The sequence below is a fragment of the Scleropages formosus genome, chromosome 6 (assembly GCF_900964775.1).
Source record: "Scleropages formosus chromosome 6, fSclFor1.1, whole genome shotgun sequence".
In the NCBI taxonomy this organism is placed as follows: Eukaryota; Metazoa; Chordata; class Actinopteri; order Osteoglossiformes; family Osteoglossidae; genus Scleropages; species Scleropages formosus.
In genome coordinates this window covers 1,671,357-1,779,866 of record NC_041811.1, presented here as the reverse complement: position 1 = coordinate 1,779,866, position 108,510 = coordinate 1,671,357, and the positions used below count along the sequence as shown (strand labels likewise).

The 108,510-nt window shown below is 47.2% G+C and overlaps 4 protein-coding genes and 1 long non-coding RNA gene across 6 annotated transcripts; 2 read left to right on the top strand and 3 right to left on the bottom strand.

Annotated features, from left to right (window-relative positions):
- Window positions 1-22,539: 22,539 nt before the first annotated feature.
- Window positions 22,540-26,042, bottom strand: LOC108932033 (seminal plasma protein HSP-1-like). The gene is made up of 8 exons (XM_018748183.1): window positions 26,019-26,042; window positions 24,710-24,789; window positions 24,301-24,324; window positions 23,924-24,091; window positions 23,564-23,578; window positions 23,123-23,266; window positions 22,794-22,873; window positions 22,540-22,671 (listed from the first exon to the last, which is right to left on the bottom strand). The coding sequence occupies exons 2-7, from the start codon at window positions 24,765-24,767 to the stop codon at window positions 22,839-22,841; spliced, it is 444 nt and encodes a 147-aa protein (XP_018603699.1). The 5' UTR covers window positions 24,768-24,789; window positions 26,019-26,042; the 3' UTR covers window positions 22,540-22,671; window positions 22,794-22,838.
- Window positions 26,043-30,364: 4,322 nt separating this feature from the next.
- Window positions 30,365-33,517, top strand: LOC108932032 (MOB kinase activator 1A-like). 2 transcript variants are annotated; one of them, XM_018748181.2, is made up of 6 exons: window positions 30,366-30,566; window positions 31,201-31,367; window positions 31,637-31,730; window positions 31,823-31,956; window positions 32,047-32,210; window positions 32,315-33,515. In XM_018748181.2, exons 1-6 carry the CDS (start codon window positions 30,553-30,555, stop codon window positions 32,390-32,392), a joined length of 651 nt encoding a protein of 216 aa, XP_018603697.1. In that variant the 5' UTR covers window positions 30,366-30,552; the 3' UTR covers window positions 32,393-33,515. The 2 variants fall into 2 exon arrangements, with proteins under 2 accessions (XP_018603696.1, XP_018603697.1); XM_018748180.2 differs by having other exon boundaries at window positions 30,365-30,566; window positions 31,823-32,210; window positions 32,315-33,517.
- A 684-nt stretch (window positions 33,518-34,201) lies between these two features.
- LOC108932034 (eukaryotic translation initiation factor 4E-binding protein 1-like) lies at window positions 34,202-36,051 on the bottom strand. The gene is made up of 4 exons (XM_029253255.1): window positions 35,906-36,051; window positions 35,615-35,814; window positions 34,829-35,020; window positions 34,202-34,742 (listed from the first exon to the last, which is right to left on the bottom strand). Exons 2-4 carry the CDS (start codon window positions 35,748-35,750, stop codon window positions 34,711-34,713), a joined length of 360 nt encoding a protein of 119 aa, XP_029109088.1. The 5' UTR covers window positions 35,751-35,814; window positions 35,906-36,051; the 3' UTR covers window positions 34,202-34,710.
- Window positions 36,052-38,354: 2,303 nt separating this feature from the next.
- LOC108932035 (ankyrin-1-like) lies at window positions 38,355-93,469 on the bottom strand. Its single transcript, XM_029253225.1, has 43 exons — window positions 92,837-93,469; window positions 77,356-77,457; window positions 74,982-75,080; window positions 74,773-74,871; window positions 74,522-74,620; window positions 74,150-74,335; window positions 73,931-74,029; window positions 73,745-73,843; window positions 73,536-73,634; window positions 72,873-73,070; window positions 72,665-72,763; window positions 72,240-72,338; window positions 71,753-71,851; window positions 71,303-71,500; window positions 70,845-70,943; window positions 70,087-70,185; window positions 69,363-69,560; window positions 68,716-68,814; window positions 68,526-68,624; window positions 67,219-67,317; window positions 66,708-66,800; window positions 66,349-66,421; window positions 66,148-66,271; window positions 65,992-66,055; window positions 65,772-65,884; window positions 65,095-65,319; window positions 64,800-64,954; window positions 64,422-64,633; window positions 63,957-64,161; window positions 63,773-63,869; window positions 63,116-63,344; window positions 62,558-62,686; window positions 61,652-61,771; window positions 55,622-55,706; window positions 54,840-54,914; window positions 51,739-51,870; window positions 51,423-51,578; window positions 46,150-46,783; window positions 45,766-46,015; window positions 44,293-44,361; window positions 43,842-43,952; window positions 40,807-40,880; window positions 38,355-40,543 (listed from the first exon to the last, which is right to left on the bottom strand). The coding sequence occupies exons 1-42, from the start codon at window positions 92,972-92,974 to the stop codon at window positions 40,830-40,832; spliced, it is 5,808 nt and encodes a 1,935-aa protein (XP_029109058.1). The 5' UTR covers window positions 92,975-93,469; the 3' UTR covers window positions 38,355-40,543; window positions 40,807-40,829.
- A 5,182-nt stretch (window positions 93,470-98,651) lies between these two features.
- LOC108932036 (uncharacterized) lies at window positions 98,652-104,955 on the top strand. Its single transcript, XR_001965966.2, has 8 exons — window positions 98,652-98,748; window positions 99,999-100,025; window positions 100,109-100,135; window positions 100,555-100,572; window positions 100,861-100,890; window positions 101,246-101,272; window positions 104,167-104,226; window positions 104,837-104,955. It is a non-coding gene; the product is annotated as an uncharacterized LOC108932036 (long non-coding RNA).
- The last annotated feature ends 3,555 nt before the right edge of the window (window positions 104,956-108,510 follow it).

Sequence of the window (108,510 nt, the reverse complement as noted above, 5' to 3'; positions counted from 1 at the left end):
AACGCAACTGCTGAGAACAAACAAATGGAAATTAAAACACAAAATGAACTCCAAACATCCATGGAACTTAAGTCTAAAATCAGCTGCCTTTAACCAGCAATTTGACATTGCTTTTTTAAAATTACGTTTTTAATCTCCAAACTTCTCTGTGACTCAGAAACACTAACTTCTCCATGACTGATGTTGCACATGTGTGTTGGTCCATCGCTCACCATCACTTGACCAGTGTAGAGTGCAAGTTCTTGTGTTTCTCCTAAACTGCTCAATTTCTACATGCAGTTGTGTAGACTTATGTCTTGCCTGCCTATTGTGTTTTCAAATAACACAAAGAAAAAACATTTTGCTGTGTTGATTTATTATTTTTTTTTGCAACACACTTCTGGTGTTAGTTTGCACTATACACACACATTTTCAGAACCGCTTGTCCCATACGGGGTCACGGGGAACCGGAGCCAACCCAGTAACACAGGGCGTAAGGGTGGAGGGGGAGGGGACACACCCAGGACGGGACACCAGTCCATCGCAAGGCACCCCAAGCGGGACTCGAACCCCAGACCCACCGGAGAGCAGGACTGTGGTCCAACCCACTGCGCTACCACACCCCAGTTTGCACTATATGTCAGTTTTTTAGGAGAATATTGTACATTCTTTAAATTATCAAATTCTGGCACCAGATTCCAAGCAGTGAATAGTCTAGTACCTTTCAGGATCTGATGCTTTCTAAAATGTTCCGGTGCCTTCTAGAATCTTCCAGTTCCTGCTGTGTTTCTGTGCTTTTCTAGAATCTTCCGGTGCACAATATTTATCCAATTATTTTGTCAGTAAGTGGTGTATGAAAAACTCTCTTTATAATTTTCTATGTCAGTGAAAATTCTCAAACTCTTCTATAAAAATAGTGAAGGCGAGATTCTGTGTCTAAATCTGACACTCTAAAAGATATGGTGGTAATTCTGTAATGAGTAAACTTTACTTAATCATAAACAATGCAAAGATCAACATAGCAAAAAACTTTGCAAAATTTTGTTACATTGTGCTATTAAATCACATTTTTACTCTGACATTTTGTCATTTTATCCAAGAAACAAATGCACTGAGATTGAATTCTCGTCATACTTTTACCCACATACAAGGACAAGTGCTGTTGAGTCTAAGATGACTTTTGATGAACTCCAAGATAAAAAAAAAAAAAAACAAGAAGAATAGCTAAATAGTGCACCCCCACCAAACCATCCCATTCTCAGTTAGATGGACCAGTCACTGGACTACAGGGAGCTGAAAGCTGTTTCAGGCTTGTTAGGATGTCAGTGTGTGAGAGATTCAGTGCCCCAGTGCTCCTCAGTACTGTCGCAGCACCGCTAGGTCACATTCAGAAGGTTGTGGGTCCTGCAGGTAGTCAAGACATTGAGCCATTTAGTGCATGCTGTCAGGTCATCCTGATACTGCTTACAGTTCACCTCCTTGTGAATGGCCTGAGAGAGAAAGATACAGAGAGGGACAGATGGAGAGGAAGGGAGAGAATGATGTCCTTATGATAAAAGTCACAAAATAAGCAATTTCACCCTCATCAGAGACCCAGATACTCTCACTGCTACAACAACCTGGTGTTTCCTCATCTATCAAGCCCTCCATGGCCTCGGAAATACTTGGGTAAACCTTTGTCAGTCAGCACCATTCACTGCTGCATCCACAGATGCAAGTCAAGGCTTTACTATGCAAACTGCCAACTTCTCTGGGCTCCATCGCATCTGAAATGTACAAAAGCTCTGGGGAATCGTGTTTCGTGGTCCAATGAGTCAACATTTCAAATAGTTTTTGGAAAAAACAGCCGTCATGTTCTCCGGGCCAAAGAGGAAAAAGGACCATCCAAGCTTTAATCAGCGTCAGGTCCAAAAGTCAGCATCTGTCATAGTATGGGGCTGTGTCCATGCATTTTCCTGCGTTCCTGCATTTTCCAGCAAGACGACGTCAAGCCACATTCTGCCCAGATTAGAAGTGCATGGCTAGGTAAGCAGAGAGTGAGGGTATTACACTGGCTTACCTGTAGTCCTGACCTTTCTCTGATTGAGAATGTGTCGCAAATTTTGAAGTGCAAAATACAGGAATCAAGGTCCTGTACAATTGCACAGCTGAACACGTGTATAATGGATGAAAATTCTGCTTGTTAAACTTAACCAACTAGTGTCTTCAGTGTCCAAACAAGTAATCAGTGTTATTAAAAGACATGGTGTTGTTACACAGTGTTAACACTCTACTGTCCCAACTTTTTTGGAACGTGTTGCAGGCATCAGATTCAGAATAATGGTATATCTTCAAAAAACAATGTACTTTATTAGGTAAAACATGAAATACCTTGTCCTTATACTGTTTTTGTTTAAATAAAAGTCAAAGTACATTTACAAATCACTCCTTTTTGTTTTTTTTTTTTTTTTTTTTTTTTTTTTTGCACTTTCTAATGGGGTATGGTGGGGCAGTGGGTTGGACTGGGTCCTCCTCTTCGAAGGGTCTGGGGTTCGAGTCCTACTTGGGGTGCCTTTCAACGGACTGGCGTCCCGTCCTGGGTATGTCCCCTCCCCTCTCCAGAAGTGTTGTCAAGTTAGGCTCCAGCCCCGCATGGGACAAGCGGTTCAGACAATGTGCATTTTCCATACTGTCCCAACTTTTTTGGAATTGGGTTGTAAACAAATCATAATCATCAATATCAAAAACAGTTAAGTGTTCAAGGTCACTAAGTAAAACAAGAGCTACTAAAAATTTGTGATTACAATCCCACATGCACAGAAAATCCACATATATTAATTCAAAATAAAAAATAAATATTAACATAAGTATAAATATATAAATACAAAAGGGGTAACATACAAGAAAAGGCAATATATTTTAAAGAGATGCTGTTCCATGAAGCAGATGTCCATCCACCAGGCTTACAGACTATTTTTCAAGGAGGCCGTTCCATCTGTCCTTTGCTTTAGGGTGGCCCCAGATCACATAACACTTCATCCTGAACCTTAATTCATCTTGAATTTTCATGAGGATACCCTAGGCTCCCATTTTCATTTCCTTTTGGACAAGGCTAATCCGTGCATTCCACAGTTCTCTCTTTGTCAAATTTACAACCAGCTATATCCTACCGGAGGTGTCGCGCCCCCCGGAAACAAGCAGAGTGGCAGCACCTGCGGCTACTTGATGACAGCCGGGATAAAAGGAGCTCCAGGAACGAGTTACGACGTGGATTTTTGCAATTGCCCCTGTAGTCTTGCAGTCTCAGTGTCTTCATTGTGGTCTTTGTGTCCTGTTTGGTTTCCCTGTTTCTGGTTATCGATTCTCGCCTGTATTCTACAACCGAGTTTTGCCTTGCCTGTGTAACGATGTCTGCGCCTCGTATGACCTTCACCTGTCCCTGATCGTGTCCTGCCTTTCGGATCTTGAGAAAAGGAATAAAACTAACCCACAGTCGGGTCCATTACTTACCTGTCTCCACCCTGCCGGTCTGCAGCATGACAAGAGGCTACTTTGCTGACCTTGGGGGACAGTTCTTTCATAATCCCATCAAAAGTCAATGCCATCTCGCCATTGTCATGTGGAACCGAGGACGTGGGAACGGCTAGACCCAAGTGCAAGATCGTTTGTCAGAAACCGAGGGGTTGGGCGAGTTCTCGTTGTCGGGGACTAGTGAAGAGTCGGTCAATCAGCCATCAGAGTGGAAGCTGACTACGTGGACATAGTCAGCAGATGAGGTGAATGATCACAAGCCGGGGTCCGAAGAACAGGGACTGGGAAAGAAGGAGATCGGTACATGAGCATTAAGGAGGACGGTTGTCTCATTGAGATTCCACAGGTGTGAAGGAACCGAGGAGGGTCTTTTAAAGCCGAGTGTTCTAATTGTCATCGGGCGCTTGGTTGTCTTCAGGTGCTGTCGATTGTGGTGCAGGCATGGACATGAAAGTAGCCCCTTCCCCACAGGCGGCTCCAACCACCCTACGATCCCTGGAAGGAGGGCAGACTCTGGGACGGGGCGCCAGCCTATCCGGGTGGTCCCGATGGAAGTCAGCGATGAAGGATGGATCAAGGATGTTGCAGGTTGGTATCCAGCTGTGCTCTTCTGGGCCATACCCCTCCCAGTCCACAAGGTAGTACAGGCCTCCACGCCGGCACTTGGAGTCCAAGAGGGTGCGTACGGCATAGGCTGCTTGTGAGAGTATGGACGACGATGGAGGCAGTAGTGGAGAACTGAAGTAGTTGGACCAAAAGGGTTTATTTTTCTTTACTAAAAAAGATGTTCTTCAAGACACATTAACCCCAGCCAAAAACAAAAACAAACAATAAGTTACAAAAGAGCATAAGGCCTATGAGCCATGGGCTTAACCCCTTGCACCAACAGCAATGCACAGCTCTCCTGTTTCCTGTTTGAGTGCCTGTCTGCCTGAGTCTACATTAGTTTGCATGAGTCTCACTAGTGACCAGATACAAGCTTTATAGCAGTAACTCTGTCCTTCTGGCTTCACCATAACAGCCTGAACAACAAATTCCAAAATACATATTCCCCAAAAAATAACACCTTACATAAATACAAAAACATACAAGCCATACAAAACATTTGTCTGTTATAAATATCCCTATCTTACAATATATAAAAACATTTATCCCATTACACAGTTAAACACCCCTGTCAAGTTGGTTGTGCCCAAAGACTCCCACCAAGAAATACCCCGAATGGTTCACTCCATCTGGTTTGCAATACAAGGTACCCAGCACAACAAAATGCCAAATAACTGAATGGTAAACAAAAGATTACAGAAATGATTTTTGAAAACTGCAATAAATGCAATATGCTGCAATAACACTTTTAACAACCAATTGCATGTATCTGTCATACTTTAATAAAAGAAATATTAATAGTTAATGACAATTAGACCGGTAGGCTTTTCCCGGCACCCAACCTGGTTCAAACAGAAAATGTTAAATGACATACTGGACCAAAATGAACAGCATAACAGTACAAAATGAAAGGCATGTGAACAGGCAGCAGCGACAAGATTCAATACTTCATTGATGGTATTTTTGCCAGCATCTTACTGATTCTTTGCTACCAGCATGCCCGTCACAGTTCAGTATGTGACACTGCTTCCCCACCCACCTCCACCGGAGGGGGCATCGGGTCTCCCCGAGTGGCTTGGAGGAGAGAGATACTGTAGAGGGCTTGAGAAGAGAGACATGCAAAGTGGGGCAGATGTATAAGTGTGGAGGCAACAGTAACAGATGAGTGACTGGGGTGATCGGTCAAAGGATCTTGTAGGGACCTATGAAATAGGGGCTGAGTTTCTTGGAGGGCAGCTTGAGACAGATGTCTTAGGTGGACAGCCACACCCATTGCCCAGGTTGGAAAAGCAGGGTGCAGTGGTGCTGATCGGCCTGTTGTTTGTATCAGGAAACACTTTGGTGAAGATGTTCCCACACTGCCTGCTGAACTGCCTTGCTATTCTGGAACCAGGAATCCACCGCGGGGACCTCAGAGGAACCAGGATGCCAAGAGAACAGGGGAGGTTGGTACCCAAGGATGCACTGAAAAGGGGAGAGCCCTGTGGAGGAATGGGAAAGGGGGTTATGGGCGTATTCGGCCCAGGGCAGGAAACGGGCCCACTGGTCTTGGTTTGTCTGCATTAGCTTCTGAGGAAGCGGCCGAGATCTTGGTTTAGCCGCTTCACTTGTCCGTTAGCCTGGGAGTGGTAACCCGAGCTAAGGCTAATTGAAACTACAAGTCTCTGCCAGTACACTTTCCATACCCTGGACACTAACTGCGGACATTTGTCGGTCACACTATCCTCTGTTAACCCGAAGAATTGAACACATTCTGGAAGAGAAGCTCAGCAGTGGCCAGGGCAGTGGGGAGTCGGACTACAGGACTTGGAAAACCTGTCCAACACCACCAAGATTACTGTGTTACCATCAGAGGGACGTAAGTCTGTCAGGAAGTCCACTGATACATGGGCCCAAGGCCAGGACGGAACCGAAAGGAGCTTCAACAGCCCTGCAAGTTTCTGGTTCGGGGTCCAAGCCGGAGGACAAACCTCGCATGCCTCCACAAACTCCTGGACGTCCTCCCTAAGGGAGGGCCACCAGTATTTCTTCCTTGAGCAGGGAGAGTCTGTTGACACCCTGGGTGACCAGCAGCTGGGGCAACAAGTACCCATTGGAGCAGCTAGGGGCGCATCCTTTCTCCTTGCCTTTGGGGGTGTCGGCTGGACCGGGTTCCTCTGTTTGGGCCCTTTGGAGGTCCTGCGTGAACTTCCAACGGACGAGAACCATGAAGCAGGTCTCAGGCAGGATGGTTTCGGGCGAGTCTGAGGTCGGGTCCTTGTCGTACAGCCGAGACATAGCATAAGCCTTGGTGTTCTTGGAGCCAGGGCGATATCAGACAGTGAACCAGAACCTGGTAAAGAAAAGAGCCCAACGGGCTTGTTGAGGGATGGGACGACAGGCTGCCCTCAGGTACTCCTGGTTCTGGTGGTCTGTAAGGACCAAGAATGGGTGAGTGGCCCCCTCTAACCAGTGTCTCCACTCCTCTGAAGCCAGCTTGATGCCCAGCAATTCCCTGTTACCGATATTGTAATTGTGCTTGGCAGGAAATAGCTTACTTGAAAAGTATGCACATGGGTGGAGCTTTGCCGCAGTTCCCTGTTTCTGTGACAGAACCATCCCTACACCCACAGTCGAGGCATCCACCTTAAATCTAAACATAAAATTCTTACAGTGTTTGATACTAACATCCTCTTTACCCTCCAGATATATATTAAAATATCCACCAATTATTAAATGTCTGTTACCAACACAAAAGGAGGCCAGCTCTTCTAAAAGAGCTATGTGGGACGCAGCCTCTACTGCATCGTAGATGCATATTGCTCAGATACGCTGTCTTCTCCAGGTGGCATACACTCCTTGTACCTTACCTTGTACAAAGGTAAAAGTACTTACATTCTCAAAGCTTCAATTGCCAAAGAAAATGCTGACACCTGTGGAGTGGACGCTACCCACACTCCAGCACAATCTGTCTTTCTTCCAACCACTGGAAAAGAGGACCACATCCTGCTGGTCCTGAAGGTAGACTTCCTGTAAAAAACATAACTGGAAGGGAGAGAATGCAAGTCTATCAAACACTGCCACGCTTTTCAAAACATTTTTTCATCCTCTGACATTTAAATTTAAGATTTTGAAATCAGCCATAAACGGGGGTAGCATAAAATACGTTAACCAACCATGAAAATGATAAAACCTTCTTAAAAACCATTAAAACAATTAAAAAACACACCTTCATTCCCCCCTGACATTTCTGTTATACTTTCAAAATCTACAGCTACATATTGTAACGATCCACATTATCGTGAGTTTGGGCTGGAAACAAGTCTATTGTAAATAGTTGAATTATGGGTAAGATGTAAATAAAGTGTTCTACCACTGAGGCGACTTACAAGTAAAATAATTGGGAGACTGTGTTTGCCAGGGGGGGTGCGGTGGCGCAGTGGCGCAGTGGCGCAGTGGGTTGGGCCACGGTCCTGCTCTCGGGTGGGTCTGGGGTTCAAGTCCCGCTTGGGGTGCTTTGCGGCGGACTGGCGTCCCGTCCTGGGTGTGTCCCCTTCCCCCTCCAGCCTTACGCCCTATGTTACCGGGTAGGCTCCGGTTCCCCATGACCCCGTATGGGACAAGCGGTTCTGAAAGTGTGTGTGTGTGTGTGTGTGTGTGTGTGTGTGTGTGTGTGTGTGTGTGTGTGTGTGTGTGTGTGTGTGTGTGTGTGTGTGTGTGTGTGTGTGTGTGTGTGTGTGTGTGTGTTTGCCAGTGGGAAGGGGAGGTAGCCTGAGGGGTGCTAACCAGGCTGGGAAGGCTAGCTTGCAGTTATGGTCCTTGAGGAAAAGGGTTTCTTGGACCAAGAGCATTATTTCCTGGTGTGCCGGTATTCCAACAAACGTTCGCCATGAACACTGCCTGTGCATCCTTCTTTGCCCCATCTGAACCCAGAGTACCATGCACCACAATATGACTGCTCGTTAAGATCCTTACTTCGATCTGAGTAAAGAAACGAACTTAACGTACTGTAGGAGAGTGCGGTTGCAGCCAGTCAGCCCATGTTATCTCCAATCCCGACAAGCAAATGTTGCTCTCGGTCCTCCTCCATATTTGCTGCCAGCTATTCTTTTTTCATACTCACAACCTCCTCCTTTCTGCTCTTCTTATTTCCTTTTGGAGTGATGTCTTAATTCCTCTTTCTGTTTGTGTCGTGGCGCAGTGGGTTGGACCCTGGTCCTGCTCTCCGCTAGGTCTGGGGTTTGAGTCCTGCTTGGGGTGCCTTGAGATGGACTGGTGTCCTGTCCTGGGTGTGTCCGCTTCCCCCTCCAGCCTCACGCCCTGTGTTACCGGGTAGGCTCCGGTTCCCCGTGACCCTGTATGGGACAAGTGGTTATGAAAGTGTGTGTGTGTGTGTGTGTGTGTGTGAGGTCACTGGTGTGACAAGCAAGGTTGGATGTTCCTGATCTGTGTGCACCTGCTCCTTGATGACATTCGGTTGAAAAAATGCCTTCTCCTCCCTACCACCACACTCCCAGCTCCCTGACATTGGAGGGTTTCCTCTAGGAGCTGGTGTGGGAGAGATGGTCTTCTGCCCTGTAGATATTGCACCTATGGGGGCCTTTATACTCTTTGGCCCATGTGTCCTCTCTAAACAGTTGTTGCACTGCATATTGGTGCACTCAGCCCCCGTATACCCAAACCAAGGACACACTCAGCAAAAAGGTGGCTGTAGCCAACTGCCAAATTTTACATGTTTACTTAATTTTGCAAATGAAAAGCAGCAAACAACTTCTGCAGGAAACTGTGTATTAAACATCATATTTGCAATTGTTAATGCATATTAACTTTTCATAAACTTGTGCAAAAGTTTGGACACCCTAGTATGTTGGTCTTTAGGGACTACCTCTTTTTCACATATCAAAGCTTGTAAATACTTTTTGTATCCAGGAAAGTTTTTCAATTCTCGTTGCAGGAATTTTTGCCCACTCTTCCTTGCAGATCACTTCTAATTCCAAGATATTCTTCGCCTGGCTTGTACACACAGCAAGTGTGAGATCTATCCACAGATTTTCAATGATGTTTAAGTCAGGGTACTGTGAATGCCATTCCAAAACTTTCAGCTTGCTTTTCTCCCAGCAGCTCATGATGGCTTTTGAGGTATGTTTGGAATTATTGCCTTGTTATAGGAGCAATCCCCTTTTCAGTTTCAGCTTCTTGTCAGACTGTTTAACACTGGCATCCAGAATTCCCTGATATTTACAGGAATCCATTCACACCCTCTTCCTGTACAATATTTCCTGTGCCTCTGGCTGCCACACAACCACAAGGCATAATGGATCTACCTCCATGTTTAACAGCTGGGAAGGTGTTTTTTCATCAAATGCTGCTCCTTCTTTTTTTCAAACAAACCCATGCTGATTGTGGCCAAATAGTTAATTTTTTTCTTCAGCGCTCCACAGCACTTCATTCCAAAAGGCCTCAGGCTTGTCCAGATACTGTTTTGCATACCTCGATAATTTGGCTTTTATGATGACGTTGCAGGTAAGTCTTCCTCCTAATGATTCTTCGATGCAGATCATGTTTGTGCAAGCAACACTGCATGTTTAATGATGTACCACCACTCCTGTGTCAGCCAAACCTTCCTTGATGTCCTTTGCAGTCATATGGGGGTTTGCCTTTGCCTTTCTGACTAGCTTACAAGCACACACACAGTCCTCTCAGAAAGTTTTCTTGGTCTTCCAGGTTTTGACTTGAGTTTAATTAACTTGACTTGACTTTTTACTTTTATTTATCTTATGATCGAAAAACAGATCTTTAACGGCATGGGGCAACCTTTAAGCTGTAAAACTGGCTTCATGTAGCCAAAGTTTAACATCTGTATTGTTGATGTTCGTCAAATCCGGTGGTGTGGGTGTGTACACACGGCAGTGATCCAGCAAATGTTTTGCAGTTTGTTGCTGCTTTCCACATGGGCATCCAGGGCTGTCTGCTAGTCCCATTTTGACTTTGACTTTGACTACAGTTTCCTTTAACTGCCATTTCTTGATGACATTACAGACAGTGGACATTGCAAGCTGAAAGAATTTTGCAATCTTTTCATAGTTTTCCCCTGCTTTGTAGGCATCATTTAGCTTCATTTTCAAATCCTTACCCAGTTTCTTAAAGAATCCTATGGTTGTTGAGCGACAGCCCAAAGTCTGGAGTGTCATTTAATTTATTCAGCTCTGCAATTGTCAAGAAGTGAGAACTTCTATTGTCTTTTAAGGCCCAATGAGGTTATTAAGATCAAGGGCTTTGCAAAAAAGTCTTTATCACTGGACAAGTGAAAGGGTGTCCAAACTTTTGCACATGCCACAATTAGTATTTTCTTTGTTCCTGTTTTAAAGTTTGTGAAATAAAAAGTAACTGTGCAATAATTGCGCAACTATGTTGCTTTTTAGCATACTGTTTCCTGCCAAGGGGGGTGCGGTGGTGCAGCAGGCTTGGCCGGGTCCTGCTCTCTAGTAGGTCTGGGGTTCGAGTCCTGCTTGGGGTGCCTTGTGACGGACTGGCGTCCTGTCCTGGGTGTGTCCCTGTGCCCCGTGTTGCTTGGTTGGGCTCCGGTTCACAGTGACCCCCACTTGGGACAAGCAGTTTCAACCAGTGTGTGTGTTTCCTGCAGCAGTTTATTACTTTTCACTTACAAAATTAACGAAATGTGTAACTTTGCCAGGGGTGACCAAACTTTTACATAAAACTGTATGTGTCCAACTCTTGTTCTCCTACTCCTGTGAGTTCTGCCAACTGCAGTAATTGACATTATTTGCAAAATGTGCTGATATTTGCTGTTTTTCACATGTGCAGTTTCTAGTAGTTCTAATTTTTTTTTACTGTATTCCACTGAATTCTATAATTTGTAATGGTTAGTGGGTGGTATTCCTTCACTGTACCCACCACTGTTCAGTATGTTATTACACACAGTCTGTGACTCCGGCTGAATTGCTCATGTGTATTTTATTAAATTGCAAGCAGTAGCAAGTGAAGCTCAAGGTTTATATAATACATGACAGTTATGATTCAGCATTTTCAGGAATGTCCAGTATGAGAAAGCGAAGCGCTCATCCATCCATCAGTTAATTGTCCTACACATGACATCTTCATCTGTGTGGAAGTAGAGAAAAGGGCACTGCTCTGAAACAGTTACACATCTTTCCATTCAATATATTCATACATGATGATAGAGAGTAATGCCAACATAATATATGGTAAGTGTGCGTATAAGATGTGTGTTTATAAATGTAATAATGCCTTACCAGCTGTGGCTGCTCAGCCAACGTTTATGCGTGACACTCTCACCCCTGTAAAGCAAAGTAAAGTCTTACTTTACAATGCTGCAAGTAACAAGTTACAGGAAAAGTCAGACCTGCTCACAGAGGTTAATTTGAATGGTAACTTTATCAACCAAGTACAGGAGGTCCCTGACTTGTAAACTACTGAGTAACAAACTTTTTCCAAACTTTTTTTTTTACTAACTTTTTTAGGGTACTGAGTATTTATTTTTTCATAAGCAGAGCTAGAGGACGTTTAAGATTTCTTACCAAAGCATCATCCGGTGGGCTGGCAGAGAGCATTTGCAGATAGTAAGCTTTTTTTTAAGAAAGGAGCAGCTTATCGCATAGTAGTTGGAGTGACTATCCCTAATCGTAACCCTAACCCTAAGGCATCCAGAGATGCTATATGCCAGCATGGCCTCTGCGAGCTGCTCAGTGGGAGGTATAGAATGAAGGACAGTGCTCCTCTGTTCCTGGCTGAAATGTAGAGCTCTCCTGTTGCCGACATTTACTTTTAAATTTATTGATTTAGCAGATGGTTTTCTCCAAAGCAAATATTTCAGAAAAACAATATAAAAGAATATTTCACCAAAGGGCTGAGAGATACTGATACAGATACATGATTATTGAAGTACAGTCACATTGTCCAATATTCCCATTTTGCTGAGATGTATTGCACAAGTAACTGCAAACAGAACAGAATTACACAACTGATGACGAGCCTCCGGCCCACTTCATGTCACATTCGACTAACAAACTTTCTGAGTAATAAAATGCAGTCTTGGACCCAATTAAGTTTGAAAGTACAGGACTGAGACAAATGTGAACTTACCTATGATCTCACAGCCCAGGAGCAGTAAGGAACCAGCGCTACCCGCTGGGTCACCAAGCATTAAAAAGCAGGAGCAGAACATTTACATTTATTCACTTCACAGACACTTTTCTCCAAAGCAACTTACAATGGATACAATGTAGTGTTACTAGCCCACACACCTTATTCACCAAGGTGACTTACACTGCTAGATACATTACTTCCACTGGGTCACTCATCCATACATCAGTGGAACACACTCTGTCTGTGTCACTCACACACTGTGGGAGAACCTGAACAGCATGCCTTTGAACTGTGGGAGGAAACCCACACAGACAACATGCAAACTCTACACAGACTGAGCAGGGATCAAACCCACATTCTCTCACACCACCCAGGTGCTGTGAGACAGCAGCGCTACTCACTGTGCCACTGTGCCACCCATGATTTTTGCCTATGCTGAGTTTCCTGTATTAGTGTCAAGATGGTACATACTGCTCCTGAAGGAAGAATACACTATCTGAGGAGGGGCAGTACAGTACTGTACAGCATAGTCCCTGAGCGACAGCACTGCACAGTACATGATCAAAGTCATCCAGTCTGTCCTCTGCACCTCTATAACTGTCTGGTTCTGCTCAGCTACAAAATCAGACCTCATAAGATTACAGCAGATAGTCCAGACTGCTGGAGGAATCATCAGCACACCCCCCCTCCCCACTCTCCAAGAACTGTACTTGTCCAGAGTGAGTAAAAGGGCTGGCAAAATCATCCTAGACCCTTCGCACCCAGGCCGCTTTCTCTTTGAACTTTTGCCGTCTGGCCGGCACTACAGAGCACTGAGCACCAGGACAACCAGGCACAAGAAAAGTTTCTTTCCTCAGGCCATCTACCGCATGAACAGCTAAATGCCTCCTAGGGAGTAAACTGGTGCAATAAACAATGCTATTTATATTTATTTTTCACATCATATCTCTTATTTACTTTCCCTTGCATTGTATATAACATACCTGTACAAACATATTATGTCTAGTGTCCATTTGCATATTGTGTACTTTATACTCTATATATTTTTTTTATCTTTTATTAGCCCACTCTACTTTTTATTATCTGTGTCTTGTCACTGTCATTCTGTCTGTGCTGTGGAAGTTCCTGTCACCAAGAGGAATTCCTTGTGTGTGTAAACATACTTGACAATAAAGCTCATTCATTCATTCATTCATTCATTCATTCATTCATTCATTCATATAGTACAATACCTGAGGAAGGGCAGTACACCCATTTCTGATCCTTATTATAGTCTGGTGTAGTAGCACACCAGGGAATCCCAGGAAACCAGTAATCCGTGGTACAGTGTTCATACGTTTTACCGTTTGCAGTAAAGGGGAAGATGCATGAAGGTTCTGTCAGACAAAGAAGGATTATACATGAGAACACATCACACACACACACTTCTTTTATTAAATATAGAGACTGGAGCACAAAGACAAAAGACTGTAGAATAGGAATTTAATGGAAGTGATTATTAAACTGTAATTACTGTACTGGCTGTCACCTCAACTCTGGAAATGCAGGATTTTTAAAATATTCACCTCTTTGGACTTTCTAATGTTTCATTTCTTACAACATTGAATCATAATGGATTTAGTTAAGCTTCTTTGACAATGATTAGCAGAAAAATGTTACATTTCATGTTTAGCTCTCATAACACCAAATATTTCTAGAAATCAGTTTTTAATGAATTACAGATAAAAAGCACAAAATGACTGAGTGCATAAATATTAACTACCTTACCATAGCGTTCAGATGTGGTGTAACAATATTTTTAGAAGTCACTTAAGTTGAACAAGATCATCAGTGTTCAGTTAAGATCCAAGTGTTTGTTAATCAATTTCCTAACAAATTATGTCACAATGACAAAGGAACATTATTAGCAAATCTGTGACAAGGTTCTTGAAAAGTGCCAATCACGGGAAGAATATAAGACAATGTAAAATGCACGGAATTTTACTAGATGTCATGTTAACTCTATACAGAGCAGGCTGTCCTCACAAATTAAGTGCTTAGGCACAAAGGACTCCGGACAGGGAGGCCACCAAAGGAACTACATTAACTCTGCAGCAATTAGAGTCTTCTGTGGCTGAGATGGGAGAGACTGTGCTTACTGAAATAGTTGCCTACGTGATTCAGCAGTCTCAGCTATATAGGTGAGTGACAGAAAGAAAGGCATTGCTAACAAGAGTCATCTGACATTTTGACAACTGCTCACCAGGAGGCATATGAGACACTGTAGGAAAAAGGTAGAAGAAGGTTCTGTGGTCTGAAGAGATCAAAATTGAGCTTTTTTGGTAACCAAACTAAACACTCTGTTTGGCATAAGGCAAAACCAGAAGCATACTTTCCCTACTGTGAAGCATGGTGGTAGGAGCATCATGCTGTGGGGAAAGTACAGCTGGCCTTAGAAAGCTTGCTGAAAAATTGGATAAAATGAATGTAGAAGAGTGCAGGGAAGGGGGGTGCAGTGGTGCAGTGGGTTGGACCACAGTCCTGCTCTCTGGTGGGTTTGGGGTTCGAGTCCCGCTTGGGGTGCCTTGCGGTGGACTGGCGTCCCGTCCTGGGTGTGTCCCCTCCCCCTCCGGCCTTATGCCCTGTGTTACCGGGTAGGCTCTGGTTCCCCGCGACCCCGTATGGGACAAGCGGTTCTGAAAATGTGTGTGTGAGTGCAGGGAAATCCTGGACAAAACCTGATGCAGGCTGCTAAAGAACTGAGACTCAAGATAAGAATGACTTTTTTCCAGAAAGACAACAATCTCAAAACACAAAGTGAAAACTACAAAGGAATGGCTTAAAAAAATATTAATGTCCTGAAGTGTCCAAGTCAGAGAGCAGTTAGGACATCAATCCAATTGAGAATTTGCAGTTGGACTTGAAAACTGCAATTCCCTCACAATCCTCATCAGTTTGACAAAACTTGAGTAGTTTTGCAAAGATCACGGTGCAACAATTGCAGTGGCAAGATGTGTGAAGCTGATACCCATTGATCCAAAGAGACCACAGGCTGTAATTGCTGCCAAAGATGGCTGTACAAAACATCAGCTTGAAGTGTGAATACTTATGTGCATGATTATTTTGTGTTATATTTGTAATTGATTCAAATTTGATTTGCAGAAATGTGTTGTTACATGTTTCTGTTTATCGCTGTCAAAAAAGCCTAATAAGCTCTATTCTGATTCAATGTTGTAAAACAAAACTATAAAAAGTCCAAGTGCAAAGAATACTTTTACTAGTATTTCATCTGGAATTATATAAAATCAAGTGTGACTTGGGAAAGAATGCATGACAACATTGTTGTTGCACTTTTGTTTATTGGATAGGGTTCAAATTATTATCTTTATTTATTCATTTATCTAACACTTAGGTCATTCAGTGTAATGGCTCCAACTACTACACTGCCTGTCAGGTAAATGTATTTAAAGAATATCTCAGTCAAGATTATTGGTCTAAATGCAAAATTTTATGAATAAACTGCATCCAAATGAAAGCTCTGAAATGTTGAGCTTGAGACCAGTCATCATGGGAAAACTTACCAGACAAAATGGTCCCTGAAACAAGAAAAACATGAAATCAGAATCAAGATAATAGAGTTAAGAACTTAAAACATAATTTAATCACAAAAAAGAGAATATCTTAAAATATGGTGTTATAGTGACATCTAGTGAGGTCATAGTCTGACCCAGTTGTTCTTTATATAAACAAATGTGAACCTTTTGAGTTTTAAATGCCCTCTCATCCAACACCCTTTGAAAAGGAACATGACTTGTTCATTCATTGTGTAGCCTTAGCACGACTTAATTAGGTATAAATTATGTTTATTTAAACACATACCAATGTCATCTGTGCTTTTGGTCTAATTCTTTATTTATTTAGATTATATGGCATCAGTGTATTATAGAGTGATACTGATATAACTGATGTCATTGCTTGTAGTTAAATGCCCGTGATACTCAGTGCTAGGGAGGCTAATGAACAAACACTGTACTCACAGTAATTCAGATTCCCCAGGCAATAGCCCCACAGATGATCCTGGTCAAAGTCAGAGGTCAGAGAACACCACAGCCGCTCGTGCTTGGAATTCACTGAAGTGCACGAATGGTACAGCTGTCCATTGTATTTAAATGGGAACACGCAGTAATCTGGAGAGATCTCCTGCTCTGCAGAAATATAAACAGCACACCAACTTGTATATATTACAGAATATAAAAATATAAAAAATGCCAATGTTTTGCTACATAACACTACAAGTGAGTTATGAAGAAAGCAGAGAATTGTTGAATTCTCAGCTCTTGAAAAATGAATTGAGCACACACAAAATGTACATTCTTACCTGCAGCCTGTGTCTTCCACGAGGCTAAAAAAACAAAATTCATTATTGTGGGAACAGGCAATGGCGCTATATAAGAGAACTGAAACTGATTGTTTCAAACTGTTTTTGCATCAGCTTTTCGGCCTGTAAGTCTTTCTATAGACATCTTTGCACATATATTGATTCAAACAAAGGAATAAATAGAAATGTAGTTGTTGAAAGTAAATCATAAAAACATGACGTACCGATCACCTGTCCACTGATGGCAGGTACGAGAAAGAAAATAACAGCCACTTGCAGCATTTTTACTCCCGGGTCAGGAGGCCCTCCTCAAAAAAAGAATGATCCCCAAACATCATGAAAGTGTTTTACACTCACACACAGTTTGGGACCTGAGTGCATGGTTTGTTACAAAATAGTAAATAAGTTCACAGAAGGTATGTAAAATACAAAATAGTATGGTATAATTAATTATTGTCGGTGTTACCAAAATTTTATTGAAACCCTAACACACACACTTTACAGAGATGCCTGGAAACACCCATAAATACCTGTCGAAACCCCTAAATACCAGTAAAGAGGAGGTCATTCAGCTAAACTTCTTCAGTTATTTCCAGTTATAATACATCAGTACAATCAACCAAATGAGTTTTAGAATTCTGAACAGTGATAATTAATCATTAATCAATTATTTCTTTATAACTGACATTTTTTTTTTCCAAATTTAAACCTCCTGCACTGATTTATTTATTTAAAGAGCATGGTAATTTGTACTGTGTAGGTCCATGGTAAGTACCTTGATTAGGGGTACTACAGCAGGAGATGGGATTCAAACCTCAAACCATCAAACCACTAGACCACCTGTACATCACACCCAGACCACATACATTTATAGGACTTGGGTCTCATTCAGGGAGTCTCAGTAAATCTACACATCTCTACCTGTGCAGCATGCTTCAGTTCAACACTTACCTTCACCAGACGCTCGAGAGGAGGTTCTTGGTTCTTCTAAATCCGACCAGACAGGATGCAGAAATCTGTGATGAGCCAAGTTGCCCGGACCTTTATATTGTACCTATGTATGCTGATAGACTTGAGTAAACCTCAGTCTATTGTACACTAAGATTATATCTAGAAATTTTTGATTAGTTTCTCAAGAAAACTTATCACACTTGTCAGTTATCAAAGCAATCACAATGAGCACAGAAGTAACTTCCCGTAAGTTTACACTCAGCATGACTGTACATAACAAAGAGCCATGAGAGCAATAGTCCAAACTCTGCTTTTCTATGTGTTCTGTCGGTTTTGCCCAAAATATTACAATCCCTTCACATCACAGTCATACTCTGAATTTTGTCAGAACGTATGGCACTGGTGTGCACAGTGCTGTTGACCTAAGACATACAGCTCTGTATGACGTACCTGGTTTACCAGGATTCTAATCATGTGTCGAACATCTGCCGAACCAACTCAAACTGGAGATGTATCTGGTTTACTGAGGGAGGATAGAAGCACCAGCCGCAGAGGGACTTTGTTCATTCTCTGAAATTGCCGTGATTACTCGTATTCTTGTTCTTACTTGGCTGGCACCTTTGTCCAAGGCATCTTAAGATCACCAAGGTGTTCCCTAAGCACAAATAATAACAATAATAATAAGCACTAATAATAATAACTTGTGTTAATTCACTTGAACATTGCTACCTTATGATTTGTGTCCTGTGATGTAAATAATACAAAAAAGCAACTACAGTCAATCAAATCAATCAAACATCACACACAGTTCACTGGAAGTTGCTTTGAAGAAAAGCATCTGCTAAATAAATAAATGTAAACATAATCAAGGGTGGGGGCATGGTGGCGCAGTAGGTTGGACCGGGTCCTGCTCTCCGGTGGGTCTGGGGTTAGAGTCCTGCTTGGGGTGCCTTGCGACAGACTGGTGTCCCATCCTGGGTGTGTCCCCTCCCCCTCCAGCCTTACGCCCTCAGTTGCTGGGTTAGGCTCCGGTTCCTTCCAACCCTCTATGGGACAAGTGGTTCAGAAGGTGTGTGTGTGTGTGTGTGTGTGTGTGTGTGTGTGTGTGTGTGTGTGTGTGTGTAATCAAGGGTGGGGGCATGGTGGTGCAGTGGGTTGTACCGGGTCCTGCTTCCCACTGGGTTTGGAATTCAAGTCCTGCTTGGGGTGACTTGTGACAGACTGGTGTCCTGTCCTGGGTGTGTCCCCTCTGGCCTTAGGCCCTCAGTTGCTGGGTTAGGCTCTGGTTCTCTGCCACCCTGTATGGGACAGTGGTTCAGAAAGTGTGTGTGTAATCAAGGGTTTATTTATCAAATGCACAACAATGCAGCATACAGCAGTGGTTGCTGGCGATAAAATGTCTTTTCTGCAAGCTTGGGGAGGAGGGCTAACAACATACATTAAGATTATAATAAGTAATAAGTTAAAAACATATGCTAAACACAACACAACAGGAATTGGGCAAAAATAATAACTAATAAGTGAAACTATTTATCAAAAACCAGGTGAGCTGCTGAATTTGGATGCTGCTTGACTGACTGTTCAAGACTCTGACAGCCTGGAGACACAAGCCATTGTATCCCACAGTCTGTTTGATTTTGACTGGACACATTGGAAATGTTTCCCAGACAGCAGGAGAGAAAATACTGTGTAATCAGGATGACTGGGGTCCTTGAGGATAGCCCTGGCCTTCTCAAGGCATCTGGCTGCGCAGATGTCCTGGACATGTGGAAGCTCACGGCCAGTGATGAGCTGTGCTGACTTCACCACCCTCTGCAGTTTTTTACGATGCTCGGCTGAGCAGCTTCTATACCAGGCAGTGATCCAGCCAGTCAGAATGCTCTCAATTGTGCACTTGTAGAAATTAACCTGGACATGGGATGGCATGTCTACTTCTTCAGCCTACGGAAAAAGAAGAGGTGGTTCCGTGCTGTTTTGACCACGGTGTGGGTGTGGTGGGCCCAGGATAAGTCCTTGGCGATGTTGACCCCAGCTACTTAAAACTGCTCACCCTCTCCACTGCCGCCCCGTGACTGAGCAGCAGTCAATCACAGTTCATGATAAATACGCTGAAGCCAAGTGCCGTTTGCCCTTCATGCGTCAGTGCTTTCTGGAATCGGCGGCCCAGCCCTTATTCAATACAAACACACCCTTCCTTTCATTTCTTAACTTTTCTGTTTGATAAGCACGTTCCAGTAAAAATATTCATGGGAAATCAGCCATGTCGAGCTGCTGAATTCAGGGTGTGACAGGAGTCAATCATTCAGTCCTTACAATGTGACATAGCGTCACCTGGAGTACTACCACAATACAGTCACACCAGGAGGGATGTGCTGAAGACCGAGCAGCGGGTTGGTGGGGGACTTCAGAATGTAGTGGGGTCAGAAGAACCCACAGACAGAGTGGGTACATTGAGCAAATACGAACACTCACAGATACTTTTCAGCAAACAACATAAGGGAAATCTCCTTTAAGATTATACACATATTCTACCCTGTAAAGCATTTTCAGAGAAAAACAAATACAGTGTAGATGCTAATTGTTCAGAACTGGTTTAGGAACCATGCACCCAGAGATTATGCCCCCCCACACCTTTTTAAAAAGCTATGGCAAGATTACTTCTTTCATTACTGATAAATTGTATTAGAATTTTGCTTTGTTCTATGAATAAATGTTGTTAAATTATAGCAGAAACAATCATGCTTTATCCATCCATCCAGTTTCAATAACTGTTTATCTTGATTGTAGTGCTGAAGTGGAGCCTATTCCAGAAGCACTGGGCACAAAGCTGAGGGGGGTACACCCTAAACAGGATGGTAGTCCATCACATGGTAGCCACACACACACACACACACACACACACACACACACACACACACACACACACACACACACACACACCGATTCAGCTGAACTGCATGTCTTTAGACTGTGTGAGGGCCACTCATGCGCAGTGAGGTGGCAGTGCTATTCACTGTGACACCCAGAGTACTGGATTTAATAATTAATTCAGCCAAGTATTATATACATAGCTCCAAATTTGCAAAAAAAAACAAACCCTGTCTTTGTTTTTCTTAATGAATGTGAACAGCACATGAAGCCAATTAGAAAGTAAACTAACAAGAAGGCTGTTAAGACACTGAATTACTATAAAATGTTCAAGGTTTTATATAATATGCAACGTCACTGGAATGACTTGTAATTTGTTTTGTTTTAATTTATTAATTTATTATTTTCTTTTGCTTAATTTTTTTTGCACACTTCCCCCCATTAGTTTGGTTGTTCGGTGTTAATGTTCTGGTATTATGAGATCTTCAGCTGTTCATTCACTTTAAAAAAAGTTCTGCCCATGTCAGTGTGGGTTTCCACAGACCAGAGAAATGTGTTTCATCGAATAGGTGACTCCAGGTTGCCTGTAGTGTGCGTGTGTGTGTGTATCCTTGTGTGGCAGCCTGTCCATGCCCTCAGGCATCACTCCAAGCGCCAGCCGCTAGGGGCTCTCTTCCCACAGGTGGTACAGATACAGCTTGAACCCGGGCTGCAATGGCTCTCAAGTATAAGTGTGGTGAGTTGGGCTGCAGTTTGCTGTCCTCACCTAATACCCTAGAGATATCATGTGACTCTGAAGAAAACTAAAAATCTGCCCCTGAATGAAGCAGCTTCCCTGAGAATGTGTTGCCACACTGTGCTCCCAGGATAGACTGCAGATCATGGTGACCCTCCGTTAAAGTTCAGTGTGTTATTACAGAGTCTGTGACTCCGGCCCAAACTGTCGGTGAATATCCGGTCTTTGTGGATGCCTCCTGTGAGAATGCTGTACCAGTACAGCGGCCCACCAGTGTTGTGGTAAATACTGTAAGAGCTGCTGTTTAGCAGGGCTGGGATGTCCACACTAAGCTCTTGTCCCAGTGTGACTGCAGCCAACAGGGGAGAGGAAAGCTGGAAACCTTGTTTCACGATGTCTTTGGTAAGAACGAGTATCATCTGAACACCCTGTGTATGTACAGTGGATGTTCGGTGTTTCACTCTGTTTTCTGTGACATAGTGCTGGGGTGATGCCCACATACAGCATCCTTTATTCTCCTTCCACTCTTATTGCATCCCACAGAAACTGAAGCACCTTCGGGTGAATGTGTCTGCTAAATACAGAGCTGCACAGAAATCATAAGACAAACACTGGCAGCATGGTGGCACAGTGAGCAGTGCTGCTGTCTCACAACACCTAGGTGGTGTAAGAGGATGTGGGTTCAATCCCTGCTCAGTCTGTGTGGAGTTTGTATGTTCTCCCCATATCTGTGTGGGTTTTCTCCCACAGTTCAAAGGCATGCTGTTCAGGTTCACCCATAGTGTGTGAATGACACAGAGAGAGTGTGCTTTACTGATGTATGGATTAGTGACCCAGTATAAGTAGTGTATCTAGCAGTGTAAGTCACCTTGGTAAATGAGGTGTGTGGGCTGGTAACACTACATAGTGTCCATTGTAAGTTGCTTTGCAGAAAGAGTCTGCTAAATAAATAAATGTAATAACAGTACAGTAGCTACTTCCTTTTGGAACAACTCCGGGAAATGAACCAAACTTATGCTTTAAACTCCACTGAAGTGAATGACTTTTTAGCACAGTCTGAATTCATTTCAGAATTTAATTCATTGATTTTTTTTTCAGGGGGTGCGGTGGCGCAGTGGGTTGGACCACGGTCCTGCTCTCCGGTGGGTCTGGGGTTCGAGTCCTGCTTGGGGTGCCTTGCGATGGACTGGCGTTCCGTCCTGGGTGTGTCCCCTCCCCCTCCGGCCTTGCGCCCTGTGTTGCCGGGTAGGCTCCGGTTCCCCGTGACCCTGTATGGGACAAGCGGTTCTGAAATGTGTGTGTGATTTTTTTTTCATTTGTCAGCTTTAACACGTTGAACTGAATTCCCATACTGTATTCATTCACAGGGTAGTTCCTTTACTGTACCCACCACTGTTACACACAGTCTATGATGAAATGCTCATGTGTGTTTTATTGATTGCAAGCAGTATCAAGTTAGCTGAGCTTATGTTTAATCAATGAAATCGATGATCACTCGTCTTCAGGAATGCCCAGTGAAAAAAAGCAAAGCTTCCGCCCATCCATCTTCAGGGCCCATCTGTGAAGAGAAGAGAAAAGAAGAAAGGGGCTCTGAGAAAAGCTCTTCTCCATTACCGTTACCCAGCTTCCCTCTCATCATATTAACAGAGCTGTAGTTACAGTTTAGGAAAGTAAACATACGGTCCATGTATGGGAACTGCCTTCTTGGCAGCTGTAGAATGGGGCTCATCTGCCAGTCCTGATGCTTGACACTTGGACCCCTGCAAAAAGGGTCAAGTCTTAAACAGCAGCTCAGCTTATTTCAGTTTTTAATACTTTTTAAATAATTTTTTCATTTTCATACATATGTTTATGTACATAATAGATACTGAATAACTGACATAAACAGGGCAGATGTATGTAGCTCAGTTGGGCAAGCAAGGCAGCTGAGGAGAGGAAAACAAAAAACTCAACCATGTTCAGGAGGAAAAATAAACCCCAGGGAGCCAAATTGCAGTACAGAACAGTACCTGAGGAGGGACAGTACACCCATTTTTTGTCCCCATCATAGTTGGCTGTAGTGGAGCACCAGGAAATCCCAGGGAACCAGTAATCCGTAGTGCAGTGATTATATGTTTTACCCCCCGCAATAAAGGGGAAGACACACGAAGACTCTGCCAGACAGAGAAGGATTACGAAAGAAAACAGTACAGCGGAGCTTTTTAATGAAACTGAATTAATTTGTGATCTTAAATTTTGGAAACATATGTTGTTATGTAAAATCAAGTGTAAAAGCCAATTGAAAAAACGTTACGTTTTATGGACTGGGTTTCCCTTTGGAGTTAGACCGTATCAGAAGTGCTTCCATGATTAGTCAACAAGTTTCAGTGTTTGTGAATAAACTGCTGTACACAGAAATGAAATGTGTGAGAAAGGCTCAGCTTGAGATCAGTCCTCAGTGAACAACTTACCAGTCGTCGTGACCCCTAAAACAATAACACGGGATAAGCATCATCGTCATGGTTACATACCACAACACAAGAGCATCCACAGTAACAAAGCAGAGCACATGAGAAGCAAAGCAGGCTGCAATGCTATGTGCAGGTGTTCTGGCCCAGGTGTGTAAAGCTCATGAAACCACTCGCTTACCTGTGACACCCCTTACCAAGGCACTGAACCTCAGTTATTATAGTAAAACACCATGCTTTGTGAACAGGTCAAATGGGACACTTCGGATGATTGTGACCTGAGATCTATGCAGCAAATGGACACATTCACCTGAGTGAAACATTTACCATGGTACTGATTCAATGGGTGACAATGACACTTACAGAAATTGACATTGCCCAGGCAGTAGCCCCACAGATGATCCTTGTCAAAGTCAGTGGTCAGCGAACACCACAAGCGCTTGTGCTTAGAGTCCACAGACGTGCACGAATAGTACCAGTGATCCTTGTACTTGAAGGGGAAAACACAGTAATCCGGAGAGATGTCCTGCACTGTTGAAATAAACATTCATGACGGAATCTTTAGTTAAAAACAAAACAAAAAGGACTGGCAGAAAAACAGAGGACTGAGCTGAAGGCCATTTACACGTGGTGAACCAGCAGTTAGTCAAAGAGCAGAGATGGATGGATGGATAGATGGATAGATGGATGGATGGATGGATGGAGCTTCCCAGTGAACACAAAACAGCACACGTTCTTACCTTTGACCTTTGTCTGCCAGGAGGCTGCAGAAAAGAAATACAAATTTTTGAGCCAATACACAAAGAAACCCAAGCACACTTTCAAAGAAGACCCTGAAAAGCAGAATCACGTTGGTGTCTCTCAAAGAATGAGCCTCAGCACGGTTTCTCTAACAGGTTCTTATGTGCGTGAGTGCTGGGCACATGTAGCTGCTGTATGTGGCATGTTGATGTATATGCTCAGGCTCATACCCCCCAGCTGGCTGGATTTTCTCTGCAACATACAGTACAAATATGATACTCACAGACACCACACAGCCCTAACGGTGATAAAACTATTGTCAGAACAGCGGCACACGCCACTCGTGTTGTCAGGGACTGGAGCAAAGCGAAACATCAGTGCAGTGGTGCAGCAAAGAACGTGACCTACCTATTACCTGTCCTCCGATCGCAGGTGCGAGAAGGAAAATAACAGCCAGTTGCAGCATTTTTGTCCCCTGGGTCAGGAATCTTTGCATCAAGAAACAATGACAGTGATTCCCCAATATCATCCAACTAATCACCTGAATGTTTCACAGTGATAAATAGGCTCAATAACTGAAATACAGAATGGAAATGGCTGTGACACTATTAATTATTCTCACACGCACTGAAAGATCCAGGGACACAAATATATCCCTGAGTTTCACTTCATTTCTGTCTACGGGGCAGCTCTGTCCAGGTGCTCTTGTCCTCGAACCAGGAGCAGATGTTGCAGTCAAGAATGGACACCCCCAATACTACACACACTGCATTCCTTCACTTTATATACTGTATACATGTGTAGGGTATATAAAGTATAATAGAGTATATACAGTGTATGTATATACAGTGTGTGTGTGTGTGTGTGTGTGTGTGTGTGTGTGTGTGTGTGTGTGTGAGAGAGAGAGAGAGAGATGCAGTGCGCTTGGCTGGGTCTCGCTCTGTGGCAGGTCTGGGGTTCAAGTCCTGCTTGGGGTGCCTTGAGACAGACTGGCGTCCCGTCCGGGGCGTCCCCTCCCCCCTCGACCCTGCGCCCTATGTTGTCGGGTTAGGCTCCGGTTTGCTGTGACCCCGCTTGGGACAAACAGCTTCAGACAGTGTGTGTGGTACTGCAGCAGTAGTGAGCGCTCTCTGTAACAGTCCTGTGTATGTTTCCCTGGCCTAAAGACAATAAGAATAAAATTTAGTCACTTTCCTCATTCAGCCTTGAACTGAGGTTCAAATGTTATTTTTAAGTTTTTAGCAACACCTTCTGGCAGTTACTAGAAAGTGCTACATGATCACACCTCTGATTTACTGTAACCTTTGACATTGCGCCCTCGCTCCGTGTCCGAGCACATATTTTCTGTTGCCGATTCTACCTGTATGTTGCCGTGACCCTGCACTGCCAAATGTGTAAAAAACATGAGCGTGCCCTAATATTTAAGTTAAAAGGTGCTCATCTAACCTGTTTATAAATTAATCAACTGTGCACAGATGACTGAGCAATTTTTAAATTAATATTTTTACTATATTTAACAGGAAAATTTTGTGTCAATTCCATGACTATGCTGATACCTCCCCACTTGCTCAGGGTATTACATGGTATCACATGGTACTACACGGTATGCCAGAGAACCCTTCTGCTTTCGTAGCATCCCCCTGCACAAAGACCCCACACTGTACTGCACTGTACCCAGCGGTGAACATACACTCATCTTGTAGTCGGCAACACTCACCTTGTCCAGAGCCGCTGGTGCCTCTTGTCCCTTGCCGCGCACTTCCTGTCCAGTCCCGTTACTTTTATAGGTGGAGGGAGGGCTGCGAGAAGCACTGCGTATCTGCTGTGGCGTCACCACTTTGTTCCTCACAGCAACAAACTGAGTGTGTTCTACAGCCAGGACTCTTGTCTTATCTGACACACACACACACACACACACACACACACACACACACACACACAGCTGTGTTTTATGTCACTGATCCTCTGGGATCGGTCACCACTGGTTCGCTCACTGTGACCTCTAGGGTTGCCAACCGTCCCGTATAATACGGAATCATTCTGTATTTAAGGGATAAGAGTTGAGTTCCATATTAAAACCATACAGAACACAGTTTGTCCCGTATTTTAACCTTTCACACCCAGATACATTTAGAAGTATTTATTACATATATTATTTATTACATAAGGGGGGCATGGTGGCACAGTGGGCTTGGCTGGGTCCTGCTTTCTGGCAGGTCTGGGGTTCAAGCCCTGCTTGGGGTGCCCTGTGACAGACTGGCACCCCGCTCTGGATGTGTCACCCAGCCCTGTGCCCTGTGTTGCCGGGTTAGGCACTGGGTTAGGCACCGGCTTGCCGCGACCCTGCTCGGGACAAGCCGCTTCGGCCAGTGTGTGTGTGTGTGTGTGTGTGTGTGTGTGTGTGTGTGAGAGAGATTTTTTACATCTGTTTATTGCACGCATAAATTTTGCAGTTTGCATAAAAGTGTTAAAAGATTAGGAAAACAACCATAAAAATGGATGTAAAACAGAGCTGTGTTGCATGTCTGAGTCCGACTGTCACTGGGCGTTGCTACGTTACCTGGATGCAACATTTGGCATTGGGGGGGGGGGGGGGGGGTCGAGGCAGGTAGCTACTAACTAGACTAGATGTCATCATGGCTACTAATAGTCCACCTCGTAAACGAAAACGATTACAGAAGTACAAAAAGAATGGGCGGAGGAAAACCAATGGCTTAGAAAAGTCAGGGAGAACTAGTTCGTGGTGAACTGTAAACTTTGTAAGAGAGGCTACGTGGAGAGGATATTCTCCGTAATAAAAAACAAGTGGAGTGACTCTCGGAACTCATGTAAAGTGAGCTGCTTGTGAACCTGAACTTTAATAAACCATGTAATGAATTTTACAAAATTGAACTTCAGGACAAAGAAATTCTTGCTGCTGCGAGAAGTGAGAAGAAGTACTCATGGAAAAAATAAGGAGGATGTAAAAAGAAGGAAAGAAGGGACTTTTTTTATTTGCACTTTTGTTTGTGCCATTCAGAAAAATGTGTGAAATGCAGTCTACTTTCAATCAGTTGCTGTGCTTAAAGATAAGTTAAGCTTTCACTTTTTTTGAATTTGTGTCTGTTCACACACACACACACACATTTTCAGAACCGCTTGTCTCATACGGGGTCGCGGGGAACCGGAGCCTACCCGGTAACACAGGGCGTAAGGCCGGAGGGGGAGGGGACACACCCAGGACGGGACGCCAGTCTGTCGCAAGGCACCCCAAGCGGGACTCGAACCCCAGACCCGTCTGAGAGCAGGACTGTGGTCCAACCCACTGCGCCACCGCACCCCCCTTGTGTCTGTTCATTAAAGTTAAAAAAAAAAATTTAAAAAAAAAAAAAAAATCACTCAAAAGGACTGAGAGTCTGTTTCTCATCAGTTGCTCAACAAGTGCTATAAATCGCCTAGGCAGATGCTCTAGTGATATATGTTTAAGGTGTGTGAGACTTTAGCATGACATTAAAATTAATGAATTTTTTACAACTGACATGTATGTCAGTGAAGTAAAAGCAAATTAAATGTGTCTCAGATTCATTTTAGAATTTAATTCAGTCAAGCAGAGACTTCTTTTTACAAATATACGTTAGTTACAAAGAAATTCCAAGTGTCCTTCATACTGTCCCTTATTTTCCTATAAAGAAGCCAAAAGTGTCTCTTATTTTCTTCTGCAGGGGTTGGCAACCTTAGTGACCTCTGTGACACGTCAGCCCAGCGCAAGATGCTGTTCTAGGTACAGAACACCATGTTTTAACACAGTGTGGCGGTGTGTGCGTGTGGTAAGGAGGAGGGGCAGCGTTCAGGTCAACCTGTTCTGCGACAGGACCAAACAAAGATATGGCGGTGAGACGGCGAGGCCTTGGTGGCGGGAGGCGCGTCGCTTGCAATGGAGCAGAGTTCAGTGGGAAACATGGCAGTCCTGAATGGCGCAGGGCCTCACAAGTGCGGTCACGTTCCTCAGATCGGCTCTCTCTCACAATGCGGTCACGATCCTCATTTCAGCGCTCTCACACACAGGCCTTTACAGTGATGAATAAGGCCATTAGTGCACTCTCCTTCTCTCAGCACTGCTGGTGTTTCTGTCAGTTGATACTGGTGTGAATATTAACATATCTACATTCATATATCCATATGGCCTTCTTCCAACTCATCTATTCATCTGTGCTGCTTGGCTGAGGACAGCAAACCATTTTCCCGAATCACTTAAATGGTATTATTAGCCAAAGTTCACATCCATAAATGCAAATTCACTATCAAGAAACCTTGGAGACTTTATAACAATCCGCTTCCCCCACTGAAGTGAAAAAGAACATTATTGCTGTGCAAGACTAGAAAAAATAGATAACAGTTAAAACTGTTACATTCAATCAGTCCCTTGATATTTTCATATAAACTAATCAGTAATTGTATTGCTGTCACCTGGTTGTTGTTTTTTTAAGAAAAAAATCCTATTCTTTTTTCTTTTCCTCATTTGCACTGGTGCTTTGTGTGTTGTGTTCATTTAAACAAGTTACCTATCGGCTGTGCTCAGTCTCAACTGTACTGGAACCCCTACAATGAGACTGTTCAGGAAAGTCTGCCGTGTTCTTTAGAGTGTTCTTGCAGTGCTGCAAGGCCTCGGCTTAACCCTTAATGTATTGTACTGTCCCCTTATGAACTGTACTGAACCAAACGGTACTGTACTGTGCAGTACTGGGGCACCTGGGTGGTACGAAAGAACGAGGGCTCAATCCCCACTCAGTCTGTATGGAGTTTGCGTGTTGGCTTCCCCTGTCTGCAAAGGTTTCCTCTGGGTGCTCTGGTTTTCTGCCAGAGTCCAAAGACATGTAGTTCAGGTGGATTGGTGATGCTAAATTTCCCATAGTGTGTGAATCGGTCTGTGTGTGTGTGTATATATATATATGCAACTACCCTGGGATGGACTGCTGCGCCATCCAGGGTGTACCCCACCAGCCACTATTTGCCTCTATTACAGCCATGGTTCCCGCAGTAACAGTGAGAGCATATAAATGCACACTGAGCGTACTTACATAGATGGCAACTGGCAGACTGCAGAGGGAGATTAACCTGTATTACAGCTTCTACTATGGTACGGGTGCACAGACCCTTCCTAAGCACACGGGAGGTGTTAGCATTTGGTAAAGCAACCACTTCTTGAGACCAGCACCCCGTCCAGGGTTTACCTGCCTCTGCCTTGCAGCTCACGTTTTACTTATACTGTACCACAGTACTCTCTAGCACACCTACCACAGCATTTGCCACTCTTGACCAGTGCTACCACAATCTGCATCACAAAGGACTAGAGCTGCTACAGTTTCTAACAGGGCCTTTACCATGCTGTGGGCAGAGCTACCATGGCTTTTTACCATGATCTACTAAAGGTGCCACAGCCTTCGTGACCTTTCATCTTGTTGTTTTGGGTGTGCAGTGGAACAGGGCGCCCTTAATCCACCCGCTCTAACCACGGTAAAGTGGCTGCACTGGTGTTTCAGCAGGCAACCAGCTCAATTGTCTTGAGCTAAAGGTATTTCACTAAAAAAATCCTGCCATGTAAATGTTAACAGATACTGACACAGAGACTGAGCAGATATTAAACAAAAATATTACTCTAGGTCACTCATTTTTATTTAAAATATTTAATAATGTTAAAAAACTTTTATACCCAAAAGCAATAATATTATACTTCCCGCCTTAAGAGCAAATGTGTGCTCGTTTAGTGTATAAACCTCACGCTGTTGATCACTGAAAGAAATTACTGGTCCCAGACACACTCAGTGTGACACAGTTCTATTCCTTTTTCTCCGTTAACTGACAAGTATCTAATTTTATTGACACGGCACATTTAACGTCATGAAAAAATACTATATATTTCTACAATCCAGCGCTAGCGGTTCAGAGCTTTAAAAACCTTCCTTGAATTACAGTTCCGTTACACTTTTTGTTATTAAAAGAAAAAAAAAAAAAAAAAAAACTCCACTCTGAGCGGCGTGCCGCGCGCCTCTTCCCCCACAGGAAGTCAAGCGGCGTGTGGAGCGCGCACGGGACTGCCAGAGGCTCGCGATGTTCGCAGTGCGCATGTCAGAAACGGAGTGCGGCGAGGCGCGACGAGTTCCTGTCAGCTTTACTTATAATTAAAACTTTTTTAAACAGAACTGCGCTATAATTTTGAGCGCTCTGCGGAGAACCGGCTCCCGATCTGAGTCGGAGGACTTTTCCCTGTCAAAATGAGTTTCCTTTTGTAAGTATCGACGCGAGACGTGTGTGTGTGTGCGCGCGCGCGTCTTCTTCCTGTTTTCATTAAAAAAAAAGTACGTTAAACACTTGAGCACACGCTTTAAGTTTAAAAACGAAACAACGGTTGTTTAAACTTTAAAGCTCACGTCGGAAATACGAGAGCCCGTTTCGTTTGTGTCTTCCTTCCTCTCAGAAGACAGACACCTCGACGGCAACCAACGCTCTTCAAATATGAAATGAAACACTTCTGAAGCAGTATTTTATTAAACCACGTATTGCTGTTAAAAACAATATAAACCAGTTTGAAAAGAAAACTCTTCTCTTGTGTCGTTTCCCTAAAGCCAAATAGAAGTTTTAAAGCCATTTTTACACTGTTCTCCAAAGTGAGGTGCAGATCCGTGAAGAAACAGACCAAGCTTCACAAACACACTATGGACACACAACATGTGTGTCTGACACCACCGCCTTGCTGGTTCACATCCTTCCAGCCACTCCTACAGAAGACAAATAAAGAGCAAACACACAGATCTTTCAGGGAGATTCACTGTACCTTTGCTATATTGGTGCATGACTGAATTTGAAAGTGGGTTTTTTTTTTTTTTTTTTTTTTTTTTTTGTACCTCTTTCTTCCATGCCAGTGGAAGCCGCTCATCTAAGACCTTCAAACCAAAAAAGAACCTTCCGGAAGGCTCTCACCAGTACGAGCTGCTGAAGCATGCTGAGGCCACACTGGGCAGTGGAAACCTGCGGCAAGCTGTTATGCTGCCTGAAGGCGAGGACCTCAACGAGTGGATTGCTGTCAACAGTGAGCACCTTCTCCTGGGCTTAGCCAATGGGCTGGGCCCTCTTTTGTTTAACCAATGGGCAGGACCCTCTCTTGTGTGCTTTGCCAATGGCCTGGGCTTTCTCTTTTTCTCCCTCTTTTCTCTTCTCGCTCAGTCAGTTTAGCCAATGAGCTGGGCTCTCTCTTTTTTGCTTAGTGAATGGGCAGGGGTCACTCCAGGGTCTTTGTCAGTGGGCTGGGTGCTTCTCTCGTTCCAAAACATGTTCCAGCTGTGGCTGTTTCTCTTGTAGCTGTGGACTTCTTCAACCAGATCAACATGCTTTACGGTACCATCACTGAGTTCTGCACCGAGAGCAACTGCGCTGTGATGTCTGCAGGGCCCAGGTTAGTCTTTAGGGGGCACTGCTGAGTGTGTGCGTGAGGGGCCCCCGGTCCAGGCAGCATTCAGGAATGAGAATCTTGCCTCTCCCTCACAGGTACGAGTACCACTGGGCTGACGGCACCAACATCAAGAAGCCCATCAAATGCTCTGCCCCCAAGTACATCGACTACCTGATGACATGGGTTCAGGACCAGCTAGACGATGAGACGCTCTTCCCTTCAAAGATCGGTGAGCTTTACCAGCGGCTAAAACCCCTCAAGATTCCTTTATCGCATTTATTACTCATTTTACATATCCGGCTGGCATCCCACTCAACAGGAGTCCCTTTCCCAAAGAACTTCATGTCTGTGGCTAAGACGATCCTGAAGCGCCTCTTCCGGGTGTATGCCCACATCTACCATCAGCACTTTGACTCCGTCATCCAGCTGCAGGAGGAGGCGCATCTTAACACCTCTTTCAAGCACTTCATCTTCTTTGTGCAGGTGAAACACACACACACGCCTACTTGCTGCCCACTGTCCACACTTAGATATTCTGATTCTCATTAGCAGCTCACTGCTCCCTGTGTGTTTGTGTCCTCGTTCAGGAGTTCAACCTCATCGACCGGCGTGAACTCGCCCCCCTGCAGGACCTCATAGAGAAGCTGGGCTCCAAGGACCGATAGACTCACAGCGCCTTGAACCTGATCGCAGGCCTCGCTTGCTGCCCCCTCCGCAGTTTGCCCCATGTCCCATGTTGGTGTACTGTGTTTGCTTTTCTCACATTTGCAGCTGTCGTTATGTCCCCCGTTCTGCGGAGTGCAGCAATGGGAAGTGAGGAAGCGGGGTGCTCTTGCTCGGCTTTCCACCGATTCCCAGTGAGGAAACCATATTGAAGAAAAATTGCTTGCGGTGTCACGCTGCGTCTGTAGTGCGGCTCCTCCTGCTCGTTGTCGTTTCCTTGCACGCCGTTTGTGTCCTGACTGCGTCACACTCTGCCTTACGGTTCACCTCTGGTCAAAGTGAATATGGGACCACAGTGGGATTGTTACACAACTGGAGCCCTTGCGCTGTATTTTGCTGTTTTGTATCTGCTATTTCCATGTATCTTATGCTGTCCCTTTTCTAAGATTTTTAAATTCCACTTTTCAGAATGTTTCAGGGAAAATGTTTTTCAAAGTGAGTATGATGTAAATAATTCCATGTTCTCATTGCTAATTTTTGTTTTTACCCAAAGCAATTTACAGTATTTGACTCATTTGCAGAGCAGGGTATTTTTACTGGTGTAAATTCAGGGTAAGTACCTTGGTAAAAGGTGCTAAAAAGAATGTTTAATCTGTACGTTGTATTCCAGTGTGCTGGTTGTGATGGTGGCCTGTGCAGCTCAGCAGTAATGTAAAATGTATAAATGTTAACGTTTTTCAGTGGATTTGCAGAACTCAACTGTGCTGATTGCTGCAACATTATTCCTGCTCCAGCAGTGCAGCGCTTACCGCGATGTTAGTGGATGAAGTCGGCCTTAAGAGTTCACGTGCCATGCATCACTCAGCACTCGTTTCTGGTTATTATGCATGTTATCAATGCAGTCTAAGTCAACCTACTGAATTCCACATGCAATAGATGCTCTGGTTTTCTGCTATTTGGAGGAACAAGGCTTTTTTTCCTTTGTTTTCACTTCAACCCAGAGCAGTAAAAGAGCACTTGAAATGTAAAACTCTGGTACAGACTTGGGGATTCTTTGTGCGGTCAATAGACTTCTGACACTTCCAGAATGAGTAATTCTAGTGTTGCAATCTTAAGGAATAAACTTCTGTTTAAAAGTTATGTCTGTCACTCATGTGCCTCAAGAATATGAATCTAAGCGTGTGTGAGAGACAGTTGGGGGTTTCACACCATCGCGGAAACTGCTGGAAGAAGTTGCTGCGCACTTGAATGCACAGTGTAACACTTCCGCACAAATGACACCTGTGTGGTACATACAGCGGCTCCTCCTCATACGGACAATTACGACAACAGGTCTGTTCACATCTTGCTTTGTTCATAATTTACTCAACTTCTGAGTCATAACATAGGTAAAGCTTTGTTTCACTTCATTTTGTGGTTATGATTTCCAGAAATAGCAGGTATAGGTAAAATACTTCATAATGGATTTTTTTTAAATTTTGGCTTATGTTAAAACCTATACAAACCGCCCCCCCAGATGCCTTGTCATTGATCCCTGAAATTCAGGAACGTGGGCTGTAAACACTGGGAATGAGTGGAATTAAGGTGGTCCCACACTCATACGGTTAGGGTGCTCTTTACTGCCATCTATCCACTCGGTAAACGCAAAGACCCGTTTCGGTACAGGCATTTTAACAAAAAAAACGTGGCTGAGAGTAAAACGAGAAGCTACCTTTGACAATGTGTAACAACCGTGCGTGTCGTAAGGAAACGGAATGTCTTTGCATGGCTTGGTGCCACAGTGGGCAATAAAAGGCGCGAAGAGCCAGCTGTCCAACAACGGGACCGTGCCATACTTGTATTTTATTTGAGTGACATCTCCTCCGGCTCCCGTGTCTTCAGGATGAGGCACAGGCTCGGCTCTCCAGCTGTTGGCTGGAACTCCACCAAGAAATAAGGTCTTAAATTTGCTCAGAGTACGGAATCGTGGCACAAAAGAAACACGGAAAAAGGAAAACAGGAGCAGGATCCTACGGAAAGAGGAAGGAGCTTCTTCTCAACAGCGAATTTGGGGACTGAGGATGAGGAGGAAGAGGGAAGCTACAGGAAGGAGTGCAGTCCCTTGGGGGAACTTGTCCGTTCTGGGACCACCTGGGGGAGCTACAGAGGTGCTGGGGGAGAAGTATGGCACTGCGGCGGTGGGATCGCGACTCGCGCTGCGTGTGGCAGCGGGTTCGAGATGGCAGTGAGTGGAGACAAAGCGCTCTTCCTCTTCCACGCTCGTCGTCGTCGTCTCAGCGGCGGTCCTGGGCATCAACGTGCAGTACGCTGTGGACGGGGCTCAGATGTCCATTTCAAACTGCGCCTCGTCCCCTGCGAAGCACAGGCAGCGCATCACGCCCTGTCATACCCCGCACCCACGGACCCATCCACACGCATCCGTGGCGCCCCACTCTTACCGGCCCCCTTGTCAGCGGGAGGGCTCTCATGGTTGTTGACCGCAGGCTCGGGCTCCGCCTTCTTGCTGCCGGTTGGGGCCACGGGGGGACTGGTGACCCCCGGGATATCCGGGAGGCAGCTGGGCGGCGTCTGGGCCAGCGGGGAGCTGCGGCAGTCCAGCAGGAACTTGCGGTCATATATGATCCTGGTGCCTGCAAGGTGGGGTTGCACAGGACGGGAGAGAGGAGTTATCGCAGAATCACAAGAAATTGATCTGCATCTGGCGGTGAAACCGCCCAGCAGCATTCCATTTCAGTGTGTGTGCTGGCTAAAGAAACGACTGACAGAAACTCTTCCTAACTCGGTTCCTTTCTACCGCCACACCTCCGTTCACCACTAACGCGTGCGAGGTCAACAAACGGTTAATAATGCAGATGTGACTCGATCTGTCTACAGGTTATTCCGGTACCAGCGTGGGCGACCGCTGTGAGCGAACAGATGTTGCGTTACACTATTTTTCACACCTCAGCAGATCAAGTGACCGACACTTGACGTTAGGTTTACTTATTCGCTCGGCCGACACGTTTCGCGTCGTACCCATTTACACAAGTCACCCAGCGGGAACCGGTCGCGAGCCATAAACAACGTGGAAGCGAGTGAAAAGAAGGCGGTCCTGTCCCGTCTGCGTGCTCTTTGCTGCCACCTATCGGTAAACACTGGAGAAGCGAGATGGAGAAAGGCGGGGCTACGCGCTACACTGCCCAACTCCCCCCCCCACCCACTCACTCACTCACTCACTCACTCACCGCCAGGGGTCGTGCTGAAGAGGGTCCCCCCGGGCGTGGTGCTGTAGTCGTGAGGCAGGTGCGCTGCATCGTTGATGATGACCCGCCGGGTGGCCGGGATAGCCCGGCTCGTGCTCTTGTGGCAGCCGCTCGACATGATGGCTGGTGGTGTTCCCGGACACGGGTCCGACACGGCTCGGTCTCCGCCTCGTCTCCTGAGACTGAGTTCCGCGAAGTGAGAAAGTGCAGCGCGCTCTCTGAGCCCCTTGTGCAACTTGTATTTACAAAGCAAAACAAAGTAAATGTACCTACTAAACTAGCGGTAGTCCAGTCACTCCAAACAGGCCGCGGTGTTTACCGCGTTCTCACACACTCACACTCTCACTCACACTCTCACTCACTCACACAGCACACACTCGTCACAGCACCAGGAAGAGGTTCCTAAACGGGACGGCGAGCGGCGACGGCCTTTTCCGTCGGCGCGTGTCGATGACATCGGGGCGCTCCGTCACCAGGAAGCGACTCCCCACTCCGGTGGGTCATATCGATGACGTCACAAAAACCTGTGCTTTCTGGGATGTGAAGTCTGTTTCATGCAGTGTAGTGAGCAGAATTCGCGTCCTAGAGAGACAAATACGAGAGTTCTTGTTTAACTTTTCTTTTCGCGTACCATGACCTTACCCTACTTCGATTAAAATCTGTGAAGTTAAAAATACGATATACAGCATGAATGAAAGAAAGTTTACTACCGAAATTGTGTTTGGCTGCAGAAGCATAAAGTATATAAAATACGTAAACACAAACGTGCAAATGTGTGAATAAATAGGTGGATTAATAAATTGTCTAACTGAATAACGGGTAGTTTCGTAGCTGAAAAGTTGGAGCTGTGACGTTTTCCTCCAGTGGAGGTTTTCCATTTCATTTCCGGCCTCCGGTTTACGCTTCGTTCCTTTTTTTCCCTCTGTACAAATAATCATTTGGTAATTGTGTTAAAAATACTTTTTAAAAAAAGAGCTACGTAAACAACGCTCCAGCGGACGCGCTAGTTCACTGTCGCCCTCCAGTGGCCGCTGAGCGCTATTACAGTGCGCCCTGGCCCCAAGAGCCCAGTTTTGCCTGGTCACTCAGGGTTCAGAGGTGTAAATGCAGTAAACAAGGTGGTAAGTGAAGCACCCGAGTGAACAGAGTCACTCTCACACTCAGCCACAGGAAGAATATGAAAGAAGAGCCCAGACATCTCCTGATGTTTATTTACTTCTGTAAATGACCAGAGCTGGTGTACAGGATAATGGTCTATACATATGTTCATGTCAGACTAAATCTGATTAAAAGGCTCGTGTATATATAGATACATTTCTTCAAGAACAATACAAAAGGAAATAAACAGTGTTAATAGAAGAAAAAAACGCTACCTACGAGGCTTTTGTAGGTGCTACTTGTGGCATTTCCCGAAGGTCGCGCTAAAATCCTAGAAGTACATCCATGACATAACTCGATCAAGGGTGCATAGCATTCTAATTAAATATATTTTCTCGTATATTTATATATATATATTTATATTAAAAACATTTGTTCTGTGCATGTGCGCAGTTGCATTCCTTAGTACAGAATAATACGATATTGCGTTAATGTCAGTAGTTCATTCTAAAGGAGTAAAGGTGATTTTGCAACAGTTAATGTTTTGCATGACCTTGATTAATACGTTATCATCTCAATGTCCCTCGTTGCGTAAGAGTCACGAGGAGTGATATTAATAATCCGAAAACATCAACTGCTCCCCCTCCCATCACACTGCAACTTACTCCTTCCCCTGGACGGTCACAGTGTGGTGGCCTGTGCCCTGACTCAGTGCTCCAGCTCAGTGCTCCGACTCATAGCCCCAGCTCGTAACTCCGGCTCAGTGCTTTCTCGGTGTAGGGGAAAGAGGACGCTCTACATACACGACACACAAATGACAGTAAGTCGTCCCCTGTCTCTTCCTCCTAAAACACAGGGGACATGGCAGCCGCACGTCCTGCTCCCTTTGCTGACTGTGAGGGCACAGCTGGAGTCCACGCACAAAGCTCAGAGCTCCAAGCCTAGTCCTGGATCAGGCTGTGTGCCACCCATGTGCATGTCTGTGTGTAAGTGTGTGTGTCAGGTTCGCGTGTGTCGCATACCTGTCTGACTGCTTGGTGTCACCCGTTATGTTTCCACTACCTGCTGCATGCTGTGTGTGCCTGCTGGGTGTCTGTGCATTACATATCTGCACTGCATTTTGTGCATCATTCATCTGTGTTACACGTCTGCGGGACGGCATGTTCTGGTCCAAGGTCAGTTACTGGTCCCCACATGCAGCGCCTCCGCTTTGGACACACACTCAGTCGTTCACTCTATTTCGTCTGTACAGTTACACCACACCACCGTGATCGTCCTCAGCACATCCACCTTTCCCGTGTCCACTTATCAGGGACACTCCTGGGTATTTGACACCAAGGTGCAGTACAGCAGGCTGCTACTAAATCAGACACAGCAGCCAAATGGTGTCTGGTCTTCATGGCTGAGAGGCTCCCCATTGCTGTGTGCAGTACAGGTACAGATCTCTGTCCGTCCGTCCATCCATCTATCTGTCTGTCTGTCTGTCTGTCTGTCTGTCTGTCACACTCACACATACACATACACATACATATATATATATATATACACACACACACACACACACACACACACACACACACACACACACACACACACACACACACACACACACACACACACACACACACGGTTTTTCAGCAGTGGATAAACACCGTGTGTGATAAGAAACTGTTGTGAGCCAATGAGTGCAGGCTGCTACATAAGAAACATCTGATCTGAGCCAATCAGATGATGCTACATAATGACCAATCAGTGAAATGCGCTACAGAATCCTGTCCTAATCTCAGCCAACCAGAAAATGCTGCTATATGACAGTTGGAAGATCTGAGCCAATTAGAGCACGTTAGATAATGATAAATCAGTGAACCCTGCCATATAACAATGTTATAATCTGAGCCAATCAGAGCATGCAACTTCAAAGAGCATCCTGACATCAACCAATCGGAGTGCGCAGTCACATTATTATTATTATTATTATTATTATTATTATTATATTGACTGAGTGGAGCCAATCAGAGCCCATCAGGCCACCCACAGCTACTCAATGACCTCTTGATCTACTGGACCTGCTGGACATTCCTCTCTCACATGGTCTCTGCAAACACACAACTAATGGACATGGCCAAAGAAGCAGGAAAACACTAACAGAAGACACTGTGTTTGAACGCTACATGTTCCCCAGTGCTCGAGAGGGGGTGTTAAACTCCACAAAATTAGCACATACAACTCTGACTGTTTTTCACATTGGCAAACACACCGTTGGAAAAAAGAAAGGAATCTTGAGAACTATGTTCTCAACTTATATGTAAATTTCACCATATTTTCAGATAGTGACATTCCCATAATGTCTCGCAACAATGCAGGAACATCTCTGTTGTGCTCATCTTTATTTCTCTGTGTGTGTGTGTGTGTGTGTGTGTGTGTGTGTGTGTCATCATGCATGCAAAAAGGGATGTGCTGGCTTGACTCACTAGGTTTGGAAGATCAAAGTGTTTCTGGAAGCATCTGGACTCACCCCCCTCCACACACACAAACACACACACACACACCACATTTGTTCTCCTCACTTCATATTATTGCTGTGGCAGAAACCATGTAAAGCAGATGTCAATATCCCGCCACTCAAGAGAGAAGGTGTGTGTGTATGTGTGCCTGGATGTGGTTGTGTACAGGTGTGTACAACAGGCAGGAGGAGGAGGTGGTTAAGGTGAAGTGGACATTGGCTGAGGAGCTGTAGGATTCACAGTCCTGGGGTCAGATTTACAGTGGTGATCACAGTGATGGCACTCTGTGTGTTTGCTGTGCTCCTGAGAGGAAATAAAACAATGGAACTCAGTAACCCCCTGCCCCCCCATCTTGGCTACATTGCGACACTGTGCCAGGTAGAAGGGGGAGACACCACATCTGGGTCATACCTGGGCAGCTGGAACAGGGAGAACAATTCTGGAGGCACCAGTAGACAGGATGCATAAAGATGACAACAGAAGCATGGACTTGCAGGTGAGAGTACCGGGTCAGTTACCTCGCTGCAGGTGGAGCAGGTGGACCTGCAGCTTCTCCACCCGCACCAGGGGTTCTCTGGTCTCCCCTGACAAAACACACACCTGTCCCGCAAACCTCCTCCCACCGACACACCGAGCTCAGCACCTGCTGGGGACCAGGCCAGCAGCATCTGCACGAAGGAGCGCGTTCATGATGCGTACGGACACACGGACACATGCATACGGCTTCACAGGGCAGAACGACAGTGCATATATCACAGAGAAGAACACCACGTGGAGCTGAAGAGGGCGCTAGTGGGACACGGCTGGAGTGCGGTGGGGTCACCCCTGCGAGCACCAGCGAACGTCTCACGGGTCGTAGGATTCTGTTGCTTGTAAACAGTGGTTTCAGAGATGCCCCGCTCCCTAGACTTATTCGCCTAGCCGCACCCTTACCCCTTCAGTCTGTGGACACGGACAACTCATGCATGGACTCTCAATCATGCTTATACAATTAACAGGAAGCACTTTTTTGTTGCTTTTTTCCTCGGTTTGTTTTTTTTTTCAACATTTTTCTATAAAATCATGCCTCTAACCTAGTTTCTGTTTTCTTAAAAAGGGTAACAAAACTACAAGCAGACCCTCATCTCGAGGTTTACTGTTTGTAAGCATAGCTGTCCATTCCGGTTGATGTTAAGTCCATAGTGTTCGTCTGTCGTGGTTTTGTTAACTTTTTTGTGTTTTTTCATTCACCCTGCTTCTTCCTTTCAGTCCTGTTCGCCTTGTCCAACATTGCAATTTGTACGTGTTGGAGATCGCAGAACACCAGGTCCTGTAGGACGGAGAACAATTAGTAATGCCACAGAAATAGGGATTTTTATCATATGCTCGGATGTTTGGATATTTTACTGAAGCAATTCAGGTGAGCAACCACCTCCCAAGGTAGAACAGGTGGGTACTTCTGTGACCTTGACCACGAAGCAACCTGTTAATGAAATGTTTGTCCTTTTCTTGGTGCACTGGCTGTCTTACATTGCTACAATTGCCAGAAAATTCAGGTTTCTTGGTGCGTTGATCTGTGCCGTAGGCCCGTACCTGTGGATATAGATCTTGCGGCTTTATTTCTTGGTCTTCCGTAAGCTGGTGCGCTTTTTAACATCAGCCTCCATCTGTGAAATTGAAGAGAGAATAATCTAAATCAGTCAACTAGAGGACTGCAGTCACCTTCAGGAAGTGCACTTCCCACACCAGTATGGGACGCAACAGGTAAAACTGCGTGATTTTCAGAGCCTGGGGCTATTTAAAATACACATGTGCAACTCTGCTAGTATTGCATATATTAAGCAGGTTATTTCTTATGCACACACACACACACACACACACAGACAGTCTGAGACTGCTTGACCTAAGCGGGGTCACGGCAAACCGGAGCCTAACCCAGCAACACGGGGTGTAAGGCATAAAGAGGGGGAGGGGACACACCCAGGATGGGATGCCAGTCCGTCGCAAGGCACCCCCAACGGGACTCAAACCCTGGACCTACCGAAGAGCAGGACCCAGTCAAACCCACTGCAACACCACACCCCTCTCAGGTTATTTCATTCTGATGTTATTCCAAGCCAGCTAAGACTGGTAACAACAAGCTAAAACCACACACACACACACACACACACACACACACACACACACACACACACACACACACACACACACTGTCTGAACCACTTGTCCCATACAAGGTCACGGGGAGCTGGAGCCGGAGCCTAACCCGGCAACACAGGGCATAAGGCCGGAGGGGGAGGGGACACACCCAGGACGGGACACCAGTCTGTCGCAAGACACCCAAAGCGGGACTCAAACCCTAGACCCGCTGAAGAGCAGGACCCAGTCAAACCTGCTGCACCACCACACCCCCCCAGGTTGTTTCATTCTGATGTTATTCCAAGCCAGCTAAGACTGATAACAACAAGCTAAAACCAGCCAAGACAATCTAAAGACAGTCAAGATAAGTGAAGGTTAGTCAAAGCCCCCTGATACTAGTCAACACCAGCTAAGGCCAATAAAGACAGTAGATAACACAAGTCAAGTGAAGATCAGTGGAGACATGCTGAGGCCAGTCATGAAAAATAGTCAACAGAGACAAGCTGAGACTAGTCAACACAAACTAAGACGAGTCAGAACAAGCTAGGTGCAGGTGAAACACAAGTTTGGCCAAGTCCAACACTCACATTGAACTGGTTTGACTTAACCCCGAGGATACGGGCACAGCTTATGCCGTGCTCGTACAGGGGTGGCACGTATCAGTGGTCAGGATAACCCATATTCCTGCAGTACCCGCCATAGCACATGCCATGGGACACAGTCACAAACCTTTTCCAAGTATGCAAAGCACATGTAAACTGGATTAGCATAGTCCCAAGATCCTTCAAGCAGCTGTGCTAAGGAGAAGAGATGGTCCACTGTTCCACTTCCAAGACAAAATCTGCATTGTTTGTTTTCAATCCGAGGCTCAGCTGTCGAGAGGAATTTCCTTTCTAGTACTCCGGCATAAACTTTACCAAGGAGGCTGAAGAGTGTGACTCTCCTATAATTGGAACACACCCTCCCTTTTTTAAATACTGGGACCACCACACCAGTTTGCCAATGCAGAGGTACTTCGCCTGGCTTCTGGGCAACAATGAAGAGGTGTGTAAACCACTCTACCCCAACCCTGTTCAGTACTTTTAACATTTCCAACTGAATCTGAATCGCTCTTGTGACCTTGCCAGAACACAGGGCTCGCTGTTGAAGACTAATCCACCAATGACATGAAATACAGGAGAGCATGTCTACTGGGTAGCAAACTTGATCAAAGTGCTCCTTTCATGGCTCAGCAATCTCCCGGAAGTGATGAGTACTTCCCCACCACCTTACCCCTGGGCAGAGTCATGCCTTCCCCTCCTGAGGTGCCGAGTTGTTTGCCCAAGTAACTTTGAGACTAACCAAAAAGCAATGTCTGGAGGGTCTCTTTGTTTAGCTTAATAGTTTTCCTCACCACCGCTGTGAACCACAGGCACCTAGAGTTACCACCATGGGAGGTACTCACACTCAGTGAGTTGTATTGACCGCACACCAAATAATATGTTAGTTGTTCCCAGAAAACCCTCACAGAATGTTTGGGTCTCCCAGACCGGCCTGGCTGGCACCGCATACCAAATCCAAGTTACTACCAACTGATAATCAGTTGACAACTTTGCTCCATTTAAGCCTGAGGGTCCGGAACATGTGGCCTCAAGTCTGATGATACAACCATAAAGTCAGTCATTGAGTTTTGCCCTAAGATGTTCTGGTACCAGGTACACAGGTACACTTATGAGCCTCCATGTGTTCAAAACTAGTGTTTGTTATGGACAATCCAGGGCTAGCACAGAAGTCCAGCAATAATTCACTACTTGGGTTCAGATGCTGCAAGCTGTTCCTCCCAGTCACACCCCTCTATATATCTCCAACATTCCTAACATGACCAGGACTACAGAGTTGGTAGCTCGTGCCATTTTTAATAAATGACTAACCTTCCCTTAGAAGCGTGAAAACTCAGAGCAGCTATTTGGTGCACATGCATTAGAGCAACTGTCTCGTCCACTGGGACAAACTCTAGCCGAACAGCCTTCAGCCATGTGCTTATGAGTATCTCCAAAACACCTAGGGTCTTTCAGATGGAAGAACGCCAGACTAAGAGAGAAACCACCCCAGCTGTGAAGTTTGGTTCTGGAACCCACGCTATCTGTAGAGATGAAACCACTGATATCTAGTCAGGACCCTTCCACCTCCTGTACCAGCTCAGGCTCCTCCTCCACCAGAGAGGTGACTTTTCCTGCTCGCAGAGCCAGCTTCCATTGCCAGGGTTCAGATCATCTAGGTTTATGCCAGTCATATCTGCCATTTGACTGGCATTTCACCTAACCTCCATCTTTCACCTTGCAGGTGGTGATCCCATAAGTTGGCAAAGTTAAGGTTGGTAAAGACAAGCCAAGGCCAGTTAAGATCAACTAAGTTCAGTTGAGAAAGTAAAGGTCAGCATAATGTATAGCCCAGCTTGTTACATACCCCATTCCACTTAGCAGAATTTATAAGCCCCCAGCAACTCCCACCTTGCTGCTTTCTCGCCCCAGGTGTCCCACCCCTGTCTCCATTCCTCGAGAGTCTGTACAGCAGCCCTCTTCGGGTAAGGTTTTGCCTTTTCGAACTGGCCTCCGTATGCTCTGCAACAGACAGAACGATGGGTCATGGAACTAAGAATATCTCCATTCTTTCTCAAGCAAAGCACGCTGGCTGACCTGGTATCATGTTCCACTGCTGTCTGTGTGTCTATTGGAACTTTCAAACAAGGGTCAGTCAACCCTGGGGTGGAAACCAAAGTGTGAAATTAACTGGTTGATACTCATCCTGCACCAGCACGACACCTGTTGTGGCAACCTTAATAAAGATGCAATTTCTTTTGTAACCTAGGGTACTCACTTTTAAAGTGAAAGTCTAAGGATGTATGTGTCTGTACAGAACGTATGTGAATCTGTGTGCAAGACTATGTCATACATCACTGACCTTCTTGGTAACAACATCCATAGGCTCCTCAAGAGAGTGATCCCCAGACATGCTCTCAGTCTCACTGACCTGTAACACAACCATCTTCAGGACTTTTCTGCATATTTTCATATATTGCTTCTTCCTTGCTGCACTCACAGTGGTTATTGGATATGCTTTGCATCAACACAATCCAGCTCTCAGAATGGTAGAAATCCAAAAGTCTGACAGACTTAACATTCTCCTCTTCCAGGGAGCCCATTGTTTTTTTTCACTCTTGTGCTTTCTCAAGAAAAACTATTTCCCCAAAGTAAATTACATTCAGGCTGCCAAAAACTTTTTCACCCTTCCACTTTCCTCCTCCTTTACCCCTGTCCTCCACCTTGACCAACGAAAATTTTTCACTTTCACTTTCTCTATAACCACCTTCTACATCCATCCCAGCACACCCAGTAGCTCCGTATTCCCTTATTTCTCAGAAAGTGAAATCTAATCTTCGGCACTCACGTCAAGCCACCACCTTTATTCCATCCCTGCTCCTCTCTCATACAGTCCATTTTCTGTCAGCTTAATATTATTTCTTCTGCCCTCGATTTCTCACTGTCCTCTGGTTGCTCCCCATCTGCCTTTAAAAGTGCTCACATTTCACCACCGATGAAGAAACCTCCTCTGGAACCAACATCAGTCCAGAATTACAGACTACACTGTTTATTCCTCTTACTGTTTCAAATCTGTGAGTGTGCTGTTTACAATGAATTATCCTAAGTCCTTGCCCAGATTTTTTTTTTTTTAATGGATATCACCCTGGATTCAAGATCCGTCATTCCACAACACTGCCCTCAACCCATTGTCACAAGCTCTTCAGTGTGCAAGAGCTTTCTTTGGTCATTGTTATCCTTGACTCCTTCGCTGTCCGTGCTTTCAACCACCACTTCCTCTTTACCTCATTAGGACAACTTGCCATCTAAGGGTTTCATAGAAATGGTGTGAATCTTACCTATCAGGTAGAGCTTGTTGGTTAGGTTCCCTCTCTATTCCTCAATCTCTCTCAACAGGAGTTCCACAGGGCTCAGTACTCGGCCCTTTATTCTTCTCCAAATACTGTATGCCATATCCCTTGGCTCTCTCACTGTCTTTCAATGCTTGTCCTATCACAGAGGACACACAGCTCTTTCTATCCTTTCCCCCACCTGTCACAGAGCTATATCCTCTAGCACTGCAGCATGTTTCTTTGGAATCTCTGCCTGGAAAGCTGATCACCATCTACAATTGACCCTTTCTAAGACTGAGATACCTTAGGAGTAAAATGTCTGTTACATGAATACATTTAAAAGTAGAAGTTTAATATAAACAAATTAGATAGTGTACATTTAAATTCTGTAAGCTGTGTTGTTGCTTATGTTTAGAATCATGCTAAATAAAAGTAAATATTTCCACCCCATCTTGATTATTCTGGTGTGGATGTGGAAAATAGGGTGTAGCTGTGATAATTACCTGCATTCTGAGTTGGTTATCAGCAGAAGCTTGTAGCTCCCCCCCAAAGGTCTGTGGACCCAGAATTCGTCCCTGCAGGACCTCTGAGTGTCCCGTGTCCCGCACGGGAGTCAGCAGAGCCTCCTGGAACACGCGAGAATGGCTTCGGTCTCCACTCTCATGTGCTGGTGACACATTCTCCAGCCCCTGCTGTCTTGGGGCGGAGACAGAATGTTCCTGCATGTAGGGCTGGAATGCACTGCTTCCCAGCCTGACAAGGATAAAAGAAGGTGGGCTCAGAAACAGCGGTACCTCAGAAGCCACTGTGGGGTTGAGTTTGGTCTCACACGTCAACCTTTAAACGGTTCTAGCAGCAGTCACATGCACAGGCTATGTTGAACCCACCTGTCTCCCAGGCGCTCCGCTGCACAGCTCAGTACGGACGACTCCCCAAGCTGGACGTGCTCGTGCTGCTGCCCTGTAATGACACAAAGCCCTTCCGCTGAACCTGGCCTTCCATCTCTTCCCTGTGCACATTCTCCTGCTCCACTTGTCAAGCTGCTGCCCTGTGCTGTCCCCGCCTTCGCACTCCTGACCTCCGACCTCTGACCGTTGTTGTTGACCTTTGGAATGGCGCCACTTGCAGCGAGCTCTGAGGCCTCAGCCCGCGGCTCTGCCTGTTCCTCCACCTGCTCCTCCTCCTCCTCCTCCTCCAGCTCCATGAGGGAGCTGCTCACCCCGCTGGCCCCACTGCCAGGGCGGCCCAGGCTGCTGCAGGGCAGACTCAGCACCCCCTCGGACTCATCCGCGTTGCTGCACTCGAGTGAGGAGTCGTCGACGGCCTGCAGTGAGACGCCCACCCCTGGCGGCCATGCCTGCATCTCTGACAGATCCGCTAGCGTGTCCTCTTCTGTGGTGGCCATGGGTGCGCGTTCCAGGCTGGACACCTCCTGCCAGTCGGGCTCGGCGCCCAGCGGGGAGGGCAGGCTGTACTGCATGGAAGCGGGGGAGAGCAGCTCCTCCTGCGGCTGCCCGTAACCTAGGGACAGCGAGACACACACAGGGACACTGACGGCCACTGGGGAGCTCCCCTGGAAGCCTCCTCCATGGCTATCTGAGAGCAGGAAGGTCACCGTGCAGGTAAAAGGGGAAGGGTGCTGCGTCTGGGGGGATCCGCAAGCCAAAGCATTTGATGTCAGCCTTGTGAGCAGCATCAACTAGCACAACATACAGGATACAGCACTCATTGGGAGGGAGTGTGGTGCTGCTTTACAGGTACCTGATACCTGGGAGAATCACTACTTCCTATTGACAGGTATCTGATACCTGAAAGAGTCAGTATTTCCTATTGACAGGTACCTGATACCTGTAGGAACCATTATTTCTTCACAGGTACCCAATACCTGGTCGTGTATCTGATCACAGCATTTCTTTACATACAAGTCATACATGGTGTACACCGTTCTCCTTCACATGTTGCTGATACCTGACGGACACCCTTGCACATCAAAGTATAGAAACTTCAGCAAATACATAGACTTCAGGAGGTGGGATCAAAAAGTTTGAAGACTTACTGTTCGTTTTAATGAACGGTGTACATTTGTCATTTTTATGTGCGAGGTTAACCTTTCTTTTACCTTCATTTAGATTTTTTTAAATTTGATTTTTCTTCAGCTTTCTTCAGTTTTTTGAATAGAGACTTCAGTGTATGAAGGAGACTGCCATAGTGCAAAAACCATTAGCCATTTTCCCACAGCTCATAGTTTGAAAAACACTCCTTTAACACCCCCTGATCTGTGTTCTCCTGAGCTCGCTTGGCGTATTTTGCTATGTTCCCTAAAATAAAAATGAAGCTGAAAGGGAGGAGATTTGACAACATTCTCAGCATCATTATTAATCTAAAGGCACAACACAGCTGAAGATTTCCAAAACTGCTTCTGAATGTGATAGCATAGTGAGACAAATCTACATCATGTAGGGGAGGTCAAGACAACAGCACATAAAAATGAGGTATGTAGAGTATGCTTCGATATAAATGTCTTCCAACTTTTTGATCAAACGCCATACACAAACCGTAATTTGAGTCTTAAGCAGCTGCAGATTGCTTTGAAAAGAGCAAAAGGCATTAGTACATTGGTGACACACTGGGTTCCATGGAAGAGTGGATCAGTAATTGAAGGGACTGGTGCACATCAAAGGTCCAGTGCAACACGCAGGTTCCTGATTGGCCCAGAAGGCCAAGGTGAGCGGAGCACAAAGCATCAGATACTGTTTGTCTCCAGCCAGGTGGTCATGTGATACAGCCACTCTCACACACTCATCAGACATGTACACACACTGTACCTTTACAGTCACACACATACAGCACATACACACAACACGTACATGGACATACAATTACACATATATTCATGTACGCAGATACAAACACAGAGAAACATATAGATAAGTTAGGGAGAGAAGATTAGCAGTAGACACCCTGGGAAATAAGATCTGGTGAAATAATGTGAAAATTATTTACATTATTACACCAGATCTTATTTTCCCAGATTTTCCTGAGAATGCTGAAGGGAATACTACACTTAAGTGATTTCTGGAGAACCAGCTGCCATCCTAGGTGGGCCTACTGGCATTTTCTTCTCCAGATGACATCGATTTTGATTTGTCTCCATCTACTTCCTTTTCAAATACAACCCAGACTCATTCTTTTTGATGCTATGGTTTGTAGCATAGGAGGAGATCGGTCGGATGTGATACCAGCACTCCATGCTGACTGAAGCTGATGACCACTTGCCATGATGGATGAGATATATCTGTGTAGACTGGGGCATCAAATTAATACTCAGTTACAATGTTATTATTAGTTGTAAATTAGCTTAAACATCTTGTTTAATCTAAAATGCCCAGGAGGGATGGGCAGCCACTGGCGCTTGGACCCCAAGAGGTTTTTTTTCTCCCTTAACTTTCAGTTGGGAGTTTTTTGTTCCTTTTTTCTGTGGCCAGTAGGCATACTTGCTGTAGACATACAGCAAGTTACTTAGACTGAATTTCTCCAGGAAAAGTACCTAAAACTATATGATTAACCAAAAAGATACATAATTAATAATGCCATTACTAGTTAATAATAATAATGTCTGATATTTATTGGGGGTGCAGTGGCGCAATGGGTTGGACCGGGTCCTGCTCTCCAGTGGGTCTGGGGTTCGAGTCCCGCTTGGGGTGCCTTGCGGCGGACTGGCGTCCCGTCCTGGGTGTGTCCCCTCCCCCTCTGGCCTTACGCCCTGTGTTACTGGGTTAGGCTCCGGTTCCCCGCGACCCCGTATGGGACAAGCAGTTCTGAAAATGTGTGTGTGTGTGTGTGTGTGTGTGTGTGTGTGAATTGGGAGGGGGGCGCGGTGGTGCAGTGGGTTGGACCGGGTCCTGCTCTCTGGTGGGTCTGGGGTTCAGATCCCACTTGGGGTGCCTTGTGACAGACTGGGGTCCTGTCCCCGGTGTGTCCCCTCCCCCTTCAGCCTTGCGCCCTGTGTTGCCGGGTTAGGCTCTGGCTCCCCGCAACCCCGTATGGGACAAGCAGTTCAGACAGTGTGTGTGAATTGACTTGAATTGAAATGTAGACGTACTTGGAAATTAAATGTATTTTAATGTTATGGTTCACTCCCGAAAGTTCCCTCTGTGAATTTATAGATGTCTGAAGTGCACACTGCAACTCGAAGGAATTCTGGGATGTCTGAACACCTTTTTGGAAGCTATTAGAAAGTGTAACTTGATCATACCTTTAATATATTGTAACCTCTGGCCCTTGTTTTATACACATGTTTGTATTTGTTATTTCTCAGTGTGCCGTTTCTGTCTCTGTGCTGCACTGACCAGTGCTGTTCTGTTTCTAATAAAAATAATAATTAAAAAAACTTGTTAGGGTGGTAATTCAGACAGAATGGAATGGAGAGGATAAACACTGCAGTTTATACTTCGTGGTGCTACAAAGTATATAATAAACACATACACACTGTACATACAGGAGTAAATATACAAACACAGATAGCATAATAGATAGGAGATGTACAGAAGATATAGGAGATATACATAAATACACACCTCTAAACACAGGGATGGTTTCACAAACACACTGAGACAAGAGCTGAAACAGACACACACACACAGCTCAACACAATACAGTTATGACTGAAACACATACATATCGTAAGATACATAACACACAAACACACGGCTAACCATAGATATGGAGACAGGTCCTCATTTGATTTTACACACACGCAAATTACAAATTCACCACTGGAAAACAGCACCGCAAAAGCTGAGAACACTGATGACGCTACACATGAGTTAAAACAGCTGTTAACATGTCGGTTAGAACCCATTTAGTCAAATTAGAGCATGCTCATGCTTCTGTGGGGGGGCGGGGGGTGCTATGAGCGGGGCTTAGTGGGGTTGGGGGCAGGGTCAGGCAGCATGCAGCTTTCACATGCAATAGCACAGCAGCTGGAGGACAGAGAAAGAGCCAGAAACTGAGAGAGGACAGAGACCCCCCTATCTGGCTCCACTGTTTGGAAGGGCCAGAATAGGTCAACATGAGGTCACCATGAGGTCAGAGGTCAGAGAGCACAGGTGTGAAGAGGAAGGTTGGGGCAGCTGGGCAGCTGATGACATGTCTCAAGAAAAAGAAAAGTGGGAAGGACACCAGGAGGTCACAGAAACAAGAACAGGGGCTCTGAGGGGCCACCGAAAAGGAGTCACTGTTGAGCACACTAGCGCGCACACACACACAGGAACACAAATGCTTCAAGCTGGTTAGAGTCCACTGAAGATGTAAGTGCACTTTGGACTTCTTAATTTTGAGTCTGAACATGAGACACAAAGGTGGACAGGGAGACAAAGGACACTGGAGACAGCACACACTGGCAGACAGTACAGGACAGAAAGAACCCCTGACATGGGCTGCGCAGTAGGGACGCAGGTCCACATCAGCTTCATCCCAGTGAATACTCTCCTTTACACTGCCTAGAGTGCCTATAAAGCCACACCCCTTCCTTCCTTTTACCCACACCTCCTTTGAAGTCCCACACTCAGGCCACACTCATTCACATTGTTTATTGTCTTCATTTAAAGACACCATCATCCCTCCTGCACTGTTGACTTCTGCGGTGTGGCGCTGTGAAAGCAGCCCTACAAAACACATTTCCCTCAGAGGAACATTTCTGTCTCAAGAGATGAAGCAGAGAGTGGTCAACAAACATGAAAACAGACAATCATGTTTCTAACAAGTGGCTCGCTTATGACAAGCATGGATCAGTGCATGAAGAGAATACCACTGGGTAGTACTACTGCAGAGCAGGGATATTTGTTATTGACAACATGGGTACAGAGTAGGGGTCTTTGTTATAGCTTGTAACAGGCGGTCTTTGTTACTAACTACAATGGTCACAGAAGGAAGTCTTTTTTAACAGCTGTTATTAACTACAGCAGGACACAGTAGAGGGTCTTTGTTACTGACTAATGGGTGTTTTGTTGTTATTGACTACAGTAGGACACAGTAGGGGGTCTTTGTTGCTGACTGTAATAGGCGTTCTTTCTACTCTATCATCCTTGATTATGAATAGTTCGACTCCAGGTCACTTTGACTTCCTGCTCAAAGGTAGCAATGTGGGGTGATTTCTTACCATTGATCATGCTGGGGGAGAGAAGCGAGTCACGGTTCAAGTGTCTACAGGCCCCCTGCTCCTGTACATCATCTCCAGAGTGCAGCTGCTGCTCCTCAAGGGCACTGACAATATCGGCCCTGTCAACCCGCTTCAGCGATGTGTATAGGCTCTCCACTGGGGGACACAATTCACACATACACACACTCATTATCATATGGCACTCACTATGTTACATGTATATATTTACAGCACGTGGGAGGTGTGTATGTGCCAGATGGGAAGGCGGAGTTAGGAAGGGCAGATCGGTGTGTGGGACTGGAACAGTGATGCTCACTATTGGCCTTCTTGCCCTCGCGACCCGCCCACAGGTTCAGCAGGGCGGAACTCTGGTCCAAAAGTGAGTTGGGATTTTCCACCCGGATGCGGTTGATATCATCCACGCTGAACTGCAATTCCCTCGCCAGCTCTGTAGGATGGCACAGTGAGCACACCAACGAATGAGGCAAGGGATTATTACTCCAAAAAAGTACAGCTCAGAGAAAACAAAATTACAGTTCACCAACAGACAAAGAGACACAGATGCAGACACGCAATTCTTGAAGTACAGTCTGATGCCACATTTTAAAGCAGCATGTACTACATGAATAGTTGTGTATACAACTGGTAGACAGCACAGTTCTCTTTTAAAAAGATAACATTAACAGTAATATTCACTAGACAGAAGAGATAGGAAATACAAAGGTATTTGTGAGAAATGATGTAATATAAATTTATTGAGCAGACAGGAGGTCGAGAAAGAAACAGGTTTGAAAGAGATGTGTTTTGAGATCCTTTCTGAATACAGAGAGACTTTCAGCAGTTCTGAGTGAGAAAGGGAGGTCATTCCACCTCATCGGAGTCAGAACCAAAAACCTTTAAGCTTTTGATTTTAGATCTCTTGTGGATGGGACCACCAAGGGGGCAGAGGTGGAGGAGTGTAGCAGTCTAGTTCGGGTGTAAAGAGTGATCAGGTCTTGTAGATATCAGGGATCAGATCAGTTGATGGTCCTGAAGGCCATAACCAGAGTCTTAAACTTGTTACAGACAGCTACAGATGGTTAATGGAGGGAGAGAAAGAGGGAAGACACATGATAAGGCTTTGGTGGGCTAAACAAAACTCGTACAGTGGTATTCTGTGCCAACTAGAGAGATTTGGTGGCAAATGCCAGAAGGTCAGACTGGAGAAAGTTGAAGTACTCAAAGTGAGATGTCACTATGGTCTGCACCAGAAGCTGTGCAGAGTGCGTTGTAAGATAAGGGTGGATCCTGCAAATGCTATACAGGAAGTATCTTCAGGACCAGGGAATGGCATCAATGTGATGACAGAAGTAAAGAAGTCAATCGATCATTACTTGCGGACTCTTAACTGTTGTAGCAGATGAAATGAGTGAGTTGTTCAGTTTGATGGAGAGTTCTCAACAGGAGGACAGATCAGCTGGGAGGTGAAGGCGGTGATTGGACATCTAGGCAGAGATATCTGTGAGGCAGGCAGCAATATGTGAAGAACATCTGTAGCTTTGGCAGGAAAGAACAGCAAGAGCTGAGTATCATTAGCATAGCAGTAGTAGGAAAATCTGTGGGAGGTAATGACAGGGCCAAGGGAAGAGATGTAGATGGAGAGGAGTAGGGGGCCTGCTACTGAACCCTGAGGAACATCAGTTGAGAATTTGAGAGAGACTAATGAGAAGACAAGGAGCCACACCAGACCACCATACGTAGGACTCAGACTACTCAGAGTTGTTCCTTTGATGCCAAGAGAGGAGAGTAGAATCCAATGGTTGACCGTGTCGAACGCTTCAGAAAGGTCGATGAGAGTGAGGCCTCTCCAGCTGGCTGGGAGCAGCTGATACTGCAAGGAGGGCAGTTTTGGTGGAAAGTCCAACTTTAAATCCAGGCTGATATCTGTTGAGGAGATCATTCTGTGCAAAAAATACAGACAGCTGGTCACAGGTTAGCCATTCCAGAGTTTTTGACAGAAAAGGGAGAAGGGAGACTGGTCTGTAGTTCTGGACTTAGTTTGGATCCAGAGAGGGTTTTTTTAACAGTGGTGAAATGAGGACAGTTTGAAGGCAGATGCGAAGCAGCCAGAGGAAGCAGCTGATGATCTTGGAGATAAAAGGGTTAAGTTGCGGGGAAATGTCCTGTAGAAGAAGTAAAGGGGTAGGATAGAGCAAGCAGGTGGTGGCACTGTGAGACAGCAGGAAATCGGAGATTTTAATTTCTGGCAGGAGTTGAAATGCGGAGAACATGACTTCACACAGAGACCCAGCATGATTAAGGCAGGTGGATGCCGAGAACTTGTCTGTGAAAGAGTTGACTTTGACTGTGAAGATTAAGGCTAAATTGTCAAAAGTGGGTGAAAAGGAAGGAGGAGGAGAGCAGAGTAGGAATGAGAAGGTGGTGAAGAGCCTGTGTGGTTTGTTAACTGTAGACTATACTGTAGTATGTTGTTGAAGAAGGTTGTTTCAGCCAAAGAAACAGCAGAGTGGAAGGTCCTTAGGAATTCTTTGCAAACTTTCAGGTTTGTGAGAGTTTTGTTTTTTATCACCATTCTGCACTTCGGAGTTTAGTCCTGTTGTCACGTAATACATCTGATAGCCATTGGGTGGGATTGAGGTGTGCTGGTCTGGATGTTAGAGGAAAGAGAGAGTCTAGAGAGGAAAGCAGGGCTAAGAGGAAGACATTGGTAGCATTGTCTATGCACAGATCTGAGAATTTTAAAAACGAAGGAAGAGACCATAGGGTGGCAAAGAAGAGGGAGGAGGGGGAGAGAGATTTAAAGTAGAGGCAGAAAGTGACAGTGGGTGCACAAGCAGGACAGGGTTTAGTGGTGGTGATAAATAGCTGGAAGAAGATGAAGAAATTATCAGAGACATCAGTGGTAGCGGATTGACAGAGAGGACAGGACAGCCACAGTTTCAAGAGAAGACAAGGCCAAGATGATTGCAAGCTTTGTGAGTGGCAGAAGACTGGACATAGAGAGGTCAAAGGACTGCAGGAACGACAGAAAGCTGCTTGCTTGGCTGCTGAAGTTGAAGGTTGAAGTCATCCAGGAAAATCAACTGAGTGTTGTCCCCTGGGAGAGAGCTCAACAAGATGTCAAGGTCATCCAGGAAGTGGCCGGGAGAGCCAGAAGGGCGATACAGAATGACTCCAGCAAGTGTGACTGGGACAGTGATAGACAGTGATAGAGACAGCATGGAGAGAATGAATAGAACATTCCCACTGGGGACAGATGAGCAGGTCTGTGCTTCCACCTCTGAAAGAGGGATGAGGGGTGTGGGAAAAGTAGTGTTGGTGGAGAGGGCTGTAGATGTGACTGTATTTAGCATCAACTGTAAATGCACAAAATACAAATGCACACATGGATACAAGCACAAACAAACACATTCTGACCTGCCCAGCTGAGGCCCAGCTGTTCAGATATCAAGGTCATCTTGAGCTCCGCCCTCTCCATGGCCTTCACAGATGCTGCACAGACAGACTATGTTAGCACCTGATGTGTTTACCAGGCTTAATACACAACATCATCCATAGAATGCTGTACTATGAAATACTTCAAATAACATCTGTGAGGACTACAGTTCTGTGAAGTTTGGATGTGATACCTGTCATTCTGGGGAACCTGGAGGACACATCCCAATAGTAGGTATCAAATGGATTGGATAGGCAATGGATCTCACCAAAGACTATCAATAGGTACACAGTCAAACCTTTGCAGTTAAACGTCATCAAAGAGCTGGTCCTGTCTCCTGTCAGCCTACTGACTGGACCCCCTTGGGTGCCCATCACACGGGCAGTTTCCGTGACGGTCCTGGGCAGAGAGCCCGTGAAGAGAGGCCTTAGCTAGAAGGCTTTGTCCTGCTGCTCCATCTTGGTCCCTCATGGACTTCATGTGGCTTGTTCTCCACTGTGTGTATGTATGTGTGTTGGAGGGTGGTGCCATTCCTCAAGTGCAGCAGAAGACTTATTTGGAGCACTTACTGCCATGCACATAGTGCCTTTCACTGTGACCAGCAGGGGGCACTCAAAGCAAGATGCGTCACCCCTACACATCCAGCAACCCTGTCTCCTGGCTCATGCATAAGCACAGCCAGGGTATCATGCACGAGCAGCCGTGTGAGTGCACGCACGCACGCACAGACACACACACACACACATTGTCGAGGCCGCCTTACCCAGGGCCGACTCATTCAGTGCACCGTATCGCTCTCTGAGGGCCAGTGGGGTCAGTGTGCGTCGGCGCTCCTCACTGCCAATAACCTGAAACACACACAAGGGAGGGGATTCAAACACACACTCACAGTGAGGTCCAGGGCACTCGAGGGTCAGGAGACACTGGGAAGTAGAAGAAGGTTAGGGCAGTCTCCACTTTGCACCCGCAGCACATTCTACATTTCACATGGTGACTCATACCGTTCCTCATCATTTTTGTTTTCCTTGTTTTCATTCCACTGGGTCACCAGTTTCTGTGACCACTGTTTGCGTTAACGTCACAGACTGCATTACCACAGTAACTCCATTACTGTGTGGCACTGTTGCGTGAGTTGCCCACTTTAATTTATTACCTGGAACACCAACAGTGTGAGTCATGAAAAAAAGTTTTGACATTCTATGTCAAAAAGGAGAAGTCACTGTTACATTTCTACACTCAACAGAGCATTTAAAACTTAAAGCAATGTGGGCTTTGTGAGTTTGCTGCGCTACCATTCGGTCTAACAAAAGCAGAACTGTCATTTTAATTAATAGGAATATCTCTTTTAATCATGATAATGAACAGCATGACCCAGACAGGTCCATGTGGATTTCACACACTCTTTTTGTTTGTGGAAAACTTTTAAATGTTTATACTCAAAAAACTGACTAATGTCCTGTGTGCTTTAGTTACATAATCATTACTCTCAAGGATTTGTGTTTCTTGTTGCTGATTTTAATTCTGTTCTAGGTGGCAAACTCAGATAAATCCTATTGTACATTTGTGACAAACTTATAACGCCCCCTGAGGGAATATGAACTGTTTAATATGCGGTTGGTATTTGTAGAACTGCACATTGCTACTATCAATCATACTTTCTGTTGTAACCTTCAGAACTGTTGCTGTAGATTTGATAATTTGGTAATCCCTAATGAAGTTATTCATATACACAGATCCAGTCATGATGGTGCTGGGTCCTTCCAGATCACAAACCATTATTTTTGAATGTCGATTTTCAACTGTATAGGGCAAAACAAAGGAGGCTAAACTCTCTGAATAAGAATAATAACTTATTCTGTACAGATGCTTGAGAAAACCTGTATCTGTACCTCTACGCTGTGAAACTCAAATGATGTGGATTGCAATGCCCAGCCTTCCTACCAGAGAAGACTATGAGCTGAAGAGGATGAAAATTTTGAATATGGAGCAAAGCATGTAGAGCAAGAACAGGAACAGTCATGAACACAGGCAAACTGGAAGCACCCATCTTCATCTTCATCTTCTTCCTCCGCTTATCCGGGACCGGGTCACGGGGGCAGTAGTCCGAGCAGAGCCCCCAGACTTCCCTCTCCCCGCACACCTCCTCCAGCTTCTCTGGGGGAACCCCAAGGCGTTCCCAGGCCAGCTGGGAGACGTAGTCTCTCCAACGTGTCCTGGGTCTGCCCCGAGGCCTCCTCCCAGTGGGACATGCACGGAACACCTCCCCAGGGAGGCATCCGGAACAGATGCCCGAGCCACCTCAACTGGCTCCTCTCGATGCGGAGGAGCAGCGGCTCTACTCCGAGCTCCTCCCGGGTGACTGAGCTCCTCACCCTATCCCTAAGGGTGTGCCCAGCCACTCTGCGGAGGAAACTCATTTCTGCCGCTTGTACCCGCGATCTCATTCTTTCAGTCATGATCCAGAGTTCATGACCATAGGTGAGGGTAGGAACGTAGATCGACCGGTAAATTGAGAGCTTTGCCTTACGACTCAGCTCCCTCTTCACCACAACAGACCGGTACAATGACTGCATTACTGCGGACGCCCCACCGATCCGTCCGTCAACCTGCCGCTCCATTTTTCCCTCACTCGTGAACAAGACCCCAAGATACTTAAACTCCTCCACTTGAGGGAGCAACTCCCCCCTAACCCGGAGGGAGCAATCCACCTTTTTCCGACTGAGAACCATGGCCTCGGATTTGGAGGTGCTGATTCTCATCCCCGCCGCTTCGCACTCGGCTGCAAACCTCTCCAGTGCATGCTGTAAGTCTTGATTCGATGAAGCCAACAGGACCACATCGTCCGCAAAAAGCAGAGACGAGATCCTGCGGCCACCAAAACAGACACCCTCCATTCCCTGGCTGCGCCTAGAAATTCTGTCCATGAAAATAATGAACAGAATCGGTGACAAAGGGCAGCCCTGGCGGAGTCCAACATGCACCGGAAACAGGTCTGACTTACTGCCGGCAATGCGAACCAAGCTCCTGCTCCAGTCATACAGGGAACGAACAGCCCGTAGCAGCGAGCCCCGAACCCCATAATCCCAAAGTACCCCCCACAGGATGCCACGAGGGACACGGTCGAATGCCTTCTCCAGGTCCACAAAACACATATGGACTGGTTGGACAAACTCCCATGAAACCTCCAACACCCTAGTGAGGGTATAGATCTGGTCCAGTGTTCCACGGCTAGGACGAAAACCGCATTGCTCCTCCTGAATCCGAGGTTCGACTATCAGTCGGATTCTCCTCTCCAGTACTCCGGCATAGACTTTCCCAGGGAGGCTAAGGAGTGTGATCCCCCTATAGTTGGAACACAATCTCCGGTCCCCCTTATTAAAAAGAGGGATCACCACCCCAGTCTGCCAGGCCAGAGGCACCATTCTCGAGCTCCACGCAATGCTGCAGAGGCGTGTCAGCCAAGACAGCCCCACAACATCCAGAGACTTGAGAAACTCGGGGCGGATCTCATCCACCCCCAGAGCCTTGCCACCGAGGAGTTTTTTGACTACCTCAGCGACTTCAGCCAGGGTAATGGAAGAGTCCCCCTCTGAGTCCCCAGCCTCAGCTTCCTCTACGGAAGACGTGTTGGAGGGATTGAGGAGATCCTCGAATTACTCCTTCCACCGCCCGAGGACATCCTCAGTTGAGGTCAGCAGCGCACCACTTCCACTGTAAACAGTGTTGGCGGAACACCGCTTCCCCCTTCTGAGTTGCCAAACGGTTTGCCAGAATCTCTTTGAGGCCGACCGAAAGTCTTCCTCCATGGCCTCACCGAACTCCTCCCAGGCCCGAGTTTTTGCCGCGACGACTGCCAGAGCCGCGTTCCGCCTGGCCCGCCGGTACCCATTAGCTGCTTCAGGAGTCTCATGAGCCAGCCAGCCCCAATAGAACTCCCTCTTCAGCTTGACGGCATCCCTTACTTCCGGTGTCCACCACCGTGTTCGGGAATTACCGCCGCGACAGGCGCCGGAGACTTTATAGCCGCAGCTCCGAACCGCCGCCCTGACAATGGAGGTGTGGAACATAGTCCATTCGGACTCAATGTCCCCAGTCTCCCTCGGGACCTGGTTGAAGCTCTGTCGGAGGTGGGAGTTGAAGACTTCTCTGACAGGGACCTCTGCCAAACATTCCCAACAGACCCTCACTATGCACTTGGGCCTGCCAGGTCTGTCCAGCTTTTTCCCCCGCCATTAAATCCAACTCACCACTAGGTGGTGATCAGTTGACAGCTCAGCCCCTCTCTTTACCCGAGTGTCCAAGACATATGGCCGAAGATCAGAAGAAACGACTACTAGGTCGATCATCGACTTCCGACCTAGGGTGTCCTGGTGCCAAGTGCACTGTTGGACACCCTTATGCATGAACATGGTGTTCGTTATGGATAAACCGCGACTAGCACAGAAATCCAATAACAACTCACCGCTCGGGTTCAGATCAGGGAGGCCGTTCCTCCCAATCACGCCCCTCCAGGTATCACTGTCGCTGCCCACGTGGGTGTTAAAGTCCCCCAGTAGAACGACAGAGTCCCCAGTGGGAGCGCTTTCCAGCACGCCCCCCAGGGACTCCAAAAAGGTCAGTTACTCCGCACTGTCACTAGGCACATAAGCACAAACGACAGTGAGAGACCGTTCCCTGACCTGAAGGCGCAGGGAGATGACCCTCTCGTCCACCAGGGTAGACTCCAACACATGGCGGCTGAACTGGGGGCTATTAATAAGCCCACACCCACCCGCCGCCTCTCACCCTGGGCAACGTCAGAATAGTGGAGAGTCCACCCCTGGTCGCCAAAAGCCAGAGTTGGTGCCCGAGGTTTGGGTCGGCCGGGCACTCGGCCCCAACCACCGCCCAAATCACAACACACCGGCCCCTTACGGCCTCTCCAGCAGGTGATGAGCCCACCGAAGCTGGAAGCACCCAACTAGCACAAAGGCAAAATTTAACATGGATTATGTCAAACATTTTAAAATACTGCTGTTTCTTCACTCGTGAGAGGAGATGTCTATTAAGGCTGTATAAACAATCTGAGGGTGAGTTAAATATGACCCCCAAGTGATTAATAATATTTTCGCAGAGTTTTCTGGTGTGCTTATACTTTACAAGGGCAGGGTTCAAATAGTGAAATACAGTCAGGTCAGTGGCAAGTGTACTAGGTGTGGACCACACTACTTTCAATGCTCCATTCACTTCTGAGGATACTTGGAACTGTCCAGTCAGTGCCACTGGGAAAAGCTCCAGGGCCCATTCGCCTTCCTGTGTGATTCTCTAAGTACATCTGTCCCCTATGGTAGACCTTCAGGTTTTGAATTAATTTCTAAATCTCTGCCAGTACAGATGAGCACTCTCCATATTTCTAACTGGTGTTTTCCTTCAATTGTCATGTCCACGCCTGCACCACAATCAACAGCATCTGACGCCGATCAAGCACCGGACGACAATCAGAGCACTCATCTTTAAAAGACCCTCCTCAGCCCCTTCACTCTCACGGAATCTCACTGAGACAACAATCCCCCTTTGTGCTCATGTCTCAATCTCCTTCGTTCCTAGCCCCAGTTCTACGTTCCCCGGCTTCAGACCAGTCGCCTCATCTCCTGACTACATCCATGGATCCTCAGTCCCGCACTGACCGCCAATTGACGGACTCTTTGCCCGTCCCTGACAACAGGAACTTGTCTGACCCCTCGGGTTCCTGACAAACGATCCTGCATTTGGGTCCAGCCGTCCCCACGTCCTCTGTTCCACGTCACACTAACCTGGCAAGTAATGGTTTCTGGAGTTTTGGAGTTTTGTCTCCTCTGCACTCAGTCAGCTGCTCTTTGCCCCTCTTTCCACCGATGAGGAAGGGTAAAAGAAGATCTAGCCTTATGGGCCACCGGATCCATTCCAATATTGAGGACAATTTGTTTAAATTCGGATTAATATCTCCCCTTGTTTGTAAATCTGGTTAGACTTTTGTCTGTCAAGTTCCTTAAGACATTACACACCCTGATTTCTAGATTTGTACAGAACAATAAAGGGCCCAGAATCTAACTTTCCATGCTCTCCCACTCTAGAGAGATGGACCCTGATTGTTTTTTCTTTCAGTAACTCTGATAGCTCCATGTAAATGAGTTCATGAGTGTTTAAGGCCAAGTTATGAACTGTACACTGATTACTCTTACACACTTGGAAGGGGAATGTGCCTTATTGCATCAGAATGTGTGGTTGACTCATGTGTCTAACGTTGTTGCACTGAAACTATTAGATGCTGGAGATGAGTTCTGCAATGTCTGCTCATCCTTTTGATACTGTGGCGCACAGCACCGTGGGTTTGGATGGGGCGAAGAAGGACGCAGAGGCAGCGTTCATGACGAACGGTTTATTAGAACGCCGGCACCAGGGAAATAATGCTCTCGGTCCGAGAACCCCATTTTCTGCAGGACCTGCGCCTTCTGCCAGCCTTCCCAGCCTGCTTAGCACCCCCAGGCTTTCTCCTCTTTCTCCCTTTGGCAGATGCGAACACCCCCTTATATTCCCCATGCGTCACCGAACGCTAACCAATAAACAATTAACACATTTCCCGCTAAAACTCAGTAACACGGGTCGTTACAATACTTCTCAAGTGGTGTGACATGACCACCACTGCTCAATGATGTCACCTTCTCGCCCTGCACTGTGTTACCTATCTGCCACTGCTCTCCTGTTGTCCTTCAGAGAGTGTAAGAAACCACACAGCAGACAGGAGGGTCACTCACACACGGAGCAGCTGCCGTACCTTGATGCAGGGTGGCATGGTGATGTTGAGGTTGCACAGCACGTGCTGCGTGTCCTCGTACTTTGTGGACTTGCGCAGGAAAGACAGGAAGCCGGACGGCTCCTTAGTGCTGTCTCTCACCTGGGGCAAAGACAGAGGGCAGATCATGAGAACTCGAAGCTGCAGTGAGGACCGCAGCACAGGGACGGCAGGATGGCAGGCCGGAGACAGGCGGGAGCGAGGCCAAGACATTTACCTGGACATTTACCTGGACGCCTGTCAGATCAGACAGTAAGAGAGTGACCGCGAAAGAGAGAGAGAGAGACAGTGAGACAGACATAAAGACAGACAGACAGGCAGGCAGGCAGAAAGAGAGGCAGGCAGACGGTGGAAAAGTCAGACATGCACAGAGGGCATCAGGTACCGAGATGGTGTCTCACACACAGGCAGAGCAAGATAGATTGAAATCAATACTGGCAGAAACATGATGGGGACAAGTGGGTGTCTGATGACACTGCAGATACAGACAGACAGAGAGAGGCACAGACATACAAATGGACAAGTAGTAACAGACAGACAGGCGAACAGACATGGAAAGACAGAAACAGACAGATGGACAAATAGAACCAGACAGAGAGAGACAGACAAAGAGACAGATGGACAAGTAGTAACAGACAGGTGAACAGGCATGGAAAGACAAAAATAGACAAACAGACAAATAGAAACAGACAGAGTGAGAGAGACAGATGGAAAGATGGACAAATATAAACAGACAGAGGCACAGACAGAGAGACAGACAGAAAAGACAAGTGGACAGATAAACACTGAGACACAGATAGGAGTGAGACACCCAACCAGAGAGGATGACAGCCAGAGAAACCGAGAGACACACTGACAAGAGAGACAAATAGACAGACAGACAGACACCTTGACAGAGACGGGAAGACGGTTGTCCCGGAAGGCCTGGAAGCAGAAGCTGCGCGGCTGTTGGGTTGCTTTCCTCACAGGCATCAGGTTGCCAGAGCACTCCAAGTGCAGCGGCATGCCCTCCATCACCTGTAGAGGGAGCCACCGAGTGAGAGCGCCGTCCTGGGCCCTGCCTCAACTACACTACGTATTCTCGCCACAGCAACACAGGAGCTCACTGGCATGGTACCGCGGTACATCAGAACCCCTCTCCTCGACTACCGTGACACAAGGCTCACAGACTACTCCATATACCATAGTAAACTGGTAGGGAGTGGTCATACTTTGCACATATACAGTATTTAGCGTCCAGTTCCATGTCAAGCTCTGTCAAAAAGCAAGTACAGGATAAGGAACGTGAGGTTAAAGTTGGAAAGAAGCAGAAAGTACAAATGACACTTCATTGCTTTAGATACAGCACTTCTGGCTCCCTTCCTCTTTCGAGGTCCCCTAAAACCTTGACAGTGGTCAATAGCGCAAGTGATGCTGTGTCGGGCCCCGGGACCGGCCCCAGCTGACCTCAACATCGCGGCTCCGTGCCGCCTCGGTGAAGTTCTCGTGCTGCTCCAGGGTCTTGTCCATCTTGTCATCGGTGAGGCAGTAGCAGCGCAGGCGGCCCTCACGTGCCTCGTTCATCTTGGCAAACACGACGAACTTGGCCATGTAGGGCACCGCCGTGAGCTCCCGGTACAGCAGGTTGGCGAAGGTCACGACCTCGGCCGTGCGGGGGCAGTCGGCCAGCCAGAACCTGGGCCGGGGGGGAGTGGTGATGATGCGAGTGTGTATAGGTATGTGTGTGCTTGACTTTGCAGCGTTCCCCGGTGCTGTTCAATAACCCACCACCGGATGGCGCTACATGTGGGCCACCTCTGAGTCTCAAACTGGGCTACAAGCAATGTGCTGGTAGATTGGGCCAACAGGTGGTGCAGCAATTACAGCTGTCACCAGGAAGGGTTAAGGGACTGGTTCTGAATCCCGCCTCCCAGAGTAGCGCCTCTTCACCACATACTTACCTTAGACCAATACTGTGAAAATTACCCTGCTGGACACATGGCTGAGTCACGGCAAGCTGCTTGGTGTACAAAGGTCACACCGTGAACAGGTAAACAACAGTAAACAGAGACTGACACTAATAACAACGACGATGATAATGACAACAGTAGTAAATGTGCTGACCGAGCCGACACGTTGGTCGTGAAGTTGGCGCAGTTGCTGCAGTACATCAGTTTGGTGGTGCCGGTGATGTCCTCCCACTGGGCAGGTGCAGTGCCACCTAGGGAACAGGAGAGGGCATCACCGCTAAGTCACGCTGCGTAGCCCCACCCACACCCTGACCCCGCGTCCCGTCGTGCCCCCGTACCGATAACACTGCAGAGCAGGCGCAGGCTGTTGGTGTCACCCTCTCCGGCGTCCCGCGGGCTCTCCCTCCACGACGGTGGCAGTGGGATGCGCAGGCCGATGGGCCGGTGGAACTTGCGTCTGCGCGGCTCAACCGTCACCACGGGGCTGAACGTGGCCTGGTTGCCCAGCAGCTTCGTAACCAGCTCATCCGGGATCGGCTGGGCCTGGGGAGGGGGCGGGGCAGGGCAGGGAATTGAGGTGCACGTAGGGGTCGAAGAAAGGCGGCAGAAAGAGACGAAATGAAGTAAGGAGGCCTTGTGTACCTTCATTCTCCTCCACACACACTCATATGCACAGACACACACAACATTGTCACACATGAGGTTTTGTTTTTACTGGCATTTGTTTTTACCAGTTTTACAAACAGAATGTAACAGATGATGTATGATTCATTGGTTCGTATGGTCCCACTCAACTCACTCACCTGCAGGCCGAGACGCACGCGCTTGGTGACGGCCGTCTCCGGGAATATGGCCTGGACCAGGGGTACGAGTCGGCTGGTCAGCTGACCGCCCTCTGGGCCAATCAGGTCGCTCTCCTGCTGCACACGTGACACCACAGCGAAGTACAGAGGGAAGTCCGTGGAGATGATACGGCGAATGCGTTTCTTCTCCAGCTCCTCCTGGCTCTCCAGCTCTTCTCCAGGACAAACACACACATTCGTTTGTTAATGGACAGGTAGAGTGTGTGTGGCACATATTCATACACATATTCTGCAATTTTCATTTATTTACATTCTTCTTTTTAATTCATTCATTGCTGTTTTTTAGTGTGTGTATCTGTGTGTGCGCGCACACACTACCTTCATCCATTCCGTTGAGGATGGTCTCCAGCGCCTCGTCCCCGTACCGGTTCCTGTGCTCCTTCCACACGGAGCCGTTCTCACTGCGCAGCACCACGAGCTCACGGTCACCCCGAGCCAGCGCCGCAAAGTGGGGGATCTCCACGATCACCGGCCTGCACGCACGCACACACACACACGGAGTTACACAAAAGGCAGAGATGAAGGGACCTCACCTGTCCAGGTAAGAAATCTAGTAGCATATTCACTCAGCTGGTGTACACACACACACACACACACACACACACACGCTCACCCCAGGAACTGCATGCTGGAGGGCCCCAGCGAAATGATGCGGCTCGCGAGCCCCTCCCCCTCCACCAGCGGCGGGGGTGTGGTCAGCTTCTGGGGTTTGACCAGGCGGCAGGTGATGCGGGTAGGTGCGGCGCAGGTCCGCGGCGGGATAATCACACGCAGGCCATGGTGTCTGCTGCCACGCATGGACCCCCCCCGCGCGTCCACCATAAAGCTAACCAGGAAACTACAGGACAGGATACGGTCACAGGCATGAGCTTGCATGGTCAGCATGGTCAACATGGTCAATGTGAACACGCCTCTCTTTACTGGGGGCCGGAACTGTAAACATCAATATTCATACTGGTCTTCTTCACACACCTGTCAGCTACACTATACAGTACATTACTATATAATATGTCATATTCAGTTGAGTACCGCGCCGAAGACCAGCGAGGAACGCTTTGTCCTTGGCTCTGTGCTGTCCTGCAGTCTGACTGCATCTTGTGACCCCAGTAACCTCACACTGGTGTTCTTGTGTTGTGTGTGTCATTCTACTCAGAGGTTTCCCATGTTTCTGTGTGGTTCAGCGTGTTCAGTATGTGGTTCAGTGTGCTCAGCATGCAGCTCCATCTGTTCAATGTGTGCTTCAGCGTGTTTAACACGTGGTCTTGTGCAGTCCAGGTGGGTGGTGCTGACCCTGTGTGCACGGGGCTCGCCACAGGGCTGACGTTGTCCGACGTCTCGGTGGCTGGACTGCTGGGGATCAGGGAGTCCTCATCGTACTCCTTGGGTAGCGGCACGGGCGTGTGCTGAGGCCACGGGTGCGGTCACAAAGAGAGAGAGACAGGTGAGCAAACATGCTGGATGACCAGTGACCGCGTCCCAGAACGACCTGCAGTACTAAAGAGAAGCATACCTGGTCCAGCATGACCGTCTCTGGAGACACACAAGGGATTCTGGGAATGGCTGGGGAGTACGGCCTACGAGGAGGACATAACAAAGCCACTACAGCCGTGCTGAAACACGCGGTGTGAGCGCTGTGTGTGTTAGCGTGACGGTTAGCGTGTCTCACGTTGTGCCCATGCCGCTCTCGAAGTCTCGGAGGGTTTTCTTGGGGGAAAGAAAGTCCTCGTCCTGGTCCTTGAGGTCATCCAGCTTCAAGTAGCGGGCCCCTTCTAGGCCCATGAGCTCGTCCGCTGTGAGACAGATAGAGACAGCGTGTGTATGCGTGCGTGTGTGCGCACGTGTGTGTGTGGATCCACTGTGACTGTACCTTCGTCTTCCGACACGTCCAAAATCTCGTCTACCGTCTCTGGGAAACTCATCCTGTGTTTATCTGCAGGAATCTGGAAGAGGGAGACGGATGAACTCATCAGAGTGGTTGGGTGAAAACCACAGTACAAGGAAACAGGGTGCACACACTCTGTGTGTGTGTGTGACTCACACTCCATGTCATGCGCTGCGGTGGCACTGCTCTGTGTTTGCACTCCTGGCACAGTCCGTCAGCAAACACACGCCTTGTCATGTGTGTGTCAAACTGAAGAACACCACAGACAGTAGGTCTCACACACACACACACACACACACAAGCACATGTATGCGTACGCAGCGGCAGCGGGACGGTGTGCTCACCACAGACACAGCCTCCTCGCTCACCAGCTTGAGGACATCGATGACAGAGATGTAGCCGAGGCGCTTGGCGATGCCCAGGGGGGTCGTCCCGTTCTGGCGTGGGTACGAGAGAGAGAGAGGGAGAGAGAGAGAGGTTTGGGCACATCCTGCTCGAGCAGCCTGGGGTCAGGAGAGCAGGGATGTGCCAACACAAACCAGGGCTCTCCAGGGAGGGACTCGAGACCCAGAGGGACAGAAGCTGCACTGTTTACACCACTCGCCCTCCCCCACCCGCTATGGATTCAGATAACAGATGAAGGGGCAGGAGAACGGCAGTGTGAACCGCAAGGAGACTAGGGCAGCAGGAAAAGTGCTCCTCTATGTGACACCAAAGCAGAAGAGACTCTGCTCAAAGAATGCTTTGCGCAGCAGGCCAGAACCATCAGGGCCTTGACTGGAAGCAGCACTGAGCAGCAGTGCCCTCAGGCTCCAGCAGGAGGCACCACAGAACCAGCAAGGGGGGGGCACTCACGGTCGTGGTCTCATTGGGCAGCGCTCCGTGTTTCAGAAGCAGCGTGACAATATCCGTGTGGCCTTGTTGGGCAGCCTGGTGCAGAGGGGTGTAGCCCACCTGAGGGAGGAGCCAGAGCATTATTCATGAGGATGACACTCTTTATATGTACTATTAATGAGGATGACACTGTGTATATACATTATTAATGAGGATTACACCATGTATTTACACTATTAACGCTCATTACACTGTATATTCACTCTATTAACGAAGAGTGCACCATGTTTTAAACTATTCAGGGGGATGAAACTGTTTATACACACTGTTAATGAGGATTTCACTCTTTATTTACATTTATTTATTTAACAGACACTTTTCTCCAATGCAGCTTCCGATGAACTCTGTGTAGTGTTATCAGCCCTCACACCTTATTCACCATGGTGACTTACACTGCTAGATACACTACTTTCATCAGGTAACTCATCCATATATCAGTGAAACACACACTCTTTCTGTCACTCACACACTATGGGGGAACCTGAACAGCATGTCTTTGGACTGTGGGAGGAAACCAGAGCACCCAGAGGAAACCCAGGCAGACACCAGGAGAACATCAAACTACACACAGACTAAGCAGGAATTGAACCCACGTCCTCTTGCTCCACCCAGGCGCTGTGAGACAGCAGTGCTACTCACTGTGCCACTATGCTGCCACACGGCATTACACTGTTTATACACACTATTAATGAGGATTACACTGTGTATTTAATATATTAATGAGGATGACACTGTTTATGCGTACTATTAATGAGTATTACACTGTGTATTTACTCTTTTAATGAGGGTTATACTATGCATATGCATTAAGAAGGATGCAGTCATGTGCACACATTGTTACATTACTAATGAGGCTTTAATGATGTATGCACATTACTTCTGATGTATAAAAATGAAAAGACGTTGAGATTTTGAACAATTTTGCTTTCGTTTCACTCATAAACCAACAAATTTTCCCTTCTTTTTTTAAACTTTAAATGCAACATTTGCAAATTTGTTTTAGAATCAGTGCTCTGAGCTGTCTGGTCATTTCTATATCCACTCAAGTGGAGATGAATTAGAATTATTATTGTTTCCAAATGCAAAAGCACATCATGTGAGGGACATTACTCTCAAGGGCACAGCACATGGCGCTATGTTTGGACACTGAAGGACGTTTGGACACCGTCTGGACCTACTGAAGGATGCCCGGATTCCCTGTGGTGCTGAGTCCTTCAAGGACGCATTTAACGGTCGAAGGCGACTCGAGGACCCCCCGCTGCACTTACCCTCGTCTTGCTGTTGACGTTGGCCTGCTGCTGCAGCAGGAATTTCACCATTTTGATGTTGCCATAGTGACAAGCTACATGCAGGGGGGTGTATCCCATCTGCGGGACAGAGAGAGAGTAGGCCGGGGGTGAGAGCAGTCAAGGCAGGCTGCAGAGCAGCGTGTAGCGTGGAGCATGGAGCCTGTCTTACCCGAGACGCCGCGTGCACAGAAGCACCTTGCTTGAACAGTGTGTCTGCGATGCCCACATGTCCCTCCTGAGCGACCAGATGCAGGGCAGTCAGTCCGTTCTAGGGATGCAGTAAAAATCAAGTGAAATATGGTTTAGGACAGCAGGAACTCATCTTTCAGAAAAAAAAAGAAGTGAGGCCCACCTACGCCACAGTGTCAAATTTCTGAAATTACGGTCTGTAGTAGAGCGAAAGTGACCGGCGTTTACACACCCAGCTGAGTGATGGCGGTGAAGAGCCCTTAAACAGAAGAGCAGTGCGGGACCGCCTTAATTCAACTCACTTCCACAGTGTTTACAGCTCCTGTGTGCTGTTCCTGGGCATAGTGCAGTGATCGCTAACAAGACGAGGAACGTTGCACATGTTCGTGGGACGGGTCTCTCAACGCTACGATATTGGAATGAAAAGCCTTCAGAGGATGAATGTAATCTTCAGACTGTGCTTTTTACAGCACCTCACCAGCAACTGAACTCATGGAGTTCTCCAGTATCTTCACTTAGGGGTAAAAGGGACTTTGGGCTCAGTCCCTCTGGTGTTCATAGGCAGAGGAGCCGGGGTATCCCACAGCCAGAGGACCACCCCCCCCCCGCACCCCACTTTTGCCTCACCTTGTTGCCCAGGTTGACGTTGGCCTGCTTGGAGATGAGCAGTGAGACCATGTCGGGGCGGCCCTCCTGCGAGGCCAGGTGCAGAGGGGTGACCCCCTGCAGGGACTCGGAGTTGGCCGACGCCCCATGGTGGAGCAGGCTGCTGGCCACCTCTAGCTGGTTCTGCTTGGCTGAGATGTGCAGGGGTGTGTATCCATTCTGGCGTAGAAAGGAGAGGACCTGTCAAGAGCTGTGTGTGTGCGTGTGTGTATGCGCAAGAGCATATTTCCAGAGAAACTGTTCACCAGCTTGTTGACTTCCTTTGTTTCCACTGCTGTGGTTTTTTCCATGAAATGTTGACAGGTAAACAGTGAGCATCACACCCATGTTTGTTCAGCATACAGATACTCTATCAACAGTAGAGACATACGGTCCCTACCACACATGGCTTTACCTTCTGAAGTGGGGAGGACTCTCCTTTCTGAGGAACTGTGCTGTGTTGTACTTTCTACAGGCGTGTTCTTCTTGACTTGTACAAATGGTGTAAGCAAAACCACGCTGACATGTCATCTGTTCCCAGCATCCTCAGCACATACACACTGCTCTTTGGTCTAGCCAGCGATCTGAACGGGATCTGATCCGACAATGAAGTCCGGACAGGTGGGGACAGAGTGCACCTGTTGGGGGTGGGGGGGTGGTGGTGTACTCTTTCGCTCATACTCTCGGCTGGTACCGCACTACTCACCCGAGCAGTGCTGTGGGGGGAGCTTCCTTTGCTCAGCAGAAGTTTGACCACATCAAGGTTGTTGTGATGGACAGCCACGTGTAAAGGGGTCAGCCCATTCTGTAGACAAAACACACACACACACACACACACACACACACACACACACACACACACACACACACTGTAAAAACTCACACAGCACTTTTTATAGCCTATAGGACACTCACTGGAACCTGACACTTACAGTATCTGGTCACTCCCTAGAGCCCCGAAAGAGCTCTGTGCTCCTTCACCTCTGGGCACTTGGTGGTCCCACTCAAAAAGAGCCCAACATCTAAGGTCTGTAGGTTCTCAGTTTGTGATTTTCCATGTGTCCCTCAGAACTGTCTCCCACACTGAAGAAGGGTCTCGAACCCATTTCTTTAAGAGCCACTTATCTCCTGATCTCCTGACAGCTGCATCAATGAGTCCAACACCATCTGCTATGATCATCTATGTATTTGCTATTTGAATGTCACTTCTATAGGAGCGAACCAGCAACACGGATGTGTCAGACACACAAGCTGTGCCCCTAATCCCGTCTGTGTCTAAAACTCTTTGTCTCTTGTTGAATGAATGAATTATTTTTTCTGAGTTGTACATCACTTTGGATAAAAATGTGTTAAATATACGGTAATGAAGTTACTCTACAACACAACTAAGTGGCCTTTAGCTTATTAGCATACTGTTAGAGAGTATCCCACAATGCCCAGTGCTAAGTACATTTCCCAGCATACCTTGCCTGCAGCATTGGGATTTGCCCCTCTCTCCAGCAGTAGCTCTGCTACATCCAGCTTGCCATACTTGGAAGCTACGTGGAGGGGCGTGAAGCCTTTCTGCAGTGAGACACAACAGAGAAGGGCACTTTGTCCTGAGAAAGACATGGAAGGCAAACAGAGATAGAGGAACACAGAGAATGTGGGGCAGAGACAGAGATGAAGACAAAGAGACAGATGCTGATAGAGATAGAGGATGAGTCTCCGACAGAAAGAGAAACATAGGCAGAGAGATTCGGGAACAGCCAGAGAGACTTGGAGGGACAGACAGAAATACTCAGGGGACAGACAGAGATTCGCGGGGACAGGCTGGGGGACAGACAGAGAGACTTACGGGGACAGACGGAGAGACTAAGATGGACAGAGAGAGAGAGAGAGACTCAGAGGGACAGGTAGAGAGAGGACTTGGAAGGCCACACCTTAGTCATCCTGGTCTGCTGGGCATCTCCGTCCAGCAGGATGCGGGCCGTGTGGACGTGTCCCTCACGCGCACTGATGTGCAGAGGGGTGTGTCCAGCCGTGGTGGCAGCGTTGGGATTGGCCTTGTGCTCCAGCAGCAGCCGGATGAGTTCCTTGTGGCCCATTCGTGCGGCACAGTGCAGGGGGGTCTGGTCATCCTGGGCACCAGGAAGCAAGCGAGTGAGCGAGGTAAATCACACAGACCAGGAAAGTAAAGTGATATTCAGTCTGTAGCTGTACCATGGCACAAACCACTCATTTTTACTGTAGTATTAACCTTTCACTTACACTGTGGTGTAAACTATGCACCTACAATTAGTTAGTTTGCTTTCCCCAACAACACAGGTATAAATCATGTACTGTGGTATAAATCATGTATGCACAGTACACCATGGTATAATATACCGTACCTTTGCCTTAGCGTCCACCTGGGCCTTGCTTTGCAGTAGGAACTGAGCCACCTCGCAATGTCCTGCCCGAGCTGCCATGTGCAGAGGGGTCTCCACCTTCTGCCGCCCACAGAAAGACAATCCGTAAGTTTTGCTGTACAAAAATGAACGAATAAGCTAACCGACTAGTTAACTAACTGATGAATGAATGAATGAATGAATGAATGAATGAATGACACCCGACTGAACAGTACTGACAAGCATCAAAGAACAAGGCATGGCGGAACTGCTAATCAATTATCTGAAGCAGGTTCTTTCGGTGGTGGGATAAGGTGGAGAACAAAACAGGACTAACAAATACTATGGTAAATATGCATCAGCCTACCACATGATATTGATGAGCCAATGAAGAGGAGGGTGTTGTGGATGAGCTAATGAGGAGGAGAATGCTGTGGAAGAGCCTATCAAAGGCAAGACTGTGAGCGAAAGATGACCACAAAGATCTTACCACATTGGAGGCGTTGGGGGAAGCGCCCCTCTGAATGAGGCTCTTGACGATGTTCAGGTGTCCCATGAAGGCCGCCACATGGAGAGGAGTCAGACCCGACTGTTGTGTGGGCGGGGTTAGTGTATGGGGTGGAGCCAGGGTGAGAGGGCGGGGCAAGAGCAGGGTGAGGACAGCGGAGACAGTGGAGTGAACTTCTCTGGGTGTCAATGTGTTTTGTCACACTTTGTGTCAGCTGTGGGAACTCTTGGTCAGGTACTCACACACTGAGAAGGGGGAGTGCAGCGTTGTGTGTTACGTGTGTGTGTTGCCTGTGAGTGTGAGTGTGTGCCCTGCTGTGGGTAACCAGTAAACCTGTGCAATCGGCACCGTTTACAGCCCCACTAACCCATCATTGGCGAAAAGCTGGGGGGATAACGATTCATTACCTCGGTAACCGCCTCCAGGGAGGCCGAGTGCTTCAGCAAAAGGTCCATGGAGCGGATGTGGCTCTTCTTGCAGGCAATGTGGAGCGGCGTGAAGCCGTTCTGGGTACACAGAGAAAAGGGTACCGTGCACACACAGCGTGTCAGAGGATGGGGGTCGCATGATCACCGCATTGGTTTGTGCTCATAATAACCGCACAATGGAACTGACCAGCGCCCGTGCATTTGCTTTGGCCCCCTTGTCCAGCAGGACTTTGGCCATGCGGTGGTGTCCGCAGTGGGCAGCCACGTGCAGGGGCGTCAGGTGGTCCAGCGTGATGTCATCAATCTCAGCATTGTACTGCAGGAGCTGCCGCACACAGTCCATGTGGTCCCCCTGAGCAGCCATGTGGATTGGAGAGAGACCGTTCTGGAGGGACGAGAGAAAGACGGACAGAGAGAGATCAGCAGGTGACGCTGCGGCTCGTGTCTGTCGTGTGTACAGAGGTGATACTCCCAGTCATATCTGTGACATGTTGACTACAGCAGGTGACTGTCCCAGGATGTCTGCTGTAACAGCATGATTACAATGGGAGACACTGCTGGTCATGTCTGTAACACACCAACCTCAGGAGGTGATACTTTGGATTCTATCACTAACACCCCTCCTATAGCAGGTGATACTGCCAGTCATATCTGTAATGTGTAACACACTGACTACACCATTGGAGACTCTGGGTCATATTTATAACACACTGGCTGCAGCAGGTGATACTCCTGGTCATATCTGTAACATATCAAATACGGCAGATGATAAATTACAAATCAGTTGTACTGATTTTTTTTTTTTTGCAGTAGTGACAGTCCAGATTACACGATTATCATGATGATGAACCTTAGTCTTAGCCTGGATTGGGGCTCCATGTTCCAGGAGGATCTCGACAACTCGGACGTGTCCATTTCGCGCCGCGCAGTGGAGCGGGGTCAGTTCATCCTGTGGAGACAGCAGGCAGAATCAAGGATCTCAGTCAACACTGGTTCCCCATGTCAGTGTCCACTCCGCACCAGTACAGTATGTGTTCATATGCCAGAGGACATCAATACCTTGGTCCTGGCGTCTATCTGGGCTCCTCGGTCCAGGAGCAGCCGCACCATGATGACATTTCCCCTCCTGGCGGCAATGTGCAATGGTGTGATGCCATTCTTGAGGAAAGAGGCACACACACACAGAGTCACACACACTTCCTCTGAGTGGGACATAGAGGTGTCTGGCTTAGGGCAGGGACTCACTTTTGGGGTGAAGTTCACGTTGGCTCCCCGGTTGAGCAGCAGCTGAGCGACACTCAGGTTCTCGTAGTGCGCTGCGATGTGGAGGGGTGTGAACCCCGTCTGCACACGGAAATGGGGACAGAAACATGAGAGTGGTCGTCTCGAGAGTCGCACGGCCAGTAAACACCACACAGCTCACAGATGTACGCGCAAACACACACACGCAGAGTCGACCCTCACCTTACTGAGAACATCGGGGTTCGGGTCGTTCTGCAGCAGCACGGCTGCAGTGCGGGTGTCGTCGTTGCGTGCCGCGATGTGCAGGGCCGGCAGACGTACCTTTCCTTTGGTGCCGTGGTTGATGAGCAGGGCCACCACGTTCTCGTGGCCTTGCTGCAGAGCCACGGCCAGAGGGGTGAAGCCATCCTGGGAGGGTTAGCAGTGTGTTACCAGTGCAAGTCTCTTAGTTTGGGACTGACCAGTTGGTTATTGTCTGACCAGTTAGTGTGGGACTGACCAGTGAGTTTCCTTGACATGACCACAGTATTATCACTAGCACACCCACCAGCCCCCAGGCTCAGAAGAAGCAAAGCCACAAGGCTCTCATCTCACCTCGGTGGGAAGACTTTGATTGGCACCATTCTCCAGCAGGAACTTGACCACTTCCAAATGGTTCTCCTGGGCAGCCATGTAGAGCGGAGTGAAGCCTTTCTATGAGGGGAAGACGTGGTCATGGTCAAGGGTTCAGCGACACACGGGTACGTGCAGAACACGATGTTACTCTACCAAAGAGCTTGATGCAGCGAGAAGCTCTGCAGCTCCTAGAAGGATGGAGAGCACCGAGCTCTGGGCCCTGGGCTCACCTGCGACTGGGCGTTGACGTTGGCGCCGTAGTGAACGAGCTCCGCCACGACCCGTTCCTGGCCGGCCAGGGCGGCAATGTGCAGAGCTGTGTTCCCTTTCTGAAGGACAGGGACACGGGGGGGCTGAAGGAAACAGTGGTGTGTGTGTGTGTCTGTGTGTGTGTGTATGAGCACTCGCGCCGTCGAAGACGCGACCAAAGGAACCCTACCTTGGTCGTGGTCTCCAGGTCAATGCCGTTATGCAGGAGTTCCAAAACCATCTTGACATGGCCCTCTTTGGAGGCCAAGTGAAGACCATTGAGGCCATTCTGGGGGAGCAGGCAGAAGAGAGACCATCACACTGCAGACGCTCACACTGAGGAGGTGACTGTACCGCCACAGGTATCTGTTTGCTCTCAGCTCACTCACACCCGGTGGCTGCAGGGCTTTGGAAGCACAAAGAGATCAAAGGAGAGCAAGGCTGCAATTGGGCGTACAGGCTTTGGAACGCAGGGAGACGGATTAGTACGGCCACAACCTCTGTACACACACACGGATGCGCACACACAGAGGAAGAGAGATGAACACAGTACCTAAAGTGTGACTATCTCGCAGCTGTGATGTGCAGTACCCCGACTGACCAACAGGAGGCGCTAAAGACCACAGTGGACATAAAGAGCCATTACAGTGTACAGTATTGCCCTAGGGCTGCAGGGGTAACTGGGAGGGACTGGGAGAGACTTTTCCCGGAGGGTCCGTTAGGTTCTAAACGAACAGACAGGCCAGAACAATGGTCTTGTAGGTTTTCACATTCTGCAGCTGACACACACACACACATCACTACTAGTTTACTGTGGTAGTGAGGTGGGTAACGCCGCTGAATGGGAACGTTCTCCCCGTGTTTGCGATCCAGACAGGAAGACAGTCAGGGTAAACCACTTCCTTACCTTACCATGAAAACCATGTGAGGAGGGCGCTATACGTCCGGTTTGTCCCCATGGTATTGACCGCGACCCCACAAGACCCTGTCCATGTAGACAGGATCCAGCACAAGAAATTCACTAAAAACCAAAGCCAGATTACAGCAGTGCTACAGAACAAGATGTGCAGTGATATTAAAAGCACAATGGAAAGGAGATTCGCAGGAACACTTTAGGAGCCTCTCGTTTCTTCCTTTAAATGGTTTATAGATGATTTAACGACTTAATTTGCTGCATGGAACAGGCTCTTTGGTTAGTGTCTGGTGCCATGAGGACTTCATTATTTACAGTGTTACACTGCTCAGTACCGCAAAGGGCTCGTCTGCAGGGTCCCCCTCCAGCCATTGAGGGAGCGACAGCAGGAGGTGGGATTTGAACATGTGTCCTTTCACTGCAAAATCATGGATCTGACCAGTATGCCACCTGCTGTGCGCTCTGTCCAAGAGTCTAAAAGCACTTTACCATCGACTACCGTCCGTCCACACTAAAATTTGTCAACTGCTCGTACCCTAGCCCTAACCCCGATCCCTCAACCGAAATCCGAACCCAATACCACCTCGAGGACGACCTCAGAGGAAGACAAAGGACATGTACAAAGAACAATAGTAATAATACAGTAACACGGTCCTTGTGCTCTCAACACTTGAACGCACACAGACAGGTGATACACCGAATACATGTAAATACACACACACACATTTTCAGAACCGCTTGTCCCATACGGGGTCGCAGGGAACCGGAGCCTACCCGGTAACACAGGGCGTAAGGCCGGAGGGGGAGGGGACACACCCAGGACGGGACGCCAGTCCATCGCAAGGCACCCCAAGCGGGACTCGAACCCCAGACCCACCGGAGAGCAGGACTGTGGCCCCACCCACTGCGCCACCGCACCCCCTTCTACATGTAGATAGTCCTCAATAAAACATCTCAGCCACCCGCCCACACACACTCAGTCACACACTCCTGTCTCTGTCTAAGTGGATATAAGACACACTTGTCCATTTGTAAATCTAGTTATAGATCCATTTCCGCTCCTCTCTAAGTGCTGAGTGCTGCTTCCGGAAAGAGTGGAAATGTAGACAGAGTCGAGGGTCACGGTCAGTTAGAGTAGCGGTCACAATGTTGAACTATGGACCTGGGAGTAACGGTCAGCGTGAGTAGCGGTGAGAGCACTGGACTCTGGACCTGAGGGATACGGTCAGTGGGAGTAGCCATCAGAGCGCTGGAGATACACACACATACGCACTTCTCATGACTCTACTTCCAGCAGCTATAGTAGTAGTTGTAAGTAATAGTAGTCGTCACCTTGGCAACGGTAGTAACGTGTCTGACTCATGGATTGATTCCTGTTTCCTGCATCTTGCGAACACATAAAGGTAGTGCAGTCGCTTGCGGACACAGGCCAATCGCGCGGGTGTACTCGCTCCCTCTTTACAAAGAGCAAACATGACACGGGCCCGGCGCCAGGGGCAACTCGCAGCCGCCGTTCACCCACTGCATCCGCAACACTGCTCACGGTCCTGCAGAATCAGGTCTCCCAGTAGAGACATGGGCACACACCCACCCCGGGGAGTCCAGCCAATGAAAGCGCACGGGGGTGTGGCCAGCACGACAGGCCTCTCACCTGATTGGCTGTGTTGATGTCGATCCCATTCTTGATATGGTCGAGGGCCTTGTCCAGGTTCCCAGAGCGGGCGGCACGGAGGAAGCTGGTGGCAGCATCCGCCTGCAGGACAGAGAAGGGCGGGGGGAAGAGCAGCAGACAGTCAGTGCTCCCCAGGATGGCCCCATGTCATCCTGGGGGCAGCAGGAGATGCTAACCAGTTCAGCTTTTCATTTACACCCCTCACCTTTGCCTAAGTGAGCAAGCAGGACCACAGAGCCACTAGGTGGCGCCCTCTCCACCGCTGCTCTTCCCACATCAGCCCCCCACCCGGGACGGAGACCTTCAGTCACGTTTCTGTGACTGCGGTCACACCAGAGTTGCGTGGACTCAAGCGCAGCCCTTATGTAAAGTCCTAGACAATCGAGTTGTGCTGATCGTTGATGGTCCTGATGACCTTACCTTTAATGATAATCATAGTAGTAAAGAAAAGTAAAGAAAAGTAAAGAAGGTTGCTTTCCTCAGAACACGGTTGTTGAATATGTCTCATTGTACTAGAAAATATTTTTGTAATTGTGGAATGCAAGGGTAAACTTCATCCGAAGGGGGATGTTGACAAACGAAGGCAGGGCTTTAATTTCCACACACAGCAGGACTTTGGAGAAGCCAGCGAGAGGTGGAAGCATCTCTAATTGTTGGAGTTTACCGTGTTTTTAGTCTTGGGTGCCCAGTCACCAATCGTGTGGGTTGCAGCTCAAGAGTCTGGGTCAGTGCTCCACCAAGATCTTAAAGTGGTCATGAGATGTTTGGTTATTTTAAGGGTTAGTGTAGCATTTGTCATCTGAAATGTTTATGTAACGGCTGTTTAGTAATTTTGTTGACCAACTGTAGGAAAATGGTTTTGGGTTCATTTGTGAATTTTTTGATGTTTGTTTTTGGTTGTGTATTTTATTGATAACTTTATTTAATAAAGTTTAATGAAAAAAACTTGTCTGAAAGAATGTTTATATGATATTAATATGCAAACTGACTGAAGTGGAAAGGTTATCTGTCTTCAAGTTCTGCATATTTAATTTATGTACTTATATTCAAACATGTTCTTTAACATTATTTAATAAACATCTGCTTATCATCTGCAATCTTGATTATTTGTGTACTTGCTGTTTCAATGCCACTTCCGGGGGGGTGTGGTGGCATGGCGGGTTTGGCGTGTTCTTGCAGGTCTGGGGTTTGCGCCCTGCTTGGGGTGCCTTGTGGCAGACTGGCGTCCGACCTGGGGTATGTCTCCGCTCCCCTTGGCCCTCCGCCTTGTGCTGGTGGGTAGGCTCAGGACAAATGGTATAGACATTGCATTGCATGGCACTTCCACACGTAAAGTTGAACAAGCTCCCTCTACCCCTCAGAGCTGCTGAATCCCTCCAATGAACACCACCTGTTCTGTTTTGTCTATGTATTCGCAATCTGAATGTCACTTCTATAGGAGCTACTGGAGGGATGTGAACCAGCAACATGCTGGTGTCAGACGCACGAGCTGTGTATCCATCGGCCTGTGTGTGTGTCTGAAGCTTTTCGCCTGTTGTTGATGCAGCACCATATAGTGTTTTGTCCACATTGAGAAGCAGTGTCTGTCCTTACCCACAGAGCACTGGGTGTCTCACTGGACAGTTTGCCGCCACAGGGGCAGTACAGGTGTGGTAAATGCCCCTGCTTTCTCAGGCTTCTGTTTTTGTGCCCCTCCCCCAGGTGTGTGAGCAATGCGGCCGACAGGGAGAGAGAGTCCATTTATCATGGTCCGGGTTTCTCTCTGTGTGTGTGTGTGTGTGTGTGTGTGTGTGTGTGTGTGTGTGTGTGTGTGTGTGTGTGTGTTTAGCAAAGGACAATGTGGTTCTGTGTGATTGTGCAGGAAAAGAGAGAGGCCAGGGAAATGGTTAAGGGTCCAGAAAGGGACTTGACATGAAGTAAATATAAATATTATGCAGTCAGCACGGCTGGTATTAAGTGTCACTGCTCAGGTGCAGAACTAGACACCACAGACAAGCCAATCCCAAGGTGACAGAGGTGCTCCACATACACACACACAGAATCAGCTAGTAAAGGCATCCAGTCAGGAGACAATATTAAAAGATGAGTAAGCGCACATACAGAAGTCAAGATAAAAGGGTAAATTAATTTAAAAACTTCAGCCCACACAATCACAGAGTCTTTAATATTCAAATAGGGAGCCACAGGGGTTCACCTGTACACAGGTATCAGGACTGGACCAGGTGATTAAACATGGATTGAACAATAAGTGAGTGTGTGGTCCAGATTTCTCTGCTAACCAATTAGTGGCCATTTGTGATTCATTTGGGTCTCCCTGCTGTCCAATCACTGATCATACAATTAATTCAAGTTTCCCTGCTGTCTAATCAGAGAGTATGTGATTCCCAGTGTGGCTCACAAAGTGATATACAAGCAAAAAGTTTTCCTACACACACACACAGCCATTGGTGTGCCAGCCACAGTGTGGGGGGAGGAGCCCAAAAGAGCCTTTATTACAGGAATACACAGATCCCCAGCGGAGGTGGGTGTGCACATATAAGTGTAGTTACTCTTTCACTGAGCATTTTTCCAGCAGCCTCTGGCAGTGAGAGCGGGGGGGGGTCTCAGAACCCAAGACTACTGTCCACTTACAGAGGCCTGGGAGAGGAAGCCCTTGATACGTTCCCACTAGCACTCACACTCACACACACACACACACACACGCATTACAAGACACAGAGACAAAAAAAAAAAAGAGAAACACATAACACACCCAAACAGGAAGGCTGCTAAAGTGTAACTCAGAGAAAAGATTAAAGTCAACAGTAACACTGTATGAAATGATAATTCTGCTCACTGTGTAGTGACACTAGAATTGGATCAGTTACCACTGACACCACTGAAATCAACACCGACACTGTTCTCTGTGCCACTCTTTCACTGCAGTCCTTGTCCTCTGTCCAGCCCATATGTCCTCTGCCCAGTCCACAGTCTAGTTTGTATGTCCCCAGTGAAATCTGTGCATCCCCAGTCTAGTCCATATGTCCCCAGACAGCTGGTAATGCAGTAGTTAGAGATGTTGTGCTTGGACCCAAAGGCTGCAGGTGGCCTGCAACCAATATGACCTATAAGACTTGTAATATAGTCTTTCATTTTATTGTAGGGGGTATTTTTGTTGCTTAGATGTCTCACACACACACAAAAATGTAATAATGTAATTAATGTAATGCACAAATTGTATTTTCTTTGAGGTGTACGTCACCTTGGAGAAAAGCATCTGCTAAATGAATACATGAAAATGTAAAAACACACACACACACACACACACACACACACACTTAAAAATGGTGCAAACATAAATAGAAAGAGTGGAAACAAAGAGCAGCGAGGGGCAGCCAATCACACTGGTGTTACTGCTGGATTACAGCAGAGCTGCTCAGTGCGTCATGGGGAGGCAGAGCACGTTCTCGTGCACACACGCACACACACAGACACGCGGGCGCATGCATACTCAGAGGAGCAGAAACACGTGCGAACGTCACGGTGTGTGTACGCACCAGAAAGAAAAGGCTTCACTAATGAATCCCCCTGAGTTTGCATCTCGATCCACATTCCTATAGTGTGCAGGAGGCCTCTGGGGGCTAAACACACACACACATCCATCTCCAGCAGTAACAGTAAAATAAATGACTAAATCATGATGTGTCTAGTGCTTCATATGATCCGCAGTTTATCAGGCATGTACCACCCCAGTGCATATATTATTACAGTATGTGTGTATTAGCAATGTATGTGTATTGTCCCAGTGTGTGTTTTACCATAATGTGGGGATGTGTATTATCCTAGTGTGTGTGGGTGTGTATTATCCCATTGTGTGTTTTACCAGCATGTGTGTGTATTCTCCCAGAGTGTCTGCTACCAAACTGTGTGTATCATCATAGTGTGTATATTACCACAGTGCGTCTATTATCGCATTCCATATATTCCCAGTGCGTGTGTATTATTTGGATGTGTGTATTACCAGTGTCTGTATTGTCCCAATGTATGTACCCTTTATCCCCTGGTGTATCTCTGTTGAGAGGTAGGAGGCGCTGCTGTGCTCCACACACCTATAAATAAGAGTCTGTCATGGTTGCCACGGCTATTTTTGTCGCTGCTGTTTAGAGATACGTCGGCGCCCTCCGGGGGCACAGTGGAGCTCCCAGCCCAGCCATTCTAGCGGGTCCTTACACAGTGCTGTGTTAGAGAGGGTCCCGACCCCCTCCCGGAGTGGTACACTCTGCAGTGTGCAGCATCAGCAGGGAGAGGCACGTGTGTGTGTGTGAAAGAGCCTCCACGAAGAAGCTCCGAGGGAGAGAGAATGAGGATGTAGGGAGGGGGACATATCATTGTGAGGCAGGGGGGTGCAGAGTGAGGGAGGGAAAGGGAGAGACAGGAGAACGTGCCGCGTTTGTGGGGGAAGGACAGAGACCGAAAAAACGTGACCAATGAGACAAGGCAGCGAAGGATGAGAGCTGGACCTGCAACAGCGAGCCGTGTTTCTGCTGGAGAGCAACCACAACCTCATGAACAGTGAGTGTGCCACCCGGCCCAAGAGTCACTAATCAGCCAGTCAGAATGGAGCAGGAGCACTGGACACGTCTCTGAAACAGCAGTGCCAAGTGCCATCAATCAGCTAATCAACTGCACTTGCCAATTAGCCAATCAGAGTGAAGTTGCATCAATGACCGCACTTCACACGCACACACACAGTGACTGAAATCGCTTGTCCCATACGGGGTCACAGCGAGCCAGAGCCTAACCTGGCAATAAAGGGCATAAAGCTGGAAGGGAGGGATACATCCAGGAAGGGATACACCCAGGACAGGATGCCAGTCCGTTGCAAGGCACCCCAAGCAGGACTCAAACCCCAGACCAACTGGAGAGCAGGACCGGTCCAACCTCTTTGCGCTGCTGTGCCGCTGTGCCGCTGTGCCGCTGTGCTGCTGCACCCCCCTGGGAGGGTCAAATACGTCACAAAACAATCAAGTGTTCTTATCAGCCAGTCACAGAGGAGGAGGAGCACTATCACCACCTCTCACCTCAGAGTGAGGAAAATGGTCACCAATCAGCCAGTCAGAATGGAACAAGCACACAGGTCGCATCCTCTCACATAAGACTGCGAGATACATCATCAATGGGCAGGTCAAGTTCTGTTACTAATCAGCCAATCAAGTGTAGTCCACAAAGACCCAGTCACAATGCAGCAGGTGTACAGACCATACCTCTTAGGCTCATGACCAAAGTGAAATACAGTGAAACACAGTGAACTGAGGAGAAAGACTGAATAGAGAAGGAGATGGTCAGTCAGTCAGTCGGTGGTGTGAACTGGAGACCAAACAACCACCTGGTGTCCAGTCCCCCATGTTGTTGCATGATGTCCAGTTATACATCCAATTCCCCTGGATCAACTGTAGTGTAACTTAGTTACCACTGATCACTGGTTACCAGTTGTGTGTGCGGCATAAAACACACACACACACACTCCAGGAGAATAAGAGAAAATCGCCATTGAGCCACAAAGTCTCATGAATAACTAAAGAGACATAAAAAAAAGCAGAAAGAGATTTCATTTCTTCTTTGGAAACAGCAAACATGAAATATTGATCGGATTTAACTTAGTCAGGATCTACATTCACACACACTCACCCACACAGGTACACCAAGAGGATGGGTGACTGATGAAAGCACCCAGCAGTCACCTCTCGTTTGTCCTCATGCTGAATAATTTAGACCCCTGTGACCTGGTCAGTGGACTACACACACACACTGCCCACTCAGGATCTCACTATCTGTCCTGTCCCTCTTACATGATGTTAACCCATGACATTCACACTGATAAGTGAAGAATTTAAACACTGCGCCACCTGCTGGCTGCACAGTATGGCTTCCTTCGTCACTCCAGCTCCTCCCCTTCACCTCTCTTTACTTCCTTACCCACAATGCTCCAGCTATTTCCCACTTCTGCCAATGCTTCACATTGACTTGAATGATTGCAGTACTGGCCACACCCACTCATTAATATGCATGAGCACTGCAGAAGACTTTGCTGATGGGCATTATGGGTAAAAAAAATCCCAGAGATGGTTAATGATCATTACTCCAGCACAAGGCATACCAGTTGCCACTATTGCTATTTTGTTTGTCTAGTGGTTAGAGCTGCAGCCTTTGGACCTCAAAATCATAGGCTCAAAGCCCATTTTCAGTTTTGGTCCTCTTCAGCTCGGTACTTACCATGTGTACTAAAATTGCCTAACTGTATAAATAGGGATCTGACTCTGGGAAGCCTAATACCATGTGTTGTTTTGGAGAAAGTCAGCTAAACACATAAATATGCAATACTACTTCCATTCTATAATACCATTACACTACCATCACCATTCTATTGTAACAGTCCACTACTGTTCTAACATTGCACTACTACTACTACCATTCTACTCTAACAATCCACTACTGCTCTAACATTACACCACTACTCCCACTGTACTGGGATAGTGCAGTACTATAAAATTACACTACTACTACAATTCTATAGTCCCATTACACAACTATCACCATTCTAGTGTAACATGACTACTACCATTCTACTGTACTACTAGTCTAACGTTATTCTGCTACTACCATTCTACTGTATCACCACACTACCAGTGTAACAATCCATTTCTATCACCATTTTATTGTAACACTGCACTACTAGTCTAAGATTACACTACTACCAGTATTCTGCTGTATTTCAAAACTACTCCCACCATTCTATTATAACAGAACATTACTAGTTTAACATTGCGCTAATACCTCCTTACTACTGTAAGACTACAATATAAGTCTAACATTACATTACTATTACCACTCTACTGTAGTTCTACTATAACCATTCTGCTACGCTCCTACTTATCACTGTGCCTATTACTATAGCCACTTGTAATGCTTGTAACTTTGCTGCCACCTGTTTATAAAATATAATTTGCAATCAATGAAGCAAGTCAAAGTTACAAGGTACAGTGAAAAGTTTTTGCCCCATCCTGATTTCTTCTGAATATCTCATACTAAATAGTTTCAGATTTTCAAACAAAATACAACATAAGACAAATGCAACCTGAGAAAACAGAGCACAGTTGATTTTTCTTCCCTGAAGCAAAAAAAAAAAAGTTATGCAATACCTATCACCCATGTGAAAAACTGTCACTGTCTCCCTAAACTTAAAATCTGGCTGTGATACCTTTAGCAGCAATAACTGCAACCAAATGCTCCCGATAACTGGAGATTTGTCTTTCACAGCACAGTGATGCAATTTTGTGCAACTCTTTTTTGCAGAACTGCTTTAGTTCAGCCACATTGGAGGGTTTTCCAGCAAGAACTGCCCATTTAAGGTCCTGTCACAGCATCTCAATTGTGTTCAAGTCAGGACTTTGACTAGGCCACTCCAAAACTTAAATTTAGCCTTTAGAGCCATTCAGAGATGGACTTACACTTATGCTTTGGGTCATTATCTTGCTGCATAATCCAGTTGCACTTGAGTTTCAAGTTATGGACTAAAGACCAGACATTCTCCTTTAGGACTTTCTTGTAGAGAGCAGAATCCATATGTCCTTCAGCTATTACAAGTTGTCCAGGCCCTGAAGCAGCAAAGCATCCCCACACCATCACACTGCCACCACCATGTTTGACCGTAGGTATGATGTTCTTATTGTGGAATTTTGGGTTTGGTTTATGCCAGATGTAATGGGACCCCTGTCTTCTAAACAGTTCCATTTCTGACTCATCAGTCCACAGAACATCCTCCCAAAAGCTTTGAAGATCATTAAGGTATGTTGTGGCAAAATTCAGACAAGCCTTAATGTTATTCTGGGTTAGCAGTGGTTTTCACCTCACCACTCTTCCATGGATGCCATTTTTGCCCAATGTCTTTCTAATAGTGGAGTCATAAACAATAACCTTTACAGCTGCAAAAGAGGCCTGTAGTTTCTGTAATGTTATCCTTGGCTCTTTCTGACTTCCTGGATGAGTCGTCACTGTGCTCTTGGTGGAATTTTGGAAGGTCATTTGCTTCTGGGAAGGTTCACTACCATGCTGAGTTTTTTTTTTTTTTTTTTTTTTCCCCCATTTGGAGATAATGGCTCTCACCATGGTTCTTTGGAATCCCAGAGCATTTGAAAAAGCTTTATAACCCTTCCCAGACTGATTTATTTCAATCACCTTCTTCCTCATCATTTCTGGATTAAAAAAAATTCCCCCCCCCCCCCAACTTCGGTGTAGTGTGTAGTGTGTTACTGGGTAAGACCTTTTAACCAACTTCATGCTGTTGAAAAAGTTCTATTTAAGTATTAATTTGATTGAATAAGGCTGGCAGTAATCAGGCCTGATTGCATCTAGTCCAGCTGAACCCCATTATGAATGCAGTTTCATAGATTTGGGGAAACCTACTATGGGGAAAACACATTTTCACACAGGCCCAGTTGGTATTGGATAACTTTTTTGCTTCGATAAATAACACACACACACTTGTCCCATACAGGGTTGCAGGGAACCAGAGCCTACCTGGTAACACAGGGCATAAGGCCAGAGGGGGAGGGGACACACCCAGGACAGGATGCCAGTCCGTCGCAAGGCACCCCAAGCAAGACTCGAACCCCAGACTCACCGGAGAACAGGACTGTGGTCCAACCCACTGCGCCACCGCGCCACTGCCTCCCCAATAAATAACCTTATCATTTAAAAAACTGTATTTTGTGTTTACCCAGGTTGCCTTTATTTTATGTTAGATTTTGTTTTAATTTCTGAAACAATTTAGTAAGAGATATTCACAAAAATGGGAAAAATCAGGATGAGGGCAAATATTTTTTCACAGCATTGTAGCTTATAATGATGTTGCCTTTCAAGACAATTCCATACATTTAATAACTGGAGAAACTGATTGGTACTACTTTGCTTTTATACCTTTTCAACACAATTTAGCACGTTTTAAATAATGTTTTGCTTTAGTGCTCATTATTCTGATAGAGGGGTGCGGTGGCGCAGTGGGTTCGACCGGGTCCTGCTCTCCAGTGGGTCTGGGGTTCGAGTCCCGCTTGGGGTGCCTTGCGACGGACTGGCGTCCCGTCCTGGGTGTGTCCCCTCCCCCTCCGGCCTTACGCCCTGTGTTGCCGGGTTGGCTCCGGTTTCCCGTGACCCCGTATGGGACAAGCGGTTCTGAAAATGTGTGTGTGTGTGTGTGTATTCTGATAGATGAAGTTTTTTATACCATTAAATTTACATATTTAAACTTTTGTAAGTCATTTCTCATAAATGTGAGCTGACAGCTCATTGTGTGGCATTTCAGGTATAAATGACAAGTGCTTGTAAATCTTGTTTGTTCCATGAGAATTGTACTAGTTGTGTTACTATAGTACAAGAGCATTACACTGCACTTTTCGCAGACAGTGAAGGGAGTGTGTGTTTCCATTACCGGGCTCTATGTAAGCCTAATTCATCGGTCCCGAGTCAGTGTTGCACTGTTCCCTCGGACTCAGCTTGTTGAGTCTGGGTGTCAGTGCCAACAAGCACTCACACACTACTGGTGTCCCTCCCAGGGTGTTACCCTCAACTCCACCTAGCGTCAAGTGCTTCTGGGCTAGGGTCCGGATCTCTGCAACCCTGACCAGGACAAGCAGTTTGTGAAAATTATTATAACAATTATTATTATTGTATAGAAGAAAGCAGCTTATCATGACTTGCCCATTTAGACAGCTGGGTATTTTTTACTCTACCAAATCAGGATAAGAACCTTGTTCAAGGGGACTACAGCAGGAGGTGGAACTCAAATCTGGGTCCTTTATGTGCAGGGGGGCAACTATAAACATTACACCATCTGCTGCCCCACCTGCTGTTTTTTTTACATCACTTCCTGTGACATCACACCCCAAGTCAAAGCAATGTAGTGCTGATGGCGTAAAGGCAGAGGCCAAGGCTTGATGTCTCCCTTTCCCTGTCAGATGCAGCAGGTGATCAGTGCTGGTGGAGGACAGAAGGCACTGGAACATTTAACTCCACCCACTCCACCAGAAAGAGGAGGAGAACCGAGAGAGCAGAGAAAGGTGAATGGGACAGGTAAGACCAGGTGAGATCTGGTGAGACCAGCAGTGTTGGCAGAGTGAGGAACACCAAGCACCACCTTGCTTGGTGGTGTCTTCACAGTCAGCTAGACTCAGTGGAAGTGACAGCAGGAGAAGGTAGCACGTGGATGTATGATTAGGGAACCAGGAGCTGCTCAGCTGGGATCCCAGCAGGTTGCTAAACTTGCAGTGGCTCAGCACATGTCTGACTGTTCATCAGTTTCACACAGGTCACCCTGCTCGCAAGGATAATGTTTATTGATTGGTACGGAAGAGTGGGGGAGTTGTGTGTATTGCCCGCTGTAACACTGTACTGCTGAAGCTGTGCTAAACACTTGGCTTGACCTTGCACCGATTACAGAGTTAGACACCTTCACACAGGGCCATACCCTTGGTCACACACCTTTGCACAGACCATGGTTGGACACCTTTGCCGGAGACCACCATCCAGGTTGGAACTCTTCCCATGTGCTTGTAGGACACTTTTACAATGGACGGCCACGGTCTTCAGAGTTACTGTCACCAAAACTGCAAGTACCTTGACATCCAAAACAGAACATAAGTTGCATTTCTGATCTGCAGTGTCTGCCAGCTTTGATCAGTTTTTCATCCTCAAAGACGATAGATGCCCTTTTACCCACCCCTGTCCTGCTGACATCTAAAACAGAACTGGCTTTTTACACCAACTTTTTATCTGTGAGTCACATAGCACCTGCAATAAAGTTATGGACCATAACAGCATACACACTCACATTTATTTATTTTGCAGACACTTTTCTCCAAAGCAACTTCTAATGAACTCTATGTAGTGTTATCAGCCCTCACACCTTATGCACCACAGTGACTTACACTGCTAGATACACTACTTAGGGTCACTCATCCATACATCAGTGGAACATACTTTCTCCATGTCACTCACACATAAGGGATGAACTTAAACAGCATGTCTTTGGACTGTGGGAGGAAACCCACACAGACAACATGCAAACTTGACACAGACTGAGCAGGGATCGAACCCATGTCCTCTTGCACCACCCAGGAGCTGTGGGACAGCAGTGCTACTTGCTGTGCCATCATGCTGCCCAGTTGATATGAAACATCTTCAACAATGGTCCAGAAGAACCCTCCAGTGACTCCCATCAACATTTCGACAATGAACAACAAGCACAGCAACACAGCACCTACAAACAGGCCCCAGACAACCAAAAAACAGCAGGAACTTAGCATGCGGCAGGGGGTGATGGGAAGGCTCCCCCATTCTATGCTGATTGGTGTGGACAGTATTAACAGTTATAGTGGTTCCCTAGACTGCTAGAATGTGGCAACCACTGTTCCCTGAGAGTTGGTGAGGTGTGTTTTATGACCGCATCACATCTCCGCATGTCCAATGTGCTGCTCGGCGACAGAATTATGTATAAGGATGTTTGCATGATCACTGTGGTCCTACACCGTGCACTCACAGTTGCACCATTCCAGTGTTCCTCACCAAATTTCGACAGATCCCGGTGTGGCCCAGGCTTTAATAAACATCTCCACTGTTCTGACTCTCCCCAGGGTTCCGCAAAGAGGCGCCGGGCTGTGGCTCCTGTTTCCTCCACAGCGCTACACTTGGTGCTCATTCTGACTAGTCGGGACTCGGCGCCAGGGAGAAGGACCTCTGATAGCCACGCAATGGATATCAAATGACGACTGGCTCACAGCGTCTGCTGAGCTGCTTCTTCTAGGCCCTTCCATGAAGTGGGACTACCTGTGGTTGTGCTTAGGCAGTTTCTACACTTTTGCTTTCTTTTTACATTGAGTTTGCATGTCGATTGCGTTGCGCTTGTCAGCGGCCCGCAACCCGCTGGCTACCAGGAGGCTGCTGGGACACTCGGCGAGAGACGTACTACCATGGTGAAAATGGGAGGCAGAGACAGAAGGTCACACCCCCATAACGTGAACCACAGTGCCGAGCAAGACCAGCATGGATGATGAGGGCTTTGGCCACCGAAGCATTCTTCTGGATGTGCGCCTTTCGCTCGCTCCTTCTCACCCTCCCTCTCTGCGGCTCTGCAGACTCTGGTGACACACTGGTGGATCCACGCTCTGTACGCGGCACTCGCATGAATACTTCATCCCTAATTCAATTTTAAATAATTGAGGGAGGAAAGAAAAAGGAGGACAGCTGCGTGCACCTCCTCCTTCATCGCCACAAGGGCCAAAAGGAGCACGTGTGTGCTGTGACTGACTGTTCACACGCACCATCAGCGTGACGGTAACGTCCACGAGCGGATGCAGTACCCCATACGGTGTCTATGTGCCTCTACAGTAAGGCATCAGCAGGCAGGTCCATTGCTCGGGGCACAAGGAACCCAGCAGCACCACTGTGCGGTGTTTATAAGCAGTATACTGGGGCCACGCGCTGTGCTTTCTTGTATGACCAGCACCTAGAGGTGAACGCGTATCCTCGCCGACGCCTTAGAAGAGCAAAGAGGAGCTGCGAGGTGCCAAGGTTCAGGGAAGTGGGGCCAGCACTGGAGAAGAAGCCATGCGCGCACGCTTCTCCGACCCTGCTACACGCTGCAGCTCCTGCACACCTGCGCTGTGCTCCCATGATGGAGGCTGCAGTCCTGCTGATGCAGCTCACTGAGACATCCAGAACAACGGACAACACTGCTGTGGATGTTACTCAGCGTGAGCAGCGAGTTCACATGTCATCCGCTGACCTGTGAGCCCCCATGATGACGCTATCCACCTGACCTCAGCACAGCTGATAGACCTATGAAGATGAGATTGGACTGGCTTGAATATACACAGCTAGCAAACGTTCCGCTGTCATAGCCATAATAATTTGCTCTTAGAACAATGCTCTTTAGATCTACACACAATGCTAAGCATTCATTCATTCATTCATTCATTCATTCAGCAGACACTTCTCCTCAAAGTGACGCTCAACTTATAGTATGCGAAAGTGCGTTTTGCAGCAGACGGAGAGCTATAGATGCAGCATCCTGACCTTTGGGTGTTTGGTGAAAGTCACACACCCGTGACAGTTCTGTTTACATTTGTTTAACCTTTACTGGAATGAACAAATGTTTAATATTAGCTTTTGCTGAGCTCATGACTTTGTTTGTGTCAGCTTACAAAATTAGACATGTGGCAGATCCTATCCTGACAAGCAGGTTTGATCTTTGGGGAATCACGGATGAAATGGTGATCTCCAATAAGCAGGTTTGCAAACAGTGTAGTCTGATAAGTCAGTTTTTAGGCACTGTTGTCTCTGATGGGTCAGTTTTTACGCACTCCTGTCTTTGATTGGTCAGTTTCTTAGTGGGATCTCTGACTGGACAGATTTTCATACAATGCCCCCTCTGATAGGTCAGTTTTTAAGCACTGTTGTCTTTGATAGGTCAGTTTTACACACTCTTGTCTCTGGTCAGTTCCTTAGTGTGAGCTGTGATAGACTGATTTGCTAACAGGGTGGTCTGTGACTAGACAGACTTTCAGACAGTGCCCTTTCTGAGAGGTCAATTTACTGACAGTGCTTTCTCTGGCTGGAAGGTTAACTGACATTGTGCTCTTTGACAGGAGGACTTGAGAATAAACTGGTGGACTCTGGTGGATGAGAACGAGATTCGGGAAGTAAACCGTATTTGTAGGTTGCACTGAGATGCTGCAACAGCACTGCAAACGAAAAAGAGCGGACGAAAAGGAGGGAAATTCGTAACCTGGTCCCTTAGCACCAAAGCTGAGAATAAAGACATTTGCACAAGCAGAATTCACTGTTTCTGAGTTTTTCTCGCTAATGGGATCGCTTTCTCTCCAAGCCAAACAAACTTTGTATCAAGAACATTTGACGGACTAAGTAATACTGAGGTAAGAACCTCCAAGAAATGTAGAGAGGACTATCCTACCCCACAGGGGAACATGCAACACCCCAGGCAGAACCACCATTCCCCAGGTGAGAACACACATCCCTTCGGGTTCAGAATTCACCACCTTCCCCAGAACAGCTTTCAGAGACTGTTCTCTGGTGGTCTCTGGAAGTTGCTTGAGCACATCCTGGGTTACTGAGATATCCCGGTTGGAACAAATATCCCAAAGACACCCTGTATTGAGCCCCACCCAAGTTAGCCCTCGCAGCATTTCCCACCATTTACCAGCACCTTCTCCGTTATACTCCGCTTTACCACATTACATGACTTTCTGACATTGATCATCACGACACAATGCATATTTAATATTCCCACGAGCCTCAGGGGGTTCACAGCCTGTCAGACTTGAAGCCTCCCGACTGAGGCAGGATCTGGGTACCTGTGGAAAACAGCTACTGCCGTGTCACCGCCACTCGCCCTTGCGTTGTTCATTTTGTGGGAGAGAAGCTGGTTTCTGTCGCTGTCAGTAAAACCGTAGCACATTGTAGAACTTTTTCAGCCTTTGAGAGAGACTGAGGGTCTTGAGACTTACAGGAAGTGGTCCTTCTCCTGTATCACGGAGTCAGAAAACCATAGTCGGCCATTCACAGCCCGAACCAACCAGTCCCAGATATAAACAGCTGGACCAGGACTGATCTAACTTGACTCCATTAGTCAAAACCAGGTCCAAAATGATCAAACCAGAACTCATTGGTGCCAACAGGTCCTGACTGATCCTGCAAGACACAGTTAGTTGAAAACAGACCCAGACTGATCTAACCACAGCCAGTTAGCCTGAGGAAACCCAAGCCCATGTAAGCAGAATCAGATAGTCCAAGTCAGGACCGTGCAGTCCCCGGAAGGTTCAATCCCAGTCATTGACAGATGCTCAGATGAGTGGGAACAGAAAACATAGAGAACCCTGACTATACACAACCTTGTGTAACATGTTACTTGCACAGGCATGTGGTGGCACCGAACCAGCACCCAGGACATTGAAATGGTTCTTTGGGCTGCAATGACTGTTTCCGCCACTGCCTGACAATAGTCCCCACTCTCTCCTGAGTCCGAGAGTTTGACACCACGGTCCCTTCTGATGGAGTCCTCTACCTGGTTCTGCTTCCATCCAGGTGTGGGGAAATGAGATGAAGCAGCTCACCAGGTGGATTGCGGGCACCGTCACTCAGGTGAGCATCTGGAGGAGCTTAAGGTGGGTATGAGGATGAGGCCCCCGATCGGGCAATCTGTCTTACAATGCTTGTGTGAGACGGTGTCTCTCTCGGCTGTGTCGTGTCCTCTGACTAAGTAGAACATGAGTGAGTAGAGAGGAAAACACAGCCCCGCAGCCCTTTGTTTGTGTCACCCGCCTCCCTGTGTGTGCGTGTGTGCAGGTGAGCCGCTTGTGTGGAGGAGGTTAGGAAAGCCCCCTCGCCGCCAGCACAAGCCTAACACTCCTACCTTACGCCTGCGGTCCCTCGAGCGGTTCCTCCTCTTGTTCTTTTCCTCCTCCTTCTCGCGCTCCTTCTCGCGCTGCTCCTCCCGCGCCAGGTCGGCCAGGTCCTTGTTTTTGCGAATCTGCTTGGCGGCCTGAGCCATGGTGAGCGCGTCGAGGTTCCGCCTGCGAGCCCCTCAGCGGCCGCGGGTCCCGCCGCACCGCCCCACCCCCTTCCTCCTCCCAGTGGTGCTGATGCTGGCAACCTGTCAGCGGCGCTCTCGCTCCGGTGTCCTCCGGCTCAGCAGGAAGGAGGTGTCCATGTCCCGCTGCTCCTGCAGGGCTGGAGGGCTGGGCGTCTCGGCACAGTACTGATGGCGGGGCGTGCACACACGAGTCTCTGTGTGTGTGTGTGTGTGTGTGTGTGTGTGTGTATGTGTCTGCTGCAGACCCTCTGTCGGATCGGATATCGGGGAGACCTCCCCCACCCCACCCTCACACGCTCCTCTCACCGTGCTCTGAGTCGGCCTGCGGTGGGCGCTGCTCTGTGACGCCGCAGCCCCTCCCTGTCCCCCTGTCCCCTGTCCCCGCTGCAGCGAGCGAGGATGTCAGCGCACCAACGCAGCAATGGATAACCGAGTGTGTCAGCGTGCACGGCGCGGGAGCTGTGTGTGTGTGTGTGTGTGTGTGTGTGTGTGTGTGTGTGTGTGTGTATCGGGGTGGGGGGGGCTGCGGATGCGGCTTGTCTGTGCTGGTCTTGTGTGTGTGTGTCTGTGTATGTGTTTTCTGTGTGCGACCCCTCCTCTGCACTGCGCTCGTGCAGACGCCTGTCAGCCCTGCTCTGTCTCACACGTCGTCTCCATTGAGCTCGTGCAGCGAGACGGGGGACTGCGCGGGTACGAGAAAGGACATACAGGGAGGGAGATGAGCGATGGAGGAGGAGGGGGAGATCATCCAACATCGCTTATTCTGCTGCACCCCCCATCTCTCCCTCCCTCCCCCTCCTTGTCTCTCTCTTCTCCCCCCCCCCCCTCCTCTCTCTCTCTCACTTCACCTTGTACCTTCACAGCAGGCCCTTGGAGGGGAGGTTCCCCTGACATCTGGTGTGTTAGGAAGCTACACCGCACTACGCTCGTGGTGCATCCCGCTCTCCTCCTCTCCCTTACAACCATATATTTTTTAAGAAACATGAAAAAAATCTAAAACACTGAATCTATTTACAATATTTACTATTTTCAGTCTATTTTGATGTTTTTTTTTTTATATTTTAGATGCATGAATACATAAATATCCATTTAATTTCCCCTAATTGCTTGTTCACCACAGGGTCATGGTGGTCGGAATTGTATCACAGAAGCAAAGCTGCCAGTCATTAACCATAGAAGTACGGTTGAACATGTAGATGTGTGTAATGTGTTTGTTTACCCGCAACTGCTGACTGTCGTTGACCGAAACACAGGCAGCTGGCGTCGTATCCATGGTTTAGCCTGCATTGTGCAGTAAAATAACTGTGTGGAGTGTGTCGCTCTGGATTTTCTTTCACAAAGGCAGTTGAATAGGATGGCGACACATAGTATGACAACAGCAATGTCACTTTTTTTGGGGCTTTTTTTGTTGCTCTTTAAGAGCAAGGAGCCCCATTCCTTCAGGTGTAGCCAATACCCAGAATTTACTTATTACATGCCAAAGTCGAGCCCCATAAGTCCAATACCAGCACGTGCACTGCCACGGACAGCTGCTTGGGTAACAGCACTGTGGCAGCACGGTCTTTCCTATGGTGGCGGGGCGTGTTTTCTCTTCTCGGCCCTCGGCCTTTTGGCCCAGACCAAAATATAGCACAGTGGTTTTACCGGAGGTGGAGTGGAGCCTAATACAGGACTGACAGGGTCTGAATCACTGCTAAGCTCTGCCTCCTTGTAGGTTTTACTTTGTTTCTGGTAGCCCGTGTAGCCTGAGGTGCAGGGTTTAGAGTGGCTGGTCCACCATTCCTGGAGGGTGACATAGAGATTTTATTTTTAGTCAATTAATTCCAGATGCCTCAATATGGGGTCCTTTTTGAAGCTCCCTGGGAAGACAAGAAGATGGTGACCATGGAGAGGAGGACAACGGGTCCACTGGGGTTCCTTCCTAGGTTCAGCACCACTCCCTTTTGTTGGAAGAACAAGGAGAACATCGATGAATTCCTTCAGGGGCTGTCTTTCCCTTGGGACATCGTCCTCAGACTTCTGGAACTTCCAGACAAGGACGTTATCTGCATCCAGCAGAATGGGCCACCGTCCCTCTTCCACGTCACTCCGCTGACTGAGGAGCATTCGCCGTCCCTCTTCCACGTCACTCCACTGACTGAGGAGCGTTACCGAATGGCTCTGAAGGCATGTAGGGTGAGTGTACATCATTCAAAGCTGGTCTTCTATTGCGTCGAGGCACCGTGGTCGATTGACAGGAGAACCATAACTGCTCATCAGCAAAAAGTGTAAGGACACAAAGTGCCAGAGTTGTTTGGAGACCATCCACCTGGCTGGAGACTGCATAGGTCCCCCCCACCCAGGTCCAGTGAAGAATATTAGGGAGCTCCTGGTCACGTGGACAATGGGCAGGACTTCGAGTGGCCAGGAGGAAGAAGAGGCATAGGAGGAAGGCCCGTATTGATGGTCCCCCCCCCAAAAGGGCCAGAAGGAACCCCTTATCCTGGTGGGACCCAACCATTCTGGTGTGTTGCTAATCTATTTGTCCTACCTGGGGATCCCTCCTGGGTTTAGTTAGTCTGGGGAGGCTGGATGCCTGGGGGTAAGGATCACACACACACATTTTCAGAACCGCTTGTCCCATACAGGGTCGCGGGGGAACCGGAGCCTACCCGGCAACACAGGGCGTAAGGCCGGAGAGGGAGGGGACACACCCAGGACAGGACGCCAATCCATCGCAAGGCACCCCAAGCGGGACTCGAACCCCAGACCCACCGGAGAGCAGGACTGTGGTCCAACCCACTGCACCACCACACCCCCTGGGGGTAAGGATCATTTTAGCAAAAGTTGCTGCATTGTTCACTTCAGATTGACGTCAATATCTGTTGATTCCTTGAGTTTTCAATTTATTTACATAAGGTATGTCTCCATGTTATTTAATTTTCTTAAACTCAATGACAATAGGGTGACAGTTTTTTTCCACAGCCTGGCAGATCTTGAAGCCCCGGGTTCTTTGGTGAGGACTGAAACAGTCATTCTACTGGTTGTGTTTTAATCACTGCTTTCCCCCTGTTGCAGAGCTTTTACATGCTTACTTACACTGATTTACCCTGTTACTATGTACAGCAGGGTAATTTTTACTTGATCGCTTGAGGGTAAGTACCTTGCTTGGGGGTACTACAGCAGGGCGTGGGATCTGAACGCAAGGCAGCAGCTCAAACCACTACGTCCCCCGTTGCTCTTGTTTCCCGAATTGTCCGAATAGAGTACACGCTGAAATCACGGACGAAGGCCGTACTGCGCTCATTTTCAAATAGTGGTAAATTTTAACATAATGGTGAATCTAAGAGTTAAAGTCTAGGGTCTTTGGCCATAGCCTCAGCAAAGTGCAGTCACTCAGAGTACAAGGCGCCTTTGTTTGGAATTTTAGACATTTTCCTAAAGTGTCACAAGCACGTTACCTCTAACTGGCCAACAGTAGTCAACACTAGAAAATAAATTACTCAATGGGCTTTGACTCTATAAATGCAGAGAATGAAACACTTCAGCTTTCTTTTTTAGTTATTATTTTCATTAAGTGCAGGGGGAAATGGGAACGTGGGGCACAACAGCAGACAGACCCATGTCCAAAGAGCATGGGCTATTTCACAGGTATCCCCATGAGCTCCAGAAAGGTGTCCAGACACCACAGAGCTCATTTGACTGACACACGTCACTCTGTCCAAGGGCAACAGTGACTGACAGGTGTCACTCATGTGGTGATCGCGACTGATGGAGGCCAATGGCTCCCTGCAGGCCCCCAGGGGCTGAGTCAGCTGAGGCAAGCAGCATTGTGTGTGTGTGTGTGTGTGTGTGTGTGTGTGTGTGTGTGTGTGTGTGTGTGTGTGTGTGTGTGTGTGTGTGCGCGCATCAGCATCGACGCCTTGAGTGTGTGTCTTCACTGATCTCTGCCACATCGGTGCTTCTTTCTGACAGAAGTTCATAGAAACACACACACACCGAATACATGGGGACATTGCTGGGCACACACATTTCTGAGGGAACAGCAGCCTGGGTTCAACTGCAGCTGCAGGGAGGTTATTAGCCACAATAAATACAACATCCAGGGCTGGTTGCACCCGCAGAGGATTACCACCTCTGATGGGCCTCGATCCCTAGCAGCCACATTGGCTCCAGCACTTATAAGGGGTCATTTAGAGATCATTTGCATAATTGTTTTCAGGTGTTTTACATAGTCATTTATATGGTCATTTGTATGCAGTCATTTTCCGTTGCTGTGAAAAGTGCCCGCTGAGAAACATGGAGGCACAGTGCAGCTGTAGAGCTACTCTTGCAACGGGACCCTGGATTCCTGCCATAAAGTGCAGTGGCACCACCTGGTGGTATCTGGTTAACGAGCAGTGCAGATGATGGGGGTGTACAGTACATAGTCTCACACAGACTTCAGAGCTGAGCTAGAACCCCAGTGAGACCCATACAGAAAGACAGAGCTGATTACATCACAGATATCATCATCATCATCATCTTCACTTCTGCTGTCATCTTCTTTGACTTTGCAGATAAAAAAATCACTGCTCAAGTATTTTTTATCTTATTCGATTTTTTTCTCTAGAACCGTGCTCTCTACCTGAGGACTCAACCCAGGTTACATTCCAGGTTGTTGGCTTGGCCCTGCAGCCATGGGGGGGGGGCACACTCCTGGATCCTGGATCCGGTTTGCAGTCCCCCAGGCCAGTTTCAGGTTGGAGCAGGAGATGAAATCAGGTGAACACCTGAGTCAACAAGCACACCCTCATTTGAACACGTTCTGGGGGGGTGACTGTTACATCACATCCAACCTCAGAAAGACTCCACCTGTGTAAAGCCAAGTATGCGGTAACAGTCCTAAAGGGGACCACGTGGACAGTAACGGTCCTAGAGCATAGGCAATAATGACCCCAGGGCATACCAAATGGACAGTAATGATCCCAGAGGGGGCCAACTGGACAGTAACCATCCTAGAGTGGAGCAAGTGTATGACAATGGCCCCAGAGTTGACCAAATATGATGTAATGATGTCAGAGCAGACTAAATGGAGAGTAGTGGTCCCAGAGTGGGCCAAGAGGACAGTAACGATCCAAAAGTGGGCCAGTACAGGGAAATCTGGAGGGGAGATACATGGGAATACTTTACTTTTGCAGGTGAAACACACCTCTTGCTGCAGGAGCTGGAACAGTAGTATAGGGTTATGGAAGGGGCCAAGTTCTGAGCCTTGCAGAACACCTACTGAAGAACACTGAGAAGCAGAGAGGGAGCTACGGTGATCCACCTGCTAAAATCAACCTGACAGGTCACATTCAGACCACACTAGAGATGACCCTTTGATTCCAGCTGTTCTGGAAAGGACACGAGGATCCGAAAGTCTCGGGACCTTCCGGCTCTTGTTTTGGCTAGTTGGCTCCAGCTCGTCTTTCATCTGTCTTTTTTTTCAGCTTGACAAGCACATCAGGCACTTTGGTGGTGGAGCAATATCCCACTGGACTACATTCCTCCCACTGGGTGGACCTTCAGATGAGCTGTGGTTACTATTCCATAGGAATGGGTCCTTGTGAAGGCAGGGCATGATACGGACATCCTGGAGGTGTACACAAACCGGGGTATAAAGGTAGGGGAGCAGGAGCTCAAGGCAGTTTGCTGACTCCACTGAGACACCATCATGCTGACAGTCATTTTCTTTGCTCTGCTCCTCGCTGGGATAGACGACGGGATAGCTGGTATGATCAGTACTTCTAATAATAATAATACTGCTAATAATAATAATACATTATTATTATTATTATTATTATAAATACAAATGAAATATTCAAACTTTTCATTTATTTATTTTTGTATTCATACCTGTGGGAGGGATGGTGGTATGGCGGGTTTGGCCTGTGCCTGCCGTGCGGTGGGTCTGGGGTTCAAGCCCCGCTTGGGATGCCCTGTGCTGTTGGGTTAGGCTTTGATTTGTCATGGTTCTGCTCAGGATAAGCAGTTACAGTCAGTGCCATTTATACCTGTGTTAATGTCAGCAACAGTGGTCACCATATCTCACAAAATATTGTGAGTAAATTAAAATTCAGGGTATCTGGTTTACATTCTAAGGGGGGTGTGGTGGTGCATTGGGTTGGTCCAGGTCCTGCTCTCAGGTGGGTCTGGGGTTGGAATCCTGCTTGGGGTGCCTTGCGATGGACTGGCGTCCCGTCCTGGGTGTGTCCCCTCCAGCCTTATGCCCTGTGTTGCCGGGTTTGGCTCCGGTTCCCCGCGACCCCGTATGGGACAAGCGGTTCAGAAAGTGTGTGTATGTGTGGTTTACATTCCTTGTTTTCGAAAGCCCATCAGGAGATATAACTTATTGATCTGATCCTTGGGTAATTTACATACATGTAACAAATATTTATGAGCTGATTCAAGTGATAATCTGGTCACCGCGGTAAGTACCAAATATAAAACAGCCTTTTAAAAAAAGTTAAAATATTTCCTCTCTGTTTCACTTATTTTAAACCAGGCAAATAGTTTTTCATACTGAAAAGTGGATGCCTTACTGTACCTTACCACACTGTACCATACTATAGCACGCTTTTATGCCACCCTAAACTGTATTACTCTGTATTGTGCTGTACTGTACTCTCTACTACCAGGCGAATACCATTAAGAGCTGGATAAATGAACTATTTTTCTATCATCAATTTTGAATGTCAAATTAGTATTTATTGTATTTATGTGGAAAACTGGGAATTGTTTGCATTTCAGTTACTTTTGTTTTCCCTGTCATGTCTCGTGTCTTCATTGGTCATCAGTGTGATTTCAGTACTACTTGACATGACTAGGGAGATGCATAAATGTGTATAAATAGGAGTAAACGATGCTCTCGGGGGATCTTCCACCCAGTGTTCCTCCAAGGAGCAACCAACATTGCCATCATTATCGTTTATGGCACCTGTTTCATGGCTGCAACCTCCTGACCCCGTCTCTTGTTTTGCAGAAGAAGGATCGGGGGAAATCGTCATTGGTGAGTGGAACTATACCTCCAAGACCCATGTGAACATTTTCACATTTTCCTCCTCTTTCTGAACTGAAGTCTCTGTTTTTCAGATCCCCCAGAGATGGGGAAGACCACCTGTAAGTATGTCAGAGATTTTTCAGTGTCTACCAGGGGACATTTACTCGAGCAGCGCATACTGAAGTTCTGCTACTTGCGTGACCTAGAGGACACTCGATGTCCCAGACACACAGGCACATACACACACTGTCTGAAGCCGCTTGTCCCGAGGGGGGTCGCGGCGAGCCAGAGCCTAACCCAGCAACACAGGACGCAAGTCTGGAGGGAGAGGGGACACACCCAGAACGGGACGCCAGTCCGTCGCAAGGCACCTCAAGCGGGACTCGAACCCCAGACTCCAGAGAGCAGGCCCCCTTATGTCCCAGACAGATGAAAGATAACATGAAACGAGATGGACTAACTTCTCAGGAAGCCTTTTGTGATTTGCTGGCAGAGCGTCTCTGTGTTCCGGTCTCATGACAGATGTTGTGTGTTTCAGACTCCACAAATCCTCCAGGTAATGTCGAGGTCTTGTGTGAGTACAGAACCGACACTCTGACACACCGAGCTGGGACATGTCACACGTGGGCACAACTCCTGTGATTCCTGATTATGGACAGATCCCAGTGATCCAGCAGGAATTATTGCACTTTCTCTAATAAGTTCTGCACTAACATCCCAGTGTGCGCTTTTGGATTTGTACACACACACACACACACATTTTGTGCTTGCTGAACGCGACACACGTCTAACTGGTGCCTCTTATTGTGTTTCTGCCACCGTGTGTGTTTGTGTGTTTGCTCAGAGACTCCTCCTCCAACATACAAGATCATCTGTAAGTACACAGCTTCTCTGTCATATTGTACCCTCCTCCTCCGACACACAGCAGAGTCTCAGTGTCCCACTGGTCTCAGTGGAGCAACACAGGAAGAAAACACACTCATTTCTTAAGTTAGAAATATCTGCCAATGTAGGGCGCTGAATCAGGAAATGCGCCTCTGTGGTCGAGGACAAAGTGCTGCTCTAGCAGTTTGTGTGTGATATTTATGAAACAAGTGTGTGTTCTGTCTGTGTACTAACTGTATGTAATAAGGAGCAATAACTCCAATGAGAAGCACTTTAATATGATTTAAAAAAAATAACAGCACTCACGTGCTGCAGGATAACGCTTCCTTTCTCTTGTGCTCTAGATGACACCTTCGAAGACCTGTATGGAGGTAGGACCACACCTTGTCCATGACAGAGGACATGATGTCCATCAGCTGCGTGAACCCATTTTGCATCTGTATGTACAGTACCTACACAAAGTACTCACACCCTGTCTCCATGACACGGTATACTTAACTGGGAATTTTTGCCACTCATCAGCAGAAAATCCTCTACGGTCACATAGATAACGTTTATTCATTAATGGTAAAGTGAGAAAAACCCAGGCATTTACTACATTTCTTTGAAATAAAGAATTGAGTGCATAAGTATTCACCTAATGACCACCCCCAGATCTACTTGGAATGTTCTTTGGTCTTCATGGTGTGTATGGTTGCCTTGTAAATTACAATTTCATTTACATTTATTTATTTAGCAGATGCTTTTATCCAAAGTGACTGCCAGTAAACACTGTGTAGTGTTATCAGCCTACACACCTTATTCACCACGGTGACTTACACTGCTAGATACACAACTTACAATGGGTACACTCATCCAACACTCTCTCTGCCACTCCCACACTATGTGTGACTTCAGAGCCACCAGTCTACTTGAACAGCATGTCTTTGAACTGTGGGAGGAAACCAGAGCACCCAGAGGAAACCCACACAGACAGAGGGAAAGCATTCAAACTCCACATAGACTGAGCATGGAATCAAACCCATGTCCTCTCACACCACCCAGGACTACTTGCTGTGCTACCATGTATTTTTTTTCAGAGAGGTGTATCACTTTGGAGAAAAGCATCTGCTAAATTAATAAATGAAAAAATGTGTAAGTAAAATTAATGCAGCCCATGCGCAGAAATTCAGCAAGTGTGGCAGCTCCCAAAAACAAGTGTATTTATTGTGAAATTGTGGAGTGTCTCTCAGCTGGATACAGGTCATCTCCAGTCAAGTAATTCTGTGACTTGGAAAGGAGAGTTGGTCACTTCACAGGTAGTTTAGGTGTGTCAGCACAATGGTGTGAATACTTATGCATTCCGTTATTTTCTGTTTTTTATTCTTTATTCATTTAGTGAAAGTCTGGATTTGTTTGCACTTTTATTTATAGGGCACATTATCGGGCACTTTGTGTTGACAATTTTAAAAAATTCTTAGCTAAACACACTACAGCTCCATGCCACAACACAAAAAAACTTTGACGGGTGTGAATACTTTCTGTAGGCACTGTATGTATGTGTGTATTCTCAGGATCCCTTGGGATCAGACTCAGGATGAACGTAGGGGGCATTGCCCCCGGAGCCACTCAGCCGCACCGGCACCCCTGGACTCAATCAACCTTATAGCGATTCTCCTTGCGTGTCCATTCACCTGCTTTCAAAGTGCCATTCACAGTTTGTTTGTGTTCTAGGCCCAAGTCCCAGCCCTGTCAAAGTTGCATTTCTACGTACTAGTCTAGTTTCCCTCAGAAGGACACACAGTGTGTCTCTTTGCTCCGTGGTCCTCGTATTGCATCAGCACTTCCTTCCTCACGTTTTTCTGTGCACATAACCATGTTAACTCTGCACTTGACAGCATCACCCTTTTTGTCCGCATTCGGATGTACAGCAAAACACACAACACATACGGACATCCTGCGTGCGTGCGTGCGTGCGTGCGTGCGTGCGTGCGTGTACACACACACAAACACACACCGGGGTATTAAGGTAGGGCAGCAGGAGCTCAAGGCAGTTTGCTGACTCCACTGAGACACCATCATGCTGACAGTCATTTTCTTTGCTCTGCTTCTCACCGGGATAGATGATGGGATAGCTGGTAGGATCAGTACTTCTTTTTACAACAATAATAATAATTATACATTTATTATTATACTGCCTGGCCAAAAAAAGTCACCACCTGGCTTTAACTATGCAAATAGGTAAGAGCCTTCCATTAGATAATTATTGCAGTGATTAATATGTTTCAGCTGGCAACAAGTTATTTAACTCTAACTGATGTAGTGAGTAGCTTTTCATTTCTTAAACAACCATGTCGGAAGACATATCCTGTGGTCGTGGAAAAGATGTTACTCTGTTTCAGAAGGTTCAAATTCCTGTCCTGCATCAAGCAAAGACAACAGCTAATGATATTGCTAAAACTACTAGAATTGGGTTAAGAACTGTCCAACGCATTATTATATGTCCTTCATCAATTTTAATTTATTGCTGATGCACTGGACAGTGTGAACAGTGTGGTGGACAGTGTGGACAGAGTGACTGGCCAGGACACTATGGACAGTGTAAAAAGCATGATGGACAGTGTGTTGCTGTGCATGTACAATGACACAACTGAGCTCCACATGTCTCATGTCCCATTGGTTGACTTCCTATGCAGATGATTTGAACATCCCACCGGATGAGTGCTTACTGTTTATGTTTGTTGTTTCATTTCTTTGTTTGTATCGTCACACACGTGTGCACGCACAGACACACACAAACCCACATTACAGAACAGCGGCATAGTTAACATGTCCATCCATGTCCAGCTGTCCGTCCTATTTTAAGTGTGTGACTGACATCCCTCCTGCTGCTCACACACATTTCCTGAACTGCTTGTCCCATATGGGGTCGCAGGCAGCCAGAGCCTAACCCGGCAACACAGGGCGTAAGGCTGGAGGGGGAGGGGACACACCCAGAACGGGACACCAGTCCGTCGCAAGGCACCCCAAGTGGGACTTGAACCCCAGACCCACCGCAGAGCAGATCCCAGTTCAACCCACTGCACCCCCTCTCCTGCTGCTCAGCATGACAATAATATCAATAATGGGAATAATTTAACATTCAGAGCCTTGTCTCCCAGCAGTGTGAACACAGTGTGAACCCCCTGTGTTTCTCAGTGTATCATACACAGTACATCGTCACACAAAGTAGCACTTTGTCTCGCAGATCACCCGGCTTCCTTTTTCATTCCTTTTTCATCAACAGATGGCACCGGTGAAACCGTCGCCCCCACCCAGTAGCTCCTCCTCGCACTCCACACAGCAGGTAACACACTGTACCGTTTCACACGTGTACTGTAAGCGCACACACACACACACACACACACACACACACACACACACACACACACACACACACACACACACACACACACACACAGAGGCTCCTCACCTTGCAAACACTACTGGGACGGAAAGACTGTTCATAACTCATTTTGTTCATAACTCAAAAGTCACCTTTACTCTAAGTCAAAGTCAGTAAAAGGTTGATAATAAATACTTCCCGAATTTGTGCACTCATTCGGTTCTGTGAAAAACTCTAATATTACTGTAAAATATTTAAAAATTTCTTAAGACTTCATTTGCAAAACTTTGAGCTGGATTGAAATAAAGTACATAAAATACTTTAAAATAACTGGAAATGCACTCCACTCTGGGTGTGTTTTTCTACTGTCTATGAAGAGTCCATGAAAAAACACTGATAAATGGTACAGATGTTAGAAGAAATGAACAATAGATATGTTATTGTCTTTCAAAGTTCATACACGCAATTGGCCAATCAGCCGAAGAGCTGGCGTTAAGGTGTGTGAAGTGTGTCGTGCTGTATACGCCCCCTCCTGGCTGGTATGTGACAGTACTTTCGCTCTGCTGCCCAGGAGAAGAGGACACAGCCCCTGCTAGACTGAGAGACAACACCCTGGCCACTTCCCGCACTGTTACCCTGCTGGACCCCTTCCGCCTTGCTTCCCTTACAATAAAATCTGCATGAGCTCAACCCCGCTGCATCCACTCTGCTTGACTCCTGTGCTTGGAGTGTGTCACTCTGGGGAAACTTCTAGAAAAGGGGTTGCGATGTCCATAGGCTTCTTTGTGTCAGACAAGAGCCGCTGTAAAAAAATCAAATAAACTGGGTTCCTGTCAAGGGGTGTGAACACAGTTCATTCCAGGCTGAGACACACACTGCCATCCCAGGCAAAAACTGTACATTTCTTCTCACTGCCACGAGGGGGCGTCACTTGAGCTTGTACCACATTCGGGCTTGTGGTCCCTGCCCACGTCCACAGGTGCTGCTGCTGCTCATACTCTCGGTCCCCCTGGACAGTCCCATAAACCACATTAGTAAGAGGTGTGAAGGACCCCCTGTGTGTGACTCCCGCCTGGATCTGTTGTCGTGACCCCGCTGAGACCGCTGTCGTACGGCTTTCCCGCTCCATAAACCAGTTTGTCTCCACGTGCCCAGAAGCGGCTGCTTCAGAAGGGCAACTCGTGGAACTGGAGACACGGAGGATCGATGTGTGAGACGAGAGCGCTGAAGACACGGAGACGCCAAGTGCTTGTGCTATGATGATGCACAGTAAACGCGGTACATGTGCCGGTACAGTGCGTGACGGCCTATGAGGCATGCTGACAGGACAGGCTTCCAGTGGGTGTGTGCGTGTGTGAGTGTATTTACGAAAGTCTGTCTGAGAAAGGTATTGATATGGCAGAGAACAGCATGCACGCACTCAAGGCCTCAACGCTGACGCACGCGCAGACACACACAGTCACACACGTCACATATAATATGGTCTGATTATGAGCTCAGTTATTTTAAATGAAAACTTTGCTCATTATTCAGATAAGAATGTATGATTTTGGGGAATTTTTAACAACAACAATTATTATTATTATATTTATATTAACATTAATATACTACTACTAAGGGGGCGCGGGGCGCGGTGGGTTGGACCGCAGTCCTGCTTTCCGGTGGGTCTGGGGTTCGAGTCCCGCTTAGGGTGCCTTGTGATGGAATGGCGTCCCGTCCTGGGTACATCCCCTCCCCCTCCGGCCTTACGCCCTGTGTTGCCGGTTAGGCTCCGGTTCCCCACGACCCTGTATGGGACAAGCGGTTCAGGAAGTGTGTGTGTGTGTACTACTACTAAGAATAATCAGGATAAGAATAATAATAATACATCTGATCCATATAGTGCCTGCTCTGTAGAACCATTTTACAGCAACACTTCTCATTCATCTCATTGGTTGCTGGGCTCCAATTAATCAGTCTTTGTGGTTTGCGGTCCTACTGGTCAGGATCTGTGGTCCCCATGGTCAATATCGCTAAGGTTTATGGTCTTACTGGTCAGGATTTGTGGTCCCTCTGGTCAGCCTCTGGTTTGTGGAGATGTGAAGATGTCTCCTGCTTCCATAGGGGGCGTCACCATGGTACAGAGTTGATAAAAGGAGTGTGTTGTGACGGGTGTGCAGTCAACCACCCGCCCCGCTCCTCCTGGATTCCAGCATGCTGACCACTCTCATAGCGCTCCTGGTCCTGCTGCTGCCTGCCCACAGTGCACCGCTGTCTGGTAGGACTGACCGCCTCCTTCACACTTCACTGCCTGTCTGCAGCTTCGTGGCATATTCAACATCCTGGTAAATGTCTTCATATCATAAACCCCGGGCGATGTTTAAATATAATAACCACCGGTTGATGTCTTAATATCATAACCACTGGTAACGGACTTGATGTCATAGTTATTGAAAAATTAGTTACCGTTAAAGTTCTGTGACCGTTTGGTGTGGGACTTGAGCAGAGATTTAAGAAACATTAAATACATTGTTCGTACACAGAGAAATTACCAGAAGAAACACCATACTGTACATTTTGTGTTCAGTTCACTTTCGGCTCCTGCTGTTTATTGCAGAAAGAGATGAAGGAGATGGCAGCGTTGTAATAATTTTGTAAGAGTCATCAATAAGAGGCAGAGAACGACAGTCAGTCCCACCTGAAATGTGGGAAGGGGGAGAGAGAGAGAGAAAGTGGGCTGACAGGGCGCCCTGTCTCAGTAAATATTGACTGCATTTAATTCTCATACAATCCCTGTCTTTCTCGCTCATGTGAAACAAGGTCCAGATTTATATTTCTGAGCAGATGCACATATCACAGGTTATGATTTTCCTATTTTCATATCAATGTCATAATGACCGTTTCTACCTGTACAAAGGTGTGTTTTTTTGTCTGGGCCCTAAAACAGGACACACACAGTAAGTCAACACACACCGAACACAGCCAACACATAGTCAGCATGTCTGCTGTGTTATTGTCTGTCATCTTGCGGCATGTGGCACTCTAGGTGGAGATAAGGCGAAGAAGGACGCAGAGGCAGCGTTTATTTCAAATGGTTTATTGGAAAACCAACACAGAGGGAAATAATGCTCTCAGTCCAACAACCCCATTTCCTCTAAGACCTTTGCCTTAGACAAGCTTTCCTACCCTCCTTAATACCTCCATTCTTTCTTTTTCCACTGCCAAACACAGTCACCCCATTATTTTCCCCAGAAGTCTCCCCCGTGGTTGAACATATTATTTACAATTTACCCATAATCCAACTCTTTACATTAAACAAATTTTTCCACCCAAACACACAGTAACACGGGTCGTTATAATATTATTCCTGTACAGTAGCACTTCCAACTGGACTACTGTGTTCATGCTCTATGGTCTTGATGCGGTCAACTCGTCCAGGTCATGGGCTTTCGTACCATCTCGGACTGGCTGACCACACACACCCAGTTATAGATTGTGTTAGCTGTTCCCATGCAGGGCTGTGTGTGCTGACTGTTTCTCTCCCCCCGTTCCAGGCCGCCAACAGACAGCAGTTTTTTGTGAGTATGTTTCCTCACATTCATTATTGATATTCTTACTATTGCCTTGTGTTTGTGTCACGCCTTTGACCAAGGACACTGGCAGAGTGTGATAAACTGTGTAACTACAGAGCCCAACACACACCCGTGGTTGCGTTTCCATGTCCTTGTGTGTCAGACTCCCTCCACCCCCCAGCTCATCTTATCTGTGACATAAACATGACTGTATTGTCAGGCACAGTACAGTGTGTTATTAGTGATCCTGCAGGATGTACACACAGTACACACACACAGAGGAGAGCCAAGCCTGCCAGGCCACCGCACCCCCATGAGGGAACCACACGTATACATAAATGATAATAATAATGAGTTATAGTTGTTTATCATTTTGCCCATCACACAGTGCCATGATGCTGATGGTGATGATGATGATGATTTTATTTCCTGTTTGTTGCAGATGAACAGTGGGAGATTCCTGTCCCATCAGGTGAGCATAACTAACTAACATTCAGGAACATTCTCATGTCAGTGATGATGACGATGATGATGATGATGATTTGAGTTGCTGTTTGTTGCAGATGAACAGTGGAAGAGTTTTGTTGCACCAGGTGAGCTTAACTAGCTCGTAATCAGGAACATTCTCATGTCAGTAATGGCAGTGATGGTGGTGGTGATGATGATGATGGGTGTGCACAGGATCCTCATTGCC

Excerpts from the sequence above, each read along its gene's own strand:
- LOC108932035 (XM_029253225.1), bottom strand. The coding sequence starts at position 92,974 with ATGGCTCAGGCCGCCAAGCAGATTCGCAAAAACAAGGACCTGGCCGAC. Across the intron at positions 64,162-64,421 it reads GCGTGCGTCTCGGCCTGCAG|GCCCAGCCGATCCCGGATGA; the intron begins GTGAGTGAGTTG and ends CCCCCTCCCCAG. Across the intron at positions 46,784-51,422 it reads CTCCCCCAGCATGATCAATG|GTTACGGGCAGCCGCAGGAG; the intron begins GTAAGAAATCAC and ends CGCTGTCCCTAG.
- LOC108932033 (XM_018748183.1), bottom strand. The coding sequence starts at position 24,767 with ATGCTGCAACTGGCTGTTATTTTCCTTCTCGCACCTGCGATCGGAGGA. Across the intron at positions 24,092-24,300 it reads CTGGCAGACAAAGGTCAAAG|TGCAGGACATCTCTCCGGAT; the intron begins GTAAGAACGTGT and ends TTATTTCAACAG. Across the intron at positions 22,874-23,122 it reads GGTGTACTGTCCCTCCTCAG|GGGTCCAAGTGTCAAGCATC; the intron begins GTACTGTTCTGT and ends CCCTTTTTGCAG.
- LOC108932032 (XM_018748180.2), top strand. Across the intron at positions 31,368-31,636 it reads CGAGTGGATTGCTGTCAACA|CTGTGGACTTCTTCAACCAG; the intron begins GTGAGCACCTTC and ends TTTCTCTTGTAG. Across the intron at positions 32,211-32,314 it reads ACTTCATCTTCTTTGTGCAG|GAGTTCAACCTCATCGACCG; the intron begins GTGAAACACACA and ends GTCCTCGTTCAG.
- LOC108932034 (XM_029253255.1), bottom strand. The coding sequence starts at position 35,750 with ATGTCGAGCGGCTGCCACAAGAGCACGAGCCGGGCTATCCCGGCCACC. Across the intron at positions 35,021-35,614 it reads CTTCAGCACGACCCCTGGCG|GCACCAGGATCATATATGAC; the intron begins GTGAGTGAGTGA and ends CCCACCTTGCAG. Across the intron at positions 34,743-34,828 it reads TCCCGCTGACAAGGGGGCCG|GGGACGAGGCGCAGTTTGAA; the intron begins GTAAGAGTGGGG and ends TGTGCTTCGCAG.